This window comes from Diadema antillarum, unplaced genomic scaffold (genome assembly GCF_040938485.1).
Source record: "Diadema antillarum isolate AM-2024a unplaced genomic scaffold, OU_Dant_1.0 seq00000595_RagTag, whole genome shotgun sequence".
Taxonomy (NCBI): Eukaryota; Metazoa; Echinodermata; class Echinoidea; order Diadematoida; family Diadematidae; genus Diadema; species Diadema antillarum.
This window is the reverse complement of record NW_027271526.1, coordinates 88,865-233,043: the sequence shown is the minus strand read 5'-3', so window position 1 is coordinate 233,043 and position 144,179 is coordinate 88,865. Positions and strand designations below refer to the sequence as shown.

Genomic DNA, 144,179 nt, shown 5'->3' with positions numbered 1-144,179 from the left:
GCAGTCATTATTCGAACAATATATTATATGATAATGCTGATATTTCTCCCCAGCAGCTTTAAGGTGGAGGTGAACAAACACCATTTCCTGTTTCTGCTGAATTTGAATTGGCAGGCTATCTCGGTGCAGTGAATAAGGAGACAATAACTAAACGAATGAATGAAGAAATAAATACACTGACAAAGTAATCATTTAATTGATTAATTAAAGAGTAATAGGAAATCAAGCAGACATACTGCTACTCGAGGCCCAAGTCAGCGCGCTCAAACTTTATGCCACTCTCCAGTGGCGGATCCAGGGAGGACCGCAACCGGCGCACGCCCCCCTTTATTTTTTTGTTGAAACAAAAGAAATAAAAAGAAAAAAATGGGGGGAGGAGTGCGTGCGCCCCCCTTTAAATTTGTAAACGCGCCCCCTTTTTATGGAATTCCTGGATCCGCCCCTGCTCTCGCGTCTGTCGTGGTTTCGGCTGCGGCACTGCGTTTTCAAGAGACAATATTCAAACTTGTTATATTTCACCTTCGTTCAACATGACAATCGTGCATCGTTGCACTTATTTTTCAGCGTGTTTAAATTAGCTGCATGCAAACATGCGCAAAGACGTTAACAAGTTAACATGACTGTTTTCGATCGGTTTACCATTGTTTACTGTCGAGTTTACACTGGCTAGCTTTCCCCTTCAGGTCGCTTATCCGTAATTACTGTTTGTTTGTGTTTTTCGTTTGATGCATCTTTTACTTTATCTGTCGCTCTGAAAATGTAATGAAGGAACATTAAATTTAAGACAATTAAGGGTATCTTCACACTCTCTATATCCTCTACAGTCCAAATTTCTCATAGTTATGCTAAAATGACAGTCGATAGAAGATGAAATGCAGGTTCACTAAATATTACCCACAAGATCTTTCACAAAAATGTCTTGTGAGGTCAAAAGTCACAGGGCAGGAATATCGTAAAATTATTCTGTAAAAGCGACGCCTGCAACGATGTTGATTCTGAGCCTGAATTGACCTGTGTGCTTGTGTGTGCGCGGTAATGAAATAACTGTTGTTTAATCTACTGTGGGAGGATGCAAAAATTGAATTCCATTATCATAACGACAATCAAACGGATTTGACACGTCATGTAAATACGCCGCCACTATACAGTATTTCAGTGTCAATTAATTGTTTCATGGAGGCGTGTAATTGAACAGACATGTAGATGTTCTGTAGCAACAAGTCTTCCGTGCTTTTGTTTATTCGTTTTGAAGTAGAGCCATTGTTTTGTACGTCACATCCCTTTTGTAAACCCCAAATAATGGTCGTAATTACTAAGTACTGACCCCTCCCCACCCCCTCAATTTCCACGCGTGACATTACATGCACTCCACCTACGAATTGTTGGTTTACTCTTGGTTCTTTGCTATTGTTATCCGTTCATGCGGACGAAGTCACCGTGTGCATGAATTTTAAACATTTTTGTTTGTTTCATTTTCCATCCGAGAATATGGCTGGATAGCCCATATTCAGCTGCACTAGCTGGTCTTCCATGGGTCCCATTTTGAATTTGAGGCGGGACCACTTCTCTGGGTTTTGTACCCTGCTCTTTGCGATGAACGAATGAAGCGGGATCTAATACGTGCATGAGCTGTGACTTTCTCACACACGGGGTCTCCATTTTATGTCTTATCCGAGGGACAGAATGTTTTGCCTCTTATACGAGAAGGAACAGTATGATTACACACAGCATTTCTCAGCTAGACCAAGGAGCCCTTGGTTAGATTCGGGAATCGAACGCGGGTCCTTTGGATCTGGAGGCACAGATTGAGCCAAATTACAGCCCTAAAATTTCGTTAGTGTGCTTTCCAATGGGGAGAAGAATGTCTTAGGGGTTTTGAGACCACGTTTACATGCACTCTCGAAAATGGCATATATCAATGTAACTATAAGCTAGCAAGTACACATCTGATGTCTTGTATGTGAAAAGTTTTTTTTTTAGGATGGAGCACGCTTTAGATCTTAAAGTGTAATGACCTAGACTGTCGTTGAGCAGGGCGCCACAGGAAACATTACGCTGCATTTCTTCCACTCCATTAATAAAGCAAAATAGCCCTCCTGATTAATAGATATCCTGTATGTGCATGCTTGCTTGTGGTGACTCGTTTTCAGTGAAGTCATCGCAATGAAGTCATTACATATCGAAGGTCACATTAGCTACTGAGACTGAGTTGATGGGCTCTAATGTTTTTTTTTTTCTCATTTAGATGTTCATTAACGTATACTTTAAAGGATGCTTGAACTTTGCCAACCAAGGGCTACTGGTACGAACATGCACCTCTTGATCCCTCCTCTCCACAACACCCCTCGACCCCGGACCTACCCCTTGACATTCAGCTCATATATCTATGTTCTCTGTTGACTTTCTCGACATCTTAAGATTGAATATCACAAAAGAAGCACGATAGAATAGTGAATAACCAACCCCGGTTTCCAGCCAGGATATCATGGGTTCGAAACTTTGGACGAGTCAATTTACCCGCAATTCCGTCTTGACTCAGGTGTACAAATTGTCATGCACTTAGTAATGGTAGGTGGGACTAATGATAGGAAGGCCTTGTGGCGGAACCATGTTTTAACTGCAGAGGGTTTTGTTGTTGTTGTTGTTGTTGTTGTTGTTGTTACAACCACATCATTTCGTTCACTATCATTAATGCATCTCTTCTGGCGAGTGAACTGAGTGGCGCAAAAAGATTTAAGGACAAGTTCACCTTTGTATGTGGATTGAGTGAATCCAGCAATATTATTAGTAGAACGCAGCAGTGAAAGTTAGAGGAAAATCGGACAATCAAAAATCATGGGGGGGGGGGGGTTTAAGGCTTCTCTGCAGTCCTGCACTGCTGGATGAGTAGACTACTAATGTTTATGAGGTCATTCGAGTAGAGGAGGATATAAAAGAAAATAATATAGAGAGAACTTCTCAAAATCACATTTGTGAAAAAAAAAGTACACACTCCCTCAACTTGTTACTGTCGTATGTTAAGGATAATATCATTCTTCTGGGGGCGCTGTGGCATAGCGGATAAGACTCCCGACTCCCGAACGGAGGACCGTGAGTTCAAATCCCGCCCAGTGCTTACATCCTTGGACAAGATGTGTTTACCCACAATGTCCCTCTCGACCCAGGTGTATAAATGGGTACCTGGCAACGCTGGGGTAATAATAATAGCAGGGCCCTCTGGTAGAGCAGCGGCAACACTGAAGAGGCTACCCTGGGTAAATAAGACCTTATTATTATTATTCTCCCTGCTTTTTGAAAGAGGCTAGTCAAGTTAGTGTTCTTTCATTATGCGAGGAAAGTGAAAATATGTTGAATTTTCTTAAAGGGATCATATAGTTTTGGTTGAGACTTAACTTCAGGTTTTTATCATTTTTTGGTGAGATTGTGAGAAACCTCTTATGAAATATGAAAGAGCATGTAATTCCATGAGGATTTCAACGTTTATTTGATGAAAATTGATTTTGAAATGGCTGAGATATCCATTGTTTTACTTTGTTTTTGGATGCTTCAGCTATTCCAAACCCGATTTTCATCAAAGAAACTTTGAATTCCTCTTAAAATGGTATGCTCTGTATTATTTCATAAGTGTTTTCTTGGTATCTCGCAAAAAAGTTAAAGCCCAATTTTCATCTCCACCAGTACTGTACCATTCCTCTAATATTTACTGTATATTGTTCTACACATGAGACATCACAAGCTTTATAGTATTCTTCTTGTCCAGCGATAGCTGTACTGAAACTTAAAAAATTCATAACTTTTGAACGATTTGTCCGATTTACCTCTAACTTTCGTTGATGTGTTCTACTAGTATTGCTAAATGTGTCCTGTAATGAGTCACTGCTGCTGCCGCTCAATTTGTTTTGCGAGAAACTCAAGATTAACAGCTGGAAATCGCAGTTACCTATATATACATTTTATTTTAAGGGGCGTGATTCGTGATACACATATAATCACCGTTGCTACAGATAAGGAACTCAAGTAGGAATTTTAAAAGATTGATGACGGTGTTTATTATGAAAATTCTCTGAGTCGAATATTAAATGTTATCGATGGTGACATTGTAAGTCTAATAAGCAATATTTTTTTTTTATTTTTTTTTTCCATGAAAAGGAAAAAAAAAAGAGATGTCTAGTGAGATCCCTCTATTGTCTCATTCATTCACGTTCAAATCGTACTTTTCAAGTTTAGCTGCCATCAACAACTAAATACGTCCTCTCATACCAATATTGCACTATATGATACTGAATGAGTACCTCAGAAGTTCACTTGTGGGTACGTGTGTGTGTTTTTTTAATCACGCATAGATTACAATGCACGAGAAAAACTACCCTCAAGGTTCATGGCAGAAATTTGAAATGAAGTTTAATTGCATTTTTAATTGCAATTGAGGTTATAAACAACATGAAACTCAAGAGCGTCTTTTTTACGGGTATGCCTTACATAAAACATTTTGAGCACGAGTACTTAATAGAAAAGCATATAATACGTACAAACACTAAAAGCTTTAAATTTGAAATTTTGGTGGCTCAAAAAAAAAATATCAGAGAAATCGACTAGGCCTACTATTACAACTAACATAGTATTATTGTAAATAATCTAAATCTGATTTGTCTCTTCGTATTTCGTTTTAAATCACAATAAGTTCCAGCCCAATAAACTTCAACAAATCATTCTGAAATTATCAACCCTGATCTTGTTACCACTTCCCTTTTATAATCATCTCGATTGATATTGATTTGATACAAAACTGACTTATCATATCCTGCATGTGGCTCGAATTTCCAGGGCTACCGAATTCCCCTCTATAAAAGGTAACACAAAAAAGACCTTAAAAATGATAACCTTATCATTGTCCAAAAACTGGTTAATAAACCTCTGATTGTTATTTGTGGTTTTATTCATTGGAACTTTCAGTTGCCCAATTATGCCACCAAAAGTTACCTTTTTTTAAGTTTGGTGGCCCGACTTAAAGTTGGTCCGAGACCACTGGACCACTGGTAATGTCGAGCACTGAATATGTGTGTGTGTGTGTGTGTGTGTGTGTGTGTGTGTGTGCGTGTGTGTGTGTGTGTGTGTGTTTGTGTCTGTGTGTATGCGAGCGCGCGTGTGCGTGTGTGTGTGATCTTTGTACACACAAGTCAGTAACTCAGGAGAACTTGTGGAAGCGGGCGAGACTACGGTGTGCACTCTTAGAAAAAAAGGTTCTTTCGAGCACCATTAAATGGTTCTCAGCACTGTCACAATAGCGACACCCTTTTAGGTGCTCGTGAGAACCTTTTTTAAATGGTGCTTGTCGGCACCTTTTGCAAAAGGTGCCCATTAGAACCTTTTTCCCGATGAAATGGTGCTCGTGAGTACCATTTATAAGGTGCCCATGGGCACCTTTTTGACTAAAGATGGGCACCTTTTTGACTCTTTTCAAAAGGTGCTTATGGGAACCATTTCATTGGAAAAGGTTCTAATGGGCACCAATGTTAAAAGGTGCTGACAGGCACCATTTAAAAAAGGTTCTGACAGGCTCCAAAAAAGGTGTCGCTATTGTGACAGTGCTGAGAACCATTTAATGGTGCTCAAAAGAACCTTTTTTCTTTTTTCTTAGAATGTAGTATGTGAATTGATGTCTGTGTATTTTTGGTGTGTTTCACATTGCAGTGCTAGTAAGGTGCTTCACTGGCACCATTCTTAAAGGTACATTACCTATCTGCATTGAAAATGTGCATCACAAACTCATTTGAAATTAAATGAATTCATCTGAATTTCATCTCATCAGTCAAACATACGTTCAAAACATGTATATTAGCAATACATTAGAAATGGGCGCCACTTCGGACCACCGCAGAGCATTTCACTGCTTGTGTACATCAGCTGCACTGCCTGCAGCTACATACAGAATGCATGCGGAGAGTGACCATTCTAATCATACAACAGACTTGTTTGACGGTGGCTTAGCTCAGTCGGTATCCTAAGGACCCCGGTTCGATTCCCGGGTCTCACTGGGCAATGTTGTGTGTGATCATATACCGTCCCTTCTAGTAAGACATTGTAAGAGGCAAAATACTCTGTCGCTCTGATAGGACATAAAATGGAGGTCCCGTGTGTGAGAGTCACAACTAAAAGATCCTGTTTCATTTATTCATCGCGAAGAGCACGGTGTTTAACCCGGTGAAGTGATCCCGCCTTAGCCGACATCCAAATGGACCCCATGGAAGACCAGCTATTGCAGCTGAATATGGGCTATCCAGTCATCTTGCCAGATGGAAAATGAAACAAACAAACAAACAAACAAACAAACAAACACACAAACCAAAAAAAAAAAAGACTGATCATAATCTCGCATTAATATTCGACTACGTTAGTATATCTTATTAGTTGTGCAATTTTGTGTGGTTCCTCACACACACACACATGCACGCAGTGAAAACCTCATTACAGTGAAGTGGTCACGGCCTTTTTAATGGCTACGAATCATTGACTCCCAAATGAGGGGGAAAATACACAAAAACAAGATGGTTATCAACATTGAACTCCAAACCGAGGACAAAAGAGTACAATAAAAATCGAGCAGTATTTCTGATTCAGTGCTTTGGACCACGGTCTCTCAATCTCCAGGTCTCTTATTTTTGGGCAAATGTAAATGGCTGCTACCAGATTGTTACCGAACTTTTATACCCCCCCCCCCCCGCCTTTTTCCATTCAAGCACCACCGCCACCATGGAATTAGAACTTACCTGAAAATGTACTAGTATATGAAATTGTTTTAAACTTCCTACAAAGCGATACTGACCACTTCTGGATTTTACGGTGGGCGTATCCATCAAAACTGACCCCTATGTATTATAATATATACAAATAATGGTTATCCATTTCTACTATAGCCAGCACCCATTAACATTCCTCCTCCCCTCCCCCCCCCCTTTTTCCCCTCTCCTCTCCCTTCCCCTCCTCATTATCATCATTGGCCCGTTATCATTCTAAATATACATTAATGATATAAGATATTCTTCACGAAAGCTTTTTTTGTGTGTTTTGTTTTGTTTTGTTTTGTCTTGTCTTGCTGATGCCCTTAATCATGTTCATCTCATTCAGATCTTCATTAACTATCTCACAATAATAATGAATAATGAATTTCAAAATGTTGTGATTTGAATGAAAACCAAAAGACTATCTTTGGATGTGCAAAATAACCCCTACTAAATACATGTTATTTAGTAACATTATCATCACTCTTCCAGACAATATTTGTTTTAACAATATTATTTTTATCAAGTGAACTCCGTTAAATTTCTAGATCTGATAATTAATGATAAATAATAATGGAAAGATAAGGAAAATTAGTAAAGATTATGTCTAGAAATTCTGGAATCTTAAATAAACTAAAAGGTATTTTTCCTCGTTTGTTCTTTTCAAACTTTATTCTACTTTGATTCTTCCTCATTTACATTATGGACATTTGGCCAGAGATAACTCGGGTAAACTCTGGATTCATAGAATTTATTCATGACAAAAGAAAGTTCTCCGTATTATTTGTAAACTGGTTCTTATTCATACTCCAATCTTTTTGTTTCACGAACAGAAAATTCTCAACAGTCATGATTTATATGATTTAATTTAGGACAGCTCATGCATAAATTCAGATATAATTATTTTTTCCGTAATATTATCTGCATTGTTTATCAAAATAGTTCTGTTTACAATTACCCAACAAGACAGTCAGACTCACTGCATTTCTCCTTAGAATGAACGTTGTCTGCTAACAAAATCTTTACATTCACCAAACCTAAAACTCTGGAATTTATTCGTCTCAAGTTTACAAGAAATGCCTAGCTTGATAAACTTTAAGAGATAATTCAGGAATAAACTATTATAAAGATATTTCAATTCAATTCAATTCGGTTTTATTTCAAATCAAAAGAAGCATAACAGTAAGTCCGCAGACTAATAGCGCCATGCGTACAGAATAAAAGTACATGCATGATTACGGAACATTCACAATTAAAAAAAATCAAAAAGTTAAAAAACCTATTGAACTATTCAGTCATACCAATATCATATTCCTTACAGTCCTATAATTACGCATTACATTTACACAAGATTAAAACTGGATACACATGTGGAGATATTGCTGTAAACATACATATAGATGCAGACATTCAAAAACAGACAATGTCATGTACTATAGATAGAGAAGAATAAATTTCCGTATGCAGCATAACGAATAAAAAACAACAACATTAAATCAGCGGATGTATAGTACCATATATGGAAAGAACGAAAATACAACAGTTCATATCCTTCAAAAAACAAACAAACAGACATTCCACTAAACTGATATCAAATCACCTTTCAGCTCTATATACCATTGGTATCATATTACTATTGCACTGCACTTCATAAAAAAAAAACATATATCACATGGTGGTAGTTTGCAATTGGACATACCATGTAAATAAACTGTGCACATACACGCACAACAGTGAGAAACTGGAAATACATGTGTGTATATCATATATAAAATATATCAAATATGAAATTACCACGAATCCAGAAAAAACCAAATCAATAAAACATACCCCTTTTACTAAAATATTACCTTCATCAACATAACCATTCACAGATATACACTCATAACTATATATAATAAACAGCGTAAAGTTAGAAACGCCAGATTCAATCTATTTGTACATTATATCCTTATTACTAACAGATATAATTTCAACAATATATAATATTAAAATCAGATTTCATTCAATTAATAAAATTGCAATTCAAATTTTCAAAAATTAATTCTACATAACTATCTATTTCAGGGTTTATCAAATTACAAAATGCATTGGGCACAATGAGGCTTTATTTCTGTTATATTTTATTTGAAATTATCAATCTTCCTGCTAGGTATCCTCTCTTCCCTCAAACTCTTCTTTCCATTTAATTTCAACTTGTCTTATCTATTCCCTCTATTTCTTATCTTCTCTTCCCATCTCTTTCTCATAATACGGAGTTCTTTTTAGTTATTGGTTCTTTATGTCATTTTGTTATATACTACTATTCGGATGTTATTACTCGGATTACGGTATCATTTTGTGAAAACAAAATGGGAAATTTATATATTCAGCTCAAATCAAATCAATCAAATCAGGATAAACCATGAATGACATACGTAGTACAAATTCGCAAGAGGCCACTTAAAATCCAAAGAGCCACACGCTGATGTACCAACAGTTAAAAGCAAAGAAAAGAAAGTATGAATAAAGAATACGTTCAACAACAGATCTCCACATAGTGCTTCTTTTTATCGAACTTCTTTTTTTCTGTTGTTCGAAACAACAAACCTTACACAATTTTAGGATTAACTAACTTCAATTTCATTCATTTTGAGATTAAAAAACCCCCACCCACTTCATTTCATTTTTGGCAAAAAACAAACAAACAAAAAACAACCAAGCTTTCGGTATAACGACCCTTTAGATTTATGCAACAAACACTCCGGTTAAAAAAAAAAATCGAGTAATAGTTATCTGAAGCCCTTTTTACACTTGTGTTTCTTAACCCCGGACTTTCTCTGACCCAGGACTATCGTTAGTCCCGTACCAATTTTTTCAGCTTTTTACACTCGCCAATTAGTCCCGTACTAAGCTCTTGTCCGGGGCTAAGGAGAAAATTGACCTTTTTACACTCGTATTTCTTAGTCCGGTACTTTCCAAACCACATGAATATTCATGATTACGCTGTGTACTGTACACGTACACGCACGCACCGGCAGCCCTTGATTACCTCGTTTCTGATTGGTCAGTGAGGGTCGGACTTCGTCTCCATCGCTTAGCCCAGGATTATTTTTTTCGTTCTGTTTACACTCACTTGCTTGGCACCGCAATTGCGGTTCTAACCCTGCTATTTTGCAGGGCTATTTTGCAGTACGGGATTATCGGTGGGGCTAGCCCACTTTGGCAAAAACGAGTGTAAACAGAAAGTGGGCTAAGGATAGTCCCGTACCAACGGTGGGGCTAAGCCCCCCCCCCCTAGCCCCACCGTTGGTACGGGACTAAGCAATAATTTACAAGTGTAAAAAGCCCTTAAGTAACAGGTGGTGGAAATATTTCCAATTTTCATTTAAACATAAGGATTCGCGAAGTTAATTCGCGATATTGTTTTACCTTTGCGACATCATAGGTACAATGTAGTTGAAGAGTTACAAGCAAGCATGCCCAGAGCAGGGAGGTGTTACAGAGATGGAGTGGCAACTCTTCGTAGTTCATGTAAACACATGTTTGGGTTCAAGGCGTTACAATGGGATGTCTAGCATTCCACTACGCTTTGAAGTCATGCTCGGCACCGCTCTAGTTGCAAGACGAAGTTCGGAGACGAAGAGCGCATTTCACTTTTCGTTGAATTACAAGCTTTATTTCACCGTAAGATTTTAAATTAAATACTCTAATTGATTTAGAATAGATTAGGAAAGAATTCAATATTATAAACATGTATTTCTAATTATACCTATCTGTTTGCACACATGGGTCAAGAAGAACATAATATACGGGTATAAATCTTGTCTAAGAACGTATACCTACTGGACCAATATTCGAACCCCGTACCCCCTCGGATGAGAGTCCAAAGTGCCATACAATGATTAACCGCAGTGAGATAATCGTAGTGTCTCATATGAGCTGGCTTGAATTAAAAAACAAACTTTCTTCTAAGATTTGGTATATACGACCACAAAATATATGCAGTTGCACTTTACTGTAAAAGCCGCATGTAAAATACTGGTAGACGGGCACTCTTGTCATCAATGTGTACATAGACCTTATACAATATCAAGAATACGACCCTTATTTGCTTTGAAGATAAGTCGTTTATTTTACTCATCAGGAAATATGATTAAGAATTCACACAGCTGCCATCAAGGACCTATATAATGAGCGAAACCATACCATGAGGATATTTTCAAGAAAGTGTGAAATTGTAAACATTCTTCTTGTTTCAAGTACGTTGATACATACAAGCTTCTTCTGGACCTGTTTAATTCTATCGTGCTATTAGAACTGATTTACTCATCGGAATAAATTTTTGATGGAATCTTAGAACACTGATTGGCATTGCATAGCCAGGGTGCGATTTCTTTCTTTTTTATTTTCCTTTTTTTGTCAAGTTAGGACCAATGAGCCATTTCACAGTTACAATCATACGACAATAGGACCACGTCAAAAAGAAATAACACAAACAAAACGAAACAAAAACAAAATAACTTGTACCTGAACTTTTAACTTACTTGGCCTTCATAAAAGCTATATAGGTGAGATAGAATAATGTTTGAACTAGGTACATATCGACATGTAGGCCTATGTACAGGTAAATATGCATTCTTTCCCACTAAATTAATAGAAGCCATTCATGTCGAACTATCAAAACAGCTAGGTATAATGATCACTTTCTGTACGCTTGGCTGCTTTCAACTGCTCTTCTAATTAAATTCTTAATCCATGCTTTGAAAAGTCTGTGGATCAAAAGTCATTGCAGACAAGTGCTAACTGTGCACTGGCTTATTACAAAGTTGAAAAGCTTAAGGATTTTTTTTTTTTTGGGGGGGGGGGGTGGCAAGGGTGTAAAACCGCCCCTTACACCCCTACTATCGATCTACATTGATTGCGCTGCAAATGACCTTACCGCCTTACCATTCGCGCTTTCTCTTAGGGAATGAGTGTCTTTGTAACTCAGGCCTTCTTCGTTACCACCTGGTAGTACCTGTCTAAAGTCCCACACTGTTTATAGTTACGTCACATTTTTAGGCTCTTTTTGGTCGATGAGCTTTCGACACCACCACCAAAAAAAAAAAAACTCTACAAAAAGGCAAAATAAAGTATTTACGTATGGCAGGGAATGATATTGCAGTTTACAGATGGATTCACTATATTCCTACATGTATAACCACATCCAAATTCTATGCATACCTTGGCATTAAAATGCTGCTCTTGACAGTAGACCGTGGTTTCGGTAATGTATTGAAATCCTATGTGTGCTTTGTTCATTAAAGTTGCCCTTAACCTTGCCCGAGGCTTGCCAAACTAGCAACAACTATAAAGTGAATTCCTGCCGGTATACAATGGAACTTCGTGCGAGGAAGCGTGGTAAATGAAATACTTCGTTACCATGCAGGCTGTAGGATACGAAGCATCTATGAATTGTAATGCAATATACAGAAACGGTCCCCTATATGAAGCTTACTCGAGGCTTGCCCGACATGGTTCCCTTTTTTGACATGTTTGTCAAAATCATAGATCGGCAGTTGCGATCTTCTTCACTAGAGAGATACAGAGGACACCGAGGGTGACATTTGATAAAGATCTGTCATAACATAATTATTATGCACCTGTTATGAAGACGGATAGAATGGGAATGAAGGAACGTACAATCAGATAGCATTATCATGCTGTCAGATTCCCTCTGTGTGTTTAGCTTCTCTGCATGTTGCACGCATGTGTGTGTGATGATGCTGCGAACCCTTCGTCACCATTCGCCGAGGAAATCGACAAAAGCAAAGCTGAACCAACAATAGACCTTTTTTTTTTCTATCTGCGCCAGGCGAGAGTAGTGCTACCATATACCGACCCTCTTGAACAGTGTTCCCCAGTAAAATTCGATGTCAAACATTATACGCGTTTAATAGCTTCCCTGAGCCCTGTCTGATGGCGGACACAATGAGAACAACAACCACAGACAATAGATCTGTTTACTAATGCATTCAAATTTATGAATAATTGATTGATGCGCACTGCCAACAAGCTATCCCATCGACCTGTACATACTGCATTTAATAAGCCAATTCATGTGCACATGGGTACAAAAGACCTTTCTTCTATCTCAGTTGATTAGGCACACCACTAGTTTTCAAGGCGACAGAATGTATAAGCTTGCCCGACGTAACAATTTATGGAATTCATCAGTCATGTTCAAACAAAGGATGAACGTGCGTAGACCATGTGACCAGAACGATTCATCAATTAGCACTTTGGAAAGCATCCATTTCATTATTTTTACATTGAATATATTAACAATCTTTTTCTATTGATATTGCCAAATGGCGATTTTGCTGTCAGGTGGATGTGCTGGCAAGCACCACTTATAAGTATTACCCCTCCCCCCCCCCCCCCCCCGAGAGTTCTCATATGGCTGTACGGCGTATGGATGTAGCACGTTTTTACCTGTCTGAATGCTCGTATCTCGATGCATATGTCGTATGGATCATGTATCGAAACAATGGTTTTGAACAGCATTTTGATATACAACATACAGTATATCCATACGACGTTTTTTCATGTCTGAATAATGTCTCATGGCCATACGCCGTATATCCGGCGTAAATATGCAATGTAGCTATACTATGACTTGGTGTGTCTGAAAACGTCCTAAGTTATTGCTATGATCGGCAGGATCGTGCAAGCTCTCTGTATATGTGGGAAACCTTATAAAAGGCATGCATAAAAGAATTATATTGGTGTCTTAATTAAAGCAGGCATTTTGAAAACCTCATCGCTATAGTATTTTCTTTTTTTAAAAGAAGAAAACAAGGACTGTTGAAAAAGTCGCTATAAACAGATCGATTTGCCAGACATTGCCATAAGCTTATGAGTGCAGAAGCATTCGAGCAATCTACATGAAAATAGAAAGTAGTGGGTAAGTTTCCGACATACAGCTATCCAGCAACTTCTTTGTTTGTTTGTTTGTTTGTTTGTTTGGTTGGTTGTTTTAAAAGACATTCTATTCTCCATCAGTGAAACAACATTTTACAAAACAATATACAACATTTTCCACATTGATTTCCATGATTATTATTACAATTTGATAAGTTATTCCACAGTATACAAATAATGACTGCTATGAGGGGCACAGTTAAAATTATGGGCCCAAGGTGATGTGAAAACCATTTCTATGCCCAAAGCGAAGCTGAGGACATAGCTATGGTTTTCACATCACCGAGGGCCTACATAATTTTAAGTGTGCCCCGAATATCAAGCTGTCATTATTTGTTTTATATACCGAAAATATAGATTCCGAAATATAGATACCGAAAATATAGATTATAGTCTCTTTTACAGCACTCGTAATCAACGCTGATCGACAGCGCGGCGGTCGTATCAGTGGTGCGTGCATAATTATGAGTGATCTATGTTTACGGGGTTGCGACTGTCTCCCAACCTATTTACAGGGCACAGTTGATTCTATGCCCCGGGCACAGTAAATCATGACGTCATTTTGATCAAAAATGGGGCACAGCTATTTTCATGACTCCACTTTTAGCCAATCAGATGAGAGCAATCTATATATGAGGTATATAATAATAACTGTGTTACCTAAAGGTCAACGTCATGCAGAACAATATACATTTTTAGCTCACCTGAGCCGAAGGCTCAAGTGAGCTATTGCGATCGCTCTTCGTCCGGCGTCCGTCGTGCGTCGTGCGTCGTGCGTCGTGCGTCGTGCGTAAACTTTTTACATTTTCATCTTCTTCTTGAGTACCCCTTGACCGATTTTCACCAAACTTGGCAGGTAGCATCCCTAGGGGGATATGATCTCAATATGTACAAGTGGGCACCATACCCCACCTGGGGGGGGGGGGGGGGGCAGAGGGGCCCCAAACCTCCAAAATTAAGGAATCTTAAAAAAATCTTCTTCTCTAGAACCAGAAGTGATAGAGCTAAGTTAATACTATGAGTTAGTATATTGATGAATATAGTTTCAAGTTTGTTCGTGGCGGAATCAGGGGTGCCCCCTTAGGACCCAGGGGAGAGGGGTGGGGAGGGGTCCTAATGGGACCCAAATTGTACATTTTCATCTCTTTCTTGAAAATGCCATGATGAATTTTCACCATACTTGGCAGGTAGCATCCCTAGGGGGAAAGAATCTCATTCCCATCAAATGGGCACTATGCCCCACCTGGGGGCCCCAGGGGACCTAAATAGTTGCCTAAATTATAAATTTTATCTTTTTCTTGAAAACCCCAAGATGAATTTTCCCCAAAATTGGCAGGTAGCATCCCTAGGGGGATAGAATCTCAATTCCATCAAATGGGCACCATGCCCCACCTGGGGGCCCCCAGGGGTTCCATTCCACCCCCCTCCAGTAAGGACTTTTAAAAGATTTCTCTAGAACCAGAAGTGATTGAGCTAAGTTAATACAATGAGTCAGTATATTGATGACTGTTGTTTCAAGTTTGTTCATGGCAGGATCAGGGATACCCTCCCCCCCCCCCCCCCCCCCGGACCCAAGGATGGGATGTGTCCAATTGGTGATGTAAATTGTGCATGTTCGCAATCATTGAAAACCCCTTGATGAATATTCACCAAACTTTACAGGTAGCATGCTAGGGGGTGAGGATCTCAGTTTGTTCAACAGGGCACCATGCTCCCGCTTGGGGATTCGAGGGGGTCTTATCTCCCACCACCCCAACATTAAGGAATATTTACAATTCTTCTCTAGAACCAAAAGTGATAAAGCAAAGTTAAGGCCGTGTCACACCTTTCCGGGCAAGCTACGCGGGCTTGTGTCGAGGAGGTAGTTTCCAGCACGTAGAAGATTTTCCGCGGGCGAACAAGAATGTTTGTAATTTTCGCATTTGTTTCTTACCTACTAGACGCGTGCTACTTAGCTTCTACTTGCGTGCATTCCGTGTGACCTGCGTGAGAGCCAACTCCTGCGAGGTGCTGCCGGTAAGAGTCTCCTACTGGTGTTCTGCGTGTACCTCTGCGAGCGAACCCCACGACTCACTCGGAACAAGGTTTGAGCATGCTCAAGGCCTTTTTATACCGTATCTGGGGAAGTTTTGCGGCTTGACTTGCGGGGAAACAAATTTGCTCCCTGGAGCTCCCCGCAGTTGGTCCGCACCTGACAGTACCTAGCGCGTATCTCGTCTGTACTTGCCCGGAGGTGCTCACGCAAGTCCGATTTAACCGCCGCCAAGTTTTGAGCATGACCAAAACTTTTTCCGGGTGAGTCGCGGGGATGCCCGGAGAGGTCCACGCAGAACGCCTGTAGGAGGCCCTTAGCGGTAGCACTTCGCAGGCAACTCCCACGCAGGTACTTCGCAGCCCCCGTATGCAGCCAAGATAATGACATTCCTTGGGACTTCGGTCATTCCTTCAGAGGAATTCCTTCACTGAGTTGTCAGCCCCCACGCGACTGGTACAAAGGTCACACAGTATACCCGCAAGTAAAATTTAAGTAGAACGCGTCCAGCAAGTAAGACACACGCACTGCCTCGCCCAAATCCTTGTTTGCCCTCAGAAATTCCCGGTACGCTGGAAAATCCCTACACGCAACAGAATGCATAGCTTGCCCGGAAATGTGTGACAGGGCCTAAACATGGTTGCGGGTAAAAAGATTTGCGTGCACACTTCCGGGTGACTACGGGTGAGATACGTGCTAGGTACTGTCATGTGCGGCTCATTCCGGGGACCTCCGGGTAGTTAAAATTCTTCTTTGCAAGTCGCACGCAAGGCTTGCCCGGAAAGGTGTGACACGGCCTTTACTTTGAGTTTGTACACTGATGACAATAAGCCAGTTCGGAGTTAGCTCATGGGCACATTGGTACGAATGACCTTTCTTTTTTCTCAGTTGGTTAGGGGCACTTCACTCGTTTTCAGAGCGACATAATGCATAAGCTTTACGTAACAATTTATGGGATTCATCAATCCCGCTCAAACAAAGAATAAACTTGCGTAGACCAGATGAGCAGAATGATCTGTCAATTCACACTTTAGAAAGCATCCATTTCATTATTTTGCATTGGATGTATTGACAATCTCTTTCTATTGATATTGCCAAATACCACTTTTGCTGTCAGGTGGATGTGCTGGCAAGCGGCATTTATAAGGATTAAATGAATATTCATTACATGACAGATGCTTATCCCAGTAAATTAAAAAACCAACATGCCTGTTGGTCCGAATGACCTTGTTTCTACTCATGCGCAAAGTGGAACTCCGAACTGGCTTATAGTTCTAAGTTTGTTCATTGGAGATTCAGGGCTGTCCCCCTAACTCGAGGGGGGGGGGGGGGGGATCTCAAAGTGTTTGAATGGGCACCATGCTTTCCTTGGGGGCCCCAAACTGCATAATCCAACATTCTATATAGTGCAGTGTACTTGGCAGGTATTTTTACCAGAGTGATGGAATATGCAAATTGACACTATGCCCCAGCTCTCAAAGCTACCCCTCACCACAAGTTTCCAATGTTCTCAGGTAAAAATCTGCAAGAATGCCAGGAAGGTGAACTTGCGATACTCAGGTGAACTTGCCATACTCAGGTGAGCGCGAGACCCATAGGTCTCTCGTTATTTCTTCCCCGGAATTTCGCTGACGTTTATAAGGGGGTATCTCACCGGGCTTGAAACTAGTTCGCGACTAGTTCGCGACTCTAGCTTTTGCTAGTTGCAGAGACGTCTCCAAAAAAATTACAGAGTCTCCGATTAGTCGCCAGTTAGTCGCAAGAAATTTGAACATGTTCGATTTTTCACGAAGTCTCCGCGACGTCTCCGAGACGTCTCCATCAGTCGCGGAGACATCGCGGAGACTAATCATATCCGCGACCGCTGAGACGTCTCTGCGACGTCTCCGCGATGTCTCAGAGACGTCTCAGAGACGTCGCCGAGACCTGCTGGAGACCAGAAAAACTGGTGAGAGGTCGCGGAGACGTCTCCGCGACGTCTCCACAACTCTATTTGACGATGTTTGACCTATCTGCGTGCTGACATCCTGCCTAGATCAAGTCAGGTGATCCTGCAACGGCGGCTCCCTCATATTTGAAATTTTTGGCACCTTCCATAACTCGTCTCAGAGACGTCTCCTTGGTGAGACCGCAAAACATTTTTATGTTGGAGACGTCTCCGCGACTGCTGCGACTGATAAGTTGGAGACGTCGCGGAGACGTCTCCGTTGGTGAGATACTAGCTTACCAGCTAGTTGTTTGTTTGCTTTTGTTTTTGCTGTTTTTATTCCAGGCCAGATTTTACAAATCGTTTGACCTATAAGTGGTGAGAAAAAAAAAATATGCTGCATAATTTCGGAATGTCAATGTTCATTGAATGAGGCGTATTAAAAAAAAAATCTAGCAACAATCAGGAACATCAATCATACCGAATCGGAGCTCACACACACACACACGCACAAATATACACCCACACAGAGAAAAAACAACAACAGCAGCAACAACAAAGACACCTTGGCTACAAAAAAAGACAGAAGAAATACAACTTAACTGGGAGAGAAAAAAAAAACGTAAAACTTCCCAACTCATCACAAACAACATCAAGAATTTTCTTGGAGGGGTCGATCCGCACGGAATAGGCGAGAAAAAAACAACAACAACAAACAAGCAAGCAAACAAACAAACAAGACCCATTAATTTTCTTCTCGTCTGGAAAGCATGCCCGTGTCTTGCCCGACATAGCAACATGTAGGCCCTACATCTTTGTGAATGAAAGCTCCTCTCAGCTGCATTTACGTTCAAATTGATTTCCATCTGCTTTCCAGTTTTTGTTATTGTTTTCTTAAGATTTGCTATTGAATAGTTAATTTCTTTTTATTTGGTAATTTCATATAAAATACGACTGTCCATTCAGGTGATGTTCGTTATTCCGAAGGTTTGTTATTTCGAAATCCACAAATACCGTAAATCTACCTGCATTCGATGATAATGATAAATGCTTTAGTGTTCATTCTCCGAACACAATTATTATGTGGTGCTATTATACCAAGGTTCGATAGCCTGAAAATGAAATTGGTGCGATAGTTCGAAAACGATTTGATTTGATTTTGATTTGATTTACTTATTGATACTCTGTATGGCATCATCTACAATTTTTTTTTAACACTGTAATCAAACATAATATATAGAAATATGAAAAAAATGAAAAAAGTGTCGTCTCCTATAGGCTATACTAACGAATGTTAAAGATTTCGTTTGCAGATTGACAATCCTTTGGAATACGAACTTTTTTTTCTTGTACTGATCCATTACACCCTCAACATTTCGTATGAGGCCAAACTAATGTCTTGATACAATTTTTTTTCTACTATTTCTCTTCATGTTACTTGGATAAGCCATGAAAAGCGCAAAAAAAAAACCCCTCTTCAAAACCAAGATTCTGCAGATGATATCATCAGTCATCGCAAGCACCGCTAAAGCTATCATAATTAGCAAAACACATTCACATATAGACATGACCATTATTATACATTTGCATTTTCCAAGTTACTAACAAGATTTACAAAAGACATTCCACGGAAACACATAAGTTACATGCTCAGTCTACAGTAAAAGGTGCATTCCAATGTTTTTATTGATGATAAGATAACACTTATATAGAGCTTAATACTGACGTTATTATTATCATTAATCTTATTAGTGTTTTCGAAATGATTGACAGAGATGTCATTTTGCAGAACTTTGATTTGGAAAGGCTTATTTGGAGTGTATTATCGAATTAATTTGTATAAAATCAGATGAAAAACTATTATAGAATCTATCATACATGGCACATATTCAGATATCCGTTTGGCAACATTGGTGATGAGCAGAGTAGGGCCATTATGAATCAGTCCAAGTGAACGTGCATTTGAATTGAATAAATCTTTGAAAGAAAACATGAGAGTTGACGACATGTTGTGTAATTATAACTGAACACATTTTTGAATCATGGAACAAAATGAAGATCGAACTCTATTAATTCCATTTTCCCCTCTCATTGGGGAGCCAATTTTAATGAAGGTTTCACCCACTGTTTAGTACTTTTGCTCAAGTAATTGAAGTTTAAGGACAAGTTCACCTTCATAAGATAGACATGTGGGCTTACTGAATGCAGCAATATTAGTAGAACACATCAGTGAGAGTTTGAGGAAAATCGGACAATCCATTCAAATGATATGAATTTTTGAAGTTTCTGCTCAGTCACGGCTGGATGAGAAGACTACTAAAGTTTGTGATGTCACATGTGTGCAACGATATAAAGAAGGAATAAAGAAAATTCGACATATTTTCACTTTTCTCGCATAACAAAAGAACACTCGACTTCTCTCTTTCAGAAGGCAGGGGGAATAATATTATTCTTAACATACATCAGTAACAAGTCGAAGAAATCTGCACTTTATTCAAAAAGTAAAGTTTTGTGAAATTCTCCTTTTATTTTCCTTATATATTGTTGTATACGCATGTGCAATCATACACTGTAATAGTCTTCTCATCCAGCAGTGACTGCGCAGATACTTCAAACATTCATAACTTTTGAATGGATTGTCTGATTTTCCCCAAACTTTCACTCATATTGTGTTCTACTAATATTGTTGCTTTCACTCAATCCACATGTATATGAAGGTGGACTTGTCCTTTAAGCTTTGCAACTTCGCATTCGATTTAGTGGAGATACCTATAACCCCCCCCCCAGCCGTCCCCTAAACAAGCAAGCAAGCAAGCAAGCAAGCAAGCAAACAAACAAACAAACAAACACACAAACAAATATACCCCAAAACAAACATCAGTTTCCAACGAACTGATACGGCAATGATTATTCATCGACGAATATGGCATGACACTTGCCTGATGAATTGGGTCATTTTTCATCCTGAGGATGCAACAGCCACTGATGTTGTGTAGAAGACCACAGTATCAGATCATTTATGTATTAGTTAAACTCAGGTGGTCTCCCCGATGTGTTTTCTTCGATGTTTGTTAAAAATACTGAAGTTCATTCTTATCCTACTAGACAAAAAAATTCTTTTCATCTTTCTCCTGTGCGGACCGTATCTGCTTTAAAAACAATAACTACAACAGGACCTAAAATTTGGAATGAATTGGAGAGAGAAATAATCCAATCTCAGTCTCTTAATTCATTTAAGCATAAACTTAAACTAGTTTTTTTTTTTAATTCATACTTATAGCTATTCTTCATTCCTCCTCGACATTCTCTATTCATACTTCGTATTACTGTCATTATCGATTATGTAACGTGTGCCTCGCTGGCGATTTCTTATTGTCTCCTGAACCTTCTTTGTGCATATACTTATTTGTAATTCTGTTATTGTACCATGTATCTGATTTGAACCTCGCTCGGGTGATCACGCAACTCTCAAGAAGTCTTCAAGTCAATGTAGATTCCTCATATTTCACATGTTTATTGTATTCCTTATATTTCACTTGTTAAATTGTCTTAAAAACAGTACTTTGACAATTCATCCATGCTTTGTATTGTTATGTTTATGGTTTATCTATTTGTTGAAAAGTGGAATATGGAACAATAAAAGCAGAAGAAAGCAGTCGATATTGAAAAAACCGGAGAATGCTACAGTACAAGTAATTCTATGCTCTATTTTGCTATCATTACTAAATTTTCAGATGAATTTATCAAGTAATATGATTAGATGACACATGCCATCTGTTGATAACGTGGTAATATGACTGAAAAGAGTCAACTGTCAATGTTTGAGTGTATTTTTATTCATGGTATTGCAAATAAGAAAAACATTGGTACCGGGATAGGATCATCTCTACATTAACAATTTTTTTATTATTCTTTATTCGAATTTCGTTCAATTTCATATCACAAAATTCACGTTCACAGAAACAAAACAAAACGTTTTAGAAAGACAAATACAACACAAATCGATAAAAGCAAGCAAGCAAGCACACACACATACACACACACACACACACACACACACACACGCGTACACTTAAACTCGTGTTTGTAAGTTCACGTAAGCAGACGTAATATCTCCTTTCTCTCGGCACCCCTGGTTTCATTGAAACCCGCCTATAATCTCATCCTTTCTTTAATCACCACTTTTTCCCACTAACTTGTGTAAAAGCATTTGAGCCAAACAAACGCGGGTACCCTAAACGACCCCAACTACTCATAGTGGAGATAATACGTTCACCCATCCTCAACATCGATTCCACGGGCCCTCCGTACTGCCTACCTTAGTACGCAATCGATTGATGTCATTGAATGGAAATTTCCCGCCAAAAGTGTACAGGAAACAAAGGCATGGATAATTCCTGATTCGGAACACTCGGTAGGACGGCCCGATACATGCTAGACGTATTAGAATAATGTTCAGAAACAATTAATAACTTCACGGATCGTCGAACATGCCTGCTCTTGTGAGCTGCAAAGCAACGTATAGAAACAGACCATGAGTCGCAAACGTGTTGAGGCTGTATTGTGGGCGTGGTTTTTCAACTATCAACAATAATAATGCAGTTGTACAATTTGCTGTAGTTTCTTTGTAAGCCAAATTATATGCTGTTTAGATTGATATTATTATGAGCGCTTAGAGCGAACTGAAAACTCATTGTTGTTTAATACGCAGTTGAATACAATCTTTCATTCTTTTTTTTCAACAGCTGTATTCAATTCAATTCAATTCAATTCTATTCTACATGCTAAAAAGTATAAAAAACACAAATGCCACATGTACACGGACATAACATTATATTGCACATTAGGTTTACATAAGAAACAAAAGGAATGATGCAAACAGCTATAAGTAGCATGTGTGGGAATCAGAAAAAGACCATATAGGACTTATCAAGGCCGATTCCCTTACAAATGAGGCTACAAATTGCAATCAAAGATATACATTTTTAGAATGAATCTATACCATTAGAAATTATACGCAAAATTGCAAAAAAAGGACAAAATATCCCAATAATTATTCAGCTGCACTTTGGATTAAAAAAATTCTATATCTACGTTTAAAAGATGATAATGTAGGACATTCTTTGATAATAGCAGGTAACTCATTCCAGGACTTAGCTCCAATATATCTAATTGTAGTCTTTGAAAACTTATATTGGAAAAAAGGTAAACATAATGTTATTAGCACATCTTGTGTTATAACTATGGACTGCACTATTTTGAACCAATAACTTATGAAAGGTTACTGGTAAAACGCCTTTAAAATATGAAAACATAAATATGGCCACTTGTAATTGCACTATTTGATCAACTTTTATAAATTTCATTTTCTTGAATAATGTTGCAGTGTGCTCAAAAGGGCTTACGTCACAGACTATTCTTATTGCACGCTTTTGTAATAATAACACACGGTTTGATAAGTACAATGAAGTGTGACCCCACACTATTGCACAATAAGTTAAATGGGGGGAAATCATTGTGTGATATATGGTTAAAATAATCTTTGAAGGAAGTGCATATTTCAATCAATGTATCAATTACGGAACAGAAGATCGAATAAAAGGACTTCCTGCGTGTATTTTTTTTTTCAGATTATCGGGGGGGGGGGGGGGGAGAGATTTTCATCTGAAAAGCATTTCCTATTTAAAGTGGAAGAAAAGATATAAATATCACAACAACAATGGATATTGATAATCTGAACCACAATTACATTTAAACGCATGCATATGCACTAGTTGTATTTCTTCTTCTTTACGATTTCGCTGATATTTAAGCTTCAAAAAACAAATCAAATCCTTAATAAAAGTGACTTTCGAACGCGGCGCTTACATTCTGCAAGTATGACATCATTATCAATGACGTGTCCCCCCCCCCCCCCCCCCCTTGAGCGTTCCCATAGTGTCGTTCTATTTGAATAACCAATGTCTCACTTTGTGCAATAGGATTATACCTATTGGCGGAATCGATGGGCGAAACCTTGAAGTAGACAATTCTCATTCAGAGAAGCCAGTGTGGAGGTGACTACGGTATGCGACGCGCGCGATTCGTTCCCATTCATTCTACCAGTTGTTCATTCATTCGTAGCGAGTACAGTAGACGTGAAGCGAGAGAAAAGAGCCGGCTTTTTCCCGCGACACGAGGCACTATCCACCTAGACCACGCGTTACACCGTCACTACGGGCTTGTTACTCCACGCGCTTCACCCAAACGCTCTTGCCGAACTCCGTGTTGTGCTCCTGGATTTTTAAAGACTTTTTATTTGAGACAAGCATTCAAACGCATTTTTTTTCCTTTCACGGCAGTCAAAATTCGGTAAGTCCTTGCACCTTCTTTTTCTCTGATTATTCATTCCTAACAAGGTTGGTAGGCATCACCAGTGCAACTGAGTGCCCTCATCCTTGTTTATTTTTGTAATGGAAATTTCCACTAACTCAGAGCGGATACGGGCGATCGGCTTTTAGGGTTAATAGTTTTGTCTGAGAGTGGCAAGATGCCAAGGCCTATGTAGCATTGTGCGTTTTACCTATTTTATTCGAAATGAATGAAATAATTTAACCTGCAGTTTGCTTGTGGCAGGGGAAGAAATTGTGACACTTTAACGCTGAAATCTTGTGTCCGTTTCTGGCACTTGACGGCCAGTTCCATTACCACATCACTGACATGACCATCGGTGACACCAATGTAAACAAAAATATCTTTTAGGATTCTTGGATTATTCTTTAGGGCCTATTTCGAGAATGACTCCCACCAAACTTTGATACATCCAAATTTCATCCGTTTCATAAACATTCAGGTATTATGAAAAGTCACATCGTTCTCAGGTGTGTGTTTTGTTTTTGTGAGTTTTTTTCAGTAATATGCTTTCTGTTTCAGTACAATGTGATACACAGAGAGTGTATCGAAAATGTAGTATGTGTTTCATATAATCTGTGATCTGTGAGAAAATGCTTATATTATGATACATCTCGCAGAGCTATATGATCACGGTACTATGTACGCACGAGATTCGGTGACAGTTCGGTCGTACACACGAGGGGTTTACTAATTGGACAAGACTTGGAAACGAGCATTGTACTCCCTTTGAACAGGCGGCAGATGAATCGATTTGATCAATAAACACACATTCAGCAGTCTATAAGGATACAGTGTGTACCACTACGCTCGTGAGTGTGTGTGCGCACCGCCCAAATGGCGGGAGAAGGCCTATACCAGCCGATCTGTGTGTCGGCGGAATAATCTAACTGGTATATACTCAGTAGCTGTCCCATGTTTCCATTTCCACGTGAAAATGTACCAATAAAATGAATTGAATATCTGAATTTGAAACCTGAACTCCGGCTACCAACTATACGTAGGCTTTAATCATATTTTTGTTATCATATTTATTGTTGTTATTATTATTATTATTATTATTATCGTAATTATTATTATTATTATCATTATTATTATTATCATCATCATCATCATCATTATTTGCAGTCGATTTTGTGTATCCATAACTTGTAAAACAGTGACATCAATCTTTAAATAAGACTATTGAATAATCATCTGGTCTATATGCACTTCCTGGTAACGTATTATCAATCCATCAACCTAAGTATCCATTTAGACTTCACGATTTTGATTGATAAGTTCTTTACTCACCCCAAGATCTATATAAAGTCATCACCTTCCTTCAATTCACAGTGGTGCATATCAATTCATGTTTCTACAATTTCCGCATTGTTTCATCTGAGCACAAGTAAATTTTATACAGTATGAACTTCCTCAATTGTTATGAAGGATATCATGTTCCTAATCGATAAATTTATTATTTGATACCGGATATATGAATATATATGTATATATATATATATATATATATATATATATTATGTATATGATATTATGGCATATATACAGTGCGAGATATTGTTCCTGCCCTAAACGTGCGCGGTGCCTCATTGTGGGTAGCATAGTGAAAGAAATCAGACTTGAGGCGGACGTTGCTCTCTCTATATAATATACATGTATGTATGTATGATAAATATCTACATGTATATACATATATACATACACATATATATGTATATGATATATATATATATATATACATATATACATACATACATATATATATGTATATATACATATAATATATACATATATATATTTATACACAATACATGTAATATACGTGTACACATTATCATATTCTGCAAATTTTAATTTCAACAACATACCCCAGCAGTTTAATTTGGATGTCTCTCTCGTCCAGTCGATATCAGCGAACAGTCCAGCTCACGCTTTGATTATGCAACAAACTGGCTGCTATTGGGATTTACGTAGAAATGGGTGAGATAAGTGGCTATTTGTGATTAACCCGTAAAGAAGGTTTTGCCTAGTCAAATGTTTGGTATGCCGAAACCCTTTGGCTATTAGCACTTCCTAAAATCTTATATAATCCCAGATTTTAGCACACGTTGAAATAATTGCTTGAGTGTTCAATAGGGGGAGGTTTCTGCGTACACCTACAGCAATCTTAAAACCATGTGTGCCATTCAATAATAGCAACACTTCAAGAAACTTAAATGGAACCGATACCAAAGCGAAATCAAGCTCAAAGAGCAGTAGATTGTGTCTATATATACGAATACACACTCAACCAAAAAAGTAAGTTCCCCGTAGCATTTTTGGATATATCTCAAAAAGTATTTTACTGAATTTCATAATTAAAACGGGAATGGACAGGGAATTTTATTACTCATAACATGAATGGCATATCATTGCCACCAGATATCATTATTGGTGTGAAAAATGCATTTTATGTCAAAATGCGTGGGGAAAAAAGTTGCACTTAAGGTTATATGAAGCATATTGTGTACATATCCTATGCACGTTAGCAAATGACCTTTTTAAATTGTTATGTAAATCTCAGGAATTTCTTCAGGTACAATGTGCTTCCCTATTAAACAGATGTTATGCATACTTTTTAAACAATAGGCCTTTTCAATGTCAAAATGTTGGTCGAAGCCATGTGCTTTTAGCAGAGAGCATGGGCCAACATTGAGCAGCGCTAAGGTCAAACTTCAGTTAACAGTATGAGGAAGAGATGCCGGCTGGTCATTGAAGCGGATGGTGGACATATCAATTACCCGGTATTAGATACTTCACTGTATGCTCATAAAAAAAAGAGATAGAGAAATATGCAATAAACCATGCTTAATAGTTCAGAATCATGAGTGATTGTTTGATTATTATTTAATTTGTGTAAAAAGTCAATGCAAATCACTGAAATGCAACTTTTTTTTTCCATGCATTTTGGCATGAAATGCATTTTTTTTCACACCAATAATGATATCTGATGGCAATGATATGCCATTCATGTTATGAGTAATAAAATTCCCTATCCATTCCCGTTCGAATTATGAAAATCGGTAAAATACTTTTTGAGATATATCCAAAAATGCTAGGGGGAACTTTCTTTTTTGGTTGAGTGCATATATATCTATATATCTATGCACCACTGTGAATTGATTGTGGTGATTGTACTCTGCTATATATAGCAGAGTATAGCACCACACTCTGCTATACATTATATATCATATATCATATATATATATATATATATATATATATATATATATATATACAGCAGAGTATGGTGGCCTGCGGTTAAGCAGCCAAAGTACTTTCCCTTCCGTAATTATGTTACATTATTCAAATTCAATTATAATGTGTCATTACATCTTTCAACACTTTATTAGTTGAAGTCCCATTACGTGAAACCTTTTTACATCGTGTTGTATCACCTGTCATGGCAGGCGATGAATCACTTATAAAAGTGTATGCAAGTCTAAGGTTTCATTTCAGTTTCATTACTAGAGAGGGAAATATTACTGTTATAGGCTATATACGATTTGTTAAGGAGAGACTGCATGTGTGTATAAATAACTATCTCCACTACATCATTCTATGGAATGTCGTTCTCTGTGGCCTATCCGTTTCCACATTCACCACCTAGTATGTGTTTTGTATCATGTATACCTGGGAGATGGGAAAACATAATGTTCTTCTTGCGCTGTGCATGCGTGGAGACTGGTAAGTGTATGTTGTATTGCCTGTCGACTGTCCATCTCCAGGACGAAGCTATTAAGGCGCGAGCAAAATGTATAGATCTTTATTCAATCAATGTGTTCACCGCGATCAACCAACACGTCAGACGTGAAAGTCCATTAGTCGTGTTATCTTTCATCCCTCATTCCTTCTTTCTCCTTTCCTTGCCATCCAACCCTCATCTCTCTCGTGTAAGCTGCTCTGGTTGTCATGGCAGCGGTTGTCGTCATTTCGGACTCTTGTCATCACAGTGTGGGTCCTGGATGCAGCCGCTCCTGTATCCATAATAGCCTTTTGACAAGGCCTCTTGGCTGAAGAATGAGACTAACTCGCTGCACCAGGCATTGCGAGAAATGGGTGAACATGAAACCGCCACTCGGCCTCGTCTTCACTCGTTTTCTCGCAGTCTCTCTCTCTCTCTCTCTCTCTTTCCAACCACGAGGCCTTGTCAAAAGGCTACTGTATCCAAGGCGCAGTTCTGATTTTCATCCGCATACAGTCCCAGAGGAGGGAAGGTCGTCAGTCTCCATATGCACTTCCGTGTCGTTTGCCCAATCACAGAATTTATATATAACACGCACACATTGTGACGCTTTGTACCTCAATGCAAACCGAACAAAGAAAGCAAGATTGTTTTCTATGATCACGTCAAATTTCCACGAACTTGAATATCATAGCGCAGCTCACCCTTAAAGGGGCATTCCAGACGATTTTCATAATTTCACATCATGTAGTACATAGATCAACAGCTCCATGTAAAGATTTGTGGTGTTTATTGTGGCTTTTCAGCAGAGAAAATATACTTTGAAAATCCTTTACCAAATTACACTGAACAAGGATGATGACATAATATGAGGCTCACCTATTTCAGAAATGTAGCAGTGTAATTCCATTACAATACTGCTTGCTTGCGAGTTCACCTGTGTATAATCTATGCATGCCTTCTTCTTTTGTTCTGCTTCCTTGTGCCCCAACTCATGCATTCTTATGGTGACCCTGCCATGTCATCATCCTTGTTCATTGCAATTTGTTATAAATTGTGAAATTTCTTCATCCCAATTATCATAAATTCTGAAACTATTTCCTAAGTATAATTAATTTATAGTTGTTCAAATGTAAAAATCTGAAAATCATCCGGAGGTCTCCTTTAAGGGCTGACAAAACTACGAGCTGAATAGTTGATCAGATTTTTTTTTTTCCAATTGTGTGGATATAAAAAAGGTATATTGTTCGCCCTATATGTTTTCAATCTCTATAACACAAACAGTACAGATACCAAACGGTTATTGGTCTATGACCACCTTCTGTTTTTTTTTTCCATATGCGATGCTCGTTACAAAAAGTAATCACCGATGGGAAATTAAAGAAAAAAGTCCTGTACTAGCACGGTAAAAGAAGATCAAGGCAGTTATTACCAGGATTCAAGAGTAACAACTACTAATGAAGCGCATTTGTATGTGATGGAGATTAAATTGTTTCAGTATGATACCACGTAACACGCCTTTGGGAGAATTGTAAAACTTAATGACTCTTTACAGCAATCTCCGTAAAATAATTTCAGATCATCAATGAAAATTATGACAATCCGGCTCATACACCATCGGAATAGTGACAGTGAGCTAATTTGTTATTTGGAAGTATCCGTATCATCTGCATGGATATAGCTTTATATACAGGCAAAATATGTCCTCGGGGCAGTGTGAATTCTGATTTTAAACATCAACATATAAGCGGGATAAAGGAAACATATAACAGTTGGAGTAACTTTGAGCATTTATACGTGTCACTAACCTTGACACAACAGTGGCGAATATTCTTCTGTGTGTGTGTGTGTGTGTGTGTGTGTGCGTGTTTTTGCTTTTGTTTTTGTTTGTTGTTTGTTGTGGGTGGGTTTTTTTTTTTTGGGGGGGGGAGGTAGTAGACTCACTGATTAAGGTGTATCACTTCTGGCCTGATTTCCAATCTCACCATGGAAAAAAATTCCCCTGTACCTTCCTCCTCAGAAAACCGTCGCCACTGTTGATATGAAGGTTGGAGAAGCTGCCTTTGCACTGACGGGGAAAGTGTGTGTGTGTGGGGGGGGGGGGGTAGGCTAAGGGGTGGTGGTGGTTGTGAGGGGAGGGGGGTTCCTGCTGGTGACTTAAAGTGATATTCTTATTATCATCATCATCATCGGGTCAGCGTCCCCTCCCCCGGGATCATAACTCCTGTTGATAGAGGGGATGAAAAAGAGAGCCCTGACCGTGACGGCTAGAAAAGAAATGGAGGAGACAAAAAGAGTCTGCAAGAGATGATGGTAGTACACTGGAGGAATGATATGAGGCGATATCCTCTCAAGACAGAAGGCAAAACATGGTTCTGTTTGCTTTTCTCTGCGATCACGTCAGCCTAGGCAGAGAGAACAAATACGAAGAGAGGAGATGGAACACGGACAGACCTAATAGTAGCGAGTAGATCGAAGCCTGTATACACGAATAAAAATATGGCGATCTGCTTTTCCGTTACTTATGGATGTTCTCAACCTTGTTCAGCTTTATCTCTGATGTCGGGATAAAAGTCTTTTCCACTCCTTTTTTATTGGATTTCCTTCAAAAATCTATTCATGTCTTAACCCTTTTAATCACTCAAAAATTTCTCAACTTTTACTGTTTTGCAACTGCAATCGAATTGCAATCAATTTCTGATGAGATATCCGAAAATATCATTCACAAAGATAACTAATGACTTGTAAAGACAACACATAGCCATCTTCAGTAGACGTAAAATTGTAGTTTATTTGCATGAGGTCAACTCTGGATCAAATCATTCCCTAGGCCAAGCGATAATTAGCAAGTGATACAATTCTAGTTAATCATCTTGAGACTATCAAAGAACTATAGGCAAAGCAAAATAATTCATGTTGACTTGTGTGGAACAGATACGAAGAGAGGACACTGAAAAAAGTCGGACACATAACGACGTAGCGGGGAGATCTACAGATATAAAGAGCTACAGATGGAGAAATGTGAAAGTGGGAAGAGAGAGGATAAAGGGGAGGGACAGACTGAGATATGGAGAAAGGAAAAACAGGAACGAGAGAGAGAACTTGAGAAAATGCAGGGGGAAAAAGATGTGATGGAAAGAGTGAGCTAAGAGGTGCTAATGAGCAAAGGAGCGAGGGGTGACAGGCGCGCAATAACTGCATGGGCGCGATAGGAGACCGTTGACAACATAATTATTTGAACTTTGGAGGCTCATATGCCACAACTAGTTTGTGAAGAGGGGCAGGGTGCAGTGTCGTATCATAATAATGGTGGGCAGCTTGTAAGGAGAAGTACTTGAAAGAACTTAACTGTCTATCATCTCGAGCAGTGTTATCCAAGGTGATGATTTTTCGACATCATCGTACAAAAATTTGGGTGAAGGAGATGTTTCGTTTTTAGCTATATACTTCTCTTTTAATTGCAATGCACTTCGCTTCCACAGAGAATGTTGCACATTCATCATAAGTATATAGACACATACTATACGCTGTAAGCGTATGTCGTGGTTATATCATTACACCATGTCTAGAGCATAATATGCATTAAATTATCAAAGCATCCCCCACTGTGCACAGTTTAAAAACCTCTCTCTTCATCCCCCCCCCCCTTCACCTTACCCCTGACCCCATCCTATAGCCTCGCCTTTCAGCGTCACGTCGCTTGGACTAGCGGGACTTTTCTTCTCAAAGTAATTCTCATTCTTGTGGGATGATTCAGGGATCCCGAATGCAGCATACGTCATTACTTTACTGGCTGACGTCATCCCAGCGCGAGGCGCGCACGTGATATAATACCCCGCACAGAATACCACCCGCCACTGCACTATTTGGACTGTGTTTTCATCCTCGCATGTCAACAGCACGCAATCATGCTATTCCTGTATTTCCTTCATGAGCTCGCCCTCCTTTTCATTCCTTTTATTTTCTTAAATTTGCCACTTATATATAAACTCTGCCCTTCCCATTGGTGACAGACTGTAAAAAAGAAACATTAGTCCCATGCCACTCTGCAGTGTTTAATATTAAACGTTCGAGTACACCACTGGCTCGTGCAATGAGATACATGTATAGATATTGCAAAAGAGAAAAGGTGAAATTTGGATTTTTTATGTATACAGACAGGCAGTAAATAGGCACATATTTGTGGACAGTATTTTGATACAATTTATATCATGATCTATTATAGTCGCCACACACATTGAGTCTCTCGTATACAATAACTCGCCTGTAGAATGTTGTAATCAATGTATACACAATGTCATAATTATGATGTCACTATTAATGCGTCGCGCACACACTGCCCAATCTCAGAAATTAATGAGAGAACAAGGCACCACAGAGGCCTTTACGTGAGATGCAGAAACTGCGTGGACGGAGAACTGGGACTAGTGGGACAGGAACTGGTGGTGGAAGCTTTAACTCTGATTAAGAATTGTAACTAATTCTCTCGCTGGTACACAGGGACGATATAATAATGTTGATGGCCAAAGGAGGTAAATGAAAGGTGGTCATTTGTGCATTACTGTATTAGACATCAGGCAGCCGCTGTATATGTAAAAGATAACGTCCTTTAAGCATAATTTATCACTTGGAGAGCTCATAGTGGCCGCGTAGAACAGGTGGCAGCTATGTTAAGGTGAGACTTTAATTAAAGTCCTGAAAAGGGTGCGACCTTGACGACAAGTCTTTCCTGTTTTTGCTGCCTATGACGAAAGTAACAATGTCATCTCTAATGAAACTATAGTCCTTGATTTTGTCCTGTTCTCTCTAAAGCCTCTTTTGATCAATCTTTTGTTGTTATTGCTGTTGCGGAGGATTGGTGGGGGGGGGGGGTGTAGGGTGATCTCCTTTCTAGACTAGAATTGACTAGAATGATCTCGATCTTGTTCGTTTAAGCTCTGAGACCAGAACGTGTCCTTCCCACTCCTTTTTCACTGTGGGTTTCCTTAAAAAATCCTGCTCAAGTCTTAACCCTTTTAATTGCTCAAAAATGTCTCAAAATTTACTGTTGTGCGACTGCAATGGCTTGCAATCAACTCCTGACGAGACATCAGAAAGAATATTGAAATATGACAAGTGAAGGCAACACACAGCCATCTTCAGTAGATGTAAAATTGTAATTTATCTACATGAGTAAACTTTCGATCAAATTGTTCCGTAAGTCAATTAGCTATTAGCAAGCGATACAATAACTTTAAACCGTCATCTTGAGACTATCAAAGGAACTATTCAATGCAAAATAATGCATGTTGACCTGCGTGGATTCATGATATCTTCATTACTACTCTTGTCCAAATGAATACCTAAATACGTGTCATATGTTTTATGATACTTTTTCTACTACTTTTCTTCAGATCTCTTGGATGCCTCTAAAAAAAGAACAAACAAAGAAATTGAAAGAAAGAACGTTCCAGACCGACATTCTGTCAGTGACGTCATCTATCAATCATTGAATTCCCAAGTAATGATATAATTAACAAAGCGATGCACGTTTGCCCATACGGAGCATAACTTCAATGTTTCTATGTTACTAATATGATACTAACATAGGACATTCGGGGAAACATACAACTTATACCCATTCTATTGGACGTCGAAAGAAATATTTGTTCGTTTTTCGTTTGTTTATTTGATTTTTTTGTTTTACAAATTTTTACATCGATTTGCTTATGTAAAAAGCAATGCAACAGGTGTACTCTAAACTTGAGTTCTTTGTGCAAATAAGCACAAGAGGCGAGTGTAAGATTTTCTTGGTTCGGCAGGTGCAAATTAAGTGTTGACGGAAGTTTGTCATTCTCTAGGAACATTTTAAAGGTCACTTATCATTTTTGCAAACGTCACGATACTTTGCATGGTTTAAAAAATAATGTCTCCAGACATCGTGTGTGAAACCTTACGGTATTGATCACAGAGTTTTTAGATAATTGAAAAATTAACCCACGCAGTGTCACTCTAAAATCCGCTCCCCTTCTGTATAAAATAATGAATTCGCTGGAAATCTAGAGAATTGTTTCCTTCTCCGTCTAAAAGAAGTTTCCAGTTTAGGTCTGAATTGCCTACCTCCATAGATATATCGGCTTGTGAAAAGAATTTCATTTTCAGGGTTTGCGAGAGGGACACGCGCATTTTAAGAAGCATTTGTAAAAATGACATAATGAAACTTTGCACGGTTTAAGAATGTCTTCAAACATCGTTATGAAATCGTATATACGGTAATTCACCCTTGAGTTTTTAAAGGGGCATTCCAGACGATTTTCATAATTTCACATCATCTGGTACATAAATAAACAGCTCCATGTATAGATTTGTGGAATTTATTGTGGTCCTTGAGCAGAGAAACCAATACTCTGAAAAACCTTAAACAAATTACACTGAACAATGTTGATGACATAGGAGCCTCACATATTTCAGAAATGTAGCAGTGTAATTCATTATAATACTGCTTGCTTAAATAACAAGTTCACCTGTGTAGAATTTTATGCATGCCTTCTTTTGTTCTGCTTCTTTGAGCCCCTGCTCATGCATTCTTGTGAGGCTGCCATGTCATCATCGTTGTTCATTGCAATTTGTTATAAATTTTGAAAACATTTTTATTCCTCATCCCAATCACTATAAATTCTGAAACTCTGTACTCAGTTTAACTAATTTATAGCTGTTCAAATGTAAAAGCCTGAAATTCATCCGTAGTTCTCCTTTAAATAAGAAATGAAAAACTAACCAAGAGTCGCTCGAAAATACGCCCCCCCCCCCTTTGTATCGAGAAAAGCTGATGGATTTCTCCCCCTCCCGATGTCCGAATAAATCCTCTGGAAATCTAGAGTGTTACTTCCCCATTTATGTAAAAGAAGCTCCCAGTTCAGGTTTTCTAAGGACAGGTCTAATTTATACCTCTACAATATATCGGCTTATGAAAGGAATCTAATTTTCAGGGTTTGCAAGAGAGACATGTGCACTTTAAGAAGGATAAAGAAAAAATGACAGGGTGAGAGATAAAGAGATAAAGAGAGAGAGAGGGGGGGGGGGAAGATAGGCAATGATTCAGAAGGACATGAAACAAGCAACCAACGACTTAATGTAAATATAAAGAGTTTAAATGCAAACAACGATTTATCCATCTGTCTTATCGAAGTGAACTATGATTGTAGCTGCGTGCTCAAAAACAAAGAAAATAATTACAGTGATATCTCTTGTGATAATCTTGATATTTCTAAAGATTCTACTTGTTACGTAATGAGTGCAGTATGGTAGACCGGTCATGTAATGCGTCTAGATTTTTACGCATGCTTTGTTTACAGAAGTTACCTTAACTAACACAAAGCTTGTCGCAAGCTTGCCCTACCTAGCAACAACTAAGGGAGCCGATGGAATTTCATGGGAGGTGAATGAAATTCATCTTTGATAGGCTGTGCGGTAGGAAAACAGACATATAAAATGAATACGCATTTGCAGAGCGGTCTGTTGAAAAGATTTTTTATCTGTTTAATGATGACCTTACTTAAAACCTTTGAAAAAAAGGTGCTTTTCTGTAAGTTCTTGCATTCAGATTGTTTACACATTATGAAAATATACGGTCCACTGACCAGCGAGAGGAATTCAGGCTGTGAAGCGCCGCGGCTCGTTGCGGATTAGTGACCAAAATAAAATGATTTCGGAGGAACTCGTTGAGTTCGAACCTCTCCGCAACCGACGCACCATGTGCCCGCATTCCTGTCAAAATAAGCCCTTGGTACCGTATCATGCCTTCAGTCCCCACCCCTAGCCGACTTCCCCTTTCTTTTATGCTACAACGGATCGACCTATGCTCTGTATTAGAAAAAGAAAAGATGGTATCACTGGACCAGGTCTGTTCAAAACTTTTCGAAAAATCATGCTAAGAAACAAACAAGTAAACAAAACGCCGGCAAAAAACAAAAACATAAAAGAAAATAAAGTAAAAAAACTGCATAAAATACACGCACAAAAGAGCCCAATGTATTCTCCTTTTACACCGGGGGTAACAATGCGTGTCATGAAATCCAGGCCATACTCAGCTGAAGGGGTAACGTATCATGCGGCCTCACCTCAATGTAAAAAATATGCTTACAGATACACCAGTGATGAGGGGATGGCATATCACCCACACAAAACTGATCTCCCGCTTCTTTTAGACCACAATGGACTTGTGCTCCGTATAAAAAAAGAGGCCGGCACTTGACCAACTCCATTCAAAATTTTTAGAAAATCATGCTGACAAACAAACAAACAACCAAACAAACGCCGGCAAAAAAAGAGAGGAAAATAAAACATCTCCTAACCCTCCTGGAAAGAACAGAATGTCCCACAGTGTTAAACACCACGTGAAACACTGTGTGAACACATTATGAACGGTGTGAATTCTCTTCACATCGTTTTAACATTGTGAACACATCGTGTATCGTCATTCACAGTGTGAAACAGAATGTTACTTTGTGAACACTGTGAAAAACCACAGCACCATGTGAAATCGTGTTCACGCTGTTAGATTCGAGCGTTTTCACATATCCGAGTATGGTGAACACACTGTATATAGGACGCTGTGTTCTTTTCTGCAGTATCGAAAACACACATTTTTTGTGTGTGTCAATCTTTTATTTTTCTTTCTTTTTCATATAAACAATGATAATTTAATACAAATTAGTTAATTGCAAAATACAAATTTCATTATGACAACTTAAATTCCACATTGTCAATATTACGAACGAAAAAGAAAGAATTTTGTATATGAAGAGGGATACATGCACACACACACGCGCGCGCGCGCGAGCGCACACACACACTCACACACACACATACACACACACACTCACACACACAAGAAGAAGCAAAGACACTTGTATTCTCCTTTATACGGGGGGGGGGGGGGGTAGCAATGCGTGTCATCCAACCCAGATCATCTTCAGCTGGAGGGGTAACGTGTATCGTGCAGCCTCACCTCATGCCTATAGAGACGCCAGTGATGAGGGCATGGTATCCCATCATGCCATTTAATGGTAGGCTTATATAATCAGTATCTTCCGGTGACGGAATGAAGTATACATGGATGGAGAATGTGGTCCGCTATATGCAAATGTCTCAGCTTCATCCGGCAGAGCTAATTTCTGTTCACTCACAAGAAGGGGGAAATAGGGGGAAATAAAGGGGGGGGGGTTGGGATGACAATGACAATATCTCTGCAGATGCATCAGATCTTAGCGAGGACTCACATAAGTATAGAACAGATGTATCTGGACATCGATAGTGTTAAGGAGAGAAAATCCAAACGATGTAACACTTTGTCGACAAAATATATACTGATCACGCTTTTCATCCATCAGTTGTCTTTGGTTGCTGTTTTTGTTTTTTGTATGTCTTTCATTATGATTGGCATTATAGTTGTAGCTTTGTCCAAGTCTCAATCAGCAAAATGATCACATAACTTTAACGTGATGCCCGAAATGGCTAGCTATCAAATTAGTATAATTAAAAAGGTGTTTTAATTATTGATAGGGTCGGCGCAAGGATAACCCCACCTACCCCTCCTAAACAAAGCCACACACACAAAAAAAAACAAAACAAAACAAAACAAAATCCATTAATGAGAGACGTAGACATCCGTGCTACTATAGATATTCACTGTTGGATCACGATTCATATCAAACATTTTATAGGTCTCGAATAGAGAATATAATGTCCATTTGTATTTCACATATAGTATCAAATCCAACAGATTCACGCTCAGATGTTATGCTGGAGCCGAAAGCCCGCGTGCTTATAAAAATGCCGTAGTCGTTTAAATCATTTTTTATTGGGAAGGGGGTGGGGGTGTCATTGAGGGTGTCACGGTGCTGCTTCCGCCTTTGTAGCGGGTCAAGGGTACGAGTTTGATGAATGTAACTCATCCGGCCATTGAAATTAAGGGTATACTTACGAGTAGATGAACGGGCGAATCTCATAGTGGTCTGAAACGCATACAGTTCATACTCAAGAATCGAAAAGGCAGATTCTACATGGTTTTTTTTTTTCTGGTAAAAGATTGGTCTTTGTACTTGTACTTTGTTTTCGGGGAGAAGAATGAGCACACTTTGATAAACTGGAGATGATAAAAATTAGGGGATATTTAGGATGAACATAGATCTCTTGAAATGGTGCAAAACGGATATCGTTTCTCCTGTTAAAGAGATGGGCGTTTTCATAGCCAATTCTATAGACTCCTACGAAGTGTGAGACGCACATGCATAGTAGTGCTGTAATGGGCAGTACAATGCCAGTGTGCACACTGCGGAGCGGCACTATCACAACCTTTGCGCCGCTGCATTATGCGCATCTTATTACCGACACACGCAACACTATCCGCCGTACTTTTACTCGTACCACGCCACATTCCGTCGCTCTGAATTTTTAAGGTGTTAGAGGACTTTCTAGTATAAGACTGCAAGCAGCATAGAGTTGTAAAATACGTATAATATGCTAACTATATCATGATTACATTATATCAATTTTTATCACAATGAAATGATTATATTAAAATTACACAATATCAATGTACACTACTAACCACATGTGTGTGTGTGTGTGTGTGTGTGTGTGTGTGTGTGTGTATGCTCTTGCCTGATGTCCTTTTTACCGTTAAAGATAACTTCGATGGACAATAAACTAGACAACGTCTTTTGTATTATCAGTTGTATTCACAAAGAAATGTTTTAAATTAACAATATCTTGATATTTTATGAATGAAATAGTATGGGGACATTGATGTTTATTGAGATCATTCTTTTCTCCGTTGTAGTATCATGTTGCCAATTTTCTGTATCTTTCCTCTGTGTTTACTGAAAGTGTTGAATAAATCGCAATCTCAATTACACCATTATATACATTTCCTATAGAAATCGCACTGACACGCGAACTCCTGTTTGATTCATAAAGATGAAATTATGCCGGTGGTATAAATATCACAAGACCTTCACAATAAAAACGTAGTAACGCAGAATGTTTTGAAGGTATCTATGGAGGAGTGTTCAAATGGAGAAATTTCTCATTTGAGTAAAAACTCAAAACAAAAGAAAAACACCTAATAATAATGATGATAATAATAATGAAAATAATAATAATACCAACAATGATATTAATAGTGATAATAATAATAATGATACTAAAACAACATCAATAACACTAAACTATTGTTGTCATCCCTAGGTGTCAAAGTTGATTATTTTGATAGGATGATATGAAAAAAAAAATGTAAAGCGAAATGTGCAAAGCTCTTTACATAACGACACGGAATGAACATTTTTAGACATTATTAACAAAATAAACAAGCGAATGAATTGAATATTACAAGCTGAAATAGTCCTTAGATTACATAATCATTGTTCTTTGAATAGATGATTTTTTAATTAGTTTGTTTGTTTGTTTTTTTGCAACCGTTTCTTTTTGAAATTATGAAGTAAATAGTTAATTTGTGATGTTCTGTGCACTAAGCATGTTATATGAATGAAAACACCCGGCAGTCCAGTTATATGACCATGTGACGAGGGTGGTCTGTATGATGTTAATATAGATGTGCTCTCTAAAGACATTGTTTGTCCAAGTCAACTCAATGATATTACAGATGGTCAGTTATACATTACCCCCATATATTGAGGCCCTCGCAGAATGTTTGACAGGAAAAAATGACACTCATGCTATATCAAGTATTTTTCCTCAATATCCCGCCGACATAAAGCGACATAAAAGCGACATGAACCAATTATGTTTTACGAGGATTAAAACAATGACCACATAGCCATAATGATAATGGACATTTTATTCTCATGATTAAGAAGGTTTCCGTAGCTCCTGCACTGTCTAATCTGCAATCCGGTGTAAATGTGTAAATGTGTATTAACTTTTGTCTGTGTATCAATTTACCCAATACCGTATGCACACGTACTCCCGTATCTCGCACACTCCCCCCTCCCCTGCATCTCCCCACCGCCACCACCACCCTTCCACCACCCCTGTTTCTGTCAACCCTCTGTGAACATAAATACACGCATGCGCAGTACCATTTTCTACGACATGCTCCCAGCGATGCAGAATACACACGCATGTACACTGTCTGTCGTGAATGCTCTCTCGCACTATTTAATACACACATGCGCAGTTCGCCCGAAACTACCTCTCGGGTTCATGCACACCCGCGTGGGGAAACCACGAGTGAACATCGCCGCCCGTACACATTCGAGCTTGTAATGTGTCCGTGACATCGCTTTTTAGGAGCAAATAGCTTTCGGAAGCAGGCTGTTGGGCCGTATACTGTACTCATCTGAAGCTGTTGGTTGTCGCACGCCGATATTATATCGCGCCAATCATAACTGTGTGTATTTTGTCATTGACAATCACAATATTTTGCCTGTGTATCAATTGTCGAAATACAACCCAACAGGCACTAAACGAGACGTTGAAGCTTGCCCTTCTCGATTGTAATATTACTGTGTGCGAGTGAATTTTACGATTCACGTCCTTTTTTATCCCTGTGCTGTGGCCGCTGTTCACTCTGTGGGTCGCCGAACGCTATCATACACATGGAAAGAGCGAGAAACCTTGTGAAGACACCACCGACTTCATCTACAATATCCGTCCATATATTGCCAAATTGTATTTCCATACATTCTTTTTCTTGCCTTTTACTTCCATCGGTCCGCCTATCCTGATCCAACCCCTCGTGTCTTCGTCAGACTTCTCTTTGTTCGCGCGCTTCTATTCCGGTCCAGCAATAAGAACGTAAGTGTATATACACAGTTATTGATAAACCGGTATGATCATTTACCCGTGTATTTCCGTCGGGAAGGGTGCAGCCAATTCAAACGCTCTCAACAATCCATGAAGGCAATATACATAGTTTATCTTTTTTATACAGTCTATCCAAATACTGTGAGTGATATGCGTTATCACGTACATTAAATACACCGTACTATATTTGTCCATCTTACGATGCATGACGCCGGGCACTATTGCAGCATGATTTGTTTCCCTGTCATGGCGATGGCGGAACATGCATAGAAATTTACTTAAAGCTTGCTCATGTGGCGTCTCCTATATAGCTATCTTTAAGAATGAAAAAACCGAAGAAAAAAAAAACAATGGGATCTTGTCATGTGTCAGTGATTGCATACCCACGATGATACCAGGTTGGAACAGTTTAATCAAGGCGCGCCATTTTAAGTACCTCGTTCAGAGCGTGACTCTGCTCTGGCCATGCTTGTAATTTTCCATTAGACTTTATTAAGCTTAAGGAAGTTGTGCGCGAAAGAAAACGTATATTCCGGAAAGAAAACCGCTGGCGGATTTGCTGTTGATAGCTTATTGACTTTCATTATTGATTTCTCTCAGAGTAGAAAACTATCGTATTTAACACTGATTTAGAAGACTAAAATAATATGTATATATATATATTTTTTTTTGTTTTTTTTGCCCTGCACTCTTTCACAGAATAATTTTTATGATGCATATAACAAGGCACACATGATTCTACTTTCCATCCGAGACAAGAAGTGTGTTTATCTGGTTTTACTATAGATCTAAGCAATGACAGTGTGGGTGTGGTTTGTGTGTATGTAAATGTGCATGTATGCTCAGTACATGCGTGCGTGCTGTAGCGGTATTTCCCCCTCGTGTCCTCATGTTTTGAGTTGCCTATTTTTTTGTATAGTATGGTTGCTTTGTTTTGTTTGTTTGTTTTGTTTTGTTTTCAATGCACATGACAAGTGTGTGTGTGTGTGTGTGTGTGCCCAGAATACTGAAGATTAAGTAATGAGCTTGTCTGTTGAGTTAGATAATAAAAGGAGTTTAACACTATTAATCGAAATCCATGACGTCACAGCAGAGGAATGAACACACAGTGGTATAGCAGAACCCGTACATATATATAAAACGGGAAGTCACGGCACTAGAAGTGCCAGCAAGTCTTCTATCAAGCAGGACGTCTGCTATAGCTAGCCATTCTGGTCACGTGACCATGTGTTGTGAATCCATTTATACTCTTCTTACACAATTTAGATATGTTTATATATATTCTTGTAACGTTAAGCTTTAAACCAATTTCTGCGTCTTAGATATTCAGTATTCTAGTCTTTCCTTCAATTTTAATCACTAAAATGAGGTTAAAACTACAGCGAAGTATAAAGGACACCAAACACACAACGACAACAATATAATCCAACTTTCAAATATACGAGTACATATAATAGTGAGTATAAGTAGGCTTAATTAACCACTCAGATTGTTGTAATAAATACTTGGGCCTACTGGTGAAATAATCGGATCGTTTTGATGAAAGTGATCACTGGAAAAGTATTAAATTGACCAGATTTGTCTTTGAGAATAGCATAAGAGTATCCATCATTTTCAGTTTCATTTATCTGAGAACATGAAATCATATTAGGTGGACTATCAACATGCATATATAAAATTATAACCAAAGATGTGCCAAGACGATAAAACAAAATAAAGCAATTTATTTAAGAATGTGCATAGCAGTCATTATTTTGATGAGAAGAGCAATGTAGCGTTGTTTTGACTAAGCCGTGGAAATAAACCCAGTGTTTCCTTCCAGAATACACTGATATAGGCCTAATTGAAATCATATCCACACACACACACACACACACACGTGATAACAATTCAGTATATTTCATTCTCATTCCATTCCCAGTTGAATTTGTCAACATCAAACAACCTGAACGACACTCCAGTCAGTAGGCCTACACCAGGAATTTTATTGTAGGAAGCATCACCGTTGCCACTTTGATTGATGCCTTGTTACTTTAAAAGACTTCGTATTATAGTCATCTAAGAAACTCATCAGCGCCGTCCACATCGTAACGTGCTCAGTGCAGGCGTGTGCCCATAACATACAGGATTGTACCAAGCTCTTTCGAGACGTACTCCCATAGTAACCAAAATTGTACATGAACCCGACTGACCCGCCCCGCTTTTCGACAAAAGCGCGCCAAAGTGAAGGCATGCAGTTCGTGCAGACGACACGAGTTTCGAATGAAGGCCAATTTTTCCTTAGAAAAAACAGGAACCCGCAGGTCGACCATAATACTCAGTGCATAATGATATTGCTCTTTACCATACTACCGAATGCGGTAGTGATGCGGCAACCCTCTTTAAATACACTGTAGGATTACTGTGTGAATACCCAAGAAGGTGTAGGACCATGTATGTACTCCATATTGTAGCAGGACCTCACTACACGTATAGGCGAGCTTTTTGCCTGTACATTGTGTAGTATCTCCGCCAAACCATGGTGATACTCCCGCATCTTCGTGTAGCTCCATAATGATACACATAGTTCCATGGCCTGAGGGCAAACGAGCGTTGCATTCACGGATGTTTCTGGTGTGAAATGTACAATATTCACCTGCTCCATGTTTCTATATTTGTATCGGAATTGTCTTCAGATGTTATCGCTGTAGATCTCGCTAGCCCAGGGGACCTAATATTATTGGCATGGCAACCGTATGTAAATGAGATTGGTATCATATCGAACATAGTACATCGACAGAAAGAGAAAGAGAAAGAGAAAGAGGGAGGGGTAAGTAACATTGCCTGTGGTCTTTACGCAGCAAAATCAATGGACAATCATAATTACTTAAACAATCTTCTTACTGTACCAGTGGAATATAATCAACTTTATTCAACATGCCTCGACTGACCATTCTGTCTAGACGTATAGGAGGACTAATTAAGATTGGATAATTTCTCAGTTCTGTTATAAAGAGACCCTCGCCGATAAATTAAAAAGAAATGTCTTCATTTCATGTAGAACTTCTACTGTATATCGCCGTTAAATCATACCGGTTTTCACAAGTGCCGCTGATATGGCTTCGCGTATTAAAAATGGCATGTGCTGATATTAAAGGACCTGTGTAATGCAATTTTGACTTGTGTCGCTTTGAGTCCTATTATGCCCTGATCATCAGTAAACCATGTGGCCAAATGAATATGTAAATACGAGCAATATCATATTTTTTCATAATGTTCTTCCCTTTTCTTCAGATTTAATACGCCTACAAAAAAAAAAAAAAAAATCCAAACCACGTTTTTGTCGATGACAACGTCATCTGTCAATCACCGCTAAACTATGTGAATAACAACAACAGCAACAAACGAAACAAAACAAAACAACAACAATAACAACAAAACATTCCAATACACCTGGCCCTGACTGAGTATAGTCGTTTCTCTATTACTGATATGTTTAACCAGGGAAGTGAGACGAAAACAGCGTGTAAGTTATGCCCAGTCTAGCGGAAGGTGAATTCCAATGTCTTTTCTTAATCCTTATATTATGATTAGCAACTTAGCAGCGATTGACAAATTGCCATCCACAGAATCTAGATAATCTGAATAAAAATGGCAGAAATATTATTATATATATAAGTTAACACATTATCATGGCACATATCTAGATATTCATTTTGCCACATAATATAGTGATGAACAGGGGGTGATTTATTACCAAACCCAAGTTGACATGCACTAAGGTCTTGCAGTCCATAAAAGGTCCTGTAAGATTCAATTGTTTCATTAATGCAGTGTATTATTATGCATATACTGTACAGTGTACTAAGAACGGGCTGCAAACAAGAGGCACTGTCGGAAAGTATAGATAGAAAGTATTCTAAAATACTGCCCTGAAAACAAGAAATTGCTACCATGGAGAGAGCAAAAAAAATGTGTGACAATATTGGCCAGTTCATAGACGTATTCAAATCTAACGAACCTACCTATCTACCTTAAATGAAAGATCTTTCCAACTGTAACAGTCTGTCCGAGGATGGTCCGACGTAGCAGCAACTTACGGTCAAACCTGCCTCAGCGGCCACCTGTCTGTAGCGGCCACTGGGAAATCCCCGAGAGAAAAAGCCCTGTTAAAGACCCTGTGTATAGCGGTCACCTGTCGAACGCGGCCAGCGGCCACAAATTTTGTTTCATGCGGTAGATTTTAACCTGTCTATAGCGGCCACAGACCCACATGGAGCCGTTGCCGAGCCGATATTTCAGCGTGTTTTTCTGCTTTGTTGCCGTGCCAGTCATTCATGGGCAACGTTCAGTGATCGCTACAGCTGCATTCATCACTCATTTAGTCATGATAATGCATTAGTGTAAAGCTTTCTTCACGACTATACACACTGTGCACCAACTTGATAAACACCGGCATTGTTAAATGCATAAAACACACGTGTGCATAATTTTATGTATACACATTACGTGTACATGTAGGCAGTGCACACAAAAGTCGGATAACCTGTCCGATATAGCGGCCACTCTTTTCGTCACCCTTGGATGGCCGCTATAGACAGGTTTGACTGTACATAAAGGTGTATCCCAACTATAGTGAAATGCATCGATCCTTAATAGGTGGATGGTATAGCATGTCACAATGTCCCCAAAGAAAAATATCGATAACAAATAATGCGAATGAACAGGCATAATTCTTTGCCGAGGTATACCGGAGGGAGATGGCTGTAGCGAGGCAATACTAAATGTTAAAAGGATGTTATAGTTTTTTTTTCCGAGATGGAGATTCAGGTTTTAACTTTTTGATGAGATAATTAGAAGCCATGCTTAAATGAAATAACAAAGAGCGAACGATTCTGAGATTAATTAAACGTTTATTTGATGAAAATTGGGTTTGAAATGGCTGAGACATCCAATAGCAAAGAGGTCCTGATTAAAGGTGGACCCACCCTTTACTATAGGACCACTGTGCTTTACTTTGTTTTTGCTCTTTATTATTTCATATAAGTGATTTCAAATTATCTCACAAAAAGTTAAAACCTTAATCCCCAGCTCAACCAGAACTATGCTATCCCTTTAACATCTGTGCAGTACAACGGAATATTTTTCCTTCCGTATATTGTGTGATGACCAATTGTCCCAGTTGTTGAAGGATTGCTTTGTGTGTGCACGAAGGCATGCGTCTCATATTTGCACTGCTATACTACAAAGTAAACAAGGTTCAATTTGGAAGGCGATTTTAGTCATGATTCATTGACTGAGTATGACCCGATGTTGAATTCAGACCTTCAGGGCGTTACACAGCATAATTTTGGCAGAGCTTTTTGGGGGTAAAATGTATTTCTTATTTGACACCATTTTTTTCGTGATGAATTACGAAGGATTTTGCCGCAAGCATGTGTAGACAGTGAGATCTTTATCGTAATTCCGATTTCAAAGAAATTATCAATTTATGGTAAAAAAAAACAGACATGCAACACACAATCGAGTTTTAGTCACGCGTGTCCCTATTTGGATTGTGAAGAGTGGGAAAACGCCCCAAATTATTCCGATGGCAACAAGCTTAATCTTACCCTTGCGCTACAACATTACTAATATAAACTACTGATGATATCCCCACCTTTTACTCATATACCCAATTCTGTTTCTACTACAATACCAAGTATAACAATCGCCACTACACTGCTCTTTCTGCTTTTGCAGCCGATTCTGTGGCTTAGCTGTTCTACCGGCAGCGTTTTTTTTTTTTTAAGACGGCACAGATTGGGGCATGGCGCGTGTTAAACCTATGGGAAAAACGTTGGGTTAGGGTTTTTGGTTATGGTTAGGGTTAGGGTTAGGGTTAGGGTTGGGGTTGGGGTTAGGGTTAGGGTTAGGGTTAGGGTTTGATGGTTAGGGTTAGGATTAGGATTAGGGTTAGGTTTAGGGATAGGGTCCCCGATAGATTTTTAGTTTCCCCAATCTGTGCCGTCTAAAAAAAACACGCCTACCGGCACCACTCGACTTCTGCCGACTATTATTACAACGTGATGAAGTTGCGCGTTTTTACTGAAGTACGACCATGTGATATTATATACTGCTATTTCACCTGCGGCTGAGTGCATGTGGCGCGTCATCTGAGTTTCGTGTATCATAGTACGAGCTTCTTTTGTATAGACAGCAGTGTTATGCATGTCTTGATACGAGCGATTCAGACCGTCTCCTGTCTGTAGAGATGAACATTTTACAGTTCAACTTTGCGCATGAGCAGAAAAAGTAATTGGCGTACAATCAGACATGTTGGCTTTTAAATTCATTGTGATGTGATGATTTATTGTGATCCTTACAAAAGTTGCTAGCACACTCACCTGACAGCAAGCCCGATGGTATATTGTATTTTGCAATATTGATAGAAAAAGGTTGTTAAATGCATTCAACACAAAACAAAGAAATGGATGCCCGTCGAAGTGTCAATACACTGACCATTCTGGTCGGGCCGATCTGTTATTCGCAAGTTCATTCTTTATTTGAACATGAAATCCATAAAATGTTACGTTGGGCAAATTGATTCCGCTTTGAAAACGAGTGAAGTGCCTACCCAACTGATAAAAAAGAAAGGTCGGGTACGAATGTGCCCTTGAGCTAACTGTGAACTGGCTTATAGGTGCGTATCCCACGTGAGAACAAAACGCACCGAAGTTACAATAGCTCCATGGTTACAACTTGTGTTGGCTTTCACAAGCTGTATCATCATTCCGGGACAATAGCGGCATCATCATTCCGGGACAATAGCGGCAAGAGCAGATTCAAAGGATATTGTCGAGAGCAGAGCCAAAAAAAAAAAAAAAATCATTATTGTTGTCATGGAATTTCATTCAGATAATGTGTATGTGTGTATGGAGTGTTTGCCATTGATAACACCGTCGTTAAATGATGGTGGCATATCCAGGGGATAGCACCGCCCTCTGAATGATAATCCCCCGCGGTGAGTTTTCATAATGGAAGAAACGGCGGTCTTCTTGCCTTTCATTTTCCGTGTGTGAACGTAGCCGGAACGACGTTCATTATTCGGAGGCCAGCGCCATGTTTCTATAAATATCATGACTCACTTAATTAACACCTACTCGTATTAGATGTCCCCACAACACTATTGGCTAACGTATAATTTTCATGCTGTAAGCAAATTTGTTTGTTCGCAAGACTACTATTGATTTGTCGGAGTATTGTCAAATCATTTATTTTTTTTCATCAGTTAATGATTAATTCAAGTCTTTTGACGACTAAAATTGTTACAGACTATTAATTACTATGGCTTACATATCGGTCTATTTTGTATTATACAACCCGATATGTCGAATGTCGAACTAAACATGAAGGGGAGGTGTGTTGGGGGTCATAATTATTATGAGGTCGTAGTTTGGGTCTGCAAAATTTTACCTGCGGATGTTAAGGCGTTGAATGAGATGCTGTATTATACAGAGCTCTTGTAATTTAGGTCATTCGGCTCCTATAGGTGAATCCGACTTCAAGTACTGTAATTTATGGCGGCCATATTATAACTGGGGGGGGGGGGTGCTTCCAAAGAAGAACAAAAGCATTTTTCAATGGGTTATTCAATGAGCCAGGTGCGTTGCTATGTCAGTGCATAAAATCTTTTGACATGCATACCTGAAGCCCCAGTTAAAAATTGCTATAAAAAAACAGTACCCAAACCGCATTGGTCCATTTACTACACAGCCTTGCCTTGGTACAAAGTACACCAAAAAAGATTCCAGGTGTTTCGATAACTCGAGATAACAATCTGTTGGAGTGATTTCGGGAATTTTACCTATATGTTTTTTGGATAACTGTTGGTACACAAATTGCACCTGCAACTGCATTGGGACAATCATTTTGTGTAGAAGGAAAGATGATTACGCCTGATCATGATATAATAGAGAAAAAATACAAGGAGTTCTGCAGTACACTACACTGAATTTATTATAGTTCAGTCTACTGTATACTCATATCACACTGACACAAAGGAATATGAGCACAAGCGTTTTTGATTTGGCTACAATTTGTCGCTGCATTCGATTCTTTACAGATATGCAGGTAGTGTTATCGAAGTCAGAATGTACATAATTTAAAGAGTTCATATAGGTATACTGCGCGCGCAGTCATTTCTATTCAATAAAAAACTCCCTTTAATAAGTGTTTTAGTGGTGTAAAAAAATTGTACGTATTGGTGACAGCCCTTCCCTATTATATTCTGTAGTATACTATTTCACGTTTTTGTGGTTATCTTCTTTCCTGGTCCATCTCCTTATCCAAAATGTCGGAAAAGTTGCTATAAACTTTGAATAGAAATGGATAGTTTCCAAAGAGCTGTTAGATTATGAGCCTTCCCAGTTGCATCAATCACATCACAACAAAGAGTAGTTTTGCAGACGTGAATCATATTGCGCCCCAATTCTTGTTTTTTGTTTGATATTCCGAATGATCGAAGACTTAGCAAATATTTATACCCTGTTCGATCTACTGCAGACGAACAATGTTATTATCAGAAACACACAGAGCAACGAAAACATGCTCTAGGCCATGAAAATGGCTACGTATGGGTATTATGTGATTGAGCTTGTGTTCCAAAATGAAGGTGAAATCTGGAGTGTAATGTGCAGATGAGTCGAGAGCATTATTTGGCAACAGCTAATCAATTATCACTTATATCATATAAGAATAAAAGAGAGAAGAAGCGAGGAAATAAAGCATTATCATCACATTCAGAAAATCCCGGGAAAAAAACACACCAACAGCTCACAGCAAGGGTATAAATTTTATAAACTCTGCCTTTTTATTTTACCTTGTTGATGTATTCAGTTCTGCTCACTTTATGAGAATGTATAATCAAGAATAAAAACAGGAGGAAATCTCCTGCTCTTACTTGGTTGGCACTGTAGGCCTTTAAACGTTTATCGGTGGTTGAGATAGCAATGTCTTCGAAAAGGAGAGGTGGGATCAGAAAAGTAACTGAGTCTGATTCTGTAAATTCTACAAAAGTTTGGCTTGATTATGTTTTTTTTTTTTTTCACAAAAAGATTTCAAAACTAACGTTGGGGAGTGTTCCCAGTCCCCCCCCCCCCCCCCCCCCCCCCCATTATGACAGCGTCGTGTGGCAAACCCGCGGGTAAACCGCGGCACGGCCCAGTTTTCTCACAATCCCATTCCAGCGCGTCCGTCACCTCTGACCGCGGTAACCTTGGTGACCTCGAAACAGATGGGGGCGCTAATACTCCAAAATATAAGAAAAGAAGCGAGAAATCGGCAACGCCATTCTCTCTCGTCCGCCCATTCGTGTCTTGTCCTTCTGTCACGTATTCAAAGAGTGCCCCCTTGTTACTGTTCTGGCTTGGGGGGAAAAACGCAACATGAGGGCCAACATTTTGCACGTTCTGAGCTTTCTCCACTTTAAAGGCATAATTTACCATTTGCAGAAGAAACAAAAACCCAGCATTAGTTGCGTTAAAATAGTTCTAAAATGTGATTAGGGATAGAAACAACCACTGTAAAAATTTGAATCCGTATAATCGATGTTAAGTATTGTTAAATGCACCAAAAAAAAATGTGAACAACAGTTACGGTTAATGAGAAAAATACTGATATCTCCTTATATCTTAGGCTTTATTGCAAAAATTTTATACGGTAGAATGTTTTGTGATACAACTGACCTACACATATGCTTCAAATGTGATATCTTGAACATTTATTAAATCACTGCTCCCAAAGGTGTGATAAACAAAAGCTTTAAGGACATTTTACTCTCTCTCGTTGGTAATACAATCCATTGATGTCATGTACAGTATAGAATCAAGGAGGTACTAGGGGAGAATCAGTTTCGCATTTGGAGCTACTGCTTAGTGCCATCATGGTTTGCAACAAGGGGAATGTTGCATGGATTTCTCTGTATTTTGTTTTGTTTTGTATTGTTTCTTTTATTTTGCCATACAGAAGATAACTGAATGCCATGTTTAGAGTTGACGTTCACAGAACCTCTTCCTAGCATTTTAGATATCCGACTATCTAGTAACTGCACTTATTGATCTGACGAGTTGTTATACGTAGGCCTATAAGAAAAGAATCTTTGTTGAATGTATTTCCGATTTGAACAAAACTTCTTCATAGGTTTACGGCTTTTCATTTATTGCAGTCTGTTCGTGCAGATTTTCGAGCGCTATGATTTATAAATGTACTGTATAAATTGTTTTTTTTTTTTAAATACTAGTACTCAAACGTGGGTATCTGCATAGGCTCTTTGTTTCTTTGATCAACGGATGGTATTCGTCTGCGAATGGCTATTGATAATCTGAGGGAAAACAATGCATATTGAAACAACAGTGACTGCTTAAAGGCCGTGTCACACCATAACGCGGGCTTGTGGCGAGGAGGTAGTTTCCAGCACGTATAGAAGATTTTCAGCGAGCGAACAAGAATGTTTGCAATTTTCATTCATGCCTTGTCATACCGTACGGGGGAACTTCTGCGGCTTGACTTGCGGGGAAACAAATTTACTCCAAGGAGCTCTCCGCAGTTGGTCCGCACCTGACAGTATCTAGCGCGTAGTTGCCCGGAGGTGCTCACGCAAGTCCGATTTAACCGCAGCCAAGTTTTGAGCATGACCAAAACTTTTTCCGGGCGAGTCGCGGGAATGCCCGTAGAGGTCCACGCAGAACGCCAGTAGGAGACCCTTTTTGAGCGGCAGTACTTCCCAGGCAATTCCCACGCAGGTACTTCGCAGTCCCGTATGCAGCCAAGATAATGAAATTCTGTGAGATTTCAGCCATTCCATTAGAGGAATTCCTTCACTAAGTTGTCAGCCCCCACGCGACTAGTACAAAGGTCACACAGTATACTCGCAAATATAACGCGTCCAGCAAGTAAGACACATGCGCTGACTCGCACAAATCCTTTTCCGCCCTCAGGAATGTCCGGTATGCTAGAAAATCCCTACACGTAACAAGCCCAAGTAGCTTGCCCGGAAAGGTGTGACAGGGCCTAAACACGGTTGCGGGTAAAAGAATATGCGTGCGCACCTCCGGGCGACTACTTTTGAGATACATGCTAGGTACTGTCATGTGCGGATATCTACGGGGACCTCCGGGTAGTCAAAATTGTTCTTTGCAAGTCGCACGCAAGGCTGGTGTGACACGGCCTTAATACACACACGCACGTAACGGACATACACATACAGTCATTCACATTAATAATGATATTATTTTATCATAATTGAGCAAAGTCAACTCTTTATAGTTCTCAAGGCGCATGTAACATGCGCCTTTGACATCCACACACATGACCTTTCCATCACTTACTGATGGCCATTTTCTGATGGGGGAGGGGGTGTTTAGTTTTCTCTCTAAGCCACCAGAAACGCGATTGTTTCATTTTTGAATTAAACTATAAAGCTAATTTGCATGCGTAATATGTGGATTCAACCAATATCGTAGGGTGTGCTAGTAAACAATTAAGATCCGCAACTCTATTATATTTAAAGTCGTATTTTAATTGAAACGTCTCTAACACGTTCGTCTGCTTGTGTAGTTTACCAAAGCCTATACTTACTGGCGTGGATTAAAACTGAATCTGAAGTTTTTGTAGCAAATGAATAACGACAAACAGCTATAAAGATTCAAAATGTGAATACTTGGACGATGTGTATTATGGTATGCGTAGTTGTCTCTTAGACGATTTTCTTCCCTCGTCTATTTTTCATTAGGAGCCGCCCCCCCCCCCATCACACACGCACGCACGCACACACACACACACACACACACACACACACACACACACACACACTCTCTCTCTCTCTCTCTCTCTCTCTCTCTCTCTCTTTTTCCAGGGACTGATGTGACTCTTTAACATCACAACCGTTTCATATTACGTATACACATGAATATTGATCACCTGTCATAATCAAGGACGCAAAATAAAAAGGTTACTGTCTGATCGCAGTGCATGCATGCACGGAAAATTTTCGCAAACGTGCAATCAGCATCGTCGTAATATATCGCATTCACACACGCAAAACAATTAAGCCTACATAATATTATCATAATACACACAGTATAGCGTGTGCCTTGTCAATAACTGACGTGATCAGTTTACTTGCAAGGTGCAAGATTCAAAATTTTCTTGTGATTCTATCCCACACCCCCTTTCTGACATTTTTAATTTTTCTTAATGGGGAGGGGGGGGGGGGGGTCAATTTTGTTCGATGTAATGAGCTTTACCCCCGCCCCCATCATCCTGTTTCAGGGAGGGTTGGGGGGGGGGGGAGTTGTGGATGAGATAAAGGTTTTGTGAGACAAAATATTCATTTATCGGTTTCTTTCAGGAGATATTCCCAATACAGGGTAGGGTACTACTATCCTTTAAGAATGCATGATTATCCATAGGCGAATCCCCTGCGTGTTCTATTATACCACAATACGGTCCGTATTGAATGCAATTCGTCTCTGGAGCTTTGATCAATTGTTTTCATGCAACCCCCCGGCCATCCTACCTGTACTGGGTTCATTATCAAAAGCGCTTTTCGCGTTGATAACACCGTGGAAAATTCCACTGGAATTTGACACTGGTAGGTTCGTATATCACTTGGCGTTATTCCATACAAATATAGACCTAATCATTATTATTCATTGAAAGTTTTGTGTGGTTTTTTTTTTAAATCAGCATGCGATGAGTTCATCATCATGCTGTAATGTGTCTGTATGTGTATACACAAGCTTGAATCGCATCCACAGACGATGCATAACGTTTCTGGTGGTATGGGGCCAGGTGGCGTGGTCATTACCTACCCCATCCTTCTTGGCTGACTGAGCTTGCAGTTTGTGATTACTGAAATGAAAACATGACGTATACAAGAAACAGTAGGCCTACATATCCTATCGATTATGTCGCCCATATGCGTGGGGCAGGCCGCTCGCATGACCGTGCGAATACACAAACCAAAGCCTGTTGTCATATATACTTACGAGGAAAATTCCTGAATGAAGAATACAATAATAGATAGATAATAGTTTCCTTCAAGTTCGAACGTCTAAAAGTTATCATGCCCTATCAAGGTGGCATGCTCAAGCTACAGTTGAAATATTGTGGATTCATTTCATTTTTATGTATCTTATTGGCAAACATATTGAAAGCGAAGTCCGTATGGTCATGGGCCAAGTGATAATGATAGTTTCAACACAAATATAAATATTTGGGACTGATACAATTATGTATTGGCTGATGATAATCCCTATGTATGCATGCTGACAATGTGTTATTGTAAGGATCACAAGGGAAAATGATGCGTAGTGATGTCTATAAGAGAATGATTCATTTTGCAACAACAACAAAAAAGAATAAGAATATGCACAACCATTGTAATGTAACGTTCATTATAATTGTACTTGCCCATAACAATATTTTTGTCTTGTTTACAAATATCTCGCAATATAGTGGCAGCAAAAAGAATATAAAACAGCAATAAAAAGGGAATGAAATTTCGAGTTCTTCAGGAAAAACTTAGGCTTTAAAGGAATAAACGTGATATTAAGCGGTAGACACCTGAAAAAATGAATACCAGAAAACTCTTATCAGTTCGAACACGGAACAATAGTCATTATCCGTTGTTGCGCGCCTTCCAAGTACAAGATATCCGTATTTGCTGCTGATGCTTTCCCGGAACGGCCATTGGCAAGATGCCAACTCAGCCAGGTCTATCAGATTTGGAACTACAGTTGAGTTTTCCTTAACGCCGTGAAGGAGGAAATCCACCCCAAAAATAAATAGACTTCAAAAGGAAGAGAAAAATAGCCCCTACAGAACGATACAAAAATGACGAAAATCGGATAAGAAATAAGAAATATATGATATATTGACATTTCCAATTTTTCCGAAGACATTTCTTGACCAATCCTTATGAATATTCAAAATGAGCGAGTTGACGATGTTTTACCCTCACAATTTTTTCATGTATATGTTGTATCTGAAATTTGGTAAAATAGTTCCTTTATACAAGTAAAAGCATGTTCCCATACCAAGATATATCAGAGGTAACATATATGTTCTTTTTTCCATGGTTTTACGGTAAGTTTTTAAGTGAGCTATTGCGATCGCCCTTCGTCCGGCGTCCGTCGTGCGTCGTGCGACGTGCGTCGTGCGTAAACTTTTTACATTTTCATCTTCTTCTTGAAAACCCCAAGACCGATTTTCATCAAACTTGGCAGGTAGCATCCCTAGGGGGTTAGGAACTCAATTTCTTAAAATATCTCGCAATATAGTGGCAGCAAAAAGAATATAAAACAGCAATAAAAAGGGAATGAAATTTCGAGTTCTTCAGGAAAAACTTAGGCTTTGAAGGAATAAACGTGATATTAAGCGGTAGACACCTGAAAAAAATGAATACCAGAAAACTCTTATCAGTTCGAACACGGAACAATAGTCATTATCCGTTGTTGCGCGCCTTCCAAGTACAAGATATCCGTATTTGCTGCTGATGCTTTCCCGGAACGGCCATTGGCAAGATGCCAACTCAGCCAGGTCTATCAGATTTGGAACTACAGTTGAGTTTTCCTTAACGCCGTGAAGGAGGAAATCCACCCCAAAAATAAATAGACTTCAAAAGGAAGAGAAAAATAGCCCCTACAGAACGATACAAAAATGACGAAAATCGGATAAGAAATAAGAAATATATGATATATTGACATTTCCAATTTTTCCGAAGACATTTCTTGACCAATCCTTATGAATATTCAAAATGAGCGAGTTGACGATGTTTTACCCTCACAATTTTTTCATGTATATGTTGTATCTGAAATTTGGTAAAATAGTTCCTTTATACAAGTAAAAGCATGTTCCCATACCAAGATATATCAGAGGTAACATATATGTTCTTTTTTCCATGGTTTTACGGTAAGTTTTTAAGTGAGCTATTGCGATCGCCCTTCGTCCGGCGTCCGTCGTGCGTCGTGCGTAAACTTTTTACATTTTCATCTTCTTCTTGAAAACCCCAAGACCGATTTTCATCAAACTTGGCAGGTAGCATCCCTAGGGGGTTAGGAACTCAATTTCTTAAAATGGGCACCATACCCCACCCAGGGGCCCCCCGGGGGGGCCGAAACCCCCCAAAATTAAGGAATCTGTAAAAATCTTCTTCTCCAGAACCAGAAGTGATAGAGCTAAGTTCATACTATGAGTTAGTACATTGATGACTGTAGTTTCAACTTTCTTCATGGCAGAATCAGGGGTGCCCCACTTGGGACCCAGGGAAGGGGGGTGGGGAGGGGTTCTAATGGGGCCTAAATTGTACGTTTTCATCTTGAGAACCCCAAGACCGATTTTCACCAAACTTGGCAGGTAGCATCCCTAGGGGGTTAGGAACTCAATTTGTTAAAATGGGAACCATGCCCCACCCAGGGGGCCCCAGGGGGCCCAAACGCCCCAAAATTAAGGAATCTGTAAAAATCTTTTTTAGAACCGGAAGTGGTAGAGCTAAGTTAATACTATGAGTTTGTACATTGATGACTGCAGTTTCAAGTTTGTTCATGGCAGAATCAGGGGTGCCCCCCTTGGGACCCAGGGGAGGGGGGGGGTGAGGAGGGGTCCTAATGGGGCCTAATTTGTACATTTTTATCTTCTTGAGAACCCCATGACCCATTTTCACCAAACTTGGCAGGTAGCATCCCTAGGGGGTTAAGATCTCAATTTGTGAAAATGGGCACCATGCCCCACCCAGGGGGCCCAAGGGGGGGGGGGGCCAAACCCCCAAAATGAAGGAATCTTTAAAAATCTTCTCTAGAATCAGAAGTTATAGAGCTAAGATAATATTATGAGTGAGTACATTAATGACTGTATTTTCAAGTTTGTTCATAGGAGATCCAGGGGTGCCCCTCTTGGGGCAGGGGGGGGGGGGATTGGTTGGGAAGATCCAAATGGGGGCCTGAATGGTACATTTTCATCTTCTTCCTGAAAACCTCATGATGTATTTTCGTCAAACTTGGCAGGTAGCATCCCTAGGGGGCCAGGATCTCAATTTATAAAAATGGGCACCATGCCCCACCCAGAGGGCCCCAGGGTGCCCCAATCCCCCCAAATTACGGAATCTTAAAAAAATTTGGGCCCTTATTGTACATTTTCATCTTCTACTTGAGAATGCCTGGTCAAATTTTGGTAGAGCTGTGAATAATTTAGATTAGTGACTGCGTGAAAGGTGAACTTGCGATACTCAGGTGAGCGCTAGACCCGCGGGTCTCTGTATCTGAGATATGAGATTTTTGTCATTTCTGTATATGAAATAACTTAGAAATTGTGAGAGCATGACATCGTCAACTTGCTGATTTGAAATTTCATAACGACCGGTCAGGAAGTGTTTTCCGAAAAAGAAAATGAAATTTCAAAATGTCATATCTTCCTTATTTCTTATCCGATTTTTTGGTCATTTTTGTATCGCTCTATAAGGAACATTTTTCTCTTTCTTTTGAAATTTATTCGTTTTGGAGTGGATTTCCTCTCTAAATCTTCAAAATGATGTAGTTGGACACTGAAGACAGTTTCGATTTAGTTGAATAGACCGTTTCTGTAAATAAGCATCAAAATGCTTGGGTGTTTCTAATCTTTTCGTGATACTGATAGTAACGAACCATTTTATTCCACAATCTCACAATATGTCAAAGGCTATCAACAACTAGTGCATGAGAATGTCCAGGATGAAAATGTCGGAACATAGTTAAATGACTTCAAATTTCTAGCTATTTGTTCACGGGGAGGAGGGGGGAGGACCTTGTAAAAATGCTCGTACTTCAAAGCATTTCGATGATTTTGCTCAAAGTTTGCACAAATAATCAAAATTGCTACTTCAGGCGATCCTCAAGGAGGAACCACATGCTTGTTAAGCATATGCTATATTCACAAATATTATAATAATGTCAGTAAACTGGTATACTGGATACTTCATTACCAAGTCCTCACAAAGACTAAACTACCCATAAATATGACTATATACATTTTTCAATCGACAAAACGAAACATGCCAACTTTATGCAGTGTTCGAATTAAGTGTATCATGCATCGTGCTCATACTCGAATATTTAATGGATGCAGTTGGGCAGTAGGCCTAATACACAGATCGGCCATCAAGAGTAGCAAGACGCAGCGACATTGCTATTTTTAGAGAACAGTATAAATTATACCCGCAGGTTCGAGAGCAATTAATTGTAGTGCAATATACTTGCTTTCATTATGCACAGTAATTTCTGGCCATTATTTCATGACGCGTGTGTTCTGCATAATCAAAACGGTTTCGGGAGGTGACTTACATCTCGGAGTGTTGGATGTAGGTTAGGTCTGGCATCAGATTTCTCCGGTATGTTAATGATGCGGTGTACATGAGTCATCCAGGTGTTAAAGCTCTCTTCTTTTGTATACGCTGACCACTCTGTCATTTCTGTGAATTCACAGAGCAGAATATCCACATGACCTATATAAAGGGGACAGAAACCTTCACTTCTGCTTGTCCTTATTGTAAAACTGGAAGTTATACTTAGGCAAAAAATAGAAGAGTGTTTCCTTCTGTACATTATAGCAATCGCTAGAGGACTATGGGCACAGCGTTGGTGACCAGTTATTGACGACACTCCATAATAGACATGTTTCGCGCTCGGCTTTATTCATAATTACATTCTTCTTTCCAGTCATGGCCGAAATGTATTCTTCACATGGCCTTGTGAAGTTGTGACTATGAAAAACGAGTGAATCAGAAAAGACCAAAAAAGTGTTTATTTATATCCGTTTTGTTGTTGGATCACAAAGGAGCTTCTTCCGGTATCACCCACTAGTACTGCATTGCTGAATTCAATTCACATTTTCGTCAGATCATCTTAAAGGGATGGTATAGTTCTGGTTGAGATGGGATTCAGGTTTTAACTTTTTGCGAGATAATTAGAAACCACTTAAATGAAATATTACAAAACATTATTGATTCTAAGAGGAATTAAAAGCTTATTTTAATTTTATTTTCATAAAATAAAATTCTAATTTCTCTTAGAATGGTATAATCTTTAATATTTCATGTATGTGGTTTCTAATTATCTCACAAAATGTTGAACCTGAATCTCCATCTCGCCCAGTATCCTTTACTGTTGGACAGTTAACTCAAAACGAGAGAGGTCTACGTGATGTGCTTACTTAGCGTTTTATGTCGTTTCGCGTGATGGGTCCAGATAGTCAGACATTTTTGTAACCACAGGTGACTAGTCGTTCCGGCACATAATTTTTACCTCATTGGTATGTGGAAATCCATGTAACTGAAAAAAGCGATACACCAGTTTTATTATAGGAATGGCTCGTTCCAACGCCCAAATCGGATTAACGGGTTTCGAGGATTGGGCTGTCCGTGGACATTGTTATATCTTTGTTGTGGACAGTAATTGTGTCCTCTATATATCAAAGCTTTTGTGCGTTCAATGACCCTTAGTCTCTCATTTTCTCTCCCTCTCTCCCCCTCTGTCTTTCCCTCTCTCTTTCTTTCTTCGTATCTCACTCTCCTTTCCAAATGACCTCTTTCCAGGTTGCGTTGACGAAAAGCTGTGTCAAGAAACAAAAGGACGAAAAAGTGACGGAAGGTTTTCGGAGAATATAGGGCAAGATGACTGTCTTCTCGCAGGATTCCGGTTGGGCCGCTGTGCCGGTAAGTGTTCATCCACTGTCGTCTTAGTAAAATCTGATTTGCGCCTTTCTACAGAACAATATAGAACTGACGACTAAAATGATGAGGATAAAAATAATTCCTTTTGGCGCCATGCATGCTGGTTTTCTGTTGCCTTGACGAAATACGTAAAGAGGAATAATGCAGTTTTGGGAAAGAGGGGAAAACTGTAATGACATTGCACACAAGATATAGCCAGACGATCTAAAGAAAATGCTGTTAGTCATAGGCAATATTTAAGTATACCCACCATAGAATAACAAAAAGACAACAAAAAAAAATGTCTGTGAATGGTCTCAGTCATCCAGGTAAAACAAATCATTCCGAAAGTCCGAAATTCCCCGACCTTGTCATGGGTCAATAACCAATTGCCGCCAAAGATCAGTCGGCCTGATGAAGCATCCCAAGAGGACGTGAAACGTCGCTACTCCTAAATACAAGAAAGTCCAGTTGACTATAGATTTACTGATATAGTTCATGAACCACAAAAATACATGTCTCGAAGATATTGACTTCTCCGTACTCGTACATTGATGCCGAGTGCCGTCAGATATCATAGATTTAGAAAATTTGTTTCTTACAAAGGTGTGCTAATTAGACGAAGCAGTTTACGAAAGTACACGACCAAACAAAGAAGTAAGTGTACAAATTCGTTTTGCCTCTAAGAGAGTCAAATCGATTTGTTGGTTGTTTATTTGTCCAGTATGGTAATTGTAATAATCGTGATTTTAGCCAATGCTTACCTAAATGCTTACAACGGACGAAAATCCGCACTCATGAAATATAGTTTGTGGTTTGCCAATGAGAATAAGCTATAGTACACGCTAAACCCGGCTTGGGACTCCCAACTCATAAATGTCATAGAACTGGACAGGTTGCATATGGCAGTCATAGAGTTAATGCTAATTTGCAATAATGCATGTTCAGTCTCTGCTTGCCGTTTCCGTCGTATACAGTATTATGCGAGCATCCGTCGAACAGAGGTGGCGCTGTTCTATCTTATTATGGCGAATTGCTCGTCAAAGTCGGGGCAAAGGGCAGGTTTACTGCGTGCCTTGGATATTGCAGAGTTCATTCATAATTGACAGTTTAATAGTCAGTAGTGGACTCCGTGAAAACCTAGCTAGTTGCGTACACAATCTTTGATTTATTTATTCATCCATTTGTTTTATTTATGTATTCTGAACTTTATTTTTTTTCCACATTATCACGTTTACTCGTTTGCCAAACTGCATTCCGGGTGCGACAGCATCCCTTTCATTGTATTTTTCCGGAGCTTTGTTGAGAACATCATTCCAACTGCAACTGGCACTTGCCGGCGGTGTTAGTGCTGGGGTTATCGGTTAACGTGCGGAATATTGTCTCTACAGTGTACCTCGCCGAAAATTTCAAATTGTCTTGACTGTTTTCGTGCCCTTAGCGTCCACTTATGCTGATGTCGTTTCACACCAGAATAATGATCGTGTACCGATATGAAATCCTGTCGAAAGTAGATGGCGCTGTTCCATAACAGCGAGTTGTGGGAAATAGTATGTTGATCAATGACCGACTTCATAGAACGAAGTGCAGACGTCTGCGCCTTGATTCATTATCATTATTGCAGAGGTGGTGAAAAGCAGAACCGGACTGCCTTTAAAAAGATCCGCGATTTGTTGAGTTCATAAATAGGATGCAAAACTGCACATGGCCGTTACATAGGCATATCGGTTATTTGGTTCGAAATGAGAGGCAATGTAAAGGAGAAACTGAGAATCTCGAAAGGACAGCACTATTGTACTTCGAAATAAAAGTAAATAAAAGGAGCAATATTGTCATTAACATTTGAAGGAAAATTGAGGATAAAAATTAATGCTATAAGAAAAAATGCAAACTTTAAAGAGACAAAGAATGCCTATTGTGAAAGTACAGTTTAGGCACTGCACATTTTACGTGGACATGGTTATCGTTTTTTAAATAAGCCTTTGGCTGCAATCATAGCAAGTTGTCTTCATCGGCCAGCGCAGAATTTATTATCTTGTTTTAATCGTCGCTAACTTCGTCGTTATCTCTTATTTTCTTTTTATCATTGGAGTCTCTTGTGATGAAAACGTAAGTGCTGAGTGCGCCTTCGACAGCAGTTATAGGCCTACAAGGCGATGCTCTATGTGTCTCTATACACCACGATAACAAAATCGTAATGTGCTTAAGCCTTTGTCCACGTCACATTTTATTCTCTCGTGAAAAAAAAAAACCCGCTCACTCGTCGTAACATCCTCTATTCCCTTCCATCTGCCCATGCTGTAATATTAATGGGTTCCCAAGCGTCTTTTCAACTCATACAAGGAACGACGCGCTGAAGCAAACACGAACAATGGGTTAGAGAATGGATACTTCATTCTGCGGCCTCTTCCTTATTGGGAAGGCAGCCATTGAAGGCAGCGTTGGGACTGCGGGGCTGCGCTCTACACTGTACACTGGCACCGTATACTTTTTTTTTTTTTTGGAAAGGTGTACATGCGCGTGGCCATTTTACAATGGAGGATTTCGTGTAATACAGCGCCGTAGTATAAACGCTAGACATTGGGATCTTACACCAACTTCCCCGAAGCATCGGTTGAATCTTGCAAACCATTCTGTTCGACGATCACCTCAAACCTGAGACATTATATTCTTGCTATATCCCCATGATTGACCTTATTATTATGCTCGTGATTACAGAACGGTTGATTGCGAGGTACTGGTAAAAGGGTATACCTGCTTATGACCTCTTGTTTGTTGAAGATTAGAGATCTCACCTGCGCCTGTATAGCTTCGTGTCCGCAGTAAAGTTATTTTATCTACAGGTGCATGTCAAGTGCAGCCGTAATTTTTATGGATTGAGATTGATGCGACGACACTGAATTTACAGAGCTATCAATGAAGGCAAACCATGCACCCCTGGAGGGGTGTCCCTTGCCTCTCCCCCGATGGGAAGCTGCTGCTGTTTGACTAAAATGTCAACACTGCATTGAGGACGTGCGTGAACAACATCTCAAATGGATAAGTCCAAAAGATCAGCGCGGCGTTATATACCAGCTGAGCTACCTGTTTTATGAGATATACACGTACCATTTTTTCGGAGCTGTATTAGGCCTACAATGACACAAAATATAACCTACGCAGTTTGGTTCTTCGTCTGTTTTGGAACACGGCTTGATTTAAAACCGAACCACGTTCTTTTAGATGATATATTGACGAGCATCTGAAGTCGTGCTGGATGGAACTGAGGGAGCTGATCATACAGTCATTGATATCGGAGTTCATTGACCTTTGCATAGATCGTATAGTTGCGAGTTAACAGACCCTCTTTCGACAGAACCATGTCACAATCCGAAGCTTTGCTTCTTCTTCGCGGGCAGTATGCTATCCCGACCCCGACGGAATTGGAAAGACCGCCTTCCAACACCAACCGCGGTTTCTTGGACTACGGGCGGGGCTCTCGGCCGGTGTCGGCGACCTCCTCCGACTTCAGCCGACATTCGCAGTCGACCTTTGCCGAGCCCCGTCGGGCCCCGTCAACGACCAGCGATGCCATGCGAGAGATCCGTTTGCCTGCAATGCCAATTTACAACGAACGAACAGCGAGAAAACCTATCGTATCTAAGGCGGTGAGAGGTTTTGCACTTTGCTCTGTGCTTTATGAAGGCTACGATTAAAAACTGCCGTACCCCTTTTTCTGTATAGCTTTTCACACGTGACCGTGGTAAAGTCACTACATTGAGGTTTTGTCAGCTTCGCGTCTTATGCGCGAAAAATTAATTGCACAGAGTCGCTAGATGTGCCGTGGGCCAGTGACCTTATATAGTTGTTACTATGTAAAACTAATTTTGCTGCGAGATTTTATGGAAAGTTATACAGGACATATATCATGATAAACATTCTTGCATTAATAATTTACGTCTTGTACTACTCATGGATTTGTTTGAAGATCTATTTTCTTTTCCACTCCGTCATCCTTGCGCGGTATATGCAATTCTCCATATAACATTCATATTATTGTTATTATAAGAGAATGTACACTAGCTGAAGTCAATGATGATAGCATATCTTTTGAAACGACTCCCTTTCTATTTTTTTTTCTTATTTTGTTTACAATCACACCTAAATTCATATTATTCATGTTAACTCCTTTGGATTCTCTTATCTCGGAATCAGTCTTTTTAATGCTTAGACTTTAATACCCTTCCCCTTCCTCTGAAATGCAAATTACAGGCCTACATGTAGCTGCGCAAAAACAAATTCCGCTTAATCATGGTTGTCACACCGCTCAGCAAGTGAAATGAAATTCTATTATATCATATCAAACACTATCGCTTTTATGGTCATCATTGCTGCTGTAATACTACTATCATACTTCTACCAATAAAAATAATGATAGTGATAATACTAATCATTATGACGATGATGAGGAAGATGATGATGATGAGGATGAGGAGGATGACGAGGAAGCTCGACGAAGATTTCTCCATAACCTGTAGTCTGACGCCGATCGCCCGCCCAGTCTTATGGCTGCTTTGCAGTCCGCAATGCATGCAGCAAAAGAGAGTGATAGCAAACCACTCGAGATCGAGTAACAGTGACCATTTCGAAATGTAGAAACTGTGTTCCAACGATTTATGAGATTGCTCTCGCAAGGAAAGAAGTGTTTGGTGTTTTGCTTGGGCATCTGTATTGTGTAGGTCATTTTTGTCCCGAAGTTTATAGCAGGTATCAGTATTATAATTTATTGACAAAGATCGTTTTGTCTGGTGTTTATTGAACCTCAAAATACACAACCGATAAAATTAATTTGTGCTTTCCCCAATCCATAGTTTTGCCACAACTGTCGTTCACAGATACAAGTGTAATCAGAAAAAAAAAAAAAAAAAACCCGTCACTCAAACCTTTTAAATGAACGCAAAACGAAAGATCGCACATTCAACACGGATACAGTGACAATGTTTTGCGAAGTCATCACTTGAGCAGCTGCGAGCGTCTTTTATGCATGTCGCCCTCTGTAGACGAGCAGGCACACATCCCACTCGGGTAAGGCATGATCACAGAACTCGGAGTTCTGTGGGCATAATGATTTACCATTTACAGATGAAACAAAAACCTAGCATTGGTGCTTCCGAATAGTTCTAAAATATGAGTTTGGGATAAAAACAACCAATGTGAAAATTTGAACCAGTATAATCGATGTTAAGTATTGTTAAATATACAAACCGTCTACAGTTATGGTTTTAATGAGAAAAATAGTGATAACTCATATTTTAGGCTTTATTGCAAAATTTGTATATGGTAGGAAGTTTTGTGATACAACTGACCTACACATAAATTATGCATCAAAAGTGATATCTTGAAATCTTTTTTTTTTAAATCACTGCTCCCGAATGCAAACAGAACCTTTAATTTCCCATCTCCTCATTAAAACTACAAAAAGCAAAAGAACAAGAAAAAGGGGAACAAAGTGGCAACAAGAGACAAAATGTTTACTGTGCTCAACTCTCCACGTCTTTGCTCCAGCAGAGGTACTGTAGCAGAAAACAAACCACCGGCGGAAGTTGATGGAGACATGCAGCACACATGACGTGTGTTGTAATGTAATCGACCAGGGGGGGGGGGGTGCTGGACAAAACTTTTCGACATCAGATTAGAAAGGTTTTACCTGTGTACATGTATTCACTGTGGTCTTTAATGGTAGCTTGTTTTTGTATTTGTTTTTTTTTTCATTGTGTTTTTTACGTTTGTATACACAATGCGAAAATGCGCAAGATGAGTGTATTTTGTAGAATGCGATTTAGCCTACCCATGGTAGCATTGCATGTATCAAGCACTTTTGTACAGAAAGCAAAACTTAGGCCTATAGATAAATTCCATCACTCGATTTTTTTTCTTCATTTTCATGAGAAAAGTAACATGTGGTAATAGTGTTTTTAACAGAATTCTGAAACTTATGCCTTATTTCACTTCAGTTGTATGCCTATGGGTGTTAAACGAGTGTGTAGCATCGGACAAGACTATTTAGGGCAGTGATCAAACCTGAAATTTAATTGGATATCGCTTATACCTATAGGCATGTAGCCAAGACATCAGCGTCACATTCAGTAGCGATAACTGAACTCACAAACGGGGTCAAAGCTTGATCTGAACGTGTGCTTTGCGTCAGACAGCAATAAAGAACTGTAAATTTCCATCAATCCGATTCCAACATGAAAAAAAAATGACAATAAAAACAGCCCTTTGGAATCTGTCACGCCTATATGAATTCTTAACGACTTTACCGTCTCTTTTCTTCCATCATGAATTTGCCTCGTGATAAGTTCTCACATTTTCAACCCCCGCGATCCTTCATAAATCGTGCGGGCACTAATGGATGAGGTTTTGTTGACTACTCTAGTTTGTTTCCAGAGCCTGAGTAAATGTGTATAACCCCTCCCATTATTAGGTGGCCTTCCCCAATTTTTCTCGTCCGCAAAAGGGGTTTGGTTTCTGGCGAGCATGCGCATTAACTCACATGGTGACACACCCACACGTACACCACTTGTGTACTAGAAACCATTGTAAGATTCAAAGAAGCATGTAAATTGAGGTCAGACCAAATAGCTTTATAGGCGGGGCTACTCGAGTTGGGGTACTTGGGGCGGTTCATAACGCCATGATTGGCATCTGAACCGTATTTATTGAGAAATGCGCCGAGTAGGCTACGTTGTCGGACTCGAGATGAAAAGACTTTTTTTTTTTTGCAATTTTGTTTTTATTATTTCAAAGGAAATCACAATATTTACTAATGATTCTCAAAATTATCAAGATCATGAAACATAAAACTAATAAACAATAACCATAAAGTTACTTACACAGAATAGATGTGTAGGCTCCAGTGGTTTCTCAAACCATTTTAATCACAATGCCTCCCCCCACACTGCACATTAACTTTTTAGATGCATTAGATGCAAAAGAAGGGTCGATCCCAGAATAGATAGTAGGCCCCTATTCACTTTCGTCAGTGAAAGTCCATGGGGTGACATAATTTCCAGGGTGAAAATGACCATACATTTTCAGAGACTCGAATGTCTACGAAAAAGCCGAATCATTCGCTTTCGATGTTTTACTTTAGAGATTCTGTTATTATCATTATTATTTTTTTTTTGCACAAGGGGTTTGTGTTATTTGTGAATGGTTTGTGAAAATAAATTGAAATAGAAATAAATTGAAATAAATTGAATTGAATTGCAAAGAGAAAAAACCCACAAAACCCATGACCCCCCCCCAAAAAAAAAACAAACACAACAATCATCTGTTACATAAATTATTTCACTTTGTCAAATGCATGGAGAGCGATTGTCCAATTTATTAATTGATTGTAGATCAGATCTAGATGAAGCCGGAAGATAAAGCCTTCCCCTGACACCAACATCTCTTTCCAGGCTGGCGACCGCCTCATCGGCGACCACCTTGTCTTCATGACCACCGTAACATTCTTCGCTTATGTTAGACTGAATGCGCACGCGAGGACATCCACACACCCTGTACTGGTAATCCAGTGCGAGGCCTTTTGCGTGTAAACGTCCCCGTCCGTGCTCGTAGACGGCGGCGAACAGCAGTTGAACGGTTTAACCGGATGTCGTCTGCAAATTACTACGGCAGTGGCCTTGGTTTGGAGCGCTGGCGGCGGGTACACCACATGTTCACTCAGTCAGGTGATAAGCAAAGGATTACGGGAAGCGACACCTCAACCGGTGTTTACCGTTACTAATACTAGTACTATTCATGCCATCATTTAGCTAGCGCTAGTGGAGTAACAGCGCGCGCGTAATCAAGTACAAAGCAGCAGTCGCTGATGATCACAGCTTGCTGCAGTTACGTTAGCATAGCGGCTCAGATCAAGTGAAGAAGAAAGCAGCAGACCAATCAATAACCCGTGTAAGCTCCCATTACCCAGCAGCTAGCAGAGTGATCCTAATAGCGGACGAGACAGTTAGCAGCAGCTCTCATGTCCATTTAGTGCCTCTGTGCATCCCACCTGCTTCACGACATCATACTTACCGCGTCTTTTGTCAGTCATTGTTTTTTTTTTGTGTGGTGCTTTTGTTTCCGCCCCTAAAATCCACCTGTTAAAAAAGTGCCGATGGTTGACTCCTCCCTCTTCGAGTCGTAACTATAAGACTATTCTCTGAAGACTCATCTTAACCGTGGAGTTGGGTCTGACTATTGCACTTTTGATCGTTCAACAAGGAGAGAAAAAAACTTCTTTCGGAACTGACGCAAATTTCAGCCTAACCCTGAAATTAACATTAACACACTCTGGATTTTATACGCGAGTAACTTTGTCTATGCATCAGTCAGAATGAACGGACAGGACAACACAAATTTTTCAGGATCTACTTCTGATATCACTCCTTCCCCGCAGAAAGATGATCCGACGGCCAACGGCGCCGCTGTCAAGGGCAAGGGAAAGGACGGTTCTAGCTCCGGTGAGCTGAAGAGTAGAGGCACGTGGACCAACAAACTTGACTTCGTTCTCGCCCTTATCGGATTCTCCGTCGGCTTGGGAAACGTCTGGAGGTTCCCTTACCTGTGCTACAAAAATGGAGGAGGTAATTACAATAAGCAGACTTTCCATTTATGTTAAAGTTACAAAAGGGATGGTACAGTATTGGTGGAGATGAGAGATATGCTTTTAACTTTTTGCGAGATACCAAAAAAACACTTATGATATAGAAAAGTGCAGAGCATACCATTTTAAGAGGAATTCAAAGTTTATTTGATGAAAATTGGGTTTAGAATGACTGAAACATCTAAAAACAAAGTAAAACAAAGCGATCGTAATAAAGTGTGGGTCCCACACTGTATAGAATCGCTCTTTTTTTTTATATCTCAGCCATTTTAAAACCAATTTTCATGAAATAAACGTTGAATTCCTCATAGAATTACATGCTCTTTCATATTTCATAAGAGGTTTCTCATTATCTCACCAAAACTGTTAGAAATCTGAAATTAGGTCTCAACCAAAACTATACGATCCCTTTAACAGTCCATTTTTCAATTTATAGAACCGGGATGTTACTAGAAGCAACAAAGGGAAAGTAACGCATTAGAACTAGTTTCTTTACACTAGAATCTCAGATCTAACGACAAAGTTTACACCATAGCCTTAACTTGATTATATTTATAGAGTGCTGCTTTATCTGAATTGGATAACTTAACAATACAGTGAACCAGATGGGTGTGTTCCCTGCACAATCTATAGATCTAAATCCAACAAATTGACCACCTCTAGATTCTGTTATAATGTTAGGCTCTATTTTATTTTTATAGAGAACTGAGTAAGGGGGGAAATCAGGAAAGTCACCATTAGTAGAGACTGTTCTACACTTGTATTGCTGAAGTGTGACTAGTACTTGATACTAACAACATGTGTTTAGCAGACTGTCAGTGTGCTGTCCGTGTTTAATACACCACTAGACTATGGAGTACTAACATTACATTTCAGAACTTCATAGTTTGTAAAGAACAGTGAAACTTTGTACTGATTTTTTAATGATAAACGCATCAAGACAAAGTTAAGAAATGAAAACTGACAGTGCCATCACACTGAAGTAATGCACATTTCATTACCAAAAACATCGGATCCATCTTCCAAACTGCGAGTAGAAAATGGTCAGTTGTTTGACTTGTTTGTATAAAGGCAAGGTTAAGTTTTATGGAAAGGATCTACATGCATGTGTCTGGGTGGTTAGGCTCCAAAACCAGTGTTCCCCACTTTGAAATATCACCAGAACTCTGAAGTTACGTACGACTTCTTTGGTAGAGTAATTTGTGATGGATTGAGATTATGTGACTATGGAAAGAAAAGCTACTTTGTAGTCCCAGCCAGCATCAGTTCATTCAGAATAGGGTCTACTGTGATACAAGAATGATGAAATTAAAGTGCTCAGTTTAAACTATAGCAAAAGATATTAATGTCAACCACACGTCTGTATTTATTTTCTCTATTAAAATGTCAACGTGATGACTGATGTTGGTAGTCTGAATAGGAGTGTGATGCATTGTTAGGGATTTTAAGATGCTAGTTAAATGATGTCGAGGTTGTTTTTGTACATGTACTGTAATATTGATGTATATCTGTTAGTTACCAGTACACAGGTATAACTGACAGTTTTCTGAAAATTATTTTGACATGAAATTCATGCAACTTTGAGATTTGCTTCAAAGCGATTACTTGTAAACATTAGTTGAGGAGTTGAGGAATCGGAAAGGTCATTGTATTAAAAATCTATATCTAGTGCACTTGCTGCAGGATAATACATACATCCTTAATTTATAATATAGAACAAATTTCAATCCGAGATCAAATACTACCTTGCATAAAACAAAGGCCATATATTGATGAAATTTTAATCACAATGCAGGAAAATGAACAGCATAAATCAAAGTGCACTTGGCAGTAATACTTGTAGACAACTTAGGCCTAATAATTTCATGACATGTTTGATGCACTTCAGTTTTCTTTTTTGTTGTTTTCAAAAACCATGTTGAAACAAAGCAATGTTTCTACAGGTCACGGGAATAGGCCCTATTCAATCTTTATTGAATGTATACATATTAAGATTAAAGATTTCAAAACCAATATCATGACTGATGTACATACACTAGTGTACTGATGTCTATACAAGTTTGCAGCTTTAGTCCAGGTGGGATGTGTAAAAGCAACTTGTTGTTTGTTTTCTCTCCCTCTCTCTTCATCATGTAAAATTTGCAGTCTACAGCAGTAACAGGAAGGATATTGTATTAGCTTCCTTCCATGATTTTTTTTTCCATTTTTTTTTTAATCATTACAATGTACAAAAGTTGTATGTTCTAACATTATTCATTGAACCTGGCCAAGTAGTTTACCACATGTCAGTCTATCTGTATAGGAACACTTGTCAATGATACATCCGGCTGATAAGCAAGTGCATGCTTGTTTGTCCTACAGACGTACTTCAGCCATACTACATTGAACTTCCCCCCCCCCCCCCCCCCAAAAAAAAAAAAAAAAAAAAAATGAAGTTTATAAAAAATCATCTGAAGCAGCACATACTGAAATGTAACATTGAAGGACGAAGGGCAACACAATAATTTAAATAGGGGTTTTTTCCCCTCTCAAATTCGGTCATAGTTTACTCTTTTAAAAGGGGTCTCGGTAAGGGGTCACTGAAATGAGAATTGAGAGTATTATCTGTATATAAATTTGAAAGAAACAGATGAGTCATGTCATAGCACAGACAGTATCAGGCTCAGATATGAAACCATTGTAATACAATGTGTTGTCAAGCATGCTTGCTCATCTGAAAATAGCCCAGTGTGAATTGTTTCAAAACTGAAAAGGGTTTTGTTTGTGTGTGTGTGTGTAAGTAATACCCTGTCATCATGAAATTTACTGATGCCTGAAGACGCAGACGCAGACTTCACACATTTGTTCATATTGAATATTTGTGTGAAAGGAATGGATTTTATTGAGATTTTTATATTATGGACATGCTCAAAAAGGATGGACAATAGAAAGGCAAGATTTCATTAAAAAATGTAATTTCCTTAATATCAAATCATGTATTACCCTACATTGCCTCCAAATTTTACTTACAGGTATTTTTGTTGTTTTGCAAGAAATTTCCTGCTTTGAAAGATGTTGATGCCCTGAGCCTGTCAAGATTTTAAATGCAACCTCGAAATTTAAGGACTAAGGCAATTACTGAGGAACTCAGTGAAACAAAATCATAGTCGGACCATAAATGCACTGTTGTTTCACACAAAACCTTGCAATAGTTGCAGTACAATCAGTGCTTTGTTGCTGCGTTGACTGCAAGCAGATATGTTGCATTAGATTTCCATTGTGATTTAAATAAGTATGTCTGAAAGGGTTAAAAAGACCCCACCAAATTTGCATCACAAGAGAAGGTAGGGTGGAACCACTGCAGAAGACTGAGGGGCTCTTTGATGACAGTAAATATTGACAGGGGTTTTTAGATAAATAAGCACTGACCAGCTCCAAAGACATGTACCAACAGCAGTACCTAGATGCCAGGTTTTTGAAAGGCAGCCTATTGTGTCATGACACAAAAGCTCGCTTTTTGAGTTGGAAAGGGAATGTCGGGTACAACAACATCAACAATGTAAGTTCTAACTTAGATTATTATTTTGTAAGCAAGAAAATGAAATGAAGAGGGGTGTAATTGTTAAAGTGGGAAGGGAATAGAAAATCTGTTTTATCAGTGGGCGTGGCTGCATACAGTTTGTATTTCATAGTTACCAAGTGGAGATACAATTCTGCCCCATCCCACCCCACCCCCCCAAAAAAAAGAATAGTAAGTTTTCCTAGTTAATCAATTGTTTTAGTTGTTAGCATCCAAGCAGTCAGTGTACTGTTTTCCTTCAAGGTGCCCCCAAAGTCTGCTTTCTCAGATTTGAGTGCCATTGATTAATAGGTAGTGAATCTTTTGGTCACTGTCAAATTCCTTGTTATCCTCTATCATAGTAAACTGTATGTGCCCTCCACCCAAAGCCCTTGTCTCATTTTTGTGTTTATGTATGAGACATGTCCTTTGCATGGATTTGCATTGACTGTGCTCTGAACTTTCTTCTCTTTTTTTTAGTGCTACAAGTTATAGAGGGTGATCTGTAGCATAGTATTAACCCTTGAAAGACTAGTACTGAGTATTCTAGGGCTGGGGTAAATGGAAATGTGTGTTAAAATTGGAAAATCAGTCCTTCCTGGATGGGTTAAGGAAACCTGTGAAATAGGCCAGGATCTGATGCCTTCAACTTGTATGTCATCAGGAACAGAAGGCAAAAACTGTCTACCTTTGTGCACTACTTAATGCATTAACTCTTCAAGTCATATTCTCATCTTCTCATTCAGTTGGCAGCTTTGAATTTCACTGCATATATTTTATTCAGAAAGATTATAGGAACTTGTTCAATTCATAAAATCTGCAAACCTGCAAAGAGAAAAAAGAATCAAATTTACAAAAGTTTGTCACTTTGAAAGAAATAGGAATCTTCCAAAGTGTTTTTCCAATTTAGTAATTTGTGAGACTCTTGACAATTCTTCAAATGAAAAAGCTTACAATATTAATGCCAAAGGGCCCAAGTGAAATGAAACACTATTAAAAAAAGTAAATTTGATAATGAAGATCTGTATGCTGCACCAGATCACATAATCATGAATTCTGAGACTTGATGAGTTAAACCACTGACATGCAGGTCACATTGATGGAAATTCAGAGGAAAAATGATGGAGTAAATCAAGTGCAGCTTCAGTTTGAAACTAGTGACAATTGTATCTGATGTGTGTACGAAAAACTGGAAAATTACCAATTGATCATAAGAGTCAGATATGTTTTTGCCTTGGTGTTTGCGCTCCAAACCTTTCGTTGCAAGATCTTTTTAGGTATTTGATGAATTCATGAGAGTCCCTGAATAACCCTGAAGTGACCCAAGTGAGATTGCATTATGCTTACAGGGGAAGATAAAGGTTTTCTTTCTATTTCTTAACGAGGTCAAATATTGCACTTCACTGCATCTCTGCAACCCTGAAATGGTCCCAATGCCTTCCACTTTGGGGAAAAAGAGAAGTAAAAACTTGTGAAAGGTATCCATTTTTGTCAAATTGTTATCAAGCTCTGGAATGTTTTTCTGGACAATTTCCTAGTTAATACAATTCATTATGCTGAGTTATAGCAGTTAAGATCACAGAGACAAATTACATCTTCAAGAACTGGCAGTCGTGGCCATCGTTGTCAATATAGTTCAAATAACTGTTTATTGTGCAATACCCTTTATCAAAATACTTTAATAAGAAGTAAAACTGATAAGGCATCTATAGGAGACACAGATGTAGATTTGATAAGAATATCTCCAAAACCCATGCGTTAGTACTGTAAAGAAAGTAGTTCAGTACCCGGCCACTTCTTACTGCAGAAGATGGTTAACTCTTGATTAGACTACACGTTATCATAGTGTTTAAGATATGTGGAGGAGTGTACGTGTAGGTCCCAGAAGCTTGTCATTGGATCTCACCTCTTGAGATTGCCTCCTAAACGATCTCTCTTATGTTTCAGTGAGAATGCAAGCAAGGTGGAAGACCAGGCTTCCTTAATGATTAGGCCGCGATAGATGCAAGCGTAATATGCACGCAGCCACCTCAGCTACCACCGCTACAGAAGTAGAATCTGTAGGGGTGTTGTTGCTGTACATGCATGCTTATATGCATACTGTCAAGCAATAGAAGATTATATCGCGTATCTCCTATATCACCCGTGTGAAGATTGATCCTATTTCAACAGTAAGAATGGGGTCATGTGCTGGGTTCATCTGTTGTGACCATACTTATAACTTGACCCAGTCAGGGATGCTTCAGTGTCTAATTCAATTTCCTTCAGGAAAGCCCTTTGTAATGTGCACCTGACACTTGTACTTTTCTGTTAAGCCATCTGTAAATATACCTAGAAAGATGCAGCTATATGAGGTACCCGAATATAGCGCTAACTTGGTATATAGATGTAATGTCTCTGTGTTGGATCAGTGTTGGTGTGGGTCTTTTTGTTGTTTTAAATAAATGCCCTTTTCTTCAATTGACCCATACCTTCCACTGTAGCATGTGTGAAATGAATTAAGCCTCCATTCCGGATGGTCAATGAGAGTGAAGGGTGCATAAAACACATGTGTTCTCACCTACTGTACATATGACCTCAAAACAAATTATCTTAGCATCCAAGGTCAAAAGTTAGGTCTCTATGTATGATTTTTTTTTGTGTGTGTTGTGTTTTTAATTTTGTTCTTTTTTCCCCACAGTATAGCATAATGACGAGTCATAAGATTAAATATCCATGAAAAATAATGTGTTTTTTTTTCCTTCTACGTTTGTTGGAAGCATTGGAAAATATGTTTACCAGCATGGTGATACGAAAGAAGGCCCCTTGTATATTAAGGAAAAAAATCTGCCCAGTCAAATGTGAATGATTCCTTTAAAAATCTCTCTCTCTCTGTATTTATTTGGACTTATTCAGGTGCATTCTTGATTCCGTATTTCATCTGCCTCTTCATCGCCGGCATCCCTCTCCTGATTCTTGAGATCGGTCTTGGCCAGTACACCAACCAGGGTGGGATCACAGCATGGGGCATCAGTCCCATATTCAGAGGTGAGTGTGACACAGACCCCACCCAGTAGTAGGCTGTAATCTTTGTTCATACCTCCCCCTCCCCAAACTTAGATGCACTTGAAGCCTTTGATCTGTACAATGTAGGTATATGATGATTTATATATTATGCACCTGTGTGCACATGATTATGTGAAGAAATTAGTCATTTAGAGAATTGCTTCAAAGCCAAAGATGTGTTGACTAGAAGCAATGAACTGTTATAGGACTCCAGTAATTAAAAGCCAAATTTTACTCAGTTGGATACCTGTGTAGGTTGTCATTTAGTTGTCCTGCAGTTCATTAACTGGACATATCTCCAACAGGTGTGCAATGCAATGCAAACTGTTGATAAAACAATCTTGTTGGGATGCTGTCCCATCCTCAGGTATTGGCATTGCCAGTGTGGTCATCCTGCTCTTCCTGAACACCTATTACATCATCATCATGGCCTGGGCATTGTACTACATGTTCATGTCCTTCACCTCCGTGCTGCCCTGGTCCCACTGCAACAACATCTGGAACACGCCCTGCTGCTTTGTTCCGGGCACTAATGCAGCTAACGAGACTGATGAGGCCATTAATACAACGACTGTCGCACCCACCACCGTCACCCCCTTAGACGTCACAGGTGCACTGATGAGCAGCGTGAACTGTACGAATGAGACCATAAAAACGGCCACTGTGGAGTTTTGGGAGTAAGTCCTGATCGATTTCTAGATTTTGTATCGCCCACTAGCAGCTTTCAACAAACTGTATCTTTAAGACTGGGAGAGGCATCAGCTTTAGATGAATCTCAAATGAGTGGAATTACAGATTTGAACACAATACCAACCACCTGATTCTCTTATCAAGGTCTTCATTCTGAAGACAGGCCCTTACCTCGAGGTTAGGAAACCTTGAGGTTAAGCTCTTGCCCCCTAACTACCACGTGCGTCCACACCACAAATCTTGACCTCGAGGTTACGAAACCTCGAGGTCAAATTCCTACCCCTTTTGAGTGCGTTGATTTTTGTGTCCACATGGTGCTTAACTACAAGTGGGGACCCCCCCCCCCCCCCCTCGTGGTTAGAGCGCTAACCATTAGATTTCTTGTGGCTCTTAACATCAAGCAAACCTCGAGGTTAGCTAACTACGAGTGCGTCTTCACGGTCCCTAACTACAAGCTCTAGCCTCGAGGTTAAGGCTTGTCGTCTGAACGTAACTATAGTTAGTTGAGATCATATGGTTTTATTGTCCCTGTTGAGAATCAGAGCAAAGAAATGCAGAAAAAGCATTGCGAGATGTGAAACTGTGATTACAGGCAATACCCTACAAATCTCTAACCATAAGTTAGTTTGACAGAATACAAGAACGAGCGAGTCTGCTGGAGAACTGTTAATCACTTCTTGTAGACCATGTGTGCACTGTCAAGAAGGTGCTTGAGTATGCTTTGATAACATTTAGGTAATTCACCAACAGTGAAGTGTTGTACTTTATCTGGCACAATAGGTGCTGCAGGCTATTACATCAGCTGTCAGCATGTGTTTAAATATCCCCGGATGAGCAAAAACAGCGAGGAAAAGCCAATGATCTTCAAACCCACTACAGCCTCAACAGAATGATATGCTAACCTGTATTTTTCATTTGAACAAGTCCCTATAGCAATATTTTCTCATCGAAAATGTGTTAAATAATCTTTTTCTTTTGTGGGATTTTGTTATACGTACAAGGTACATGCAACGCTGTACAGTAGTGTTATTTCTCAGACTGTCTATCTGCAGAGGTGTCTAATTGACACATTTAATGTGTTTTTATATTTAGAAAAAATGATTACTCGCCACCACAAAATGTAACTAAAAGTACAACTGAGCTGTAGGATTCTACATTTTCCAACCTACCAGCAACAGGGTCCAAAGATTTGCTCTCAAACTGACATTTCTGATAGGCAGGACTTTATGATTTAATTTATAGGATTACTGTGGTTTTCAAGGACCTGATATTAAGAACACTTGCTGGTATTTTACAAGCAAGTGATTTAGTATTTGTCCCAATAAATGGATATAATTGTATCTGCCAAATTCTCACAAATTTACGTATTTTAAATACTGCCACCACAGTAGTGCATTACATTGTACAAGGAGGGTTGCACATCTTAAAATCTACAGTATCTGTTTTGAATCTGAGACTCTTGTTTTGATAGTTGCAGTCACATTGGTCAATCAATGTTTTTACTGTAGAGTCAGCTTTTTACAAAGTTTGAGCCCCACTGTGGGTATCATGCTCCAAACGATAAGTTATTGTATAAATCCATCAGCCTCGATCTACTGTTTGGGGCAGGAAGTAAGGCGCCAAGTGTTCGTGAAGTTCGGATCATTTTCTCTCACTCGCGATCGGCCCATCACACACTCTATGCACACACACACACACACACACACACGCACATACATACGACACTGCATAGATGTGCCCAGATGGATATCATGAAGTAACAACTTAATGACAAGCAAACTAATCATCCAATGAGAGACAGATGTCTTTCTTTGTTCATAATACACTTGTACCTTGATTTAGAGTTAGGACGTTATACTGGGTTGATGTGGATGTTTTAAACATGGCATTTTCATATCATTGTGTTTTAGAAGGCTCCATTCCACACACTTCTCAATGCTCACTTCATCAGAAATATTTGTACTGCATCAACTATGCATGTGGTCAGGCAAATCTTGACAGGTTTTAATGTTGAAATCAAGATCATTTTACGGTTACAAATAGTACAAGGGTGATTTGGAGTTGGATGTTTAGTCCCCCCCCCCCCCCCCCTTCAATGGAACAGATATTTAGCCTTAAACAATGACAGGAACTCCAATTTAGATCATGCATGTACATCTGGCCTGGATGTCCCCCCCCATACTGATCTTTTCCACTGATTTCAAAATGAGACCATTGGATAGAGCGACCAATAGCTTTGAACCAAGTTTGATGTAGTTTCCTATGCCTTCCTGCCACAATGTTGGACTCATTTGAATTCACACACACAGCTGCGTGATGGTGGCCTCCTAACTTAGTGATTTTGAAACCAACCCATGATCCTGACATCCTAGGTGAAAATTTCTGACCAACATCAGAAATGGGTCGATTGTTTGTTGCAAAACTGTTGACAACAAGTTGTCAAGGTCGTGGCACTGGTTTCTCATTCCGCTTATCAACTGATTGTTTCAGTGGCGTAATATGCCATTTGTGAGCAACTCATATCTAAACCAAGATTTTTGTCACATATTGGTAAATTATATGTAAAATGCTCTGTAGTGTTGGAAGAAAGAGCGTCAAACAGCGTAAAATGATAATTCCCTAGTCCTGCTTTCATTGCACACAGTCAATCAGCTTTTGAATTTTTTTTTGCAAACTGTGGATATTGTTTAATACTAAAAATCTTGCAAGCAAAATTTATCACAGAAGTAATGTTTAATGCTCAAAATACCATTAAGCAAATTGATCACTGAACCAGCAAAATACATCAGTATGCCTATTAATAAAGGTATTTTTATCTGATATTGTAATGGTAGGATACACTGCATTTAATATGTTTTAACCAAATGAAATTTATTGTTTCATCAGAAATTTTATTCTCTGCCGTGACCTTTAGAATACTTAAAATTTTTGTAAGCCTTCATCTCCAGGCTCTAAATCTGCACTCCCCTTAAAGAAAACAGAAGAGCAGCTGTTGTGATTGTTATCTTGTGTTTTAAAGAAAGCAATTTCAAATGCTGGCACCAAGTTATCCACTCGATCTTGGCTCATACAAATGAGAAATTAGCTGATACCAGAAATTGTAGAAATAATTTTCTGTGTACATTTTCTACTGTATCGTTCAAGCCAAATGTACAGTTTGACACATCAAAAAATGAGCACAATTCCTAATCCCCTTGGCCGTTAAATTTGATAAGCAGGACAAGTGTACCCTACTTGATTCTCCAGGATTAGTTGATAGTTGTTAGGTTAGTGCGTACGTGTGTTTGTTGTTGAAACTGATCAGATCCATTTGATGGCCTTTGTGTACTCACACTGCAACAATTTGCTTTCAAAACTTGAGTTTTGTCTGCATGATTAAGTTCAGTTCACTGTCATGAAGGTTATTACATTTGAACTTTTGATGTAAAACAGACATTTTTATGTCTGTATGAAATAAAGCAACTGTAGAAACTTATTTGTAAAGTTTATTTGTGAAAGGAATAATTCACCATCTTTTGTATGTCATTCATGATCCCTCTGCACAAATTCTCTGCATGATTGTTGTTACTAGAGGTGCAAATTGACTGGAAAGCATTGTTTCAAATTCATGACATGACTGTTCATGTCAGTTGGAAATTCATACAGGTGGATCAGCTTTAAAAGCCCTCCCAGACTGAATTATGCAATATATGCACACATACACTCAATGTTTTGTCATGTCAGCTTTCTGTGGTGTGACATACTGACCAGGATGTTTATGAATTAATCAAATTTACAAACATGTGGTTGACCTGACTGACAGTTGAAGTTCTGCCAATTGTTGATGGGTGCTATGAGCTTGTATCCAGCATTGAAATACATGCATCTTTCAGCTTGCTCATTGCTAGATAATTTCTGATAAATGATCAAGGGCATTATACAGTCTAAATGCTGTTACTGGATACAAGTGTACCTAGATCGGGACACCAGAAGACCACATCCTGTCGCCAAAGGCTAGGGGATGTGAATCAGTTAATGACCTTGTACACAGGAAAATTAAGTAGATTATGCCTTAACCCTCCCAGCCCCTCCCTCCCAGCCCCTGGAATAGCAACTGGTGAAAGAAAACTCATTCTTTAGAGTTACTGTATTGCTTAATTTGTAGTGCTCAGTTATACTGCAAAAATTAAGGACAAGTGAGATGTGCTGAGGCATGTTCTTGGCATCCATCTGCTGATTGTGTTACACATGCTTGCATGCAACAGTTTGCATTATGTAGTGAATGTAAACAAGAATGCCCTTAGAACATGTAAAAGTATACAATTTCTCAGTCCTGTAGTAACTCTAATCTTCGAATTCCTTATCTGTTTTATTGCCCAACTCAAATGATGTGAATATCCTGTATTGTGCTTAACATTTCCCCTCCAGTGATTGGAGGTGGGCAGTTTATCATTGAAACGTGTAATGCTAAGTTGCCATCTCAGTTGGTAGCAGACAACTTTTGTCTGAAATACAAGTGAGACAGCATACCTTCAACATCTGCTGTTTCAAATATTTTTGCTATGACCATATTGTACGTGCCGAAGTCAGTCGCATGCATGACATTCCAATTTAAAGCATTTGCTCGTCTTCTCTGCTGAATAAAGTGACAAAATTTACACTGTAAAAGCACTCAATGATGAGAGTGAAAAGGTTAGAATGCCCATCATCCAAGCCCAAGTTTTTGTTGGCTGCAAAGGCAACAACAAGTGATAAGATAAAATATTGAGACCCTCTGTGTTACTTGGGCATGTTCCACCAAAATTCAGCAAAAGCAACTGTGTCAAATCACAATATTGCACCTGTCAAAAAGCAGCTCATCTAGTAATGGCCTGAGCAATATGAGATATTGGGCCTTTAAATTTCTTTTTATTTATCTTTCGTTATATTTTGTGTTGTCTTCCTGTTGTCATCAAACACAAGGTCAACTCTTTTATCAGTTGTCATATTTTGACCTTGACTTGAATGATGCTCTGTGTGTGTGTGTGTGTGTACTATTTAATGTTAAATATGGGTTGAGAGGTATCACCATGTGACCAGGCATATATTTTGCTTGACATGCAATTTTTCTCATGGCTGGTCATTAGTAAAGTAAATGAGAGGTCATAGCACTTTCACATTGCGATGGTGACCGGGTTAGATGTTATCATTTTATTTACTTTCGTTTAACATTTGGACTTTGAGATTGGTGTTTTATTAACTTTTTTATCACAAAGATCTGCTCCCAAGCCATCAAAAAAAAAATAATAATAATTTATATCATTTTGTTTAACCATAAGTGCATGTACATGTAGTTACCCACACTCAGTACCTTCAAAATAGTTCAAAAGGTACATGTATCTTGTGTGGGTAATTTTCACTGATATACCCTCACTGGTACATGTACATGTAAGTTATGAAGTGGTGCGTGCTTCTACTTGATTCTACACACTTGCGCGCGCACACACACACACCTATGCACCCACAAACACACAAAAAAACACACAAAGTCTGCCTACCCAACCCCCTTGCCACCCAACCCCCTTGCCACTCAAGTGAGAGCTACAATGTAGATGTGATTCCAATGCTCTAATGCTGTAGTTTTGCAGATGATGTACTAGAAGTTATTCATACTCCATGTTTTGTTTTGTTTCTTTCAGACGCAAAGTGCTGCAGATTCATCTGTCGGACGGGGTGCATGACCTGGCTGGGATGAACTGGCAGCTACTCTTGTGCCTGATTCTGGCTTGGATCCTCATTTATCTATGCATCTGCAAAGGAGTCAAGAGTTCTGGAAAGGTAACTTGAAGTCCCATCAAATATATGACCCCCCTCTTTTCTGTGATTGGTGTAATCACTGGAAACAAAACTTGTGTTTCATAAGAAATTGCATTGTAGAATATCCAAAGTAAGATTTAATGTGTAATATTGTGTTTGATGTGAAGTATACCAACTACAAAATTGCAACAAATGTGTTGAGACTATGTACCCCTAAAAGTATCAGGCAAAAAAAAAAAAAAAAAAAAAGATAGGTAGATTTGTAAGACACATGATTATATTCATATTCATATAATATGTAAAGAGAAGTTATCAGTTTATTAGTTTCAGACATTTTAGTCTTTCGGAAGTTTTACCCTCGATGTACAACTGCATTTTGACTTTCACAAAAATGCCCTCTGTAATGAGCAATAGTAAAATAAAACTACGAGAAGAACAGTTTTTTAAAACCATGGATTAGTTTATACTGGAGGAGGGAGAGGTAGATGGAAATGCTGGTGATGCCTTTCTTTGCTGTGGGCAGAAATCAATGATGATGATAGACTCTATGATATTCCCCTGGCATTATCGCTATTCATCCATCGATCACAAGTTATGTGCAACTTCCCTTCAACACCCTCATTGACGTCTTGTCGACAGACTTTGAGGCATGTGTGTTATATGCAGAGGCAAAACCCCCAGTGCATCATCACGGTATGTTTTGCCAGTATGATCTGACTCCTCCCCCCCCCCCCCCCCCCCCCCCCCCCCACCCAGTACATATGAACATGACACCACGAGATACATTCTTGCAATATCAGAGTGGATGTTAACCTTTGACCTTCAACTCATAACACGGGGTGTGTAGATTTGCAGGGAAGGCCCTCAGTAGCTCTGATTAGGTATTGCTGAACTAGAAAGTATGTGTGTGATGTGCCATTTCCTGTCTGTTGGCGGAGATGTGACTCCAGCAGTACAATGTAGGAATGAATCTACTGACAGAGAATCATTGAACTTGGTGAGACATTGGGTAATTTCAAGTTCTGTGCTATAGTGCTAGTGCTAGCCCCCCAAAACAGCTCCAACACTGACAGTCAGATTAACAAGGCGATACTGATCAAACTCATCAATCCCAACACGAGGTGCTAGGATTGCACCACCGTGAAGTCCGCAGGAATTGCGCAACAAAAAAAGTGATTGCGCAAATATAAAAAGATCAAAGAGTTTATGAACAATATCAGCGCCAGGTTCGAGCTAAAATTCCTTGCATGGTCAAAGGTCACAATTACCTGGCCGAGCCCTCCGCCAGAACACGCGTTCCGTTACCATGGTAGTTATCCATTACGTGGCCGAGTTTGTGAATGGGTCATCGTGAAAGTAGCGCGGCTCTTCTACAGCTAGTTACTGAATGCAATTTTTCAGCTTTGCGCGGGCCAAATTAGCTCGGGCCAGGAGCTGGCCAAAAATGTATGAGTTACTAGTAAGGGGTACCAGTGAGCCAGAGGTGATGCTGATAATGCCACTGGAGGACTCGTACATGTACATATACTGTCTGTTTGGGGTGGGGAAGGTGGGAGAAGAGGGAAGGTGGGAGGGGAGGGATTAGGGAGGGGGATGGGAAGATGATAGACTGCAGTCCCCTGCTGGACGACTGCCAAGATTCCCCAACGACGTCAACGCAAGCACGGTGACGGACATATAAGCTGTCAGACGAAATCATGGGCGAGGACTAGCTAGCTTCCTGCTCTGGGAGAATGTAGGAGTGGTGACGGGTCATTGAGTCAGTGGGTTCTGCCAGTGGAAAAATACCGTCACTGGCCTTGTCTAGGCTCCAGAATATGAAATTCTCCATTATCCTACCATGTGCTCTTGCAAGACATAAAATCATTCTGAGAATGAAAAAAAAAAAGAAGAAGAAGAAGACATGTCATAGCCATGCTACAGTGTAGAAAGTTGCATTTAGAATAATTTATAAATTCCAGGGTATATTGGCCCTTCAACAAATATCTGGTAAATATTTCATAACTTGTAACTGATAATTCTTTTCTTTAACTCTAGAGATACAAAAGCAATTATAGAATGAGTTTTGTACATCATTTTGAAATACACATGTATGTCAAAAACTGCATTCTCATGTGGAGCCCCCTTGCAAAGTTTTAACATTACTTGTGTAGAACTCCATTGCAGGTTAAAAAAAAAGAAAGGAATAAAGATCCCTACATACATGTATTTCCAAACAAAGCATACCAAAGAAAAAAGAAAGAAAGAAAAAGATTAACTATGTGAACAAAGAAAATTGAAGAGAGACCATACACACCAATGGAAGTGACATTAAAATGAAAAGAAAAAATGCCTAGTATCCTTTATTCATTGGACTCATTGCATAGCTTTGGGATTTCATGCCTTTCTTTTTTGTAGTATTCTTATCAAAGTTTGAGAAAATTTTTGCTTTTTCTCTCTTGACTTTCTGCATCAACCAAAGTGAACTTGAGTGTAGAATTTTGTTCCCGTTTAGCCTCCACAAAATCGACCATTTCTCACTGCCCTCATTCTGGCCTGAAGAGTTATTGTTGTATCAGCCTGAATTCCTGTTTTTTACACAAGGACAGGCCTTAGCCCTGGGTGATATCATGGTCATTTCCAACAATTTCCTAGTGCCCCTCTCCCACTTGTTTTTGTTTTTTTTAATACCAGGATGAGGCAAGCAATGGTAGTTGGGTATGCAATATTATCAGCTGGACATGATTTGAGATCGAGACAAGTGTTCAGAACATCCCAGTGTACCCCTGCCGTAAGAGTGGCTGCAATGAGTTGACTCTTTCTCAATGAGAACTCTACTATGGCCTGGTGAAATGCCAGAGAGAGCATCACTGTCAAATGTGTTTAAGCCATCGAGTTGTGATGAGGTTATCGCTAATGATCTCTGCTCTTGGAGAAGCAATGCTTTTGCCTCCTTCTTAAAATGGCAAAGTGTCCACATGATCAGCAGGGGAAGGTGGTGTTCTGACTCTAACTTTCATCTTTTGGGGTGTCAAAAATGTTCTGGATGAAGTGTAAAAAGTTTGCCATTGGCTGATGTGTGAGCACCCTTTCAATGTGTGTTAAGAATTACCCTCCTCGCCACTCCCATGTCCTTTGCACTTTACGCCCAGAAAGCATTGTAAAATATTCTCAACCATCATGTCATATTTGACTAAAGAGTTTCATTACTGCATGCTTGCACTGATCTGCAGCTAGTGAGACACAATGGATTTAACATTTCTTTGTTATGTCGTTTTTTATTGGGGGGGGGGGGTGCATACTATTCTCTTATCACGGACTGGGTCCTAGGACATCCCCAATGCGTGTGTGTGGTTTCTTGTTTTGCCCAGCTTTCTTACAATTCATTTGATTTGAACACCAAGAACATGTAGGCACTTGGGAGATTGATTTGATTTCTTGCCACTCCTCTGAATGAGCGACATTTATAGATGCTGATATCTTATGTACAATCCTTGGATTACTGATACAAGTGTATCAGTCCCAGTACATCAAACATGCATACATTCTGTGTCACATGCTAGTGGGTCACACCACCCATTTGAGGTGGTGTGGGAGCAAAGCTCAGAATTTTTTTGTTTGTGAAAGTAACTGAATATGGCAAGTGGTGAAATAAGTCATTCATCTCTGGGCAACCCAAAAAAACAAAAATTGATTTATTGTGTCATGTGAAGTGTTGTGGTGCAAGTGTGTGTGTGTGTGTGTGTGCGCTTGTGTGTGTATATGTGTGTGAGAGAAGGGGGGAGGGGGAGGCCTTTTCATGCACCATACATCCAGTGTTTTAAAGGACAGGTTCACCTTGATTTTAAAAAAAAAAAAAAAGTATACATGTGGATTGAGTGAATGCAGGAATATCAGTAGAACACATCAGTGAAAGTTTGAGGAAAATTGGAAGATTCTTTCAAAAGTTGTAAATTTTTAGAGTTTTCTGTGCAGTAACTGCTGGATGAGAAGACTGCTTCAGTTTGTAATGTCACATGCGTAGAACGATATAAGGAAAAAATGAAGGGAATTGAAAAAAAAGTATGTTTTGAAAAAAGTAAAACATTCCCTTATCTTCTAACTGACATATATATGTTAAGGGTAGAGTCATTCCCTTTGCCTTCTAAAAGAGGCAAGTCAAATGCTCTTTTCTTATGCAAGAAAAGTGCAAATATGTTGAATTTTCTTTACATCATTCTACACACATGACATCACAAAGCTTTAGTAGTCTAATTTCCATCCAGCAATGGCAACAATGACACTTTAAAAATTCATAACTTTTGAATGGATTGTTTGATTTTCCTCAAACTTTTTTCACTGATGTGTTCTACTAATATTGCTGCTTTCACTCAATCGACATGTATGAATGTGAACTTGTCCTTTAAAGATGCCTTGATATGACAGGCTACTGTACCTTGATGGAAACTTGTGGCTGTCATGACCAGCATGGGAAACTTCTATTAATGTTCAGGATCGAGTGTGTGTGAAAAAAAGTCAAAGCCACTGTTGCATATATAATCTGTGTTATAAATCAGTCCAAGCAAAATGAAGATAAATTAAAAATCATATAAAGATTGCATGTACCTCCCCTAACCCTTATTGAATACTCCTAAACCAAAAGTTACTATTTAACCCCCCCCCCCCCCTCCCCCTGCAAAAAAGAAGAAAAAAGAAGAAGCAAATGAGAACAATTGATTCTGTTTTCCATTGATTTGTGTACCTCTGTGTTTATGACATTTGGTGACGAGGTGATGACACTGCCAAGGCAGTTAGCTTCTCTCTCTCTGATAGTGGTAAAGCAATGATTACCCTGCAGTATTTATGTTCTACATATCTGGCATATCAATGTCAATGACAGTTCCATGGTTGCCAATTACGTCTTGTTGCATTTCACTGTCCACTACCACTATGTTTCCAAGCATTCACACTGGGTATCAAAGGTGTGAAGTCAGCCCCTTGTGGAGAGTACTGTTTCACTGAATGCTTAGTTTGTGTCACAGACCTGTACATTGACATGAAGGTGGCGTGTGTGCCATCCATCCTGAACCATTTAATGTCACTTACATGTAGAGTAGGGATTTCAAACATTATCTTGGTATCGTCATTTGTCAAACTGCAGTCATTATATCAGTTATGGAGTTGATTTTTTGTGCTCTGAACAATGCTGCTGTAAAATGTGTATACATATTATGCTGATTCAGTGATTCAGAGCCTGTTACTAGTTGTTTTAAGATGGGCATAACATTTATCAGTTTTAGAATTCAGTGTAGTGACAAGAATGTACACTAGTGGCAAATGTATTGCAAGCTATATATCAACTTTATGTACTAAAATTGTGCTACACAGATATACTGGAAAACACTTCTTCAATTTGTTGTGTAAATGGTCATGCTCTACATGTCTATTGTATTACGTCTTAACCCGGCTCTCACTCTCTTTCTCTCTGTATTTACAGGTAGTCTACTTCACAGCCACCTTTCCATACGTCTTGCTGACCATTCTGCTTATACGGGCTGTCACCTTGGAAAATGCCATCGATGGCATTTACTTCTATCTCAAACCTAACATCACGAGGCTAGGTGACAGTCAGGTAGGTGCCACCAGTGACTGTTTACCAGGCCTTTTTTACCATCAATGTTGAATTTTTTTTTCTTTACTTGCATCATATTGGGTAGACAGTACGTGACAGTGTTTGCTGATGTCTGTAAAGATGGGGTGGGGTGGGGGGGGGGACAAGACATGGGGAGCTATGCAGAACCTGAATTTCAGCTTGTTACCACATGGAAGACTCGGGTCTTGATAGAAAATAGGTGTGTTCAAACAAAGTCTAATCTGAGACATATGATTACTGAGTGTAGAGTCGCGTACATGTTGAATGACACATTCATGTTCGGTAGAGATAAAAGGCCCACAAAGTTTAATGTTAACTAAAGAACCAGAAAAACTCTGTTACACCCATGTCTTTCATTGTTAAATGCATCTTCTGCTTTGCTTTAAAAGTGTGTATTGTACCTTGTGCTGCTTGTCAATAAGCATAGTAATAGTGATTTGCAATTTTTCCAAAATGTTTATATTCACCCTCTGTGAAGGTGCTATCAGAGTGTCCTGCATCTGTTTTACGTTGTCAAGCTTTCATTGCATACGATTCTGGCAGGGCAAGCAAACAAATCCTCTTGTCTGCCACAAATTTAAGTCCACTTCATTGTTTATGAGGTTATTTTCAAGTGTGAATGGAAATTTCAACTCAATAATTCTGGTATCTAATCATTGTGCACTCTAGTCACAAGTCATTCTGGACTAAGTTTAAAATCCAGGCAGGAAGGTGCATCGTAAAGATTGTGTGTTGAATGTTAGCTCACAAGGTTGATGTGCTCTTGATAGTGAGTAAGAGAGGGAGAGAAAAAAAAAACCACCAACTGCGGTTTGTACTTTGCATAATGCTTCCTGGCACGTCAGGTAACACCAAGCACGCAGAACCCGCGGGATGTACAAAAATTTTCCACTATCTTGCGCCCACTCTCATGATCAAGCGTGTCAGCTAGGACTCTGGTGCGGAACGCATGAGTCACGACTAGCAGCAAGCGTTCGCAATTCCCAAATCCCTTGAACTGCGGTGACATGCATCGCCTGTGGTGGCAAAAGAAGTTTGACATGAGGTCAGAATAGATCTGTCCTGTGCAATCTACAAAACCACACCATATTTTGATGTAATCAGTCCCGTGCCAGTCATGTTATACGCATTTAGAGAATTTTCGGCAAGTACTTAAACAAGTGGATATGACCTCACAGCTGAGCCTTCAATAAATCATATTCATTCTGATTATAATTTAACCGTTCCTTACAGAAGCATACTTAGTTTACCATGCTGTATTTGTTCATCTTGTGAAAATCTTGGCAGGGCACACCATAGAAATAAGAAAATATAAAGAGTAGTACACAGAACAAAGGATATTTGAAAATTCAAGCACAGTGCTGCCTAAGCATTTATTTGTATCAGTGTCATACAATATTGAAGCAAAGGAGTGAACTAGAAATCAGAGTGTCAGCTCTAGAGTCTAATGCATGGTGTCTCATACTGTGGTGCAAACGTTGTTGCATCAGTAATCAAGTTGTGAGCACGATGCCGTATGTAATCATGACTGCCCTCTGTTAGTTCCCACCAAATCACTTCTCTGATATTCTCCTCTTTTTTTTTCAGGATTGATGTAGCCAGTCACACTCAATGTTGTGAAGTTAAATCACAGTTTACTTTAATGCCATTCATCTAATCATCTTGATTTTGTCCCCTAGAAATAAGTTTTCAAATATACTATTGAATCTTTCTTGCCCAAGTCCAAAACAGTCAGTGTAGCAAGCAGTATGCAAGTCACACCCACGAGTGAGAAATACATAATTGTACACTGACACTTCTTCGGTGCTGTTTTGATTGTACCACAAACCAACTTTAATACTCAAATTGTGTGTGCATATTTCTAGCTTGACACACAAGGGAAATGCTTCTGTGTAGACTGCATACAAGTGTCTGTTACTTTCATGGTTCTTTGCTGTCTTGAGTACAGCGTGTGTGTTGTGTCAACAATGTGAACAGATAATAGAATGCGAAATTGTGATTATTATCTCTGTAGTAAGAATCCTCGTAACTTTTGAGAAAGAGGATGTGAACGAGAAGATACGAGATTCTATGAGAAGGAGATAGAATGCCGAAATTGTGGCTCCGTGGCACACTTGACCCAACTAAATTTTTTGTGTCCTGTTTCTTCTCTTTCTGCAGGTTTGGATGGATGCTGCCACCCAGATTTTCTTTTCGTACTCCATTGGTCTTGGGACCATGGCTGCGCTTGGCAGTTACAATAAATTTAATGTCAACTTCGTAAGGTAAGCACAACGTTCTTCCCCACAAATCCTTTAACGAAGGTTAGGTTTACTCTGCATTTAGGGATTATGTCACTTTTATCGTAGTAGGATTTTCTTTTTCACATTTATTTTTAATTATTTTACAGGTGTTTAGAAATGAAAGATATAGTATTCATTGAATGTTATCTGGTATGGGGAAGTTCACACACGTCAGCTTATTTTGATGAAGGAAGCACTATTCTTAACTCTTTCTCAGAAATGAGTACAAGAAAAAAAAAAGCATTGATAAGTCTTCTGGTTAGCTCTTTATTTTTTATTTTTTGATATATATGATTTGAAACCTCAAGAGAAACAAATGTTCAATGAAAATAGAGTATTTGACAGTTGAAAAGTTTTTCTTTGATGTCAATGATGAAAGAGTCCAAGGTAGTCCTTCCGGCCATGGCGTTTGTGAACTTCCCGTCTCTTCACCATTTGTCTGTCTCTGACGCTCTACTCCCCCCATGATCTTTGAATCTAGGGATGCAGTCATTTTCGCCTGTACTAACAGTGGCACAAGTCTGTACTCTGGTTTTGTGATTTTCTCCGTTTTGGGCTTCATGGCTGGAAGGCAGGGGGTTGAAGTTCAAGATGTAGCGACGTCAGGTAATTTGTTCAGAAAAACGTGACGATCTCTCGCCCACCACGCTGTCAACAGGTGGAGAGATCTCACACCCAGGTATTTCATATAGTGACAAAAGGCCAAGCAAGCTTTTCTGCTCGGTTATCTTTTGTATTGATTATCATTATCTTATTATCTTATTAACTTTTATTATTTTTATTGAATTATTACTTAATGGGCGTGAACTTTCTGCATTTTCCATGAACATTGCATTCACGTTTTGGACCAAGAGCCCTCACAAGCTCTAAATTATACCCTTTCACAACTAATGTTGGTTGCCGAGGTTGAAGGAAGCACACACACAAGTTCACATTTCGACACCCAATACTGGACAATCAATGGCCATCATGAACACACATTTAGATCTCATATTTGGTACAAGTCAAGGACATGTCTGTAACTTAAATCAAAAGATGGTTTATCTAGTCTCATCTCACAATATTGTCATAAAGTTCGAAGCCAAAGAGATATGACAGGAAGATGCTAGCCAGTACTTTCCTATGCATACCCTGCCCAACAAAAGCAAAGGATATGTCAGTGATTTTTTGTTAGGTAAATTCTTTTTCATATTTATTCAGTTGATGCAGTCATTACATAAAGTGTTAAATTCAGCGAGTATTTATTCTCATTCAGCAACAAAATAATTCATATTATATATCTCAATGGCTCCAGCAATATGTATATAACCCACCGTATTTGAGAAATGCAGTTGATCACTCTGACTATGCGCACACATAAATGTTGATAAAGCCAATTGTGTGACTGCAAGCTGAACATTCTACTCTAATTCAATAGATGTAAATTGTTTCATTACCAATATGCTAATAGGATGTAAAACTTTTTGACATTCCGATCTAATACATTAAACCCATACGTGCTTCGAATTTGTTTCACTATGTAATATGACTGGCATTTGAAGAAACTACCCTCATATGGAGTAGATGTTATCTGTATAAACAGACCATATCTACAAATGCTCTTTACTTGCATTTCATATTTTCAAACTTATTAGGTATTGTTTGTTAGGTACATACCATGTTATGGCTACTGAAATATGCTAACAGTTATGATTAATTATGATACTAATCAAGAGATGTAACCACTTTTTAGCCCCATATAAAATCAATCACTAAATTCATTGAGGCTGAAAGACACAATGGAATTTACCTAATTGTCCATTTCACACCATTCACTAACATGTTTATCTGTGACAGCAGCCATCAACCCATCACAGGAAATATGATACTTGTATATTATGATCAAGAGAGTCGAGTATCTCGTACAAAGTTTTGGTAGTATATCAGGAAGGTTGCCCAGTTGCGTAGAGTAGTGATTTTGCAGAATGTATTGACGGGCCCCTTTTATCTTAAGCTTGCATTTTGCCGGTTGAAGTGAGTTTTTGAGGGAATAAATTTTTCTTTTGATGCGGTGACTTGCCCGGTGTTGTCGCCCATTTGAGAACTTTATGGCAATGTTGGCTAGAAATTCACCTTTGATGGACATTTTATGGGAATTTTTTCGGGAGAACTTTTGGATTTTGAAATGATGAAGCAGTTTTTAGTGCTGTAGACATGTGAACTGCTTGGCATTCAACGTACGACAGCTTTTCACCGTTGCCCTCTATGTAGTGTTTGGCTTCTTACATCTGATTTGCCGGGAAGGGCATGTATTTTTCAATCATATCTGTTTTGGGATATACATACATATTTATATATATTATTTCCTCTGAATCACACAAGCTCTTGCTCAAAACCAAGTTCCATGTGAACAAATCAAATTGCAGTGAAAGAAGATCTTGCTTTTTGGTTGTACTGCTACCATGAAATTGTCTAGCAGTCTCATTATGCACCTTGTCCTCTCATCAAGGCACTGTTATAAATACTGAGTTTGCTACCTGCAGTCAATTAAATATTTACAATTGGGTTAAGCCATAGTTTATCTGCTTGTTGTGGACTGCCCCAAAGTACTGTTTAAAAATTATTTTAAAAAAAACAGAAAAAACTCTAAAGTCATGTTAATTTTGCAAAGTGCATTTTGATCTGATATGATACAACATTGAACATGCCTTGAAGAATTGGATGCTACAGTGTGCCTCTTCAAATAACTCATGGCCGCTTTTCATGCATCTTTCTGCATTCTTATTCTTAAAAAAAACACCAAAGTGTCTTCAAATTTAATGCATCATTTTGTACTTTCTGCTTTTCTAATGAAATGAACAGCTGATATTGCAGTGCCCCTTACTGCGCCAACAACATCCACCTATGATTCAACATTGCGCAGACCAATGAATGCCACATTCACTTCTGTTTCAGTGGGATGAATGCACATCTTGTAAACATAGATCAAGGATTATAAAAGGGTACTCGGTCTCTATACTGCAGGATTGAAGAGTTGCCTAACGGATTTGAAATATCGTGGCATTTGATCACACACTCATGATACAGCATGATGATATCTTTCAATAACACAAATGTACTCATCATATGTCAATGTTCATGGTGTTGGCTTACCCAGTCTGCTTTGCTGTGCCATGTAGCATACAATAATTTTCAAAACTTTATATTGTTTCAGTGGCATATTTACTGGTATGTCCAGAGGGATGAACATAGTGGGTCATGTTTGTTTGTTTTTTGGCTTGAATATCACATGCATGTGATTTAAGTTAGAGCATTAAAATCAGTGTATCCATCTTCTCATCCGAAGATGTACAACTATCAATATACCAATGCAAATATTGATTTGGTTTTTCAGGGGCCTTTGCAACCTGTGAATTCTTGGTCAAAATGAATTTCTACTTTGGTGATGTTTATTAGACGTGCATAACATGCTGACAGACAAAGTTTTGATGCAATTTGGTGGAATCACAACTCGACATGCACATGCGCAACAGGCCGGGAGAGAGGAATGTTTAATTCAAATGGATGCACTGACTGAGGAGTAAAGATACCAGTCCTCTGCAGCATCAATTGTCAAAGGCACAGTGTTATTCTAAAGAAATAAAAAGGCATATTGTCACTCTGCTGTATCCCTGAAAAAGGGAGCCGAAAACATTGTATAACTTCAATCATACAGTTGTGAGTGAATTTGAATGTTTTCTGTTTTTCAAACCTTTGTATACCTGTGGAAAATGGGGTTTACTGCAATTGTATATCCCTGGGATAAACTCCACGTAGATTTATGGTCATACACTGTGCTGTGAAATCTTGGCCCTTACAGAATTGCTGCTGGCATGTTACCGAGTTGTGAATTCATTTGGTTATTCTAGACTTCATTCTTTTCTTCCAAATTTGTGATGGCTCTGTTCCTATTCTTGCTTCTTACTTGAGGGCTTATCGTGGAGTGTTGATGTCATGTTTGAAGTCACAAAATTTGAGTAAGGACCACTAAATTTGTTGGAAAAGTTGGTTTTGATAATTGTAAAGTTGTCCCCTTCTTGAGGGGTGTTTTGAGAAGTACATGTACCAGAAAAGACACTGATAACAATTGTTTCAGTTTCATACCAAACATTTGTCTGTGATGACAGTGAAAAGAAGAATTTGATAACCTTTGACTTCATTGGGTTGAAGAGCCAGTGCAGATTTTGCAAAAATGAGACTGATACACAATATAGAATGAGCTTTGAAAACAGCAAAAGGGCATTTACACATAAAACAATCATAGGAACTTTAGGATGAACAAAGAATCTCCTTCATGTCACGCTAGCTTCCCCATGTCAAATGATTTTCCAATAGCTATGATCTTTTATTCCAAATACAACATGTGCCCCCATGGCACATATTTTTTTCATTCATTCGTTTTGTGTGTATCATATAGTTTAAAAGTACCCTATGCGGCACTCTGCCCTTCCCTTGGTAAGTATGTGGTGAGTACGTAACCACACTTTATGGCAGCCAACCAGCCAAAAAGATGGCTGGGTGGAAAGAAAGTCAGTTACGGGCTATGAACGTACCACAAGAAAAGTCCATAAATGCAGAACACGGGCAAATTATTTCCAGTTTCTGATACAACTGCCATGTCATCACTTTTGTGCAGTGTTATACCTACTTGGGCATCATGCTGATATTTTCCAGCTGCTAGAACAGAAAGCTGTCTGATGTATCGTGAAACCAGAATCATCTTCTTCAATGAGGAAATGAGAAAATACTTTCATTATATACTGTTGATGTAAATCATGAAATATTGTTAGAATTCCAACAGGAGCAATAACACTTTTACTTTATTTCCAATTCATTTTCACCCTAGCGATATTAACTTGTGATTGTGTTACTAGCGTCTTTCGAGTCATCTCGTTCTGAAGTTTCATGAATTTGAACATATTTTGTAACAATTTATCAAAGTAATTCTGGACTGTAAATGGTTTTAATGATTCCAGACTGTAAACATTTAATAATTCCAAGCAGATGTAGGAAATATACAACAAAAGAAATTTATATCAGTGTTGATAAACGTGTGCTGATGATTTTGATAAGTCCCTTGTTGAGGCCACATGCTGTTCAAGATGGATCCCTTCATAGCATTAAATGGATATTTATATGACAAATATTCTCATCCAATAGATTTTCATGTCCTTCGCTTTTATCTTTTTCTGAAATGTGATAATGCTGTAATGGATAATGTATATTTTCAGATATTGATATGCCCTTCAGACAAGTTTACCTCAAGATATTCCCCAGCGTGAAAATAATGCCATTGAGAAAGTTTTGAATTCCTAGAGACATAGTGACAATGTATGCCAGTGTTCCCTACTGTACTATGCTATAGACTGTTGCCCCCTTTTTAGGAGTTTGTACCAGATTCTTTTTTTTTTTTTAGAAGTTGTGGGTGTTTTAGCACTCCGTGCACCTTGTTCTTTCTCTTCTACAACACCACCTGTGTTTTCATTTTTTTTTTTTTTTTTTTTTTTACAAGCATGTAATTGTGTGAGACTGTAGCTTCCTTTTTAATGGTGTCTAGTCTGTGGCCATAACATGATTTCATAAGTGCAGCTCTTGCACAGAGAGGGGGAAAAAAAAGAGGGGTTTACCCAAGGCAGTTGTTTCCATCTATTTTTAAGTTGTCAAACCCCAAATTGTATAGCTTCTTTTGGTTTCTGTACTCAAAATCTCTTAATTTTGATGGAACAACGAAAATTGAAGACAAGCCATCGGTTGGTTTCATCTCTATTCACAAATGAGTCATTTGTTTGCTTTCTCTCATCCCAATAGTCGTCATGACGACCATCTTCATTGGTTCAGACAAAACTTTTGTAGCATCTAATAATGATTAATTTATCTCTGCACCTAACTTCATTGATAACCCTTTTCTTCTCCTTTGAAGGTGTCTATTCAACATCTAACATGCTCCTCGAGAAATATACCCAGTTTTCAAATTCATAACTCATATGTGTTTTATTTCTCTATTCTGATTTTGTTCTAGGCCATATCTCTGACCAAAGCAAGTTGATTTGAATATTTTTGTTGATCATCACTTCTGATGAATTCAACATTCCTTCCAAATACAGTTACATGATGTACCTGCCTCATTCAAAATCTAGTCCGAATTGGGGTGGGCTGAATACCGACCCTTTTGCGGGAACGTAGCTTGACGTGGTGAAACCATAAAGCTTATCTGGTTTGAGTTTGCTTTGGTACATCAAATCTTGCATGTCCAGTAACGCCTTTCATACACTAAATGTTTTCATCTCCTCGCAAGGACTGCAAAAGTAAGTATAGTCACCTCTCCATAGCTTTGTGTGGTATATTGAAGCATATTTAACCTGTTTTTTGTTTCGTTTTGTAGAGGAAGCTATGTCCAGCCTCTGACGGCCACATCTTCCTTTCCCTTGTTCTCCCTATAACTCTGCGCTCATCTAGGTCCTGGCCTGGTGTTCATTGCCTATCCCGAAGGTATATCACAGATGCCCGTCTCGCCACTGTGGTCTGTCCTCTTCTTTTTCATGCTCATCATATTGGGGATTGACAGTGAGGTACGTACAATAGTTACGAAAGACGGGGAATACAAGTTGTACAATGCACCATGCAAGCAGAGGTGGTTTTGGTGCTTCTGTGTGGTGCACAGTGGTGAGAGAGGTCAAGTTTGTACCATGATAGTATTCCCTGAGGGGCTTTTAAGGTGGGATTGCTTTCTAGTCGAGTAATCATTTACAAAATACCGACTCTGAGAGGAACCTTTTGTGTTTAGGTCGGAGGATTTGGGAGGAGTGCATTGTGAGATCTCACAAGGGTGTCCCATCCTGAGAACAGAGGTAAATGAAATGTAAGAACTGGTCTTGCCAGTAGTCCTCAAGCTGAGGTCACGCTTTTCAGTGTTTTCTGTGAACCATCATAAAATGATTCACAGGCCTTGTGCGTGGGACATATTTTTGGGTAGTTTGTGATCTTTTTCTTTTCAATTCACTGCATGACCTTTTGCCTACCTTAAGCTTGTTTGCTGGCAGAAATCCTCTGACCTGCAGTGATTAATAGGTAAGACATACAGCAAGTTCATTGTACCATGAAGATGCATACAGCAAAAAAAAAAAAAGTATCTTTGTTACACAATCACTACTTACATCTGGACTTCTTAACCTTTATTAACCTGAGACCTACTTTGGCCCCTACCAATTTTTTTCAAGGCATGGTGAAATCGAATACAATTTTTTTTTTTAAATATAATTTTTGGTTGACATTGTGGCCCACTTCTGAGAGCTACGCAGCCCAACGGTTAAGAAATGCGGACTTACACGTAGTCGGCATAGTTAGTTAACATTGCGCAAAGAATATACACCTTTAACAATCATGCAATGCCAGAAGAACATGTTCGGTTGTAAAGTTTACTATCACATATAATTGAGGTGATACGGGTATGTTGATGGTGGGAATTGCCTCCAAAGTTCACATTGTGTAATCTGATATGAGGTGTTAATACTGTCTACAGGTAGTGGAGGTTGTTTACATGGGGCATGAGACTCGGAAAGAGCCAGTGCAGAGGGACCTTATCGAGTAAATATGTAGGAGAATGGTTATGTTGCCACTTGCAAGTGTGCAGAGGCAGTGGCCGTGTGATCACAGCAGGGAAGTCAATGGAGTTTTTGATTATTTTGGGGGGTTATCTGTGCTTCCAAGATAGATGGAAACTTCCTTAAACCAAACAAACCAAACTGGTGCGTTTAAGGTGAAGTGTAATCCCCAAGGAGAAACAGCTTCCTGTATTGTACCAAGAATTGGTCAAAATCAGTTGCATTGACCATTAATTTTCCTGTTTGGATTGATGGCATTTTTTTTTTTTTTTTTTTTTTTGGGGGGGGGGGGGGGTCTCACATGCAGGCAAGATGGAAATATTTCAAGACAATGCATCATGTATATTGCAGATTATTACTTGATATGAAGAAGTTGCAATCAGTTGTGATTTTGTACCTTTTGTACAAACTTTTCTTTTGTGTGTGTGTGTGTGTGTGTCTGTCTGTCTGTCTGTCTGTCTGTCATTGCTTTTGCACCCTTTTCTGACCCACTGAATGACAAGTGCAATGTGGAGTAAGGTCATTTCGAATCGGTTATTTCAAATAGGTTTGAAAAGAGTTCTTTAAAGATAAAATCACCCTAGATGTGGGACAATGTTATTTTCCACTTTACAATGGTTTAAACTTAAATAGAAGACTAGAGAGGGGCCGTCAAAGGCGGCAGACCCACGCCTAAGTACAAAGTCGGGGTAAACATAATGTGCATTCGGTCATCTACCAGAATTCGGCCACTTAATTGCCAGTGTGCTTTATCACCAGCCAGTGAGTTCTACCAAAGATCGTACACTGAAGTGTACGATCTTTGGTTCTACAGTCACATCACACGCAAATCACATCATTACACATACGGTATTAACACTCATTCACGTACAGGAAAGTCCTTAAGTCTCCTCCAAAAATCCATCGAAAATCCCAAATTCCACTGTCAAAAGTGCAGAATCGAAACTTTTCCAAGCGCGCGCGAATTAAGTCCAGTTTTAAGAGTATTGTCTACGCGACGGGTCGCGGAAAAAGCGCTAAAAATCGAGAAATACGCCGTTTTCTTGCGGGATATTTTGATTATAGCAAGCCGAGAGTGTGATGATATCAAAGGTCGTATGAGTGTACGATCTTTGATGGTATCCACAAAAGCAAAAAAGAAAAACAAAATTTACGTACCCACTAGGCAATTACCCCTATGATTAGTGTCTACGGGAATTATTCAATGCAAGGGTTGAATGCAAATGTCTACTGCACCAGTATTCGGCCACCAACGAGCGCCGCAACGTCCCCGGTGCAATTTTGCACCAACAGTGTAGAGCGCGATGCATTTTCAGCGGCCTTGCACACGCATTGACATTGAGCACGCATATCGTGCAGTGTGACTGCGACCGAGCAAAATGCTCCTCCAACGAAAAAAACAATCAATGTTAATTTGAAAAATCATCAAATATCAAAGGTCGTATGAGTGTACGATCTTTGATGGTATCCACAAAAGCAAAAAAGAAAAACAAAATTTACGTACCCCCTAGGCAATTACCCCTATGATTAGTGTCTACGGGAATTATTCAATGCAAGGGTTGAATGCAAATGTCTACTGCACCAGTATTCGGCCACCAACGAGCGCCGCAACGTCCCCGGTGCAATTTTGCACCAACAGTGTAGAGCGCGATGCATTTTCAGCGGCCTTGCACACGCATTGACATTGAGCACGCATATCGTGCAGTGTGACTGCGACCGAGCAAAATGCTCCTCCAACGAAAAAAACAATCAATGTTAATTTGAAAAATCATCAAATATCAAAGGTCGTATGAGTGTACGATCTTTGATGGTATCCACAAAAGCAAAAAAGAAAAACAAAATTTACGTACCCCCTAGGCAATTACCCCTATGATTAGTGTCTACGGGAATTATTCAATGCAAGGGTTGAATGCAAATGTCTACTGCACCAGTATTCGGCCACCAACGAGCGCCGCAACGTCCCCGGTGCAATTTTGCACCAACAGTGTAGAGCGCGATGCATTTTCAGCGGCCTTGCACACGCATTGACATTGAGCACGCATATCGTGCAGTGTGACTGCGACCGAGCAAAATGCTCCTCCAACGAAAAAAACAATCAATGTTAATTTGAAAAATCATCAAAATACGGGCCAGTTTGTGATGACGGAGAGCGAACTTTCATAAATCTAGAAGGACATAGTCCCTCAAATAGGCCTAAACGTAAATTTCGGAATTCTTACGAACATTTGAGCAGCGAAGTCGGATCGTTGGGGAGTTTATGTGTTCGTATGGTAGCGGAAAATCGCAAAGTGAGAAACGGGAAATTTTCGGAATGGTCACTATACCATGGGGTCAAAACTTCAAGGTCACACAGAATTTGCAAGGGTCAACCGATTATCACCAAAATCTAATCGATTCTTTCCTGTCATTATCCAAACATTCCCTGAACATTTCGTGCAAATCCGTTTACCCGTTCTCTTGTTATCTTGTACACAAACAAACAAACAAACAAACAAACAAACATACATACAAACAAACAAACAAACAAACAAACAAACAAACAAACAAACAAATATACGGAACCCTTTACATAACCCCCTGCCGATTTTCATCGGCGTGGGTAAAAAAGGCTTGATATGAGAAATACAGAGCTTTACGGAGTTTGAACAGATGTATGGGTGCGCCAATATGAAGACTGAATAAACAAGTTTCAAGGATTTTATACCATTGCAAGCAGAAGTGAAATCAAAAGTTATGCCCTTGTTATTCATGATGTCCCAATGCATTAAGTCATTCAACCTTTCAAATTTTCATATCTTTTGAGGGCCCCTTTTCATGGGCCATCACCCAAATGATGCCATGGTCATAACTAATACCGAATATCACCATTGTTAAAAATCCTTAACCACAAAGGTCCTTGCTTGCTTCTGCATTAAGCAAGTACTGAGTAGTACTCTGTTAACTATGTCTGTAGAGCTTCCTGAACATATTACAGCTACTTTTAAAGTGGGATGTATGCATACAAACTGTAAATTGATGCAGATGATAACGTTTTACAACTTTTGTTGCACTTGTGTGTACTTTAGCAACTAGTGTAAAGTCATTTCAGATTAGAATCCACTGTGTCTATGTGTTCATTGTGTTTTTTTCCCTTGGGTTTATGGTCAGTTATCAACAAGTAAATTGATCAACATGGTTTAGGGTTTCTGTGATTTTTTTTTTTTTAATCCTTCTCGATGGGAAGGTATTGCAGTTTGTGTGTATGTTTGCTTTTGATCTTTTTAAAAGGGGGATGATCATGAGGATTGTTATTTTTTTTTTTTCATATTAATATGCATCACTCTTTTGGCTGTGTGGGAGAAGGTGATGGAAAATTGTACATAGCATACTCGTACATAAAAATGAAATACGATTACAGATATACACTGAGACAGATCAAAGGGTGCTGACGGTGCTAAAAATGACAAGTTGGGCGTTGAATAAATTGGCACTGGTGTCAAAGTTTGCAAACTTATTCAAAATGCCTGAGATACCAAATTTCTATCCTTTTTTGTACATCATTAGACAGCTAAACAGGATTTGTAACCAAGCTCTGGTCATATTTGTATTTGGGACATGCTTGCATGCATTGGTACAGGCTATATTGTAAAGGGGATTCTGAAAAATGTGGGTTTTTTTTTTAATGATTTAAACAGAGTTTGCTGGAGAATTATTTGTTGATCATTTTGAAAAAGATCAAATTGTCTTCATGGTACAATTGTGCATTCAGTGAGGAATTTTGTAGCCGTAGGGTGGTACCTGGCAATGTGCATTGTATGATATGACATTAAAAAAAAAGAATGCTTTAGACTTACATTGCTAGCAAGACTGAGTTGCCTCTGGCTGTAAGGATGGAAATAGACTGTTCTTAATTGTGTGTGTGTGGGGGTGGGGTGGGTACACATAGAACGTAGGTGGAAAACACATTAGAGTATAGGTGGGAGAAAGGCGTAACCATGCGTGAAGGATGAATGTGGATGGCTGTTTGCTGGGCTTTCATCCACCGAGCTGAACACAAGAGGCAACGGTATGCTTCTAAGATGTGTTCCAGGGTCCTCAACAAAGGTACGGGAGTGCATTGTTTCACCTCTGATGGCAAACACTGACAAACACACACGCACACAGACAAGGAAAACCAAAAAGATGTTTGATGTTTGCTTCGTAACGCCAGTCTCAAGGCTGTCACGTCCAAACATATTGTTGTATATATATGGGTTCAGCATGACCGGCAGACGGCAGCGATCGGGCATTGAAACAAATTGTGGGAAAGATAATGTGCGTGGGCAGGAAATGCGGGAAGTCATTGGTGGGATGCGTATCTCCACCAGCTATCTCCAGATTCCCCCATCACGGCCGGTTAAGAGTTTCCAAATGATGACCGAGTCAATAGCGTGTCATTGCCAGTATTTTTTTATGTTGAATACTACAATTTGACCGATACAGTATTACGAGAGAGAGTGAAACGGGGGTCATGTAATGGTACCGGTAATTTTCCTCTTCAGTTGAATATATTACAGTTAAATGAATTGGCTCAGTGCATGATGGGGTTTGGTCCCAAATTGTTTTATACGACTGCAAATTGCATCATTTGTAAATGCATAATATCAACATATGTACCCAATCATTTATAGATTTCCATCATATAATCAGTCTTTCATCCATTATAACAACAGCAACAAAGAGAGAAGGGCTTGATCATTCTCTTCTTCTCCATTCCCTTCCCCCATCCATTCCCCTGCCCCACCCCCCTCGTCACCCCTCCTGTGCCACCACTTTGAACAGTTGACACCTATCTATTCTTCAGGCCATCCATCAATACTAAATTCGGACAGTGGCATTGGGCTTTAGACCACAAAAATCACATAAAGAAGAAATAGTTCAAAACGAGGATGAAATGAAAGAAAATATTAATTTAACCACAGATCAAGGCACATCTAAGGCTACAGAAGTCGATCCATTGATGTTTCAGGGCACAAAATCACAGGTGGTTTTGTGAGCATTTTTAAGGGATAAGCATTTTTTTTTTTTTTTTTTTTAAAGGGATGAGAGATTACTCAGGGACAAGAAATTCCAGGCAATGTTACGAGTACCAGGCAATTTCTGCAGTTCCCTTGTAGGAACAGGAACAGGTAACACTTTGGAACAGTTAAAAGCTTTGCCCATGTGCCCTGATTTGATTGCCACATTTGATTGCAAAAGTCCTTGTCCGTATTTAGAACACGGAATCTTACTCTGACAACCAGGTGCAAGTCAAGGTGTTATGAGAAGGAAGCAATTTGAAAGAAAATCTCTTGTCTGAATCTTAATAGACATAAATTCAGGGGGACAACCCTGGTCTTCAAGAAAACATGAGAAAAGAAAGGAAAGATTAAAAAAAAAGATGTGGAGATAGTGGTCATGTTTTCTAATGTGTTTGGAGTAGTGTCTTTATGGGATCACCTCTGGCACTTGTTTGCATGGAAGTGTTCCTCATGATACTAGTAGTCCCCGTGACAGTATTGACCTTTGTGGTACTCCCTTAGTGCATTTCTCTGCTGGCAAATGTCTCATGAGGTATTAACAGAGTTTGGGTGGCTTTAGGCGTGACAGTTAACAGAAAAGCACCACATTGGTAAAATCTGAGTGGAATTTACAGTAAATCATTTGAAGATGTATCCTGTATGTATATCATTGATGAGCAAATGTCGTCCTAAAAACTGTGACGTCCCTTGTATTCGAAGGCCTCATTTGTTTCGTGCCCAGAAAGGGCACACGCACCCATTCACACATGAGATTTCAAATGTATAAGATCATGTGTCTTTTTGTTGCAACATGTCTCACCATCTATTTTCTTTTCTTCTTTTTTTTTTTTTTTTGGGGGGGGGGGGTTTGGTGAGGTTGAGGGTCTTGTGCTTTTGTGTGAGTATGTGTGTGTGTTTGCATGTGTGAAAGCAAAATTTCAATCTACATGATATGAAATTATTGTACCTTGACTACGAGATAAAGTATATATGGCAAGGTTGTTCTGTTGCTTTTTTTTTTAAAGGAGGTGAAGAGAGGAAAGGTTTTTTTTTTTTTCAAATCAGGAGTTGGTATGATCCAAAACATGTCACTTGTGCTGTCCTATATGTCTCTTGCCAATCAAAATATGAAAAAGAAAAGAACAGTGATTTTCGTTTTTCTTGGGGGGGGGGGGGTGTGTCAAGAAAGAATGTTATAGTACCTTCCAGCGTGTAAGAAACACAGATAGGCAGGTGTCTCCATTTCTCCCTATACCACCAGCCTTTCAAAGTTAGAGGAGCCAGAATTCTTTCCCTCCTTTGTCATGCATTATCAGTTGTAGATCACAGAGGCTCTCTATTCATCAGAATGATTGTTTGTGGAGAGCATTACTCTGAAGATGAATACAAAATCCTTGCCACCCACCCCCCCCCCAAAAAAAAAAGAGAGAGAAATCCATCTAAGAGAGGCACTTGAATGTGTACACATTCTTAGTCAACACTTGCATGCACTTTACAGTTTTATGGGCCATACTTGATGCATGTTTACTTCTCCTCCTCTTCCTCCTCTTCTCCTTTGTTTTGTTCTTCTTAGACATTTTATTGTATTCTTCCTTTTCTTCTTCTTTGTCTTGCTTCTTTACCCTTCCTCATCCTTTTCTCCTTCCTGTTTTCTTTCTTAATATTTTTTTTTATATATCTTCCACTCTCAAACAAATACAGCCCACAAGCTCAGCCCTTTTACAATAGGAGTCTGGTTGTCAGCATGACACAGCACTTTACAGTGCACACAAGAAAGTTGCTAAAAAAGCAATATAGCCTTAATGTGCCAAGTTCTCACTTTTTAGATAGATTTTGGCATTTCTTCCAAGATGATTCCAAAGTGAAGATGATAAAATGCATTTCTGCGGCTGTGCATACCTTGACCATCTTCCAGTAAATATAATTTTGCATCCACACTACTAAAACTAGCATACAAACATGAATGATTGATACATGTAGTGGGTAGATTAGCATGTTGCAACCATTTTGCAAAGATAGAAACCAGTAGTGATTTTGAACATTTTGATCATATGTCGTGTATGATATAGTAAACCAGAAACTAGAAATTGACATCAGGAATGCTGGGAGAGGCCATTCAAATGCTAAACTCTTTGTCATGTGCCGTAACTTCTTTTTACCTGCATTTTAAAGGAAATTCAATTGATGATCTGTACAAATAAAAAAAAAATCAACCTGCAGATTTATGTGGCAGATTTTAGAAGTGTATAGATAAATCAATCAATTGTGAAAGCAACCATATTTCCTTCTCTTCTTAGTTGCCAAATAATCTTATTGGCCCAATGGAGCTACCTGTTACTTTGAAGATGTTAAAAAGAAGAGAAAACAGGGTGAACCCAAGCAGAGAGTGCTATGGCCTTCATAGTCTGAGGAGGAAATGGGGCAGAACCTTTAGGATGAGAACAAATTTTTGTCCTTCCAGTGCTGTCTGCTCTGAATTTGCATCCAGCCAAGCCTGCATTTGACAACAGCAACTTGTTTGTGCAGAAGCTCTGTACCCAAATACTCCCACAGTGTAACACACCCCCTATGACGTGCGGGCAATAGGTTTTGTTTAGAGAGCCTGCCAGGCAGTACCCCTGTGTCTATATGCTGTGAAGCCCAGAGTCATTGTTGCCAAGGGGGCGTTTCCCCCCTCGGAACATCCAGTGCAACCTAGAATAATTATGCGAGGTCGTACTCTCACGCCACAGGTCAGGAAAAAGAGAGTATCCCTGGGATTTTCCAAATGAACAAAAGGTGGCTCTATGGGGTTTAAGAGAAAAGTTATGCTCCAGATCCATTACACTACAGGTGGCTCCACTTGTATGCTTCAATATGCAAGAGAATCTGTCAAAACAAATTGATTGTATGGGTTCCCCCCCCCCCCACTTTTAATGTTTCATAGTGCAATTTGCAAGTGCAATGATAGAGGAAAATTGATTAACTGGGTCAATTTAGATATATTTCTTTTCTGTAGTCATACAAATAGGTCAGGTGAGTTGTACATAACTGTACAGGCATTTATTTTTACACCATGAGTATTAGTAGGTATATGGGCATAATGCAGTTCTAAGTTGTATTGCCATTTGCCATGCACTGAAGAGAAGTTTGAAATAATTGAAGGTCCACTTGCGAGAGAAATGGAGCAGCCTCCTTTAAAGCTATGTCGGTCCAATTTTTTGACCGTCCTGTTATTCAGGAAGCAGGCTCACAAGGGCCTGTAGGTGTCCCCTGGGGGAATGATGCATGCCCAGTGAGTTGATGGCCCGTGCATATCACTAGACTCTGATTTAGCTCTGGTCATTATTACCTTGGAAGTGGCTATTTCAAGCAATGGTTGCTCCAGTGATGAGAGGCCTAGAGTTAAGAGCCCCTTGTTGGCAAGGTAGCCTATTGTCTGGTCAAGAACTGAAAATATATACATACCAGAACATATGACTTTTGCTGGATATCAAAGCACAATAGCAAAAACAAAACAAAGACAAGAAACAGTGTGAATACCAATTCTTTGAACATCAGTTGCTTTTGCCCTTCATGTTCACCAGTAGTGATTGTGTTAATAACAATACGTGATATTTACAGGAAATATGTGATGCTGATAATGATAAGAATGATAAGAATGATGATAGCTGTTCATAAAACTTTCATTTCAATTTATGTTGTTTTCGCACACTTATAACAATCCTCCTTATATACACGGCATCTTTGAATTTGGAATATGAAACAAGTTTTGTGCATCTTTTGTGCACTTACAATGTAGTACATTCATTGTGTGAATTTCATGAATTCAACACATTAACACAGATACCCTGAACCTTAGTACACCCTTGTTTTGCTTCTTTTTTTTTTTCTCAAGCAAATAATAGATTATTACCAGGATCTAAGTCCTTTTTCATTTATATCAAATCCAACCTTTTGCTCACACAACAGCATTTATCCAACTCGTGTGTATGCTCGGTATGAGTCCCAACTCAGTCTTGAATGTGCCAATGCCGCATTGTTTTCTCGCTCATTCAGACGATAACAAAGCATTCACAATGTTTGGGTAGAAATGTTACTCGAGAACGCACGTAAACATCGCATGTTTCCTCTCCTCCTTTCATTCCCAAGTCAATCCATATCACTTTCTGGCCGGTTTCCACCGAACAAGCTTCCCCTTTGTTACGATTTTGGTCTTTCTCATGCCAGAATGACTTTATAAAGTCATGGAGAGTATCACTTGCATTTTGAAGTGTCATTTTAGAGAGCCAAAGCAAAGATGGGCTCATTTTATACAAATTCAGCTTTTCAAAAAATTGCAGTAATAATTCAGTGTTGTCAATAGAGAGTAAAGAGTAGTTCCTTCTTTCAATAGCCAATACAATGCTTCATGCACATGAATAAGTTATTTAAAAGGAATGCACCTTTTTTTTGTATTTTAGAGGTGATTTTTAGCTAAAAAGGTTGATGGTAGAATGATAGGGATGATGATGTATACATAGATACACAAAACACCTTGTAGTGATAAATCGAAGGGCATGGAAATTGTAGGATATGATAGAACAATCAATTCAATGGAATTAATGACTGTTAGGTCCACATACAACAACAATGACATACTTTTCTTTTCTTTTCTTTTTTTTTTCCGTAGGATATGCCATGTACATGTAATTAGGGAGCCGGCTCATAAAGTTGAACCATCACCAAGTCATATAAATAGCTCTGACAGTATGGAGTAAGATATCCTTGTACTTTGGAGCTTGCATTTGGCAAAAACTCTTAACTTTTACATATGTACCGGAAGACTGACATCGTGTGGATTGTATAACATGGATCAGATTATTGTGACCAAAGACAACTGAAAACCTGTTTTGTGTATTAATGTCCTTTTTGCTCGTCTCCACATGACTGTCACCCTCTCTTGGTCATCTGGAAAATTTAGCTTATGTCAAATACTAACATCTGGCAGCTTTAAAAACACAAAGATGGCCAAACTTTGGATTATAATGGGTTAAACAAATAGGGATCTCTTACAAAACACTCATGTTCTCCTTCATCTCTTCTGCTCCTTCTTTTCCTTCCTTTTCCTCTTCCTTTTTAATCTTCTTTCCATCTTCTTCCTCCTACTCCTCCTCCTCCTTGTCCTTCATCATCTTCATCTCTGTCTCCAACAGTGCCTGTTTTTTGTTGGTTTTTTTTTTGGTTGTGTCAATGTTGAAAGGCAGGAGGAAAATTTGATTTAATGCACACCTGTGCAAGGACTTGTTGCTGTCTATTTGATATTATGAAGGCCTTCGTTAATTCACCAAGGATTGATTTTGTCCAGCCTCTCGAAACTGTTTGCAACCCAGGCTCCCCCCCCCCCCCCAATTTTCCAAGAGAGTTTAACAAACACTATGACTTTGCTGGCTCTGAGGAACAGGCTAATTGCTTAGGAGATTGAATCTGCTAGATGTATAGGGCTTTAGGGGGTCCAAGTTAGAGTAAACAGTATGTTTGCAATAACCTTTTTGTCAACCGGACATGTGTATTTGTGCGAGTTCTGTTAGATGGTGGGTCTGCTTTAACGAACCCAATGCAAGGCCTACAAGGTGTATCTACACAGCCTGTGAGCTTCCGAGAAAGGTCATGCTGTATATGTATTTTCCAGTAAAGTTAGAGTGACTGGATAGAAGTTTGGTTACCTTTGCTCACTTGAAGAGATTCACAGAAGTGATAACATTAGATTAAGCATTTGATGTAACCGCACAGAAATGCATCCTGTTGCATCATGAACAAATTAACATTCAAATAATCTGTGGAAGTTTGTTACATCAGTCATAGGTGGTTATTAAAGGATGTTGGGATGTACTCGTAAGATATCATTCTACCTTTGACCATTAATGAATGGGGTATGTGGGGAAGGAAAAATAAAGTGGCTGAGTCATTGTACAATGTCCTGTTGTAATACCACAACTACAAGCATGTAGATGTTTGTTTGTTTGTACGTATGTATGTTTGCATGTGTACTGTAGAAGCTTCTGCATCCATGGCTCTGGTTCAAAAGTAATAGAATTGTGTCAAAGAAAGAAAAAATTTGGAAAGCAACTTCAAAAGGAGTTATCTTACTGATTTTTTCAAGCAGATGCAAGTGAAACTTCATGCTTATAGTATCAGGTCTTTTTATCATCAGTCACCAAATAAGTATAAAGTTAATGTATGGAATACTATAGCAAATCTGAATTTATTTTTACATCTGCACAGATCTTGGTGACTGAGAAACGGGGGACTAGGCTTTGCTGTACTGATGTCTAATTCATTCATTCATTCATGTATTTTTGAGGAGGAGCTATCTGCAGAAATTTGCAGTCAAATGCGGGGGGAACCACGTTGTTCAGCTGCCGATGTATTAAAAGAAAAAAGAGAAAAGTGTTAATTTCTTCAACTCTGTATATGGCTCTTTGTCATATGTTCTTCTCTTTGTTTGTGTGTGTGCGTGCATATGTTTTGGAAGTAGATTATCAAACATTTAATCAAACAACTCTTTTGCTGTTCTCCACAGTTTGTCGGTGTGGAAGGCTTTGTCACAGCATTCATCGACCTGTTCCCGAACTACCTGCTGAAGGGCAACCGGCGAGAATACTTTGCCTTCTTCACCTGTCTCTTCTTCCTCATAGCTGGTCTGCCTATGGTGACCTATGTAAGTATTCTTTCTTGGGATTATCATACGGGTCATAGCCCACAAGATCTCACAATAAAGCACAGAAGAAACAAGAATGCACAGCGGCCTCATTCACCACACAACACATCTTGCAACAGATGATCACGATGATACTGATTGCAACAGATTTTGGTGTGGCATAAGAATTTATTGCATACTGGTCTGAAAGAATTTTGACCCGTCCTCAATCAGCCATTGTGTACCCAAAAACTGTAAAGGATGCTAATCCGAATATAATCAAATATAACTCTGCACAAATTTTAGACATGCTTGTGTGGACATACAGAAAATGTGAATAAAAGATTTATCATGTGAGTGAAACACAGAAACTTCTTGATTGAAAGATACATTTCATGTACTGCGCCTTCAGTGTTCCTGACCTATGACCATTGCACAAATGACATTGCACAATTTGTGCTTGTGCATGACCTCCAATATCTCCGAATGACTTTACAACCACTGCAAATAGATTTTATATCAGCATGATGGCTATGTCATCACCAAGCTGTAATCCGCTTCCCGCTAAATACACACAATGTTGAAGGCAATATAAGGGTGGGGGTTCCAGGGAGGGTTGCTCTAGATAATTTCTGGTTCCAGACTTCAGCCAAGTAGTGTTCTTTAATCTTGAAAGAAGCAGTTACTCTTTCCTCTGGCAAATCAATACTGCAAATGAACTGTAGGGGAAAGGCTGAAATCTTCAAGTAATTGCAGCATTGCTTGGGCATATTTCAGCCATATTTATGCAAGATGTGTGGGTGGAAGCACTGCAACTACATATACAATATTTGAAAATTGTTATCTTGGGATAGTGATATCTTTTTCATGTTTTTTCCCAATAATTCAAGATTAATATCAACAGCACTCGAAACAAATCTAACAGTCAGACATCTAACAAATCATCTTTTGAAGTTAAAACACCCATCCAAATCGTCAGTCGAGAGAGTTCTTATGGATATCCCCCCCCCCCCCCCCAGTATCTCTGACAAATTTGTACTGTAGAGTCTAGAGGGGATGTGGAACTTTTCCACTGTTTTACACTTTGTGTCAATATGTGATCAGCAAGTTCATGCCAATAGTGCAAACATGGGTTCATGGGAAATCAGAGACCCCAAAAGACATGCCTTGGTACCTTATATTTGTTCATTGTTTGCTTTGTCAATATCTTCTCCTGCCCCCCCCCCCCCCCCCCCCCCCACTATTTTGCTCAAGCATTTCATCTAATGCAGAATAAAGTTCAGTATATTTGCCTCCATTGAAACACTTCTTTAGTCTCGTGCCAAGAAATGACACACAAAAAAAGTATTGTCATGCTGCTGGATGTTTTTTGGCGAACAAATCTGTTTATACCCAGCCACTCCTTAAAAGAGCTGAATACCAGTTTATTTTCATCGAGGGCAGTATATTCCTAGGTAAGGGCTCAAGAAGATAATGAAATGAAATGATTGATTATATGAAGTATGAACCACATTGCAAAGATACAATACTTGTTTACCAGACATGCTTGAGTGCAGGTAATCAATTAATAACGGTACAAGAAAACATGTCTCTGTTCACATTACGTGAGACATTGCCTTTCACTCCAATCAGGCATTGTCTCCATATTTGATAACAGAGAGGAGAAAAAAATGCTGTGCAAAATTCATGTGTGCTTGTAGGTGTGGCACAATGACTTGTATGGACTAAATGGGCACAGAATTTTGCTTTACACATAGACACAATGCTTAGTATAGCATCTGCATCACTGTGTGCGCTCAAGCATTGATATACGCCCCCAAATACCAATGAGCCATTGCAAAGTAGATGCTGTTGATCTCAAATACCCTTCACTGAAGAAAGAGTCATCCATAATCCTCCCTCGTCAAAATGCAAGAAAGACTCGCTGCAAATAAACACCAGTTCACTGTTAAAAACTAACAAGCAAACAAATTAATATACAGTGTATTATGGATGGAGAGGCTTATGCAGGGAGCCCTAGACCAAGGGGGATGGAAAAGGGTGGAATGTGGACCTGGTGAGGAAATGTTATGATTGGAGACCGGTTGTAACAATTGCCATCTGTCAGTACCTCTGTGTGCTTTACTGCCAATAGAGACTAATCAAGAGCTTTTTCCGTGCATTTTTAACCCCGCTGAAAATAGAATCAGGAAATGGGGTATTGTTTGATGTAGGGAAAGCCAAAGAGGGGACCATGATCCAAAGCCATGCAATTATGTCACAATGCCGACATCCAGTACATGCCCAATGAGTCTGTGTGTGAGAAGTACGGGTTTGGGTCAGAGGTGATGTTATGACATGACTTCTGGGGGTGACTGGAACATAGACCATACAGGACCGCATAATGTTATTATATGAATACTGACTGAATAGGTGGAGAGCGCAGTTCAAAGAACTTTGGATTTCTGTAGGCTGCTGATGAGTGATATCCGCACATGAAAGCTGAAGAGAAGTCTAATAACATTATGAAAGAGCTATGAACTGCAATATATGCTCTTCATGCTACAGTCTGTAGAAATTGATGCCAGTGACTGGTATTTTCAATTATCTGCATTGATAGAGTATATCGCAATTAGATGTTGAATATGTTTCATCATATCTGTTCCTGTGGGATGTCAGAACTTTCTCTTTCACCTGCTCTTATTGCTGCAGAGAAATCAGATTCTTAAGAGATGATATAACAATCTTTCAGAGAGTGAATGATAATTGATCAATCTCAAAAAGAAAGAGAGACTTAAGTTAGAAGTATCCATTATATCAGTGAGCTTTCATAATTCTAATCCAATGCCACCTGGCAACAGCGATGTTAATCAGATCTGCACGAGCATAAGCAACCAGGCATAGAATCATTGTGGCAGTGTTGTGGTCTAGTAGCTCTAGTGGATTCTGCACTGCATTTTGAATAAGAAAGTCAATGGTTCAAGCCTGTCACAACACTTGTGCTTGCTGGTTAGCTAGCCCACTGTGTCCACAATCAGGTACTCAAATTGAATATAGCGTATCAGAAAATGGCAGCCTGGCTAGAGTGCTACCCAGAGACTGAAGTGCTTGTAATGTGGATGCCGGCTTGATTCTATTGACCAGGGTAACATATTGCCAAAGGCTCTGAGCACAATGGCGGCATAATGCTCTCCCAAAATGGCTGTAGTTATGTTAGCAATCCCGGTGATGAAGTCTTCAGAACAGTTGTTTTCATATCCACATTGATTGTTTTTCCTTCTGTCTTACCCCACATGCAGGGAGGGATGTATGTGTTCCAGCTGTTTGATGCGTACTCTGCCAGTGGCAGTGCCCTCCTATTTGTCTCATTCTTTGAGAGCATGGCTATAGGCTGGGTGTATGGTAAGTTTTGGGGGTACACAGCCCTTTTCTCCACATGTTTCAAATGCCTAGGAAATCTTGGAATATCCACTGCCGGCTAAAAAATTATACCAGAATGTAATTAAGATAAACTTCATGTTGTCATATCGTGCCATGTGTCTCTCCAATCTAATTCTTGCAAGGCTTTGGGCATAATCAGGCATTATTCACTCAGATTTCAATCTTTGGTAAAGTTCCATCATAAACAAAATTCTCACTTTGTTCTTTGCATTATTCTGAGAATTTGGAAATAAATGAAATGAAATGAACTTGGGCATTTACTTTCAGATCTTGAAAGACATGAGTTGGAATAGCTATCTTTCGTGACTGAAATATCCTCAACAGATTCCATGATTTATTGTGTGATTGCTGTTAAACATCGAAGATGTCCAGTGCAATGTGAAGTAATTCTCTTTATCCATTTCCTGTGTCGCCTATTTGCAGGAGCGGATAGATTCCTGAGAGACTTTAAGACGATGTGTGACTTCAAGGGTCTGTACCTGTGCGGCCAGTACCTGAGGTTGACCTGGATGATCACCACTCCTTGCTTTTCCATAGTAAGAGCATTGCCATGCTGACAGCTACTTATCAAGCTGTTTTGATTTGTTTAGTGTTGCCACCTCTTTCTCTTGAGGGATGGGTGCATGGGGTGGGGATGGGGGTGGGGGTGAGGGAAGTTTATAAAGTGAAAGATGAGACTGGAAAGACAAACTAACAAGCTTCTGAGAGGAATGCAGCACAATTTTTGTTAACTTCCCCAACTGGTATTGTATGCAATTAAGGATGCCTGGCTGGTCCAACATTGTGTGTGTACTCGTGTCACAATGAATTTTACAAGGTCTGACTTGATAGTAGTGTCCTGTCTGTTTTGCACCCAATGAATTATAGACAGCTATGTCTGTGTCAAGCCATAGCGAGAGTGCTCTAAGAATCGGAATTCCATTGTCTTTATAGACCTACCCTCTCAAACTTTAAAGGGATCATATAGTTTTGGTTGAGACCTAATTTCAGGTTTCTAACATTTTTTTTTGTGAGGATAAGGAGAAACTTCTTATGAAATATGAAAGATCACGTAATTCCATGTGGAATTCAATGTTTATTTGATGAAAATTGGTTTTGAAATGGCTCAGATATCCAAAACAAAGCGATTCTAATAAAGTGTGGGACCCACACTTTTTTATGATCACTTTGCTTTCCTTTGTTTTTGAATGTTTCAGTCATTCCAAACCCGATTTACATAAAATAAACTTTGAATTCCTCTTAGAATGGTATGATCTGTACTATTTCATAAGTGTTTTCTTGGTATCTTGCAAAAAGTTAAAAGCCCAATTCACATCTCCACCAATACTGTACCATCCCTTTAAATCATGAAGGAAGATACTTGTATAATGGCAGTTTTCTCAAGTAAGCTGTAAAGAATATTCGTGTGCATGTATTCCTTCTTGTCTCGCCCACCGGAGGTGAAGGCGAGACTAAGGGATCCAAATGGCGTCCGTCCGTCGTCCATTGTCCATCCGTCTTCCGTCGTCCGTCGTCCGTCACAAATGTTAAAGTTTACCTGCAAGACTCTCTTATGATGCATAACTTGGCAACTGTTACAGCAATGGCAGCCACACTTGGGTGATAGAAGCACTAGGGGTATCTTCATGTTATGGTGTTGTCAGAGGTCATGTGATGATGTCAAAGGTCATTTGAGGTCATATATTAAAGAGTATGTGCAAGACTCTCTTTTCTATGTTAAAGTTTACCTGCAAGACTCTCTTTTGACAAATAAATTCACACAAGTTGCTTGGATTACAACCTAACTTGGGTCATAGATGTTTACTTGCAAGACCCTCTTATGACATGTAACTCGACACATGTTGCTACAATGGCAATCAAACTTGGGTGATGGATGCACTGGGGGTACCTTCATGTTATGGTGCCGTAAGAGGTCACATGATAAGGTCAAAGGTCATTTGAGGTCCTATGTTAAAGTTTGCTTGCAAGACTCTTTTATCACGCGTAACTCAGCACATGTTGCTACAATGGCAATCAAACTTGGGTGATGGTAGATGTCTCTTGGGAAGTTGAAGGTAACCACAAGGTCAAAGGTTACAGACAGGGGTCAACAAACTTTAAGGGCCCAATGTTAAGTTTTTAGGGCGCATTTCGTTTATAACTTTTGATCCCTTTGTCCGTTTGTGACCAAACTTGGATGGAAGATGTCCCTTAAGGAGGTGAAGGTCGTCACAAGGTCAAAGGTCACAGACAGGGGTCAACAAACTTTTAGGGCCCAATGTTATGTTTTTAGGGCGCGTTTTGATTGTGGCTCATAACTTTTGATCCCTATGTCCGTTTGTGACCAAACTTAAACGGTAGATATCCCATGGGGAGTTAAAGGTCATCACAAGGTCAAAAGTCACAGAAAGGGGTCAACAAATTTTTAGGGCCCAATGTTAAGTTTTTACGGCGCGTTTCGATTATGGCTCATTACTTTTGATCCCTTTGTCCGTTTGTGACCAAACTTGGATGGTAAATGTCCCTTAGGGTGTTGAAGGTCACCACAAGGTCAAAGGTCATAAGCAGGTCAATTAACTTCTGGGAGTTATAAAAAATATGAATTCCTTGTACGCGAATGGGCGAGACACAATTTGGCGATTGCCTTGTTTTGTTGTTGTTCTTACCTGCATCTGTAGCTAAAGTTATTGGATCGAATACAAGCTCCTGTCCTCTGTAAAAGAAATAATCAGCATTCCATTTCAGCTAATATTTTTTATTATTTTATGGTTAGCATTTTTGTCAAGTATGAAGACAAGATAATAAGAACAACTGTCAAAATTCATTGTCCTACACCTGCTTACAGAGTACTCCTTTTTTTTTGTCCCCTAAAGGCCATCTTCATCTTCAGCCTGGTGAAGTACAGCCCGCTGAAGTACAACGACACGTATGTGTACCCCGATTGGGGCTACGCAATCGGCTGGCTCATGGCCCTGTCCTCTATGATCTGCCCTCCTTCCTACTTCTGCATCCAGCTCTTCTTCAACAGCACTGGCTCCCTGAAAGAGGTGTGTGGTGTGCTCCATCTTTTAACTTCTTAACCCATTCAAGGCCATTTAAGTATGAAGCTTCTGGTGAAACTGATAGGTGTCTCACTATGTGAGAGCATTATTTCCAAAAGTGAACAGATTGCAGACATGCTTGATTTTCATCGTACTGGTGTTAACCAAGTGATGAAAAAAGAAATGACTTGCAAATCACACAAATCAGATAGTTTGGGGATTAAGTCGTTGCTTTTTTTTAATCAGTACACATTTGTCCGCCAGTCTAGTAATGAAAAACAATGGACTTTTTATTAGATATTTACTTCACATTGAGGCTTTACTGTTGCTTTAAGTTTTAGAGTATGGATACCATTTGTTGGCTTTGTATTGCTGTGTGTTCATTGAAGAATCAAAATGAGCATAAAATTATTGCAGAGTATGTCACCACAAATATTTTTGAAATGCCATCCATGCCCCTCTCTCATTCATCTTCCCCTGTCCATCCCCAATGCAGCGCTGGACGGTCCTGACCACCCCCAAACTGACCCACCTGAGGAGCAATGAGGGGAAAAAGGACAAGCCGAATATGGAGCTGACCAAGGTGATGGAGGACAAGAACGGGACCAACGGGCTCCCACCCCCTTCGTACATTGAGGTCTCCGAGACCAACGGCGGTGCGAAGACGGAGGACGTGAGCGTGAGAATGCAGTAGGCCACCCCCCCCCCCCAACTGCAAGAGGTGGATGTGCGACAGCGATGATACCTTGCACTTTTTTATTACTAAGAGAGCTTACTATGGGATCCATGGGCATCACTCCAGACTGTGTTAGAGGGCCTACCCATCATCTTTTGTTAAGGGACCACACCCAATGGGGTCCACTTGCAATGCTGCACCTCCTCATTCTGCTCTGCTCTGCTGCACTCTAGTTCTTTGCATTTTAGTTCCGTTGCATGGCGAATCATTTGCTATGCACCTGAGATGTTTATAGAATTCAGCGTAGCAATTCTCGGAGGAGGAAGAGGCGGGTTTGGGCAGTGGGTGCAGTGTGCTGAAAATAATGATCTAATTTCAGGCAAAGGGGTGATGCCTGAGGCACTCAAATGAATTGTGATAGAAAAATAAAGTTAGAGGCCTGAATTTGGGGATCATCAAAGCTGACTACGTAGCAGTAGTTGTATGGTGCTAAATGTAATATCAAACACCTACACAATGGATAAGAAGGCAAATACACAGGTGATACCATAATCAACAACTTAAATACTATATCATATATAGTGCCGGCCAGGTTCAATGCTACAACTGACATTTCTCTTTTTTCTTTCATTCATCATTTGCATGATCAAAATTGAGGGGAAAATGCCATTTCAACAACCTCACCGAGGTGAGTGGAATGTGTCAAAGTGTCTCGGAGACGAGAACCTGAATTCATATGAACAAGCCCTAGTTTAAGGGCTTTGTTGTTGCTGTTTTAACAGAGCTGATGACAATCACAAGGACTTAACTGCAAATTAGGGAGAGGGTAAATTTTGTGATGCACAAAACTTCTTTCAGCGTTTTTCATTTCTTCTCACAAACTCTTTACAGCACTTGGGCATCACTGTGCATATCTGTCCACAGAAACAATCCATATATCTCGTTTCTATTGGGGAAAGACACGATGCTGTGCAATTTTTGCTGTGGAATGCATTTTCGCAGCAAGATAACTCAAAGTATTTGGTCTTTCACAGGCAGTAGAACTAACCTATTGAAGCAGAATCATGAATTTTGAACTGTCATGCAAACTTATGGTAAATCATTGAGGAAGTCAGTGTATCGCTGTAAGGACAATAATGTACGTGATGGAAATTGCTAACTTTTGTGTGATTAATTACCTTTCTCGAGTCGCGTAGCCCTTTGTGATAATGATGTATATTTGCAATTACTAAATTAAATCAAACGTAGGAAACTATAAGAAGATAGAAATATATGCATACTCTGCTTTCTCCAAGTAGAAGTAAAGAGCAAAATGAGCTGATTGTGTGTGTGTTTGATTGATCTTAATTTAGTTGAGTTCAACTGAAATATGGCTTAATTTCACACTGACTGCGAAGAGTACACAGATATTTGAGGAGGAGGTATGAATGCCAAGTTGTATATTTGTTGATAGAATGCTTATTTTATTTTTGTCTTGCAAATATGTGTATAATTGTTGGTAGTGTTATCTGTAGTTGTGTTCATAAGTAAACATAGAAGACCCAGCAAAAATTGCTGAAATTTTTGCTCATAATCGAGTACTTCAAGCCACTTGCATGTTTGCTTTCATTTCCTTCATGAACTTTGTCCATTCTTAGGTCAAAGATTATGCATTACTGTCAGTTTTGTTTTTTTGTTTTAGTTTGGACAGACATGTGTGAATTTTAGCGTATGTGTTGTTTGTTTTTCTTTTTCAGCAGACCACGTTATGTAGATTTCTTGATTTAGTGAAAATTGGAGGTGTAGGACTTAAATCGCTTGTACATGGCTGAGTGTGGGAGACAGGTTGTTGTCCTCACATGGTGATTATTTTGTATACAGACTTAATACTCAAAGTGGTCCAATGGCTGAAGTTGCTGTTTTAGTGGAGTGATATGTGATAATCAGGTGCAAATGCCAAAATTCTGTTTTTCCTGCCTGGATGGATGTTTTTCGTATTTCTTTCCCCACTCTATTCTTCCAACTTCACCGTTCTTACAGTGATGGATGATGATTCTCGGATGAGTGTTGTACAGTGGGAATGCCAGGTTAGAGGTCCAAAACAAATCTAAAAGGAACGGGCAGAGTTGATAATAGGTCCAGGTTGGTGCACATTTCTACTCTTTTGTTCCATTTCACCACTCTGAGCTTAAGAAAACTTCCTCTGTCATAAAAAACCCACCCCTTGTTGGAAGCTTCCAGCTTTAACATTGGCTTCATGTGGTACCCTCTTCTCCCAACAGAATTGAAGCTTGGATATTTCTGCTTGACTGAAGATGGCATAAAAGCTAACTGTATCCATTATATGTCAAACACAGAAAAAAAAGAATGCAGTTTATAAAAGACACTCTTAAAAAAAAAAATTCTACTGAAAGTCAAGTGTTTTCATAACTGTAAACACTTCTGAAAAGCATCCAAATTCCGCCTCCCTCTCCCTTGGTAATCTGTCCATTTATTTTTTCCACACTTTGTACATAAACATGCTATCATTCCAGGTGATATATATTTTGTTGAGTGTCAAATTTGCATTATGAGTCTGCTGCTTTTTATTTATTTTGTTTCTTTTTTTTTTCAGATTGAGCAATATTACAGTAAGTTGTAGATGTAAGAATGTGTACAGTTAGTGTTCGCTGGTTGAAGTTATCATCACAATGTGATGGTCAAAGGTAATCACTGTATGATAGTGAATGGGTCAGGTTTATGGGAGAACATTCAATTGTTAATGACTTTTGTTTTGGTGAATTTATATATATAACTATGATGCATATTTACATATAATTTGCATAACCTGTACTTCCAATTTGTTTCCGGAGATGACATTAGTTTTGAACAGTCAGAGTTGATAAAGGTTTTAAACCACCTGCATTTTTAGTGCCACTCCCTTCTGGGTGCTGGAGGAGTTTTTTTTTTCCAGTTTTTGTTTGTTTGTTTTTACTTCAAAAATATTTTTTAAGAGTGCATGCATTTGAGTCTCTTGTCAGCATTGCACACGACATGACTGGAATACCGAGACCAATGCAATTTATCACAGTACAGCTGTTTTGTACAATGAGATGCGATGGTTGTAAAACTTAAAATCTGTCTGTGTATGTGTGTGATTGGCGTCAGGACTGGATTGTATCTGAAGTCTCTCATGCATATTCATGATGTAGGCGTGTGAGGGCATGCATATGCATGTGTAAAGTCTGAAACAGAGCAGCAGAATCTGTGTGGAGTCCATGGTCGAAATCTGTAGTCTTTCTATTTACAGAGTGCAATGAATGGACAAAAGGTTGCAATGAACTCGGCATCTAACCACTATTAAGGATTCTGTACCCACAGTGTTTAAACTGTAACTTGGTTATCTCGTTAGAGGAAGAAAAAGGCCTATTTTCAATACACCAGTTTGGTTTACCCAGCAGGATGTGTGAGAGTAAGGATACCATTAGCATTAACAAGTTTGTATTGCAGCTGACTAAACACCACAGCGTGGGACAAAGTCACAGAGAAATCAACTCTTTGAGGTCACATGAGGACTGAAGTCTCATGGCAATTATACTGACCTTGTAGATTACATTTGCAATGTTACCAATTGTAAAGCAAACGAAGGAAGGAAAAAAGTTTGAAGGCATCTAGTCTTCATTCTGCATTGCCAGATGTCAAGTTGAGATATGCCAAACGTAGACACTCCACGTATAACAAAGGAAGGTGGTTTTTTTTTCTCTCATTATGTTCTCAGCATGAGCCCCCTTTTCATATGTTACATATTATATGAAAGTACAACTCTTTTAATCAAGACAGAATTGAGTATTGAGCACAAGAGTATACACATATAATGTATATATATATTTAGTTTTGTTGAGACACCACTGCTGTTGCATAGAAAATTTAAGTGGCAAAAAAAAAAAGAAAAAAAATCATATGAAAGTGAATGGATAGTTTTTGCAAATGAGCTGCTGTGGTGGTGATGGAAGGTACATGTATAGTTGAGTTGCAATCATGATCTCCGAGTGCCATGTTTCCATTTCCGTGCTGGGGGTGGCAGCACAACAGAAGTCCATCCAAAACCAAGCAGGTTCTACTGCTTGCTATACAGAGCAAAAATCAAATCTTAGGAAACACACTATTTTTCTATGTAGTACCAGAAATCTTAGTGTCATGTATCGTAACATTACTTTATAAGAGTTCATATACCAAGAAAAAAAAAAGGAAATCGGCAAAAAAAAAAAAAAAAAAAAAAAAGTTTGTTCATGTGTGTGGAAACTGTAAATTCAGATTTATATGGGTTTTCATTATTCTACTACCGAGTATGGTGCCATTTTTGCTAAAAAAACACACAATTTATGAATTCGCCCTACTACTTCTACTGGAAAAGTTGATTGCCCCTGAAAATTTGTGCATTTTGTGGAAAGATGGAAATAATGCTGCTGCTCACATTGCGTTCAGAATTTCTTATGTTATTTGTAGGCCTTTGCAGACCATTTTTGTGTAAATGACAGCATCACAAGAAGTAAACCAGGTACTTTCTCCAAAATATTGAGGAGCGGCATGCTAAAGCAGTTGATATACATGTATTGCTCTTATCAATCAATATGCTATGGATTTCTTTTCTCTTTATGGCATACTGAAAACATATTAAAATGATTTGCAGCGTTTTTTTCTATCCGTGGCTACCCACCTCTGTGCGTCTGTGCATACATTTCTGTTTCTAGATAAAAAATAACATCTTGTCTTGTTCTCAATCTCCATGCCATTTACAAACTGGGTTAAATTCTCACACTCGACTAAGTAAATTGACAACTGTAGTGTTGAAGGTATTTGATAAGTCTTTTTACAATTACTCTACATGCAGAATTTGCTAAATTACCAAATGTTTGTCAAATAAACATTTGGGTTATTAATTTCTGTGAAGAAGCACTGCTACTTAATGTCATCCTTTTCCAAATGATTGCCGCAAGTGTAGCTATAGGAGAAATTACTCAAGTTATCAAGTAAAGTCAAATTTTGAGGGAAAAAAAAAGAAAGAGCATACTGCAAAATGTAAAGAAAAATTAATTCTTGTTCTGATAGCAAATGTAATGGAATTCTGGTTGATGTATGATATATAATAAATGTGCTAGATAAGTATTGACCCATTTGAGACTTGATGGCAATAACAGGCAGTTGTAATATATATATGTCCAGGTATTGTGTGCTGTTTTGGTGGTCCGCCACGGAGAGTGGAATGCAGACTTTATTTCACATGTATGTATATTGCGCTTCTTTGTAAAATATAGGAAATATGTGTCTCAAGAGATATGAAGCAAAGTAAAACCATGAAAACACAAGGATAAACATCAGCTCCTCTGACTTGTCGACAAGACTTCAGATTTGGGAGAAAATGTTGCTTAAATTGTAAAGACTATGCTCCATCATGTTCATTAACTCTTTTAGTTTGTCATCTGAATGATATACCCATTCAGCATAGTAATTTTGTGGTCTGTTGTGTCTGGTCATTGACTGGGTCATTTGAAGCATTATGTTATTCTTTTTTTTTCCAAGCTTGTGAAGTATAGAGAATGTCTTGCATCATTCATCATAAATAAAAGGGTCTCGGACTTAAACTGATATGCAAGGAAAGTTCCAACGCGTTGAGTCGCTTCATTTTTGTGTTCCTGACATTTCAGAGTCATGCTTTGTGTCACGGAAAGAGTGATAGCTTTATAGCCCATGTGGTGATAGAATGAAAACAGTGATAACTAGAGAAGCACTCTGAGAGCGCAGACCTCCGCCGAGCATACAGCTCATTTCCACCGCTGATCTTGTTCTTCCATAGAGGTATCAGTGATTTCCACCCGTATGTACTTATAGCATTGTGTGCTGAAAGTCACCCTATTTCCCAATATAGAAACCTTTTGTTATGTCATAAACTTCCAGCTCCACGGCGCGCCTCGCCTTGGCAGAAACTAGAGCACGCACTTTAGTGTGTGCATGCAAACCTCAAATACGCGCAGCCTGAACTCCCAAGTTCATTGACCCTACCTGCCAAAATATAAAAAATCCTCCATAAAATCCCAAAAAATTCTCGGATCACTACCAAAATTTAATCATCTGTCACTTGTATCATTCTAAACCTTTCCTGCAAGTTTCATCCAAATCCGTTAACTACTTTTTGAGTTATTTTGCACACGGACAAACTAACTAACAAACCAACGGTAACGAAAACATAACCTCCTCCCTTGGCGGAGGTAATGAAAGGAGTGAGCAGTTACTACATGTGTATCATGTGCCAAGTTGGACAAGCGATAAACTTGTGACCACCTCATCTAAAAAATCAGTGTTGAGTCACCCAAAGATGGTATTTTTTCAGCATATCATATAGTAGAGCTTGTATTTGGGTTGTGTGACTAAAACTTGCTTTTGGACTTCTTTAAATTTTGTGTAGCATACCTTAATATAAAATGAAGGAAAAGACAAAGGAAGGGAACAACCAGTAATGACCCATATCCACAGATTGGCTGGATATTACATTCCAACAGAGGAAGTCGTGTACCTTCATTTGCACATTCCAGGAAAGTCATTAGTGTGCGAGGGCAAAGTGAGCTATGAACCTTGGCGAGAGATGCATATTCCAAGATACAGGTACAGACCTGTTCGGTTTGGGCCCCCTTTTTTTTTTTTTCTCCTTTTCTTTTTATTTAATGTGCATTTCCGCCATAAATTTAGGGTATCGCCATACCCAACAATAGTTGATTTATGCACTGGCTATAAGCAACGCACCTGACTCATTGCATAAACCATGAATCGTTTTTTTCTTATTTTGGAAGCTCCCCAGTCATAGTTGACATAAGTTAGTGTTTTACAACTTAAAGAAAACCAAAACCCAAAGAGAAATGTGGATTGGGTGAAAGCAGCAACATTAGTAGAACACATCAGTGAAAGTTTGAGGAAAATCGGACAATTGATGCAAAAGTTAAGAATTTTTAAAGTTTTGGTGTTGGAACCACTGGATGAGGAGACTACTAGACGTTAGACATGTGTGGACAACATTATGAAGAAAATATAAAGGGAATTCCACAAAAATTTATTTTTTCATGAAAATTACACATTCCATTAACTTGATACTGACATATATGTCAAGGGTAGTAATTATTTCCCCTGCTTTCTGAAAGCAGTTAGTCAAGTGCTCTTTCATTATGCTAGAAAAGTGTATGCACTAATACAAAATACATGTATACCTGACATTATGATTGAGATCAAAATAAATCTGCAAATTGCTCAGAAAGATGGTGGTGTCAGACCCTGATCATCAAAGGCACAAATGCACCTGTGGAATTCTTTTGTGCATCAATGGAAAGCTGAACAGCTGTTTGAGATAAAGGCAGTTGAAACTTCATTTCTTCAACCTCCTTTTGTTACATCCAGGTGGTCACACATTTTTTCTTTTGTCTCATTTTGGCTGGCATTGTTCATGTCAATCTCATCATCTATTATTCAAAAACATTCTGTTTCCACAAGGGTACTTTCTCTCCTGTATTACCGAAAGGAAGCAGGCATGTGTGTGTGTGTGTGTGTGTCTTGTGTGTATGCCTGCAAGACTGCATGTTTCAATGCCTTTGCACCTGGACAATATCAAGACTGTATGGTATATGTATGCCTAAACCTGGAACCCAACTGGGCTGTGGGCATATACCATACCATGGATCTGCTGTGTTCCTTTTAGCATTTGTGACCGTGCACCTCAAAATGAACATAAAGTCGCACACACTGATTTTGCGCGAGGACTGAAAATAAGTAAAATTGGTCAACCTAGCCGAACTTGACTTTTTCATATTTTTTAAAAGAGCGGGTCTTCTTTGACATTATGCTAAAATTTGGTATCATAAAACGGGCAGGAAAATGTTTTTTTATAGCAGTTCATCTCGAACATTTTTGGTAGAATAGTGTGATTAGGTGTGTCTTCAGAATCCCTTTTTCATTTCTGAAAAACCTTGTCCACACTCTTCACTTTCAACTCTAATAACTTTTGAAAGGATAGTGCTACTGCTTGGGAAGTTGGCATTAATTATGGACAGAATGTGTTAATGAGACATATTTAATTTCAGTTTAATCTGATAATCCCTTCATTGTCGTTACTCTGGTGGTTTACTTCCTGTTTTTTGTCCCATTCATCGCACAGCCAGCACGGTTTGGTAAAGATTAAGCGCTTGAATAGACACTGTACTTCAGAGCCTCTTTTCTCAGTTCACACTTTTCCTGAGTTTGTGCTTTCTTTCCAATATATAGATAGGTTAGGAGAGTCCATTTGATTTGAGTTATACATCATTTTAAAGCTTAAAGTCTGCTCTTTCAGAATATGGTCTTAACTAAAAATTCATGTCTGGCGACTTTTTGTTTGTTTTGAGGTGCAGGGTCACATTTGGTACCAGAAAGTAGGAGTCCACATACTAAGTACAATGTGCATACTTGGTAATGGTACACTGTACAATGCAGGTCTGCATGACTGCATAGCTGAATTACCTTTGGCAAGGCTTCTTGATAGGATGACCCTTTCAGGCAACCAAAATCACATTTTTTTTTTCTTTTTGTGGCATGACAATGAAATTTAGTGGTCTGAAAATATAACAAAAAACATTAAATATACAACACCTTTAATAAAAAATTTAATACATATACTTTAACATCATAATTATGTGAAAAGTGGCAGTTATGATAAAGAGCTTAAACTGCCACATACCATGGCTACATGTATATTTTTTACTGAACCATAACATATCAAATAATAAAATGAGGCATAAACAAGATTTGTTTTTTCCATGATAAAGATATATTCATGGAATGATTATATTCAACATAGGGGCATACGTACTTCTATCTTTTAGATTGGTAAAATCTGGTCGTGAAACTTGGCTGTGAGAAAAATATAGTTGGCCAAATTTGGCTATAACATGGCCCCAAAGAATGTTGAGCCTTGCCTCTGGTATTTACAGTACAGGTATATGCAAGTCATAGTAAACTCATCATTTGTGGACAAGCACACACATGTAGGACTGCGTTTGATTCTTTTTTTCTTCACATATTTCTCCGTTTTCTGTGTGTGTGTGTGTGTGTGTGTGTGTGTTGTGTGTGTGTGTGTGTGCGTGTGTGGTGTGTGTGTGTGTGTGTGTGTGTGTGTGTGTGGAATGTGTGTGACTTAACTTACATTTATTCAAATGTTTGACTATATTTCTTCTAAGGACTCTCGCAGCACTGCTCTACCACGCACTTTCATACATTTCAATCCTTTCATGCTCAGCTTGCAGGCACTACAGTGTAGTTGTCGCTTTATATCAGGTACAAGCTTTCTGGTTGCTAGGAACAAGGACCACAATGAAGCAGGTCCATGTTTGGAAAAACCTTTGTTACAAAGTTAAGGCATAAACTCCATAAATACCATGTGCATAGAAGGCCACTCCATTGCAGCCACTCAGTTATCAGTACAAATGAATGCATACAAACTTTGATATACACACCATTTTCATACAAAAATAATCATTTTATTTCCCAATTGCACAAGTTCAATAATATCACAATCATAGTTTGCCATATCAACAGGGATTATACATGAAATTTTGACATTCAGCATCTTTCACACACTGAAGAGTAAAATCAAAGAGTTTACACGAACAAAAAATATGATATGTCACTTCAAGGAAAAGTGATTCACCATGTACATGGTGCATATGCATTACAACATTTTATGTGATGCATCTATAGAGGATAAAGACAACTTTCTTTAATTTCTATTGTATACCCAACATCTGGTCAACAAATGTTCAGAGACTAATTTGTGATTAGGTTGACCAACCAGGCCATACAAACATTTTGTCCTCTGATTTTGACCTGTTTGTTCTTTATTCTTAAAAGGTTAAATCTTATCAATGCCACCTATAGTATTCATTCTCATTCCAAAGTCCACTCCCTAAAATTAATCAGTATTCATTACAACTAGGATGGCCAAGGTAAATGCTACAAACTTTGATAAGGTTATTGAGAACTTGGAAGGAAAACTGCATGAAAAAAGAGGAACACAGCAAAAGAAAAATATTCAGTGGAACACCACTCTCCAAAATGAGAACACAAATAGAAAGAGACGCATACAAAAGCACCGCACTGAAACCCTGTCAAATATCCCAGACAATGTTAAAGGCAAGGGAAGCTAAAATATACATCACATCTTTTTTTTCTTTTCTTTTTTTTTTCAGTATGATGGCCTGCAGACCGGAAAAGAATTTTATTGCATTTGCCAACCATGCGGGCAGCTATCAACCATACGGCAAAGGCATAAGGTTCATGACATGTGACAATGTCAAGGACAGTACAACAATCACTGCATGAATGCAGACAGATAGAACCCCTCTTGCAACATTAATGCTTTCCGAGAAATGCAAGCATGGGGGGGGGGGGGGGGGGGGGGGGGGAGGGGTGGTTGATACTCGTGTGAACATAAAATACATTCAATTCGGCCTTGATGCAATCTCCCTCTGGAGTCCCTCCATGGTACATGCTGTATATCATTCAGCTACATTGTAACTACCTCTCCAGGAGCTCTGAAGCGGAAGGAGCCCAGCCCGCTGCTTCCAGGCAAGGACAAAGGCCTCATGTTGACTATGACAAACTATATGTAAGGGGGGTTAGGGAAATATCCCCTGGGCAATTACCCCGGACCCTTCCCCTCAACCTAACCCTAACCCAAACTCTGAACCCTTAATCTAACCCTAACCCCAATCTTTACTCTAACCATATCATTAACCAGTATTTTTTTTTTTTTTTTTTTTTTTGGGGGGGGGGGGGGGGGTAATTGCCCAACATGCTGTTCCCAACATGCTGTTCCCAACATGCTGTTGGAAAAGAAATGCCACATCCCAACAGTGATCTACTCAAGAAAATATATTCATAAAACCAGGATGACCAGGGAGATTTCTCTGAATTACTGTCTCTGAATGTAAATAAAGCATGTAGTCATGACACTATCCCAGCTAGACTGATACAAGAATTCATAGCTAGACCATTGTCCCACATTTTCAATCTCTCACTTCTGACAGGAAAAGTTCCAAATATCTTGAAAGTGATTAAAGTAACACCTACATTTTAAAAAGGTTATAAAAAAGAGAACCCTGGAAATTATTGTCCAATATCTGTCCTTCCATTATTTGCAAAGGTTCTAGAAAAAATGGCAAATAATAGATTACAAAATTTCCTAAAAAAGAATGGCAAATTGTATAAACATCAATGTGGCTTTAGAAAGAAAAGATTATTAAGCTGACAGATTTCAATTTGTTAGTTGTAACAAGGTACTCTCTGAGTACAAGACAATACCTTATGGCATACCTCAGGGGTCTGTTTTGGGACCTACTCTTTTCTATTGTATATTAATGATTTTCCAAATTCAAGTGATTATTTTACTTTCAGATTGTTTGCCGATGATTTCATTCTATTTCATACATTTCAAGTCAAAAATTACGAGACAGATTTGGGAGAAGTAACCTTAGAATCAAAGAACATACTATACTGGTGTAATGCCAAATAAAGTGTACTATGAATTTATGAAAGACAAATTACATGCTAATTAGAGGATGAAGATAGGCAATCAATGTACAAGGAAGAGTTCAAATCATGGATACAGATCTCCATGAAGTAGATGTCACAACTTTAATTGGAGTAGACATTGATAGACATTTGACATGGAAAAGTCATATTGCCAAAATCATATTGTGCATACGCAAAAAGGTTGGTGTCCTAGATTGACTGTGAAACTTTGTACCATGAAACATTTTGATTTGCTTATAAATATAAGACATTCATGCAGTCCCATATCACATACACGTGTATATCAACGTTTGAGGTAAAGTTACAAAAGATCTTAATTCTTTATTATTAATTCAAAAAATGGCAATACCCGCGATAACATTCAGTAAATACATGACAAGGTCAGGACCATTATTAAGGGATCTAAAGATACTTGATGTTTATCAACTGCATATACATAATTGTATTATCTATTTGTAGTTTAATGTATGATTTAATTAAACTGAGAATTTGCCCCATACACTGCCACAATATTGTTCTTTGATTCAATATGGTTATAGAACAAGGCAAAAAGAAGATGAGAATCGATATAAATACCAAAATTTAAGACAAGTTCAGCAGCATGGTGACCTAGAGTACTTCAACACACAGTGAAATCTCCAAAGATGTTTTCCTTAGAAGCATCAGTTATGTTTAATAGCTAATAAGCTGAAATTTCCAGCTTTCAAGGACCTACAAGTACACACAATCATTTCGATTTTTAGAGGATGGGATTCATTTGTTAGTCTCAAAACAGGATGTTTGTATATACTGTATCCTCTTCTATTTTTTTTTTTTTTTTTGGTTAATTGTTATATTGGGAACAGATTCCAAGAATCTTGAAGCCTTCAGGAGCTCAGTACTATGGATATAGGACTCTCTCTTTCCTTTTTTCCTTTAATTTTGTCTTTCCCCTAGTCCTTCAAATTGTATCTCCGTTTGCTCGTTTAGTCATGTCATGTTGTTGTGTTTCTGCTATTTTGTTCCATTCTGTCTTAATTATTCTTGTGTTAAGTATTTGTAATTACAGTGAGTATTTTCAAAGAAACTCTTGAGTGGTTCACAATGTACAAGCATTGCTTTTTAGTGGCCCTCTCAGTTCTCTTCCCCCCCCCCATCCCCTCCAAGCATAACTTTGCCAATATGTATGTATATCTCTATTTGTTAATTTTTGTTTCGCACATTCTAATGTATGCTTATGATATAATTTCTGATTTATACTGCGTTGTGTTTTGTTAGAAGAAAAATGAGAATGAAAATAAAATGAACCACACTAAACTGACATCTGGCAGAGATCAGGTCACTCATCCCTCAAGCAGTTTTGTTTTGGATTTTTTTTTTCTGCTTCAAGTCATTATCATCCATGACCACGAGGAGTGAGTAGATAACATGTCATTCCGTTTTACACAAGACGGACAATGAACGCCCGAGAAGAGTGATTGCAAAAGCTCACTTGAGCATCTCTGCTCCAAAGTATAACACTGCCCTCGTAAACCAAAACATTCCCTCAAGACTTCTACATTCTCAGAACTCTTCCCTCCTCATTATTCCGAGTGTGCACACAAAGTGGACGGAATGAACCTTTGCTCACGCTGGGTCATTACTATGGAACTCACTCCCTACATTGATTACTATTATTATTTTTTAATGAGAGTAATATAAGGGTTGTCTATCAAGACTTGTTAACTAAATATGAGGTGAGTGCGAGGAACTGTTAGGCGGTCTGACAGACATAGACATCGAGAACTCTCCCAGAGAAGAGTACTGCAACAGCCATGTTTTACGAAGGACAAAGAATGACTCAAACATGGCTCAATACAATCAGTCAGACCGCAACGCTGCTGTTAATGAGCTCAAATAAAAAATTTATCATACGCGCAGGTTTTTGCGCATGTCCTTCTCAGCACCCGAGATTTTGCGAGATAATTCAGAGACAAAGTGCATGGTCTACGAGATTCACTTATTGACGACATGAAGATCTACTATCCGTGACTAATTGACATGGTTTGTGAATATTTGAAATAATACATAAAATGAGCTTATGATACCATTATTCATATCTCTGCATTATATCGATATTTTCCAAACGACCCTGAGACAAATTAGAACAAGGCTTTCTATTTATTGCCAACCCGACCCGTTCATAGGTTGAATCACCACATGAATGATAGTCAACGTTTTAGATATACTTGTTATAATAGCACAGTAAGAACTGAATTGGTCCCTCGCTTAGAAAACAATAAAGATTGAAAGTCTCGTCAAGTAAAAATCAATTTTTTTGCAATTTGAGATACATGAATGATCATGCGCTCCCAGGGTATCATGACATTAGATTAATTACTCAGCGATGTATACAGTGGATTAATAAGGAATAATTATTCTAATACGAAATAGAGAGCCCCAAAGAACTCATGTGCACAAACTTAGTGCTAGATCTTTTATTATTGATTTGTATGCTATTTATTAATGCACGCTACTCTATCTAGTTGTGCAAACAAAGTTCAAGCCAAAGTTGAACTGTCGATCAGAGTGGAGTGTTGTTCTTGTTGTTTACGTGGAGATCTTAGCTGCTTAGTTGCCTGAACCTGAGCGCGTATACATACATTGTGCGCGCGCACACACACACACACCATAGGGTCCTACACTGTCATCTACATACAGCGTATTACTGTTATGTAAGGTACCGGTACACGTTTACTGTCATTCCGCGAGGTTCGTTCAACTCTCCACTCAGAGGGAATTAACCAATCAGAAACGCGTATTCGCGGCAAACTGAAATCTCGTCAAAAATTAACTGTACAACACAATGATTTATTCGCCAACCTGACCCGTTCATAGAATCAGTCCACATAAAGTCATTATGTTTTCATACAATGATATTTCTTCTTTCATTTTATACCACTTCCATTTTGGTCCACCTTGATTTCGTTGGTCTAGTGTACCCCTTAAGAAAAATGAAAAATATGCAAATTTTGTGTTTTATAATTTCCTTGTTCAGTATATTTTATATGTCATAACCTTTTAAGTGGTCAAATTTCATCAAAGTTCAACTCTTCAGCTTTTTATCGATGTATAAATCATGAAGATTGATAATGTCGTTTAGATTTACAGATACTTTAAAAATGTAGTCTCCCAGCTCATTACGTATTCATGTCCGTGAGGTCCATGCATACGCGTACAATAAATGCGAAGGCTTTTCAGGACGTTGCGGTCTGACTGCAATGGCTCAATACAAGTAGTGAGTCAGTTCAAGCAAGGCAATGCTAGATCCCATCTTTATAAAAAGTCTTTGATCATGATGATAACAAATGCAGAACTAGATGACATGACGAAACAAGTTCTGGAACCTGTCTTCCTCACTTTCTACCAGGTCACCGAAAGATTATTGGAAGATCATCTGGGTTCTAGGAAGTATGCCAAGATGGGAGTGCCTCACCGGGGGACTGTTACAGCCCCCTGGACAGGGTGGGTCCATTACAGGTGGATCATGTATAGCATTGAGACAGTCAGAGTTCTGTCTTCATTCTTTTTTTTTTTTAGATAAACAGAAAGAGATTCATGTAGGTGAATAGTCAAAAAGTTCAGATGAGTAGTATGACATGGTAATAGTTAGTTTCAGTTGTACACTGATAGGGATAAGGCCAACATAAGCTTAAATGTGACCATAAAAGTCCAAAATATTTAACTGCATCTTTGAGAAACACCCCCAGGGCATATTAGAATGAGTGAGTCTTGTCTAGGATATAAAGCTGCAGTATTAGATAGAGGAATACGCTCTCTGGTAGTTATATTTGACTACAATATTAGTGCGGTATTAACTGTTGTTATGACTTTATATGTCTTACGACTTATATATGACTTTATATATCTTACATCTGTTGATATTATATTCTACGTTTACCTCAGATATTATGTACATTTTAAGAGTTAGGCATCATTTTTTCTTTTCATGTTATTTTTACTAGATGGAGCATGCTATTCAATTCAAATTTGAGTGTAAAGAGTGCATTCGAATGGACCACTTCCCAGGAGTCCCTCTACATTGCTGGCTGAAGAGCCTTGAGTCTTGTTACCAGGGTAACCACAGCTCCTCTTTGGAGATGCCTGGAGGATAAGGCAGTCCATATGCTGGACCTTCCTGGTATCTATACCAAAATCCCGGAAGCACTGCAGAAGGGCACTGAATCCCCTCAAGAGCTCATATATGGGCATGTGAATTCCTCTACGTTGTAGGTGATATTGATGATGACCCTGTATTCCACAAGCTCAGAGCCACGTGAGCATGATGGGACGACTTCCACAATCCTCCAAAACATGCTGCCAGCACTCATAAGAGTGATGAAGACCCATGCACAGTGCATCTCTCAAGTAAAACCACAGTAGAGGGATTCATCCTTGAGTGATGACAAGTGCAACAAGTTCACAGAAAGAGTGTTCGCCTACCTTGACCAACTGATGCTTGCGAGGCCAAATTCTACCATCCTTGCTCATGAAGCCACTATCATGTTTTCCCTATAAAACAAGACGGAGGAATGGATAAAGGCGCTTTCTTCAAAAGGAACAATGCACATCACTAATACTGCTGGAAAGCAATAACGGAAACTTCAGGACGCCTTCAGGTTTCAGGTTTATTTACCTTGACCCTTGCCGCAATTTTGCATCCCCTCAAAGATAAAGATTACCACATTTCTGTTTCACATACAAACTCAATTTTCCCACTCACAACAGAACACCCGTCTTCTTCTTTCAATTGAAATGGAGGGAGTTCTTCCAAGAGAACCAGGAAAACAAATTTCCTAAAAGCTGTTGGTGTCGACTTTATACATGTATGCCACTGCCTGGTAGATGTTCAAGCGCTGGGTCTAATAAACAAGCTTGTTACTGCTCCTCTGTGGCAAGTCATCGAATCAGGCCACATCGTCAATATGAATGAACATTACACGAACTTGCATGCATGTTTCATGAAGTGGGCTAATGACGCGAGTCGACCTGACGAATCGAGTCAGTTCATGCGCAACGAAGCTGTGCTGTTCAAAGGAAAACAAAACCCTGATGATGCCATCTTTGAATCTTTGGTGGAGCAATATGCAGCACTAGATCACACTAAACTGTTTAAAAGAAAAAATATTGGAATTGTTCTAACCAGTGATATGGATAAGGTGGATTATTTGCAGTTTAAATAAAATATTATCAATTCTATTATGAAATCATCAATTCATGAATTGTTTTCTTTTATTCTCATTATAATGATTGTGGATGGTGGCATTATTGACTTCCCCATTACATTTACCAGAAGACACAATCACAATACCTGGTAGATGTTCAAGCGCTGGGTCTAATAAACAAGCTTGTTACAGCTCCTCTGTGGCAAGCCATTAACCCTATTCTAACTGGGCTATTTGAGACCACGTTTTTACTGAGGGGGGGGGGGGGGGGGGTCAATTTGACCCCCCCTTCAGATCTCGGCCGCCGATCGTGCGATCGCCGCGAAATTGTGCCTGGAGATAGAGCTGGATGTCAACTACAAGATTACATTGTAATACAATAGAAAAATATTGCCTTTCTATTTTTAATAAATTAATTATGCAAATTTGTGCATGAAATCATATTTTCACCTATAACTCCATCAAAAAGACTGGAGGATTGCTAAATTTTTGTGTCAGAATTCCTCAAGACACATCAAACAATTTTCATGTAAAAAGATAGCACAATCGATATCAATTTGTTTTGTTTTTTATTGTTTTGTTAATTTCTTATGTATTTTATTGTTTTTTCGACCTTTTGTTTTCTATTGTTTTTTTTGCCAAAATTTGTTGCAGGCACTTTTTCAGGCTTATCTACACTAGAATTGATTAATTTCAATGATTAAAAATTGAAATAATCTAATTTGTATCAATTTAACCAAAAAACACAATTTGCATTGGATTTGCACACGATATCATGAATTTGAGCTGTTTTTTTGTTGACATGCATATGCAAAACATTACGTAACTTCAAAATGGTGTACCCCGGACGTCGCAAATTTGGTCTCAAAATATGCGGGAGACTTCGATGAAAAAAGTCGTGAAACGACGCGGCAAAATCTTTGCGCGTTGCGAAATCGTGGCGCGAAACGTCGAGGGGGGGGGGTCAATTTGACCCCCCAGTTAGAATAGGGTTAATGAACCAGGCCACATCGTTGATATGAATGAACATTACACAAACTTGCATGCATGCTTCATGAAGAGGGCTAATGACGCGAGTCGACATACCGAATCGAGTCAGTTCATGCGCAATGAAGCTGTGCTGTTCGAAGGAAAACAAAACCCTGATGATGCCATCTTTGAATCTTTGGTGGAGCAAAATGCAGCACTAGATCACACTAAACTGTTTAAAAGAAAAAATATTGGAATTGTTCTAACCAGTGATATGGATAAGGTGGATTATTTGCAGTTTAAATAAAATATTATCAATTCTATTATGAAATCATCAATTCATGAATTGTTTTCTTTTATTCACATTATAATGATTTGTGGATGGTGGCATTATTGACTTCCCCATTACATTTACCAGAAGACACAATCACAATACCTGGTAGCTGCTCGAGCGCTGGGTCTAATAAACAAGCTTGTTACAGCTCCTCTGTGGCAAGCCATTAATGAACCAGGCCACATCGTTGATACAAATGAACATTACACGAACTTGCAGGCATGTTTCATCATGTGGGCCGATGATGCGAGTCGACCTGACGAATCGAGTCCGTTCATGCGCAATGACGCTGTGCTGTTCGAAGGGAAACAAACCCTGATGATCTTATCTTTGTGTGTTTGTTGAAGCAAATTACAGCACTAAATCACACTTAAATTGTTTTTATTTTATATTGGAATTGTTCTAACCAGTGATATCGATAAGGTAGCTTATTTACAGTTTGAATAAAATATTGTCAATTTTACTATGAAAATCATCAATTCATGAATTGTTTTCTTTTATTCTCAGTATAATGATTTGTGGATGGTGGCATTTTTTAGTTCCCCATTACATTTACCAGAAGACACAATCACAAAACCTGGTAGCTGCTCGAGTGCTGGGTCTAATAAAGAAGCTTGTTACAGCTCCTCTGTGGTAAGTAATTAATGAACTAGGCCACATCGTCGATATGAATGAACATTACATGACCTTGCACACATGTTTCATCATGTGGGCTAATGACGCGAGTCGACCTGACAAATCAAGTCCGTTTATGCTCAACGAAGCTGTCCTGTTTGAAGGGAAACAAAACCCTGATGATCCTATCTTTGTGTCTTTGGTGAGGCAAGTCAATATCCTGGACCTTCCTGGCATGTATTCCGAACTCCAGGAAGCACAACAGAAGGGTACTGAATCCCTTCAAGAGCTCATAAATGGGCATGTGAACTCCTCTAGGTGATACTGATGAAGACCCTGTATTCCACGAGCTCACGGAGCCACATGAGCATGATGGGACGACTTCCATAATCCTCCAAAACATGCTGCCAGCACTCGCACAAGTAGCAAAGACCCATGCATTGTGCATCCCTCAAGTAAAACCGCAGCCGAGGGTTTCATCCTCGAGTGATGACAAGCGCAACAAGTTCACAGAAAGAGTGTTCGACTACCTTGACCAACTGATGCTTGCGAGGCCAAATTCTACCATCCTTGATCATGAAGCCACTATCATGTTTTCCCTATAAACAAGACGGAGGAATGGATAAAGGCGCTTTCTTCAGAAGGAACAATGCACATCACTAATACTGCTGGAAAGCAATAATGGAAACTTCAGGACACCTTCAGGTTTCAGGTTTATTTACCTTGACCCTTGCTGCAATTTTGCATCCCCTCAAAGATAAAGATTACCACATTTCTGTTTTACATACAAACTCAATTTTCCCACTCACAACAAAACACCCATCTTCTTCTTTCAATTGAAATGTAGGGAGTTCTTCCAAGAGAACCAGGAAAACAAATTTCCTAAAAGCAGTCGGTGCCGACTTTATACATGTAAGCCACTACCTGGTAGATGTTCAAGCGCTGGGTCTAATAAACAAGCTTGTTACTGCTCCTCTGTGGCAAGTCATCGAATCAGGCCACATCGTCAATATGAATGAACATTACACGAACTTGCATGCATGCTTCATGAAGTGGGCTAATGACGCGAGTCGACCTGACGAATCGAGTCAGTTCATGCGCAACGAAGCTGTGCTGTTCGAAGGAAAACAAAACCCTGATGATGCCATCTTTGAATCTTTGGTGAAGCAAATGCAGCACTAGATCACACTAAACTGTTTAAAAGAAAAAATATTGGAATTGTTCTAACCAGTGATATGGATAAGGTGGATTATTTGCAGTTTAAATAAAATATTATCAATGCTATTATGAAATCATCAATTCATGAATTGTTTTCTTTAATACTCATTACAATAATTTGTGGATGGTGGAGTTTTTGACTCCCTAATATTACACTTACCAGAAGACACAATCACAGTTCTCCTTCAAATTAAAATTGAAGTAGGTACCTCTGCATTTGCTTGATTTTTCTTAATGTTCAACCTTTTTTAATCATGGACTATCATGATATTAACTTAACTTAGTTGCCTAGTGACTCTAACATATGAGATTTGTATTAGTCGTATCGTGTGCTGTTGTGCCAAGATTTATGACCATAAAGAACGTGCATTGAAGCGCATTCACATACTTTGTGTGTTTCTCAGCGATTTTCAAAATTTTGGCTTATAACCAATTGCATGGGCAATAAAAATGAGGACAATTTCAAAATGCTCAAAGTGTAGTAAGTTTAAATCACTGCTTAAAAATTATCTATTAATTACTCAATCTTAATTTTCATTGTTGTTGTTATATATGTACATCATGCTGTATTCCAATTTAATATAATTCCATATCAATACACGTAGAAATGTCAGTATTAAGTGCTATAAAGTGTTATTTATTATCATAATTTACATATATCATTTTGCACTTTATTCTCTTTTACTCAATGACGTAGGTCATAGATGAAGTTTAATGTCATATTTTAAGAAATAGGGAATTTCACTTGTTTGCATGTATGTTATCAGCATTTATCACCATTTTCGGTCAATGTACACATTCTCAATCCGCATAGAGTGCTTACTTCCACGTCTGCGATAAGTGCATAAACAGGGAGATCACTCACATGAACGGCGGAGGAGGTTCACCACGGTGAGCGGTCTAATAATTAACAGCCTCTGCAGGCAAGCTGTCTAAACGAGTAATATACAAGGTATGGAAAATTCCAGGATAAACATTAGTACTTGAACCAGTACACAATGCATTGTGACAGTGGTGATAACAAGGTCCTATATCAATTGTTTATCATTTGTTCTACTTCGAATTCAAAGGCCAAATTCTCATCTGAGTTCTCATTTGTGTGAAAAACGTAATTTGTTGAATAATCCTGTACTATAACCATTGTAACATTTACACATTTAGATACAAATCTTAACTTCCCTCCACTTCAACATCATATACTTTGATGTAAACAAACCCATGTCACATTAGGAATATGAAATAAGTTTTCAGGATTCCATCCTGCATATAACTATTCAGAGGATCTAGGAAACCAATCAGACCTTACAACCTGACAAAACTAATGCTGCATTCTTTATGATCCCAAAATACTAAATGTACGTAATTAAATTCTCCCTCTATACAGTAGGACTACTGACCAACTCATCAGTGACCCCATGGTATCGTCCCTTGCTCCCACATGGATCCTGGCAGAAGAAGCAAAGGCAGGCAGGCATCAGGGAGACAGGGGTGGGGTAGGTGAGATGACATATGATGAGTATGATGGCAGCCAAGAGAGACAACTACCACAATATGTATAAAAGCTGCTGTTGCCATGGCAACAGATTCCTAAATGCTCACTAAAGTCTTTCTCAACTTAATATTACATCTATAACCACATGTACTGAATTTCAACTGAATTGCTTTAAAACAGAGAGTAGTTTGATCCACAACATTTGCATAATTTTCTAGGAAAATTTGCTATAACCACGGCAACGCAATGTCAAATGTCTTGGACATCTGCATATGATAGTTGTCACAAATGCCAAATTTCAGGTCAATTGCTCAAAAAATGATGGAGTTATTTGATCCACAAGAGATTTCAATGGACCGACCACCTGTCCACCCGACCTCAGACTGATTTCTATATACCCCCATACACACTATGTATAGGTGGGGTATAATCAAACAAGCCATGAGTAAAAGAAGCCGTGCTTCTCTATTCGTCTCAAATAATTTTGATGACTGTACCGCAATTAATGTGCAAATTACTGCAATTAAAGTTACTTCATGCAAACACAGCAAGTATCAACACGTAACAATTTCTACTTCTTTTTTAGTCATCACGAGTAAAGATCCAATGCGGCCTGAGTGATATCAAACAATATTCTCTTCATTTCTTGTGTCATTCTGAACCAAAGTTTTGTCATTCCAGTGAAATATCCACAGTCATGTTAATGTAACTATAGTGTCATTCATAACTCAAAATCAAAGTCACACACTGAAGATGAAGAGTTGAAATTCAAGCACCATTATGGAATACCTTTCATTCTAGTCCCTTACAACTGAACTCACATCCAATATTTTTACCAAAATGTACCTAATGTCTATATCCTGATGCTCTCCGTTGTCACGACAATGACAGCCTGTCTTCTATCCATGCCTGCAATTTCTCAAGCTCTTCTCTGTTCATCTCGTGGCATAGTCTAGGATACGAGTGAAACTCGACATCCACCCCTCCCTCCTGCAACTTTGTCGTCGTGGAAACGCCCCACTGATGCAGCACCAGTTCGTCCCGCTCCCCATGGCACGCAAACAGAGGAGGTTTCACCTCTGCACTAGCTCCTGCCAAGTCCTGTCCACAAAAGACAAAACATTTTGAGGAAGTTAAAAAGAATGCATCATACAACCTCCTGGGCATTCATTTCAGGCAGGTGTCTTGTGGAAGAAGACATCTGCGCATGTTCCTCATGGAAGTAGCCTTTTTTTCTTTCTTTTTTTTGCAAAATTCTGCAACTTTCCACATTCTGTCACAATGTAGTACAATGTAGAAGAACAAACCATGTCAAACTTCTGTTCATATTGGCATCAGGTTTGGCAAATGGGAAAAAAACACCACAATATTTCATTCAATTCACTTTCCAAATATTCTTTGAATGCTGTAGTCACGTCCCATTTGTTTTAAGATGAAGGATGTACATGCATTAGGTTATCCCTACAGCACAACTGTGAGTTGAATGCAGTCATGTGTCAACTAAACTAGCAGTCATGTCAAACTACAATATTTTCTCTGTTGAATTCCCAAAAGATGTATGGCAAAATTAAAAGTGAGTAGTACATGTAGGATAAAAACCTACTTGTTTTCTCTAAATCTCACAAATAGTTGCAAAATTTGACAACCAAACTGCTGTGGGCATCAGATAGTATACAGCTTTCCAAGTCTTCATATTAACTTGTATCAGTTGTCTGAAAAAAAAGACAGTACACTCTCACTATCTACCGTATGTCTACAAAAAAAAATTACAATGGGACCCTCCGCAATGACATCTTTAAAAATAGTGAATCGATCTAAATACAAATTCAGGGTATGAAACTATAACTCATTGCCCACATCTTACTGTACAGAAAACCCCATTCAAGTTGCTTCAGTGGTCAAAGAGAAATGAGGAATTTTGTAGAGGATGTCAGGAATCTCTTCCCTCCAAGTTCTGTCTATTGCATTCACACACAAGAGCATCACAGTACTAAAATGAGAAGAATCAGACTCGTGACATGCTTTACAAAAATCTACATTTCTCTGTGACCGCTTAACCAAATTGAATGGGGTTTTCTGCAAATTAGAGCTAAAATGTCATATTTCAAAACCCTGAAGTAGCATTTAGACAGGTCAATCATATTGGGTGTTATCAATTCGAAAATCTGATTGTAATTTTTTTGGGGGACATACTGTATAGTTGCCTTCCTTGGTTGTTTGAGATGCATGCAACATCTTTCCATGAACTGAAGTAAGTATGTCCTATTTCTCTGGACAAATGATGAAATAAGCCTTGTGTTTTACGAAGTATCACATCTATTGAGCTTTAATACTACTGTTTCAGGTCTCCTGCTACTCTGTGATTTTAATTGTCACTTACTATAAAACCTTGTGAACACCAGTGTACAAAAAAAAAGAAGAAGAATAAATTAAGATATCAGTTCAGGCACAATACCTTGTAAACTATGGAGTTGTCATTTAAGAATGAAGACAGGGCAAAGACCCCAGCGAGTTCCCTCTGAAACCTGTAGGCGACATGAAGAGCAAGACAGCCACCCATGGAAAATCCTCCTATGGAAATAAAAATAGATAACATCAACATGCAGGACATTAGACAGGTTTCTTTGTCAGCATACTGCAGGGGACCATGTTGCACTACGTCGCATAAAATGGTATACGAGTGTGTATGTATAAAGGAGTCGGCTAAGTCTAACATTTGAGTCTGCAGTTTATCTCCCTCCTTCAACCTCAGCAAGTATCAAAGCACTTGTGAAGTATTATATCATTTCTCTACTGAAGTCTTTGTCACAGTGCCTAAACAGCCTACTACATAACACTTACTCTTCTGAACGCCTATCCACTTTAACACTTGAATACCATATTATACACAGTGGGTCAGGGAAATAGCACACAGCAAAGAAAACTGGCTAGCTTTGTACTAGCAAGTACTATAAAACGAGGAATGTTCGTGGCATTTTAATTTCGTGAATTTCGCGAGCAGCAACATTCGCGAAATTAAAATGCACGCGAAGGTTCTTACCTACACAATATGCATTGGATGCCAGTGGCAAGTCACGCAAATTTCATGCTGCGAGAAAGGCCATCGGCTCCTTTTCGCGAAATTTTCATGCCAAGAATATACCGTGTTTTACAGTAGATAAGCCTCCAGCACATCCATTATACATGTACACCAATTTTTGTTAGGCCTAGTTAGTACCTTGTGAGGAATAATTTCAAACAATTGGATACCATTGTCCTGGTAACTCATAGGCATAACAATTAAGACATGATTTTTAAATTTCCATAATTGCTGAAATGACAACCTTAACACACTTTCAATCCATAACAGAATGAATTTAAATCAAACAAAACAATGATGATTTGGCTTACACTAAATTCATGAATAGAGACAGATTCAGAAAATGTTAAATGACAGAAGATGTAACCATACTTAATCAGGTTAAAAAAATCGGGATAAAATGCTGAAAAAAAGATTTCATCAGGTGATATCATCTTCATCCAAATAATGGTTATAAATAACAAAATGCATCCCATTAATATATACTAAAGTAAGATAATGCTAAGAAGTGTAAGGTATTCCAAGTCCCTGACTGAAGGTTACAGGATGACCTTTAGTAACACACCCTCTCTCACTCTGCTATAGCCGCAAGTTATCACTCTCCAGAGTAAACATTTAACCCATGATCCCATCAGACCCCTAAATTGTGTATCATGCAGAGTTTCATGCTTGGAACTCAACTGCCATATTTCAGCGGCCTGAATAAAGCCAAGCTACCCCACTATGTGAACTGGTAATGAAAGTAATTTGGTGCCAATACTACATCAACAGAGAAGTAAGAAAGAAATACAATTCAAGGCTGCCAACCTTGAATTAAAGTTTCAGGGAGGGTTGAAGCTCCCTCCCCCCCCCCCCCCCCACCCCTTCTATGGCAGAAGCTTTGACAATTTTACATTCTAACCCGTTGAGGACGAGTAGTCCCCCCCCCCCCCCCCCCCCCCGTATACTCGGGTAGGTGTCTATGGGAAATGCGTGTTTTAGCAAAATCAAACCATCCTCAACGGGTTAAATGTAGCATGCTCCTGAATACTTCAGTCATGATTTCAACATATGCCTGCACCTGCAGAATAGTCTTAAAACTTTTGGCTCAGGCAGGTAGAATGTTTCGAATATCTGAAATTTAGGAGACTGTTGTCTTTTATAATTTTTTTTCTTTTTTTTTGGGGGGGGGGTATTTTGGGGTCTTGGGAAGAGAATTTTTTTTTATCAGAGTGAGATGGTTAGATTTTGGTAACTCAAGTCTTCACTGATGGCGAGAGAACTAGCAGCCCTAAAAAAGTGTATGGGAGATGGTCAATTTGAGAGGTTACAGGTATACATTTGTCTAACATACTTCAACTATTACTATACCTAGGATTATCTTTTTCTTGGGAACCCCCTGGTCTACCTCCTGCTGGATGAGTTTGCCGATCTCCTCACACATGGGATTGATGGTCTCAAGATCCTCTGGGACATTTGGAGCGATCTTCCTCCGGTCGAACCAGACATTACTTGGAGCCCCCATCATTGGCGTGTAGGGTCTAGACAAAGAGATTGAAATTTGAAAGTTCTAAAAAAGAGAGAGAGATAGAAAAACTTCCCAATCTTACTATCTTAGCTTGATTACTACAATAAGATACGCTACCATTTCATCAAAATCTAAAGGTTGATGATAAAAGTTACAGTTTGATATGAAACAAAGTTGCTTCTTCTTGCTTGTGGTCTGTCTGTCTGATCTGTCATCTTGAGTCTTATGCAGTGAAGACTGCGTCCTTCAGCCAGGACCTGGCAGCAGGGGTGAGGCTACGAAGGGCAGTCCATCCTCCCGCCAGGCGATGGATGGTGCAGTCCTCTACCAGGTGATCTGCTGTCTGTATTTCCCCGCAGTCGCATCTGTCTGTCTCTGAAAGTTCCACACTATGTTCTGATTCTTTTCACTATGAACTATTCTCTGCTAGCACATGTGCTAACTTTTGGTTCTCCCTTTAAGATGTCTTTATTTCTAATTAGTGTCATGCAGATATGTTAGTTAACAAAAAAATTTTTCTTCTTATCAAAATAAGATGATGAAGGGCAACTTGTACACCAGTTGCAATAAAAGCCAACTCAACATAAGAATCACTAATTTGATCACCAGGATCGAATCTGTGCTCACTTGGTCCATGCAGAGATACAAGGTAAGTACCCCTTACCTTAGTGGTGCTGTTGGAAATATTGTTCTGGCTTTTGAGAATGAAAACCTCTTTCCAAGTACACTGGAGAGCCAATCTTGTAAGCCATCGGCAGTATCACCTGTGAAAGGAGAAATGCAAGCAATGAAAGTAGAAGAGGACATAAACAAAGAAAACAAGATTAACATCTTGATTGATCCCGACAGATATCACACCATTTGCAGATGAAACAAAGAGCCAGCTTTGCATAGCGCTTCAAAATTGTTCTAAAATGTGAATTCGGGACAAAACCATTGTTCAAATATAAGCAATAATTGTTCTATACAAAATGTGAACAATAGTTATAACAGTAATACTGTAAAATGAGGAATGTCCGAGTGCATTTTAATTTCGCAAATTTTGCACGCCAAGATCTCGCAAAATTAAAATGCGCGTGAAAGTTCTTGTCTACACTAGCTATATATATACATTGAATGCCAGTGCAGTGGCAGTTAATAGCAGAAAGTTTGTGCCGCAAAAAAGGCTGTTGGTTCCAATTCGCAAAAACTTCATGCCGCCAATATATCATGTTTTACAGTAAACTGTTTCTAGAATAACCGTGTACAGTTACAGGCTGAGAAAAAATAGTGATATTCACTTTACTGCAAAATCTTATTATATACCATGAACTATACTATGAAGATTACAAATATGTGTATTCCATCTTTAATACTTTTCTTAGATTCAGAAGACCTAGTTTCATTTGTGGAAATTAAATTTAAGCAGAAAAGTGATAAAACCATGCTTTCCAGGATGCTATGGTACAGTGTTAAAAATTTTCACAAACATTTGCACAAATTTCTGGGACTATCGACGTATTGTTTTACTACTGTAAAAGTGGAAATTTTCACACAACCAGAAACTAGCGCGAAAATATGAGCATGGGAATATTTTTGCTTGCGATATGTTCCTGTGCGTGATGTCTTGATTCTGCTTTATTAAAAACACTCGAAACTGTTGTTGTTGTTGTTGTTGTTCATTTTCCATCTGTGAAGATGGCTGGATAGCCCATAAACTCTTATGCAGCCAAGCACGAAAAATTAGTCGTGTCAAAATATCCACTTTTACAGTGATGTTCTATCATTCAGTGAAATCTCATTTCATTTAACAAACTAGAAATGCACTCTGAGAGCGCAGACCTCTGCCAAGCATGCAGCTCATTTCCACCACTGATTTTTTTCTTCCATAAAGATGTCAGTGATTTCCACCCATATGTAATTATAGCAAGTCACCCGATTTCCCAATATAGAGGCTTTTGTTACGTCATAAACCCTCAGCTGCATGGCGCGCCTCACCCGAGCAGAAACTAGAGCACAGGCACATTAGTGCGCGCATGCAAACCTCCAATACGCCCGGCCAGAACTCCAAAGTTCATTGACCCTAGGCCTACCTGGCAAAATATTAAAAATCCTTCATAAATTCCCCCAAAATTCTCGGATCACTACCAAAAGTTAATCGTTTGTTCGTGTTGTTACTTGTGTCATCCTCCACCTTTCCTGCAAGTTTTATCCAAATCCGTTTCCTACTTTTTGAGTTATTTTGCACACGGACAAACTAACTAACAAACCAACGGTAAACGAAAACATAACTCCTCCCTTGGCGGAGGTAATAGATAAGCAAAATATGGCCAACATAAAAACGTTCAAAATGAATCTTCAGATTGCTCAGCAACACGGCGGCGTCCAACACCGATCATCATCTATGAAAAGGCACAAGATGCAAGTGCACCTGTGGAATTCTTTTGTACATCGATAGAAATCTGACAACTGATAACAGCCAGGCAGTTGGAACTCCATCTAGAAGTCTAGGCCATTATAAAACCTCCTTGAATTGAAGTGACTGAATGAGTGCAGCTACGCATCAGACTCGATCTCGTAGATTTACGCCAAAGCTAAAAAGACGCGTTCCCACTCAGACTGTCATCATTTTTATACAAATCCTTACCAGATCCGTGAAGAAAGATCACACTTGAAGCATGTGAACACGATGCTGGTATAATGTCAAACTTGAGCCTTGTTAGAGACATTTTCGGTCCCTGTTTTTCATTCCGTTCAGTTCACACTCTCACGATACAGGCAGCAACATCGTGTAGACATATGAAGAGAAAAAACATGTGATTCCGATTACAGCTGTTGGTCAAGCGTACATGCAGCGCATACTCTGTAGTGTATTGTATGCAGTGCAGTACAGTACAGTGCGAGCCGAGATCTGTGATGATCCCGATCGCATGGCGCATTCTGC

The 144,179-nt window shown here is 39.0% G+C and overlaps 2 protein-coding genes across 4 annotated transcripts; one reads left to right on the top strand and one right to left on the bottom strand.

Moving 5' to 3' along the window:
* The first annotated feature begins 23,917 nt into the window (after nt 1–23,917).
* On the top strand, nt 23,918–117,661 carry LOC139735729 (sodium- and chloride-dependent betaine transporter-like). Of its 3 annotated transcripts, none has more exons than XM_071646478.1 (15): nt 23,918–24,034; nt 59,191–59,310; nt 67,736–67,922; nt 74,376–74,507; nt 74,893–75,202; nt 80,873–81,011; nt 86,446–86,580; nt 88,762–88,865; nt 89,365–89,489; nt 95,358–95,470; nt 108,062–108,199; nt 111,457–111,559; nt 112,022–112,134; nt 114,451–114,624; nt 115,115–117,661. In XM_071646478.1, the coding sequence occupies exons 2-15, from the start codon at nt 59,269–59,271 to the stop codon at nt 115,310–115,312; spliced, it is 2,013 nt and encodes a 670-aa protein (XP_071502579.1). In that variant the 5' UTR covers nt 23,918–24,034; nt 59,191–59,268; the 3' UTR covers nt 115,313–117,661. The 3 variants fall into 3 exon arrangements, with proteins under 3 accessions (XP_071502579.1, XP_071502578.1, XP_071502576.1); XM_071646477.1 differs by lacking the exon at nt 23,918–24,034 and adding an exon at nt 40,099–40,598; XM_071646475.1 differs by lacking the exons at nt 23,918–24,034; nt 59,191–59,310 and adding an exon at nt 62,313–62,954.
* Nucleotides 117,662–137,522: 19,861 nt separating this feature from the next.
* Nucleotides 137,523–143,964, bottom strand: LOC139735731 (lysophospholipase-like protein 1). The gene is made up of 5 exons (XM_071646480.1): nt 143,883–143,964; nt 141,921–142,020; nt 141,100–141,269; nt 139,126–139,241; nt 137,523–137,771 (listed from the first exon to the last, which is right to left on the bottom strand). The coding sequence occupies exons 1-5, from the start codon at nt 143,962–143,964 to the stop codon at nt 137,547–137,549; spliced, it is 693 nt and encodes a 230-aa protein (XP_071502581.1). The 3' UTR covers nt 137,523–137,546.
* Nucleotides 143,965–144,179: the final 215 nt, after the last annotated feature.

Coding starts and splice junctions, on each gene's coding strand:
- LOC139735729 (XM_071646475.1), top strand. CDS start 62,667: ATGTCACAATCCGAAGCTTTGCTTCTTCTTCGCGGGCAGTATGCTATC. Junction 75,203..80,872: donor GCCACTGTGGAGTTTTGGGA/GTAAGTCCTGAT, acceptor TGTTTCTTTCAG/ACGCAAAGTGCTGCAGATTC. Junction 81,012..86,445: donor GAGTCAAGAGTTCTGGAAAG/GTAACTTGAAGT, acceptor CTGTATTTACAG/GTAGTCTACTTCACAGCCAC.
- LOC139735731 (XM_071646480.1), bottom strand. CDS start 143,964: ATGTCTCTAACAAGGCTCAAGTTTGACATTATACCAGCATCGTGTTCA. Junction 142,021..143,882: donor GATCTTTCTTCACGGATCTG/GTAAGGATTTGT, acceptor CTCCTTTCACAG/GTGATACTGCCGATGGCTTA. Junction 141,270..141,920: donor TTTCCAACAGCACCACTAAG/GTAAGGGGTACT, acceptor CTCTTTGTCTAG/ACCCTACACGCCAATGATGG.